At 37.9% G+C, this 133284-nt stretch overlaps 5 protein-coding genes across 13 annotated transcripts in view; 4 read left to right on the top strand and 1 right to left on the bottom strand.

The window, feature by feature from the left end:
• Positions 1-28844: 28844 nt before the first annotated feature.
• LOC306987218 (H-2 class I histocompatibility antigen, Q10 alpha chain-like) lies at positions 28845-35302 on the top strand. Of its 2 annotated transcripts, XM_079591305.1 has the most exons (12): positions 28851-29005; positions 30390-30662; positions 30790-31077; positions 31156-31440; positions 32080-32208; positions 32634-32682; positions 32773-32825; positions 33025-33054; positions 33166-33228; positions 33416-33466; positions 33717-33784; positions 34453-35302. In XM_079591305.1, the coding sequence occupies exons 1-12, from the start codon at positions 28942-28944 to the stop codon at positions 34510-34512; spliced, it is 1413 nt and encodes a 470-aa protein (XP_079447431.1). In that variant the 5' UTR covers positions 28851-28941; the 3' UTR covers positions 34513-35302. The 2 variants fall into 2 exon arrangements, with proteins under 2 accessions (XP_079447432.1, XP_079447431.1); XM_079591306.1 differs by lacking the exon at positions 32773-32825 and having other exon boundaries at positions 28845-29005; positions 32634-32681.
• An 11488-nt stretch (positions 35303-46790) lies between these two features.
• LOC306987217 (H-2 class I histocompatibility antigen, Q10 alpha chain-like) lies at positions 46791-59521 on the top strand. Of its 5 annotated transcripts, none has more exons than XM_079591300.1 (9): positions 46791-47049; positions 49585-49857; positions 49952-50239; positions 50324-50608; positions 51265-51393; positions 53230-53313; positions 55814-55858; positions 57726-57779; positions 57859-59521. In XM_079591300.1, the coding sequence occupies exons 1-8, from the start codon at positions 46968-46970 to the stop codon at positions 57743-57745; spliced, it is 1206 nt and encodes a 401-aa protein (XP_079447426.1). In that variant the 5' UTR covers positions 46791-46967; the 3' UTR covers positions 57746-57779; positions 57859-59521. The 5 variants fall into 5 exon arrangements, with proteins under 5 accessions (XP_079447426.1, XP_079447427.1, XP_079447428.1 ...); XM_079591301.1 differs by having other exon boundaries at positions 46832-47049; positions 57726-57783; positions 57859-57992; XM_079591302.1 differs by lacking the exon at positions 55814-55858 and having other exon boundaries at positions 46832-47049.
• Positions 59479-65357, bottom strand: LOC306987216 (zona pellucida sperm-binding protein 4). Its single transcript, XM_079591299.1, has 11 exons — positions 64959-65357; positions 64752-64870; positions 63910-64129; positions 63661-63783; positions 62616-62788; positions 62186-62283; positions 61783-61937; positions 61510-61687; positions 60955-61093; positions 60792-60866; positions 59479-59938 (listed from the first exon to the last, which is right to left on the bottom strand). The coding sequence occupies exons 1-11, from the start codon at positions 65218-65220 to the stop codon at positions 59930-59932; spliced, it is 1551 nt and encodes a 516-aa protein (XP_079447425.1). The 5' UTR covers positions 65221-65357; the 3' UTR covers positions 59479-59929.
• Positions 65358-66794: 1437 nt separating this feature from the next.
• On the top strand, positions 66795-127055 carry ints8 (integrator complex subunit 8). 3 transcript variants are annotated; one of them, XM_079590624.1, is made up of 28 exons: positions 66795-66900; positions 67779-67914; positions 71921-72095; positions 74168-74308; positions 87738-87809; positions 87891-87942; positions 90377-90559; positions 90646-90753; positions 90930-91085; positions 104637-104737; positions 112631-112772; positions 112902-112972; positions 113288-113463; positions 113578-113708; positions 113893-114003; positions 117991-118195; positions 119309-119430; positions 119877-120061; positions 120250-120283; positions 120385-120444; positions 121568-121629; positions 121776-121894; positions 125732-125835; positions 125979-126029; positions 126108-126181; positions 126269-126333; positions 126508-126551; positions 126646-127052. In XM_079590624.1, the coding sequence occupies exons 2-28, from the start codon at positions 67785-67787 to the stop codon at positions 126760-126762; spliced, it is 2991 nt and encodes a 996-aa protein (XP_079446750.1). In that variant the 5' UTR covers positions 66795-66900; positions 67779-67784; the 3' UTR covers positions 126763-127052. The 3 variants fall into 3 exon arrangements, with proteins under 3 accessions (XP_079446750.1, XP_079446748.1, XP_079446749.1); XM_079590622.1 differs by lacking the exon at positions 66795-66900 and adding an exon at positions 67052-67238 and having other exon boundaries at positions 126646-127055; XM_079590623.1 differs by lacking the exon at positions 66795-66900 and adding an exon at positions 67232-67282.
• A 2532-nt stretch (positions 127056-129587) lies between these two features.
• LOC306987426 (T-cell differentiation antigen CD6-like) overlaps positions 129588-133284 on the top strand; it is a 23102-nt gene continuing 19405 nt past the window's right edge. The window contains exons 1-3 of one of the 2 annotated variants that reach the window (XM_079591655.1): positions 129588-129690; positions 131334-131387; positions 132481-132753. In XM_079591655.1, the coding sequence (XP_079447781.1) occupies positions 129639-129690; positions 131334-131387; positions 132481-132753 (379 nt within the window). In that variant the 5' untranslated portion in view covers positions 129588-129638. The remainder of the gene's footprint in view (positions 129691-131333; positions 131388-132480; positions 132754-133284) is intronic. The other variant, XM_079591654.1, reaches the window with a different exon arrangement.

Genomic DNA, 133284 nt, shown 5'->3' with positions numbered 1-133284 from the left:
CCGTTGATGGCCCACACATGAAGGGACCATAGCTCCGGGTGAGGATGCCAAATCGAGCCATTTGCTTGAGAGAGGAGATCCCTCCTCAGAGGCACTGGCCACGGGGCGGTGCTGGCTAACTGCATCACAGCTGGGAACCAGGGTTGATTCAACCAGAGCGGCGCTACTAGCAGCACTGAGCATCCTTCTTCCCTGATCCTCTCCACCACCTGAGTCAGGAGGGAGACAGGGGGAAAAGCATACAGGGGACGGCGTGGCCACTGATGAGCCAGCGCGTCCTTGCTTTTTGAGAAAAATTCTAGACAGTGAGCGTTCTCTGGGGACGCAAAGAGGTCCACTTCCGCTCTGCCGAATTTCCTCCACAACAGTTGTACTGTGTGTGGGTGTAACGACCATTCTCCTGCCGGAACGCGGTTCCTGGACAGTACATCTGGTCCAACATTCAGGTGCCCTGGCACGTGCGCAGCCCTTAGTGAAAGGAGGTTGCAGCGCGCCCATATCAGAAGGCGTCTGGTCAGCCTGTATAACAACAGGGACCTGAGGCCGCCCTGGCGATTTATGTATGACACCACAGACATGCTGTCTGAACGTATCAGTACATGGCAGCCCATAATCAGGGGACGAAAGCGAGTGAGCGCTTTGCACACTGCTAACATCTCGAGGCAGTTTATATGGAAGAGCTTCTCCCGCTCTGACCAAAGGCCAAACAGCGGTCTGCCCTCGAGCAGCTCTCCCCATCCTGCGTTGGATGCGTCCGTAGACACCACCCTCAGACTCGAGGAAGTCCCTAGGCTTACACCTGACAGGTACCAGTCTTTTGACTTCCATGGTTTCAAAGCTGCAACGCAAGCTTGATTGACCTTGAGGCGAAGCCGTCCGGTGGCCCATGCTTTGCATGGCACCCTCCCTTTGAGCCATATCTGCAGCGGGCGCATGCGTAGCAGGCCCAGCTGCAGTACTGCAGATGCTGAGGCCATCAGACCTAGCATTATCTGAAAGCCCTTTAGAGGGAGAACAGCGCCGCAGCGAAATGAGCTGACTGTGCGCTGAATGCGCAGCGCGCGCTGTTGTGACAGCCGCGCTGTCATCGACAGCGAGTTCAGTTCTAGTCCCAGGAAAGAAATATTCTGACTGGGAGATAGCGAACTCTTTTCCCAGTTTACTGTGAGACCAAGATTCTCGAGGTGACTCAGCAGCAGTGCTCTGTGCGCCACTATCTCTGAATGAGATTGGGCTAGAATGAGCCAATCGTCCAAATAGTTCAGCACTCGAACGCCCTGCAGTTTGAGGGGAACGAGTGCTGCGTCCATGCACTTCGTAAATGTACGGGGTGCTAGAGACAAGCTGAACGGCAGGACTTTGTACTGGTATGCCTGGCCCTCGAAGGCGAATCTCAAAAACCGCCTGTGACGTGACGCAATTTGTATTTGAAAATACGCGTCTTTTAGATCTACTGACACGAACCAGTCTCCTTGGCGAACATGCGCGAGGATTTTTCTGGTCGTTAGCATTCTGAACTGGCGTTTCACAAGCGCTTTGTTCAGCTGCCTCAGATCTAGTATGGGTCTGAGACCCCCGTCTTTCTTGGGTACCAGGAAGTATCTGCTGTAAAGCCCCCCTTCGCTCTGAGCCTGAGATAAAGGTTCGATAGCCCTTTTTCTCAGAAGTTTCTGAATTTCGGCTCGAAGTAGATGTGCTACGTTCGAATCTACCGAAGTCTCGACGCGCGCCGCGTGGCGGCGAGGGCGTCTGCGAAACTGTAGCGAATAGCCTTCTTTTATGATGTTTATCACCCATTTTGAAACCCCGGGAAGCTTTTCCCATGCATCTGCACGTGTAGCTAGGGGTTGAGTGAAAAGCGCGCTCTGATCGACTCGCGATACAGCGGCTTTCGCGAGCTGCGACATAAGTGTCTTGCTCGTAACATCTGAGGCCGGGGCCACGCTTATGAGAGCGGGCAGAATGTCCGCGCTCGTACCTTCGACAGCCTTTAGGCGGGAGAGGGAGGGCTGGACGGGTTCCATGGGAACCGTAGTGCTTGTGTGGGAACGCGGGCACTGGGGACCGGGCACGTTTACCACATTTATAGCATCGCTCGCCGGAGCGGAGCGCCTGCACGCAGGTTTCGTTTTTTACAGAAACCGTGCGATGAGCAGGAGGTAGCATTAGTGGGCACTGGGTAGTGGGCACGTGTGCTACTTTTAACGCGCAATCGAACTGTGTCGATTTTATGTGCGCGGGCCCTGCGTGTGGGGCCGTGTTTGTGTGTAGGGATGTGCACATTACAGCGGGCAGATTTACTACACAAGAAACACCATCGGCCGTGGCCGGGACACCAGAAAATGCACTCTTTAATGGATTTATCTGGGTAGCCGTGAAAACGGCTGTTGTGTGCAGGCAAGCGGTCGTTGAGACGCGCCTGTTGACTGCAATGATCGCAGGTACAATCACTTCTCTTGGGACTGCACGAGCGGTGAGCTTCGGTGAGGGTCCGGCCGCAGCGGGACTTGAACACCGGCGCTTCCCTAGCAATGCTAGGATGTCTTCGGGGGCTCTGGCTTCAAAGCTACCTTCTGTTGCGAGCCACGCGGCGCGGGGCGGCGACCGGAAGAGCGAGAGTGCGGTCTCAAGCTCTGGGTCTGGCGGCGCTGAGATGAGGAGCTGGGCGGCGGTCTCGGCTGTGAGCTCTGAGCGGGCGGTTTCGCACGGCCTGCTGCAGAGCTGGAGCGCTTCGGCAGGAAGTGCTTCATAGCCTGGGTCGCCTTCTGCACCTCCGCATACCTGTCGGTGAAGTCCTTCACCGAAGTCCCGAAGAGGCCAGCAGGGGAGAGCGGGGCGTCGAGGAACGCGGTCCGTTCTGCTTCTGGCATGTCTGAGAGCGTTAACCAGAGGTGCCTCTCAGACACGGTGATCGCCGCCATGCTGCGTCCGATGGCTTGGGCCGCAGACTTCGAAGCGCGAAGAGCCAGGTCTGTAGCGCTTCTCAGATCCGCCACGCAGATCGCATCGGGTCCGTTCTCGTCCAGCTTGCGGAGGAGATCGGCCTGGAATATCTGCAGCGTCGCCATGGAGTGCAGCGCTGACGCGGCCTGTCCGTTGGCGGCATAAGCGCGACGGAGCAGGGATGACGTCGTGCGGCAAGCCTTTGAAGGCAGCGCCATCTTAGCCCGCCGTCCAGCGGAGGGTGGGCATAAGTGGGCCGCGATAGGCTCTTCGACCGGCGGGAGGGAAAGGTAGCCTCTGTTTTTAGCGTCGTCGACCTCGGAGAACGCTAGGGAAACAGATGACCTCGCCCTCGTAGAAAACGGGGAAGTCCAAGCTCTCGCGACCTCCTCGTGAAGCTCAGGAAGGAAGGGGGCGGGCTTTGAGACAGGTGTCGACTTCTCCCCGGGCAGAAAATAGCCATCCTGTCGGTTTTTAGCGGGCTGCTCGGGCGAAACCCACTCAAGGCCAAGGCTCGCCGTGGCTTGAGTGAGAACGCGCATGAGTTCCGCCTCGATGCTCGCTCTTTTTCCTTTCGGCGTGGGGGCAGGGGGCGCGAGGTCCGCAGAGCTCGCCCAATCCTCGCTGCCGGAAGCCAAAACCGAGCACAAGTCCTCGTCCCTCAGCAGGTCGTCGATAGCGATGTCGTCGACGGAAGCGGCGGCAATCTGCGGTCGCTGTCCGTCGGGTATCGACGCTGAGGAAGCCGGAGACACAGTTCGCGGGCGCGCCGGCGAACTTTGACGGCTTGACGGAGGTTGCCAGGCGAGTCCGCAGAGTCGCCAGAGGCAGTAGTTCGCAGTGATGGCAGCCGCCATCCGCGAGGGCGATAGCCGCGTGTTCCTCGCTCAGGCAGGAAGCGCAAATCACGTGGCGGTCCCCGTCGCTGAGCGTGGTTCGTTTGCACGAACCGCAGAGAGGCATCTCGAAGAAGACGCCGCTCTAGATACAAAAGAGAAAAAGTGTGAGTCGCGCCGGCGACCTCACACACACTCAACACAGTGAAAGGATATTAGCGCCGGAACGCGCAGCTGGAAGGCGACGAAGGCGGCGGTGCCAGCAGCTTGTCGTGACTTCTCCCGCTGATGTGCTCTCTCGACGGCGCCGCTTCTCTGCTCGGATCAGCGATGAGGTGCTCTTCGCTGAAGGATTAAAAATCAGAGTTCATAAGCCTGTGAGCGAAATATATAGCCCTGAGCCACGCCCGTTTCGGCGGGACGTGACGCAGGAGGGCGCGAAGCGCCCTCATTGGGTGTGACGTCACTCATGGGCTCGCTCCATTGGCTTAAGCATTTGCCGCACAGCAGCCAATAGGCGCGCGAGCCGTCTCGCCTAGGTCTGTATGCTGTGGCAATGCGTTTTACATTGATACAAAATTAAGGATAATTTTTTGCTTCAGTATTCTCGTGGAAAAGGATTTTCCCCAATGCGTTGCTCGTAAGAGAACACGTTTGTTGTCGTATAATATGCATTTATTTTTACCTGATTTGCTCACCGACTCCCAAATGATTCGTTCAACGACTCATTTTTCCAAACCCCTCCTTTGCGCGACGCTAATCTGCGTTGATTGGTCAGATGACCCAGCAGTGTTTACATAGATAATACTTATTGTTTAACACGGAGTTCAATGATGCTTTTATCAATTAAATTGTGTTATAATAATGATTATAGTCCACTGCTTTGTAGTTTGTAGTAAAAAACTAAAAATAAGATAAAGAATTTAATGTTATGTTAGCGAGCATAGCCCAGAGTTCATATTGTAAAAGCACAATCAGTCTTTGTTTGCATTAGCCCGATGCATTAACATGCAGTAACTGCAAAAAAAAATGCAGTTACGTTACTACGAGGTATTATTCTATTCTTTAAGACAACTCCGAAAACAACGACAAACACTTCACATATGTCAATTCAATTGTCATTGAATACCTAAAAACTAAACGGTGCTTACACAACAAACAAAATAATTAAGCATGCTACATAAAACATAAAAGCAACAATTATTAATAACACTTACAGGTTGTGATACAGAGGAGGAAGCTGATGCAAATACACTTGGAACTGAACCTTCCTTCAATGTCACTCGGCTCGCGAATCCAAGTTTGATTGCATTTAAGTTGGTAAAGCAATCGTCTTCAAAATGGCGCGAACAAAGCACAAGGCTCGGACTATACTTCTGTGGTATAGTTGTATATATGAATTGTAGCCACTTAGTCTTCAAATGCTCCTCCTTGGGCAGATGAAAAAAGTTGGCTTTTGAGTCGCACTTCAGAACACAGCGTCTCGTCGCCATGACGTTTTCAAGTTTTCCCTGGCCTTGGAGCGCAATAAGTGGGCGTATCGTATTCAAATAACTTGACAAGTTGACGTCATCTAGTCAGAGAAAAAGCTTCGGTCTTCTAACGATTCATAAAAATGACTCTGAGTCGACTCTTACTTTTGAAAGACAATAACTTTATATACGGTGCACTTTCATATTTCAAACTTTGCAGGATGTTTTTGTTCACTTAGATCTATGTTACACAGTACATGAAAGGTAAATTTCAAAATTCCATAATAGGTGCCCTTTAATGACTAGCTGAAACAATCCAAGACTGAATTGAACACACTTACAGACTGTTTCCAATGACTGGAGCAGATTTTAAACACAGACTGAATGCAACTGTCTCTGACTCGGTGTGTTTGGATATGATCGGTCATAAGTATCAAATTACATTCATAATCTGATTTGGCATCCAAATAGGAATTACCACACTCTCCTTCCAAAAAAAAAAAAAAAAAATTACTTGAAGTTGATTGTTCGCAAGTAGTAAATAGCAATATTTTCTACTTGTCTTTACTCATTGGAAGATGATGTCAAATTGTTTAGCGACAGATTTATTAGCTATGTTTCAGCATCTTAAAAAATATTCTGACGCAATCTTGCCTGGAAGAACTGCAGAAGAAGACAAGTCCAGACAGAATAATCTAAGGCCGGTGCGTTTAGGGGAAGGAGCTAAATGCGCACCAAAATTCCAGCAAGTCCAGCAAGGGAAGACGATTGAAATTGAAGGGCAAGAGATCCTGAGTGGAGCTAGAAGGTGGTCATCCCTGAGCTACGAAAGGGGCAATCTGCAGTTCTTTCTTAATTTCAGCAAGGACACGTCCCTAAAAAGGAAAGCTATACAAAAAAATTGTTAGTCAGTATATCGCTGCTCACATATTTTGTACTTCATTTTACCTCTAAAGCCGGGGACACACTTAACGTCTGTAAGGCCAATTATAAATGTAATTTGATACTTACAACTGATCATGCCCAAACGCGCTGAGTCAGTGACAGTTGCGTTCAGTCTGTGTTTAGAAACTGCTCCAGTCGCTGGAAACAGTCAGTAAGTGTGTTCATTTCAGTCTTAGAATGTTTTAGCTAGTTAAAGGAGAACTCCGGGCAATTTTTAACTTAATCTTTCCCGGCTACAACGGGAGCTCCCATGGGACTTCAGCGCGAGACTACAGATAGCCGTCTAAAACACTATTTAGGTGAATTTAAACAATGGCTAAGTTGCTAAACGCATCTTGTTGTCATGTAAGGACCCTGTTCATGTCGGACAGACATTTTAATTGCATTTTGTGTCTGTTAAGAGGCACAAAAACACTCTTTATGAATATGCCCCCATAACTGACGATTTAGCTGAGTGGGAGCTCTGGGCATTAGCGGTAGCAGCTCCGTGTTGCAAGCACCAATCTGGTTTGGGTTTTTTTCTATAGACAGTACTCACAAAGGTATAACGATCAAGATTAACTTAAAAATTGCCCGGAGTTCTCCTTTAAGTGTTTCTTTACAAAGTGACATCGCAAACTACTGTCCTGGCATGCGTAATTCAGCATTTTTTAGTTGTTTTCCCAGATCTGTGTGAATGAGGATTGTTTTGACAACATTGGTGTCTGTATGTGAAAAACGCAAAGGAAACACTTTTCTGTTTTTAGTACATCGTTGACTTGTAAATGTACCTTAAGTGTGTCAGATAAGAGAGACATTCAAAATGTGCAGAATGGTGTGTCCCCAGGACCAGGATTGAAAACCACTTTTATATATGAATACGAGTCCAACATTGCACATGCGTGAATGGGTTAATGTCTTGTGAAAGAATTTAATGAGGGATGATGCACGCGATAACCAATATAATGCATAATACCACCTTGATTCCTTTTCCAAGACATTCTAAATTACTTGTGCTTGTAACACACAAATAAAGCCAAATTGGCTCGTTTCAATTGATATCTTGGTATAAATTAGGCAAAGTGGTGCTCACTGCAGAGCCAAATGATGTCCACCTCTAATGAGTGGAGCTTGACCTAATTAGGTTTGGGTGGGGATAAAGTGAGGTTTTTTTTTGTGAAAATGTTTTAAATTGGCAAGATTTGGTTCATACAGGTGTGTTGTCAATGGTATCACTGGAACTTCATGAGCATGCAGGCCATATTTGGAAGCAAGTTTAATTTGTCCAGGATTCAGACTGTGGGTGCTTCTCAAACGGCTACACATCTTGGCTGCCACATCATCACGCGTCGCATGTGAAGGATCCTGGGAAAGCAGCCTTCATGTTGCATCCTTGATTCAGCTTGTTTTGAAGGTCAGGATGCATAAGGTGTATCCTTTGCATCCTTTAATCACCCCCAATCCTTTGAACACATTCCAATTCCCAAAAAGAACTGATGGAAACGAGTGCACCGAGCTTGTTCATTATGAAATGTAAGACAAAATGAACGGGTAACACTTTACAATAAGGTTCGTTAGTTTACATGAACTAATAATGAACTGAACGTATGGTATACAGCATTTATTCATCTTTGTTAATGTTAATTTCAACATTTAGTAATACTTAATTAAAATCTTGTTAACATTAGTTAATCCACTGTGAACTAACACTGAACAGCTGTACATTAGCAAATGCTCATGGTTAGTTAATACATTAACTAATACATTAAAATAAGGTTAATTAGTTAACATTAGTTAAAATGTTACCAATTCATCTTTTCAGAGATAAAATCATACGTTATCTTTTGTTTTGGTGTAAATTAATCAGCATTAAACTGCCAATAATGTAGACCTACTGTAAGTGTCTCCCAGTGTCCACAGAAGTTTGTCATTAACTGTATTACATTAATAAAAAACATGTTACTATAAAGATTTCTAATACAAAGTATTTTTCCAAAATTAAGTTTGATTTGTATTAGCCATTAGCCACGCGGACTTACTAGACTCATTCTAGTGTTTAATGCTGAGGACGACTCCAGCCAACAAGCCTCTGAACGAAGGACGCAGGCTCATTAGGATGTAGCCTTCCATTTGAAAAGCACCCATTTGTTTTTGTCAGTATGCGTATAAATTCCCAATTAGTTTAGATAATTATGCATGTCATGTCTTCTCCACATTTGTGAATAAATCTTTAATTTGGATATGGAGTCGTGTTGAGATCCTCATATCTATTAGATTGAACAGTGTGGTCTTAAAAATTAACATACCAAAAGAAAAGTTTGCTAAGAACCAGAATGTAAAATCATATTAATAAATCGTTTTCGGAGACCTCAAAGCGCTTTACATAGAAGGGGGAATCTCCTCAACCACCACCAATGTGCAGCATCCACTTGGATGATGCGACGGCAGCCATATTGCGCCAGAACGCCCACCACACACCAGCTTACTGGTGGAGAGGAGACCGTGATGAAGCCAATCAGTATATGGGGATGATTAGGAGGCCATGATGGACAGAGGCCAAGGGGCAAATTTGGCCAGGATGCCGGGGTTACACCCCTACTCTTTTTCGAAGGACATCCTGGGATTTTTTTAATGACCACAGAGAGTCAGGACCTCGGTTTAACATCTCATCCGAAGGACGGCGCTCTTTTGGCAGTATAGTGTCCCCATCACTATACTGGGGCATTAGGACCCACACAGACAACAGGGTGAGTGCCCCCTGCTGGCCTCACTAACACCTCTTCTAGCAGCAACCTGGTTTTCCCAGGAGGTCTCCCATCCAGGCACTAACCAGGCTCAGCCCTGCTTAGCTTCAGTGGGCAACTAGTCTTGGGCTACAGGGTGATATGGCTGCTGGCAAGTTGTCAGAGTAACTGAACCCAATTATTATTAATTTAGGGGCTGCTTACAAGACACCGTTTGAACTGAAAACAGAAAACTTTTAATGCGTTCTGGCTGTTCATTTGCACGACAACGGTGTTGGTGGCTCGAGAATGCAAACTTTGAAATAGGTTCTAAGGTGCAAGTTTTGAAAACATTTGAAAAACGTTATCATCTCTGTGTAAACTTCAAAAACGTGTAAACTTCAAAAACGTGAATCTGTGAAACCGGTAATGGCGTACACATACATGTTTAGTCTATAGATATGCGTGTTTGAATATCGTAGTCTTTCTTTAAAAATTTCTTTACTAATATTAGTATTAGACATCCTGTAATACTTATTTCATATGCAAAGATGTTAGCCAAGTTGAAGTCTCACAGCAGACACCCCTTCCAACACATCGTTCAAATCAGAGGGCAAAAGTCAGGGTCGAAAATGGCCGTATACTTCTAAACCATACTAACATTATAAGTGCACCTCATGAAACTTAAGATAATTATAATTTTAAAAATGCAGTTCATGACCCCTTTAAAAGAATACAAGTATCAGCTGTATGCAAAGTGAGCTAAGTTGCCAACCATCCCATTCAAGAATAAATGGTTAAACTGTAAACATTTTATGGTCAAAAATCCAATTGAAAATGTTTACAGTTTAACAATTTATTCTTGGAGCCATATTGAGAATGATCCCAGTATCTCTAATTAAACCATATAGGGTCTTCAAAATGAAGATACCAAAATAAAAGTTTGTTAAGAAACTAAATCTAAAAGGAAAAAAGGGCATTTAAAACTGTTTCCATTGGTATATAATGCAACAAAGATTGCTATAGCCAACAGATTTAACTAATAGACATACCAGTTTCTGCATAAAAATTAAATAATGATGCTGCCATCTTTATAAAGTCATTTTTACCCTGCTATAATTTGATTCCAAAATTGTAATTTTGACACCCTTCTACAAAATAGATTACTCAATAAATATGCACTCATGACATTTAATATTTTGGCTTTAATTACTAATTTTAAAAAATGAGCCAGAGAAGTTTCTGAAATGTAGCTGATTTGACACAGAATTACCCTTTTTTCATTGATATGTATGTTCAATAAAGATAACTGAAATTGGGCAAGATTCACTGTATTGAGCAAATACAAAGGAAAGTTGTCCTCTAGATGGCAGCAAAGCTTTATAATGTGAAACAGTGGTTAACTGTCTTAATTGTCACTCCAGGTTAAAGTCTACATTAAATAATTCTAGATTTCCTTGTAAAAAAATTAGTAAATTATATATTAAATTTGGTCATGAACATACAGCCACTGGTAGAGAAGCGTACTTTAAAATGCATTGAGTTGCATTACAATTTTTAATTATTCCCTAAAAAGTAACAAACTGCATTGGTTACTTTTTATGGAAAGTAATGCGTTACATTTCTTTTGTGTTACTTTTTCTCATCTGGGCTCGCTTGTTTGTTTTTAATGAAAAATAAAATAAACAAAAGTTCTATTTTTGGAAAATGTGAAGGCCCTTTCACACCAAAAGTGAAATGAATAAGCCTCTGGCCTGTACAGTATGACCGTAGCTCAAACAAACCTTTTAGCTCTGCTGCCATTTTGGATGGCATGAAGAATAGGACCTTACTCCCGATTTCTCTCAATGGGACAGGAGAGGTGTCAGTGAGTCAATAAATGTGAAAACAAAGTAACTTGCGATATTTATTTGAAAAAGTAATATAATTACGTTATTTGCAATACTTGTAATGTGTTACCCCTACACTGCATATAGGAACACAGTACATTGTTGAATTGCAGTGTATGGGATTAGACTTGATCTTGACTTGATGTGTGATCAGAATTCATATTCATTGAATAATAAAACTATTTAACTACTCAAGCAGTATACAGTAGAATATGTATTAACAAAAGATGTGTTATATAAAATAAACATATGCAAACAAAAGGCAAATATTTTAAAAAACTTAATCGTATGCAAGTATGTAAGTAGGCCTATAGAAAGCATTTAAATGTTGCCGAATGGTGCCAGAAGCCCTTTGGTGTCCAAAGTACATTAGTGACACACCCCTACTGCAAAATCAACACTTGACATCCAGAATGTAAGACTCTTCTTATCTTTACTGCCCTTGTTAATCAAAGTCCTTGAGTTAGCTGTATTCAGCCACATATCAGACTCAGACAACATCTACAAAAACAACCTCATAAATGAAAATCTGTCTGCCGTCATAATGGCACACTCCACAGAAACTGCCGTAACTGCAGTAACAGGCTCAGAGAGTATAGGCTATGGGTGATCTGGGTCTCATTTATAATGTTGTGATTCGTAACGCTTTACAAAAAGACGGTGATAACATAGCCTATTACCTTCTATATTAGGTATATTTTTTAAATATAATAATATATTTATTATTAATAATATTTATTAATAAATATATTTTTTCACACATTTGTTCATCTTGGTTAATTTTAATCTATGAAAATACACTTGTCCACTGTTAGATCATGTTAGTTCATAATGATTGTGTTACCAATACAATGAAATAAACTGCAATCACCAGTGTATCCAACAGCAATTCTTCAATTGATAGATTGTTCTTGAATATCATAAACTACAGGTTTTACTTGTATTTTTTTTTTTTTTTAATTTATCTTTATGATGTTTCTGAAGAAAACTCGCAAGTGAGCCTTAAATTCTGTTATGCTCATCTTCACATGTATAAATGTAGTACAACATGTTTTTTAGGGCTTTAGGACTAAAGAAACCCTGTATATCTATATTATTATTATTATGGTTGTTATTACAGTTTTTCTCAGTCGCTTTGGTGCATTTCTCACATCACTATTTACATTTGCACAACAGTTAGTTCAACCTCCACAACATTTAGTCATTTGTGCACATCATAGTAGCAGTTTCTCATTCCTTCGAACAAATTGCAAATGCTTTTGGACATGCATCAATTGCTTTCATACAACTCTCTGCTGTTTTCAAACATTATCATTTGCTTATGTCATGTCAGTCAAAATTAACTATACTTGTGAATGCTGAATAGTCATTCCATATAAAACTAATAGTCCTCCTTTCATTGCTTGAGTCATTACATACAAAAATGTTGAACTAGTTGTTAAAATCTGTCAAGCAAATTTTTACAAAAAACATTTAATCTTTTTTTTTCCTGAAAATGTCTCCTAAATTGAACAATTTATTTTAGGTGAATCTCAACTTTCACTGATGCGAAGGGGTGTGTGAAGCATTAGTTGCAACCAATGATAAGCCACTTCTCTACAATCACTGTCAGAGCTGAATCCCATAAACCCCCACTTTACAAGCATATATGAACCAAGCACATAGTGTGTACCATTTCTACAATACTGTGACACAGAAATGGAAGGCCAGCCTCGTGGAAGAGGGGTGCGGGTGCGGGTGCGGGTGCGGGTGAAGGTGCAGGACGGGGCAGGGGAAGGGGAAGAAGAGGCCAAGTACATAGGCGGATCCCTGATGAAATCAGGGCTACAATTGTGGATCATGTTGTCAATCACGGCCTCACAACGGCTGAGGCTGGTCGAAGGGTGCAGCCAAATGTTGGGAGAACCACTGTAAATTCAATTATTCAAACATTTCGTCGGGAGAATAGGTGTGTATAAATGGCATATCCCCAGTCTTGCTCCATACAACACACAACATCTGCTGACTTTGTTAGACACTCTTTACAGGGACATAATCCCTGAGAATGAGAAGGGTCTAACTGGAGACCATCTGAGCAAGCATGTTGTTGTTTTGGATTGCATTGATATTTGCTGTGATGTAGATGAAATTATGTGGCCAGACAGAGAGGAACGTCTGGATGTGCATGAATGATTACAGTACTATGTATGTTGTATGTTCAGTTCCAATATACTGCAATATTGTTTACAGTTGTGCACAGCTCTACCCAAAGGGAGTTTATGTTTGTTGTAAATAAGGGTGTATTTTTTCTTTTGCACAATGCTGTGAACAAATTAGAATTGCAAACAGCATATGCAGTAAAAATGTGAAACATTCAGTGTCTTGTAGTTACCTCACTAAATACAGTAATGTGTAACTTTACTGTATTTTTCAAATGGCTGTGCAAATAGTATATAATGCCGTCTTGAGCATTTTCAGGTAGTGTCACCAATATCTGACTTTTTTGCATTGGAAAACATTTACAGAGTAAACTGTCATAATGAAAACATGACAAAGCCATTTGACTATCTTGTTCATAAGCAATGGTGTCAAGACTTTTCATCTTGATGACACTGACACTTTCATTGACATGAATACTTGCTTTTGAGGAATGAGCTATCCATTTTGAGCAAGTGACACGCTTTTGCAGGTTATCAACTAGGTTTTGCAGTTTGTACTAATTGTTTTGAGAACTGCATTAACTGTTGTGCAAATGTAAATAGTGATGTGAGAAATGCACCAAAGCGACTGAGAAAAACTGTAATAGTGAATGAATCTAAAGCTTTTGAGACTATTATTTTGTTATTGAATTTGTCATAAAGATGTGACCATTTCTTGCTTTTATGTAGGCTTACTAAGTAATCTTAATATATATATATATAAAAAATAAAATAAAAAGGGAGGGGGTGTCCTTTTTCAGTTTCAACACATGCCCCTCAAAAGGTCTGTGCACGGCCCTGGATAGATAGATAGATAGATAGATAGATAGATAGATAGATAGATAGATAGATAGATAGATAGATAGATAGATAGATAGATAGATAGATAGATAGATAGTAATAGAAACTATTATAATAAAATAAACATTACCTTGTTTTAATAGTGCTTTAATTTATTTATATATATATATTATTGCGCACAATCTGTCACGCCTGTAAATGTATTTCTAATATTTTTATATATATCTTATCTTTTCAAGCAATGTGGAAGAAAAATGACTAAACATAAAAAGATAAAATTATACAACCATGTTATCTTTGCAAGCACAGACTATCTAGTTAAATCACTCTTTCTTTTTATTATATAGCATTTAATTAGCATCAAACAAACAATATAGTTCTTCTTCTTATTTTTTATTAAAGTCCCTCTTTGGTGAAAATCAAATTTTTAATGTTGTTTATATGTCTATGTGGTGTTTTTAATACGATTTAAGACAAACCATGTGTAAATTCATGTCAACACCATGGCTGAGTATTTTCTCCTTAAAACTGCAGTGAACCAAAGACTGTCTCAAAAACGCGGTTTGAAATCGCTGGTGTTTCTGACGTCACAAACTACCTTGTAACCAATCAAGTCAATGTGTGATCGTCAACGAGTGGATCTCTGAGCTGGTGTGAGTGAGTAGAGGCGGGGCTAATTTGCATATTCATAGAACCGCATTTACTAAATGAGGCAAGGGAGTAGAGTTACATTCAAGCTATTTTAAAGGTACAATATGTAAGAATTTTGTAATAAAATATCCAAAAATCACTTACAATATCCCAAAAGTTCCCTAAAGATTTTTAATTTCAGAGAAATTCCAATTTTAAAATATAGCTGCAAGCAGCAATCACCAGGGCCAAGTGCAAAGAAGACGACAAGACATGCCAACATGGCTGGGAGTGTCAGACCAACTGCAGCAAGGAGCAATTAAAGACACTTAAAGATGAATTTCGGCAAAATGGCTGAAAAATCATATACATTAACTAAAAATATGATTTAATGGATTATCACTTTCGACCAATACGTGGCTTAGTTACAAAATTGATGTGATGTGGTCAGAGTGAAGTGACAATGACACATACAAAGTTTGGTGTCAATATGTCAAGGCATTGCAAAAGCCTGAATAGTCATTTGGCATCATGCCTCAACTTTGCTGCAGTATACGAAAATGATTTCGTCTATCGACTAGAAATCCATAACGTTTACTCAGCACGGTCTGGAGATGACACGATCCAATTTTGGTGAAATTCGGACGTTTGGTCTAGGAGAAGTTCGAAAAAGGTTTTAAAAGAAAATAAAGATGGCGGACAGGAAGTTTGGCTGACTATGGCAAAATTGTTATCTATATTTTCAGCATAACCCAAGGAATCTATTAAGATCAGTGTCATGTCATTACAATTGGCAAATTTATTCAAAAGTTACTAGCAATTTTGGAAATTTAATTATAACTTTTGACCAAAAGGTGGCGCTGTCTCGTAATCTTTTGAGTACCTTTAGGGCCTAGTACTGATGACCCATACTGAGTTTTGTAACGATATGTTCATGCGTTCATAAAATACAGCATTTTAGCATATAATTCAAAATGGCCGACAGCCAAAATGGATGATCTGGGAAAATTTTATATCAGTCGACTCAGCATGACGTCTTGAATCTAACGAGACATGATTTTTGGACAAATGGTTCAGAAGTTATAACCAAAAACAGTCATTTTCATATCTCCGGACCAGTAGGTGACGCTGTATGAAGGTAAATGAGTAGCAAAACTCGAGAGCACGTAGATGTGAATTTGAGAACTTGTACAATAAATATTTGTACTTGTATGCTCAAATTTAAACACACAGCTCTGATGTGAAAACCTGTAAAATAAAAATCTGAAGTTGAATGTTGAAATTTGTACTCGCACAGAATCGTCTCAAACCTGTATTCTGAATTTGAAGCTGCAGACAAGTAGTCACAAATGTGTAAAATGCCATTCACAAAAATACAATGACTGACACAAACGTGTAATATATATTTGCACTTCTTCTTACATTCATATTCCCAGTACAACCTCAAATAGGCACTTGCAACTCCTCAAATCTGTCACTACAAGTTCAAATTTCGCGCCTTGACTTTTGCTACTCTTTTCGCGATATATGAGGTGCAAAACTGACTTGTGCACTTGCAACTCAGAGGCGCGAGAGAAGGGGCGCGGGCGGGTGCGGGGGTGTTTAAAGGAGCCGCTCTATTGGCTGGCGCCTAGCCAATGAAATGAGTCTTCTATAAGCCTTTTTCACACTTCCGGGTTTTGTGTTTCCGCTGCTCACCAACGCCGGGTAAACTTACTTCCGGTGACAACAACAATGACCGAGACCAAGAATAAGTGTTGCTGTAGCGTCAAGGAAAACCACATTTGGGATTCTGTTGTGCCACTCATCTTGTCAGGAAGCATCAAATCTGGCATAATTGCTGTTTTATGATTAATTACCAGGGACCAATGTTTCTTGAGGAGTAAATGTATACAATATATGTATAAATATAATAAAGGATAATATAATAAATATGAGATATTTACACTTAGATTAATTTTTACAATATTTAATGGTAACATAATTAAATAAATTGTTTTAATTTTTTTTACTTTGTACTGTAACATTTGATCAAATGTATATTGTCATTGTTTATACTAAGTTTCCTGAAAATAATTTGACAGACACAATGAAATAGTTGACAACAAAATGCTTGTTTTAATAATAATTCATTAAAAACAAATGTCAACTCAGTTCTGTTGTTCATTTTTATTCACACAATATAAATACATATAGAATTAGTAAATGTGTATGCATATAATCACATATATTAGACAAGATCAAATTAAAAAGATAAGCATGTATTCACCATTATGTACATAAATGTGGGTATATATACAATTATAAGAATAAATCCAAAGGTCAGAAAATGAACAGAAACTGTCCTGTTCATAACACTGAAAGATACACATTCATATAAACATTCAGCTCTGGCGGAAAATCCGTTTACCCGGCGTGACGTAGTTTCCGGTTGCGTGTAAAAAAGGCGAATTGTACGTGATGATGTCACGAAACCCGCCTCCTCGTGGAATATCCATAGACAGTATGGCACGCAAGCTGATTTTCACAAGCAATTTTGACTTGGTGTTTGGCTTTTAAACATAACTTCTCTCCTCACTCGTTTTTTATTTGGAATAATAAATATATTACACACCAAAGAAAAGCTTTATTTTTTAAAACATTAGTTTGAGTCTGATATAGCCTATACTATTAGTTGGTCAGTTGTTGAATTCTGATGGCGAGTTTTGGGGTATTACTGTCATATTTCTGTTAAAGAATATTTTATTGTAATCAATTCTATTTCTGCCAAAATTTGATCTCTATTCAGAAAGCAGGGCTCTTGGTGTAACGCAGTAGGAAGTAAATTCTCCAAACATTTGTTTTTAGATAAACTTGATTTAATTCATGATTAATGCAGTAACCAATCGATTAGATCTCTTTTTGTTAATATTTCTTCTCCTCCATCTAAATTTGTTTGGGTTATGTTTCCCTCATTTGAGTGGGAACAATATTGATTTGTTTTTGTTATTATGAAAATTGTATATTCATCAAAATAAATGGAGTAACTCAAAACACAATTTTGCTAATTTTAAAGCAGCCTTTAAAATGTAGTTTGAGTCTGTAAAGTTTTTAAAAAATCAAAAAGCCCAGAGATCTGTATCTCTGCTAAATTAATTTAACATAGCCTATGTTTGTGATGCCCTTTATTATTATTTTTTTTAAATGTTTGTTTCTTTCTTTTTGTTTCAAGTTATACAAAATGTGAAAATGTGTATAAAAAATGAAAAGAAATAACAAGAACTTGATATTGATTTCTGTAATTTTGAAAATTCAATAAAATATATAAATAAATAAAAAATAAGGTGGATAGATATCCCCCATTTCGCAAAAAAATAAATACAAATAAATAATGCCTTTAGACTGATATTAGGCTAAAAGAAATACATTATCAAACTCAGTAAAAACCATAGCCTATTGTACATTGTACATAGTACGTTTAATTGTACAATACGCATTTTCCTCCCAGAGAAAACCAAGAAAACGCTTAATGAGGCTTAATGGCTGTATAAAAATGCTTTGTAAAAATAAAAAACACACAATTCGTTATTATTAATAAAACAGGTAGCAGGTTTATTTGCACTGAACTCAAATTTGCTTTCTTATGTCATATCCTGGGCTCGTCTGCTTTATAATAGGCTATGCTTAATTACTTTGGTGTTTACTGAGTTTGATAATATCATTTATTTATTTAAAATCAGTCTAATGCATTAAAGCCATGTTAGCGTTTCAGATATTCCACGAGGAGGCGGGTTTCGTGACATCATCACGTACAATAGAAGACCCATTTCATTGGCTAGGCGCCAGCCAATAGAACGGCTCCTTTAAACACCCCCGCTCCCGCCCGCGCCCCTTCTCTCGCGCCTCTGAGTTGCAAGTGCACAAGTCAGTTTTGCACCTCATATATCGCGAAAAGAGTAGCAAAAGTCAAGGCGCGAAATTTGAACTTGTAGTGACAGATTTGAAGAGTTGCAAGTGCCTATTTGAGGTTGTACTGGGAATATGAATGTAAGAAGAAGTGCAAATATATATTACACGTTTGTGTCAGTCATTGTATTTTTGTGAATGGCATTTTACACATTTGTGACTACTTGTCTGCAGCTTCAAATTCAGAATACAGGTTTGAGACGATTCTGTGCGAGTACAAATTTTTAACATTCAACTTCAGATTTTTATTTTACAGGTTTTCACATCAGAGCTGTGAGTTTAAATTTGAGCATACAAGTACAAATATTTATTGTACAAGTTCTCAAATTCACATCTACGTGCTCTCGAGTTTTGCTACTCATTTACCTTCATAACGCTGTGCCAAGTTTGGTCTGAATGCGATAAAGCTTTGCGGAGATACAACCTTATGTCTGTTTTTGCAAGTGCTACGTAAAATTAATTTGCGTTGTATTCGAGAACGATTTAAAGCATTTTTATGAATTCCATACATTTTTGTCGGCACGGTCTGAAGATGATCTGGTTAAATTTTCGTGAAAATCGGAGCAATGGCCTAGGAGGAGTTTGAAAAAATAGTTTTTTCGAATCATTCAAAATGGCGGACATTTTTTCATGACGGAAAATGACGTCATAGGGTGCAATCGAATCGGCTTGAGCTAGGCAATCAATGTAAAATGTTTAGTTTTTAGCCCTTTTGATTCAAAAGTTATTAGCATAAACATGAGTGAAATTTTAGACAGTCGGTGGCGCTAGAGGGATTGAGTGGGAGACCCCAAATTGACTAATAATTATAATTATTGCCTAATAATGGGCCGTCCCAGAATCCCTGTTCACTTGTCGCTTGTCAATGACGTAATATCCGCGTTATCCCTGGTTTCCGCCATAGTAGTGCCATAGTAACCATGGCGACAGACATGGACAACAGCGTACGCTGTTGTTGTTTCGTTCAAACATTATGGACCATGGCAAGCAGACTTTATGACATAAGGAGAACTAAAAAAAGGATCAATATCAGCGTTGTGTTTTCAAGATGCAGAGAGCTCCACGTCCGTGACAAACTTCGACTTGACATAGCTCTTGTGCTTTATTAGACAGGTGAGAAAATGTACATAAAATTTATGTTGATTTTGAGATGTTTAACGTATGTTGTAAATAGTTGGGAGGAAAAAAGGTATAGAAGAATTTGTTTCATGTAGAAATTATGACTGTCATTACAAAAATAAACAATGTCCAGAGCAATGAATTCTCTTTTATTTACACATTTTATTTTAATTTTTATTATGCAATCAAATACTTACAGGACAGATACAAAAAAAAAACGTACATAACAACAACCATCATGGTGTGTGTGTGTGTGTGTGTGTGTGTGTGTGTGTGTGTGTGACGTGTGTGTGTGTGACGTGTGTGTGTGTGTGTGTGTGTGTGTGTGTGTGTGTGTAACCATAGACAGTGGCTTTTTCTCAATTTCAAGGATACTTCCTTGGCAGGACTGGTCCTTCCCATATACAGTATAGATGGACACAGCAACCCCATAGATTTCAACGGAGAAAAGTGAAGCCCATTAGAAGCACTCACTTCCTGATCGCCAGGCTCAAACTGAGCTTGACGACGTATATGTGACGTGAGTCTTCTAGTAGCTGTGCCGAGAGAAATATGAATCATTCCCGTCCGAATCTCGCAGACGGAGAGCGTGAGTATTAGCTGTCCATGAGCTAGCAGCAGGATCAACTTTATGACTCTCTATGGGCTTCTCCCTTGACTTTATGCCTCCACGTCCTCCCGATTGCTTTGCGAGCTTCTCCGCCGGTCTATACGGTAACTTCTCTACAGTGCGACAGAGAGTCGCGTGGTTATGACGCAATCGTTAGCCTATTTTTTACAAAAACGGCTTCTACAAGGTCATAACGTAAGATACAAAGTAATGGAGCCTTTTATACATTGTCGTGTTTCTTTAGAAATAAATAATGGACAAATGGAGTCTTTGAACGCCTCAGATGTAAAGTTATTCGCTGTCAAAGTGACGCCAAAATGAATGGGAGTCAGTGGAATGCTAACAGCAGGTGATGTTCTGCTACAATGGCGGCCCCCGGGGAGGCTTCAGTTTCCGGCGGATGGATTACCCCCTTTGTCCTTCTAAGTCATTTCCTTCAGAGGCTAGGCGAGGCTCCTCTTTAGCATTCGGAGAACACGTAAATGGAACAGGCTAGCAAGTGAACGTCATTGCGTCATTACGTCAGTGAAAAGGTCCGCTTTTGGCCAGAGACAGTTTCGGCGCAGAAATGGAAGTGCTACTGATTTGGTTGCTGTATAGCAATTGACCCTTCGCTAAGCCACGCCAGAAAACCGCCACAGGTCAATCGTGGCTTAGCAACTGTAACTAGGCGCGGGAGGTCTGGCAAGCTTTCGAGCGAGGGAAACATCCCGAAGCGCTGTGCGTATGGATTGCGCAGCAAATCTGATACCCGGTATCCTAAAAGTTTGGACGGTGGGGTTGAATTTTTTTCCTTCCCAAAACCTAAAAGCCAAGGGGAGAAATGCCGGGCGTGGATCAAGTGTGGGAGACCCCATTCGCAACTAAATGTCGACAGGATGAAATAATGACGGTTCTTTGTTCATAATGCATATATTTGAACGTAAAATACGACTATTAAAGGCAAGACGGAGGCTCACTGACATACTTTAAAATATATTTCAGCATTTTGTTAATCGACGGCCTACTACCCCGGAGTAACTTTAAGGTTACGTTACCCCAATCCGATCGCTGTTAGTGTTATTCCACAAGATTTATGGATAAGTTGTTTGATTTATTATTAGTAGATTATAATTTATTTTCACATTTCACTTACCCTGCTGTGCATTAACACAGCTGTTCCTCAATTTATGTTTCCCATTTGAATGGTCGGCGAATGAGGCGGCGGCTGCTTGCGCTGGGACTAACGTTATGCCTAGTTATAGGCTTTAGCTTCAATTTTTATTAAATTATTCTCTAATCGGTTGCATATTATGTCGTGGATATATCCCTCGAATGCATACTGCAGTCCCCTCTGTCTCGCACTCTCAGATATTTCACCTGTTCGCCAAAAATGACTAATTATCTCCTTGGGAATGTCTGACACTGGTGCATACACACTATAATAGACGTGCCAGGCGCGAAAGCTTGCCAGACGTAGCAACAGTAACTAAGGAGGGTGGGGCTTAGCGAAGGGTCAATTGAACTCAAGTGGACATCTGAAAATATCTGTGAAAAATGAGTAAAAAAAAATGAAAAAATCGAATCAAATCTTGTTTTTCAAGCAATAAAAACACATCAAAATCCTGACTGAAGTTATCAGCTAATGTAAGTCGAATGTAAGTTAAATGAGTCATATTTATTTAACCGCCCAGGGAGCGCATATTTTAAGTAGGCTATCATTTAAAACACCATAGAGTATTTATATCATATTCCGGTCACGGTTTAAAATGGTTTCAAGTCAAAAAAAGATTTTGAAATATGTTATATTTAGCATTTTATATGAAGCTATGGGCTTAACTGTGTTACCTAGCTGCATACTGTAAACATTCTTTATTCATATCAAAATACACCCAACTCACACGAAAATAACACACAAACACAGATACTTGAAATTGTCCATGGATTAGCCAGCCTCTTGCTTCAGATGTGTTTATTATGTTTATCTGTTTTGTTGATCTCATAGCTCAGAATGAGGAAGTGTAGGCCTACACATGACGCGTCATGCAGCAGGACAGGCTTATGGTCACGTTGGACCATGTTATATGATTGACAGCTATACAAGCGAATTACAGAGCTCTGAATTTGAACAATAATAATCTGGGGCCGTCAGCGATCCTGTGACGAGTATTAAAAGCTATGAGCGACAGATGCGACACCTGATTCTATCCGTAACTTGACAACCCTGCAGTACAGGTTTCCTTAGCATTTGGAATGTCTGCACAAAGGAGACGCCGGGCAGCTACTCGAAGATCTTGCCTTTGGAGAAGACTTGATTTATACTCGGCTACGTCACTAGAATACTTAAAAATTAAAAGATTACTCCAGAATGAATTGCATTCCTATCCCAAAACTTACGCACATGATAAATGCGGATCAATACTTTATATTATTTATATTTTATATTATAATTATATTACATTTTCTTACTTAAACTTATATTTTAAAGTTCTCAGGCACAAATGCTCAATAAAGCTGATTATTTCTTCAAGCTACTACTAAATGCATACATACAGTACATTTTCATACAATTTATTTTTGAGGGGCTTAAATAGTTAGTAAGGGCAGATGGGGTGATGGAGGGTCTCATCCACCATGGCACTACACCATCTCCAGGATGCTGCTGTGGCTCTTCATTTCTACAACACAATGCCATTTGACTTTTGTATTAGAAGTAACAAAATGATCTTACTTTATATTTTTGTTTCAGGTTTTCATTTATATATATATATATATATATATATATATATATATATATATATATATATATATATATATAATACAAATGCCGTCTTCACCTTGCCTTGCAGGCCCTGCTCCACCACAAAAGCTCTGTAGCAAATGCACAGAAATCAAGAATCAGAAATCAACTAATAAAATCAAATAATAAAAATAAACTATAACTTAAGATTTAAATATACATTTTTTATTAATTTCTGTAATATACTTACTCAAAGTCTTTGATGGCAGCATTCAGCTTCATGAGACACTCTCCACTGGTGCATCTGTCCCTGTAACATCCAGACAAAATTCACATTACCTCTGTAATTTATGTGCTCGATACTACCTATAAATGTAACTGCTGATGTGTTAACTCGTTTTTTATCCAACACAAATGTTCCTCAATTTATCAACCGTACTAATGGACACATAAAACATAACTAGTAACTTTATGTACATTTGTTTACTTACATCAGGCTACTTACATTCATCTAATGTAAGCAGTGTTGACAACAGTGAAATCTACATAATAGCACATACATCACTCAGAAGTCTATTTCATGTTGTGATGTGCTCATCTGCAATACTTATCAAAGATTTTCCTGTCAAATGTTAAATAGGCATTTAGTAAGCATCTTTAAGATGTATATGGATTTGAATGTATGTAAATCCACTTTGGAGACGTTTGTTTGCTCACTGAAGATCCCTGGACACATTTTAGGAAGGAGCATGCCTTGAGCAAGGTTTAGGTTAATCAACCCAGAGTTCAGGGTTTGACGGTAAGAAAACCTGGCTTTCTGGAATACCACCCGATTGGCGAATAAATAGTGCGTTGAATTTTAGTGTTGCTGTTGGAAAACTCTGAATTCTAGATGATACACTTAGCCTACGGTCAAACCTTTGCTGATGATTTTTTATTTATTTAATGTTATCCGTGTTATTCCATCTGCAACATGTGAACTTTTATAAAGATCCCTTTGGCCATTATTAACCTTTAAATGCATCGTTATGAAATATGCATTAATATCTCTGCATGAAAGACCCATGGAAGACTGGGAGATCAACGTGCTACTGCATTTCTCTCCGATACAGTAGGAAATTAAATTAAATTTAAGGTAATGTGTAGGATTTTAACTGTGACAAGATGATGCCAGTTTGGTGCCATGAAAAATAAGCTATTTTATAACATGACAGTATGTCCCAAAGCTTGTCTACTCTTCTGCTACACAGTCAAAAGTATGTACTTTTTACTTCACAAAAAGTGTACATTTTAGGGCATAGAATAATTAGGCGAATTGGGACACAGCATTAGTCTAGTCCAGAGTTTAATAAGATGAATTCCTTGAGGAAGACTAGCTACTCCAGCAGGACTAAATGGAGGCTTAAATTAAACCTACCAGGAAGCAGGTTAAACTTCAGATTAATGCTGGGTTTCAAAGAAGACACATGGATTACTTGGACTGTCAGAGAAGATCAATACACACACACACACACACACACACACACACACACACACACACACACACACACACACACACACACGTATGTATTGATCTTCTCTGACATAGGTTGTGTGTGTTTTCGGATCATCCGCGCTTCTTCCGCAGTGTAGAGAGAGCGCGTGCGCATGGTTGTCAGATTGCAAAGATTAATAGCCATGTTACACTGTAAAATCTCAGTTGTCATTCAGCAACTACGTTCACGGTGCACATTTGCATAAAGTAGCTTTGTTGACAACAAGTTTAGAAAGATGGCAATATCACCTCTTTTGTAGCTGAAATAAACTGCTGCAGATGCCATGTAAAATGTAACTATTAATTGCATTACTCATCACATATGTTTTGGAGTAAAAAGTACATAGGCTATGCTTATTCAACAATGTAGTCAAGAGAGTAAAAGTTGCTAATACCTTTGATACTCAGTAAAACTAGAGTAGCCCAAAAGATAAGCCAAAAAAATAAATAAATAACTATGCTAATTACATTTACTCAAATACTTTACACCACTACATACAACATAAACAGTTGTTCAAACATCCTTCAAGTTAGCCTAACCTTGTTGATTAAATGCACAATAAAATGTAACTAACTGTAATAAAAGTGTTTAAAACACAAAATAAATAATTATTTAGAACATTTCTTATATCATTCTGAGAGCTCTAAGAGCTCACAACACCGCTGATACCCCAGACATTCCAATATACACAAATTTAAATTTTAGACTAAAGTCTTTGATATACTGTATTATTATAAACTATATATAACATTTTTATACTTCATAATCACAGCTTGTAATGTTTAGCTGCATTGCTAAATTCCATTTAGAGAGCATGTCCTGACAGGAATGCTGTTGGATCAGTCAGTGAGCTCAGCAAATCTATCAAAATGTGAATGTTGGCTTGAAAAACCTTTGCCTGAAAGTTAACAAATAATTAAAGTCTGAAGGTTATAAATAGATAGACAGATAGATAGGTTTCTAAGGAGAATGTTCTGAAAAGGTTACTAAGGTCTTCTGACTGAATACTTGGTGGTTGCTATGGCATTTCCAAATTATTCTTTTTTTTTTTCATTTCAAATCTGTTTTCTGTGATAATAAGTACTGCCTTTGATAAAGAACTTAACTTCTCGACCATAAACAATGTGTGTAAATACAATCCAGACATGTGTCCATCGAATGCGCAAGGGAGGAAGCAGTAAGTATTTGTTTACTTGAATGTAAAGATACAGGGATAACACACTTCAAACCATAGTCTCAGAGTGAAAACATAACACGTTTTTAAGAAAAAGGAAATAAGAGAATGTTTATTTTCCATATAGCAAAAAGTTTAACAAAAGTAAGGGAATACATTTTCAGGAGAGAGTGGGAACTCAAGTAATAAACTAAACATAACGTTTAGAAGAGCTACCTACCCTGCACGAAAACAAAGATGAAAATCAACAACATAAAATTTCCTGAGCATTTTTCTCTCTAGCCAAAAACAGGAGAAACAAAGTCAAACACAATAAAAAGGCACTATCTCCCTGCAGCTAACACCATAAGCAATAGAGACAATAAAAGTGAGCAGTACCTTTTAATTACCCACAAGTAAAGCTCTAATTCTAGGAGGATACAATATCCTTTAGTTAAAAGGATAAACTAAGCAACTCTTATGAACAGTTGTTAGCACATTAACTAACAATAGGACCCACTCCTAACTCAACGTTATCAGCAAGGGTTCTCATTTTATCTACATTGTTAAAAGCGCTATATAAATGAAGATGACTTGACTAGATGACTTTAGCAAGCACACAGACAGACAGTTTTCAGTCTAAAGCTGCGGAGAAGTGTTCAGCATTTTCTGAGTGCTACTTTTATCCTCTGCTCTGCTCACGACGAGTTGCAGCAGGTGGCAGTTAACCTGAGTGAGAGAGTGATGGAGAGAAATGGAGGAGAGCACAACACAGGGCACAAGTATTTCCTCACAACAAATATTAACACCCTGGGACATAACAACACTAACCATAAGGAGACAATGGCGAAATTCTTCCTGGTATTTCTCAGGCCTCTTGGTGAGGTACAAAACTTGAGGCTTTGTGTGTTAGATTGCATATGCCCATTTTCAGTAATTGTCCACTTCAGCTCTCCCAGTTAAGCTGACTGTGTATCCTAGTTAAAGGAATTTTGATGACATTGTGGAGATGGTCTTGTGCGTCACATGGATGTTTTAACCAATTAACGAACAGCTGTCTAGTCATTGACAATGAACAAATCTAGCATAGGTAGGGTATTTAAAGAAGCTACAAGCAGATGGCTTGATGGATAGAGATTCAGAACACTCTGCAAGGTAAGTCTTAAAATTGGTTTGATGTTAAAAATTAAGTCAGTTAACAAAGATTTGTGTCTCTTTTTGGAAGGAATTCTCTTAACTCTCCTTTATTTCCTAAATTTCAGATGAAATTCCAGGTTTTCCATCTCTCATCTACTCTTCAAACCACAGTTTTCTTTATGCTGGTGCTCCTGGTTCAGCCTCCCAGAGGTCTAATGCTGCCACACCATCCCATTGTTTATCTGCCTACACTGGACAACCCTGAGTGGGAAGCAGCAATGCTCCAGCTGCAGGCTTCGCTGGGAGGTCCAGATGGCAGGCCAGTGGCGGCGCTCCAGCCCTGGGCTCTGATTCAGGAGCCGGAACCCAAGGAGCTTCTGGAGAGGGTGAAGGCAGAACTGGGATGGGGACAGAGGGACATGGTGAAGGACCAGAAGAGAGAGGAGCTGGGACGGCGACCCATGGGGACATTCCCAGACAATCATATAGTGTCTGTGCCATATCCACAGGGGGGAGATGTGGAAGAAGAGGGTGGAGAGAAGCGGAATGAGGCGCTCACTTCCATTGCAGGAGGTTTGCAAGCCTTCAACAGACAGAAAGGAGGATTTGGCTTTCGATTTGGCAGAAAGTGAAGGGGAAGGAGTGTGTGTGTGTGTGTGTGTGTGTGTGTGTGTGTGTGTGTGTGTGTGTGTGTGTGTGTGTGTGTGTGTGTGTGTGTGTGTGTGTGTGTGTGTGTGTGTGTGTGTGTGTGTGTGTGTGTGTGTGTGTGTGTGTGTGTGTGTGTGTGTGTGTGTGGATTTACTTAACTATACTTTGGAGACAAATGTGTCCCTAAAAGTGTGGTAAATCTGACAAAACCTCCCTTCAGGAGTGTCCTTGGTAAATTGGGGGGTGGGGGTCAGGGGTTGTCTGCTAATGAAAAAGTGTATCAGAGAAACACTGAAATTATGTTTATTTCATGGGAAATTTATGACATTTATTAAAAATTGTTAACAAATATTCTGCAGTCCTGCACTTATTTTTCCACAAAACATCTTTCTCACTTAAGGTTATATGCTAGGTGTGTATGTAACCGGTTCTACTGACCCGCTCCGAGTGGGAATCTCACCGCGGTCTCCGGTGTGGGAGTCGGGTGATCTACCAAGGGGGCTAAAGACCACAGCGTCAGTCGCTAGAGCGCCTCTTGAGATCAGGGGAGTGAGGTTTACACGCACAGCTCTTACTAGCCTACGACATTTACATGTATACTGTCTTTGACTCAAATTGGCAACTATCATTAAACATCTTCGACTTCCGGTTGCTCTGCAGTGAGAAAATCTCTGTCAGTTTAAATTAAAAGTTACATTAAAAATAGACATGTCTACTGAGATTGTCTGTAATAATTATAATAATAGTAATTACACACCTACATTCCTGATGACTTAAAATAAGTTTCCTGGTTTGAAAAACATCAATATACAGTAGGCTATGAATCTTTCTGACAGTAGAAAATGCCAAATATTTTTTTTTTGTGGCAATGAAATGTGAAAGAGAATGTCTTAGAGATAACTTGGTCGGGCAAAACATATCGAGAGCAATAACTAAGATCTCCTTTATAGTTTGAAAATTATTGTGTGTGGTATTAGGCTTATTACCCAGAATGCATGGCCACTGGAATTACAATACAAAGATGGGCTTGATGATAAAACATTTGATGAAGCAATCAGTCAAGGGGAATTAGCTATTGGTCTAATTTTTTTCTCTCTCTCCTGTTTTCGCACTTTTTTTAAAGGTAGCCTACATATAAATTCTTCAATACAGAATGACTGCATGAAACATAGCTATTGCTGTTTTATTACTTTTAATTTAGCCTACTGTTAGCTTTGCGCATAAATCTAACAACATGGAAAAAGGTCAATGCCAAATCAAAAAGCTGTCCAGATTAGTCCACTGACTGTTAGAGATATTTATAGGCCTAATGGTTTACATATAGCCTAAGCTATAGATATTGTTGTAGGAAATCCAATAAATAGCCTAAAGCTTATTTCGTTTAATCCTATTTAATTTATTTAGTTTTGATTATGTTATATGAAATGATATTCACAGAACAGGAACAAGAAACGTCTTGACTCTTAACACCACAAGACGAGCAGAAACTCGTGACTACCTCCGCTCCAAGTTTTAAGTGACACTGATCTCTCTGGTTTAGTATTGGTTAAAGGTATCTAAGGGTGTGGCTGGGGATCTGGATTTACATAGGCAATTAACCTGTCCGACTGGTATCAGTTAAACTGGAGCCGTCAGCTGAGGAAGACACAGAAAGGCAGTGAAGCTTTAACAGGCTTGAAAATGACACTTTTCACCGTTTTGTGTTCGGCAGTTCTCCTCTGTGCTGTTGTACCTGCCTGGAGCGGTGAGTCTGCTGTGATTTCGATTAAGATAATATTATTTATAATATATAAGTAAAACAAGCGTTGTCATTTATTGCAGTTTCTCAACATATTCATTACTATATATTATCAGAATATAGGCTACTAAAATGCCCGAAACTTTAATATGCCCATATGTCCAAGTCTGTTTAGGTGTATAGGTGTGTCGGTAAAATGGCGCAGGTAAACACGTCTATTGAAATACTTTCGGTTCAGAACCTGTTGAGCTTCCTTGACAGTTTGTACAGTTCGTAAAAAAAGTTTACGAGTTAAATCATCTCGACTGATCTTTTAACTAGCCCCATATTAAGGGTGAAATGTTTCTTTTTACCTGCGACTTTCATATTTTAAAAATTAAAAATACATTTCGTAATTTATTTTATAGGCTAGTAGAATGACGTGTTTCACTAATTAAAACAACCCGTCTTTGATTCAGCATCTGAAAGGGAAGAAAAATAGGAAACATAAATAAACTATTTTCTAGTTCATTATGAGATTTACTTTTAAAAGAGAGGAATTCTTCACCAGTCACACTAAAAATCTTTATGAAAAATTTGGAGAGATTTTTAATAGGCTAACAAAATGAATTTAGGTTAGTTCTTGAAATACAATATCACAGAGGAAGACTAGGTTGCACTTTCCTTTAAGGTGTCCTTGTTCATGCAAAAGTACTGTAGCTACTATTCAACATGTACTTGGGGTTATAGGGTTAGGATTAGGATTTGTTTAGTGTTAGTTGCATGTAATTATGTTATTACTGCAGTAAGTTCCTGTATGTAACATTAGCACTGTAAAATAAAGTGTTACCGAATTGTTCCCCATTAAGTTATGAAAATATTATTTCTGAATGTTCACTGAATACTTAAAGCATCCAGTTTTTTAAAAATGTTTTACCATCATTTTTAAAATGAACATTCCATTTTATCATTTTTCAAACATTATGGGAACGTTACTTTTGAATTTTCTATGAACATTTTGAAACTATAGGCTAACATTTAAAAACAGTAGATGAACATGGAACTAAAAATTTTCAGATAAAACTTCCATGAATGATGAATAAATTATATTTTTATGTTAATGTTTTGAGAACATCATTATTAAAGAAAAAATCACTTTGAATAAGTTACTTGACAGCCTCCAATAAAGCCACAGGCAAATTATCCATTGTGTAACAACAGAATGGTGTTTGTACATCAATGAAGTTTGTCAGTTGTCGCCTCCTGCTGGGATAACGATTTCATGATATATTTATAAAAATAATAGACTTTATGATCACAAACGTTCATGGCTGATTTTATTTATATAACCATATTCTGAGTGAATGTCTATTGTTTAAATAGATTTTTTTTTAATTCCTTTGCATTGCAGACACACACTCCCTGTACTACATTTACACAGCCTTGTCCAAATCTGTCGAACTGCCTGGCATTTATGAATTCACAGCTATGGGTCTTCTAGATGACAGACAGATTGACTATTACAATAGCAAGGAAAAGAGAAAGATTCCCACACAGCACTGGATGAAAGAGAAAATGCAGGAGGATTACTGGGAAAAAGGTACCCAGTCAAGAAAGAGCAAAGAACAGTGGTTTAATGTCAATGTCAAAATTCTGATGGAACGTATGAGACACAATGATTCAGGTGAGGAACATTGATACATATTAACCTGCATACATGTATAATATAATATAAGTACAATATAATATGATAATATTATATTATATTGTTATTATCATCTGAAAAATATTTTGTTTTCTGTCCTTTTCAGATGTTCATGTTCTTCAGTGGAGACATGGGTGTGAAATTTATCAAGAGGGAATTGAAACTAAGTTTTCCAAAGGCATTGATGAGTACAGTTATGATGGCGATAACTTCCTGTCTTTTGATGATAAGGAGTCTCAGTGGGTTGCCCCAGTTGATGCAGCTGTTCAAACCAAGAGGAAATGGGATAATGTGCCCATCCTGAACCAGTACACCAAGGGCTACCTGGAGAAAGAGTGTGTGGACTGGCTCAACAAATTCAGAGAATATGGAGATGAGGAGCTCAGAAAGGGCTGTGAGTAAATGTATTTGTATTTGTTGATTATCTGCAGCTGTCATAGAGATATAACTGATTGATAAACTGTGTCCGCAGCTCCTCCAGATGTTCATGTGTTTGCGAAAAAGTGTACCAGTGACAAAACTAAGGTGAAACTCACCTGTATGGCCAGTGGTTTCTACCCCAAAGATGTGACGTTGACCATAAGGAAATATCGCTCATCCCTGCCTATTAATGAGATCGAATCCTCAGGAACCAGACCAAACCATGATGGAACCTTTCAGTTGAAGAAGAGTGTGTACATCAAGGAGGATGAAAAAGCAGAGTATGACTGTTTTGTGTCCCACAAAACTCTCACAGAACCAATTATTGTCACATGGGGTAGGTCAAGTGAAAGTATTTAATCATTCAATACTTGGTCTTTCCTCTGAGGAAACAATGGTGGAAGTGCCTATACTTGAAACAACTTGAAAGCATGATCTGTAAGTTTTTAGTAACCGATTAGCTTAGTGAAAATAGAGTTACATCTCTGTGTTTGTGACCATCATGACACCTGCAGTGTTTACTGAGGGTTACACTCACGGAAAGGATGGATCACGTTTGTGTCGGAGACTCAGGGTCTATAAAAGAGAAATTATGCCACGTAGAAACTCTTACAGAGTGAAAACAAACACTTGCGATCCATAAACGTGTCTATAAGTACACACAGTCTCATGAATAATTATATTGAGAGATAATGAGAGAAAATATCACAAACTATGACATTGACACTAAGAAGATCTTAAACCCGAAAGTCAAAAATAGTGCCAAGATAAGTTTTCTATTACAATTAAAATTATCTTCTGTAATGTGCAACACAAACACCTGTTAAAATCTCAAAAAAATTAGTTGAGTGTTATATGACCCCTTAGAATTACTCTTTATTAAAGGCTTAAAAATGGAATTGAATTTTCTAAATGTAGTAGACATTTAGACTTTAGACAGTATATTATTATTATTATGTTTTTTTTTTTTTTTCAGATGGAAAATGCAAAGACTGTAATGAAGGCCCTGCCATGGCTATTGGAATTGGAATTGGAGCTGCACTTGTTGCAGTTGTAGCTTGTGTTGCAGGGCTCGGCTTTTACCTTTATAAGTCTAAAAGACTTGGTGAGTATTACAACTTAAATACAGATTCTGGGCACAATCTTTTTAATACTTTTCTCTGATAAAGGCTCTTTAAATGTCAGAACTGACAGTACTTCAGAGAGAATTTTTTTTTTTGGCAGTTTGTCCAAAATCTTGAAATAGTCTATTGAAATCTATATTAATGTGGTTAAGTTGCAAACAACTAACCTCCCCTTAAAAACTATACTTCTTAAGTTTTTTTTGTGCTGACTAGATTTCACTTGTAGATTGTAGAACACACACATGTAGATTGTAACTGTATTTATCATATTTATTTGCAATCCTCTCTAGTTTTCCCACAACAGAGTGCTACAAATGGATTAGTGCTTTTGTACTATTGTTCTTTTTTGTGCATTTTGTGCAAACCAAGTGCTTTAAGAAATGATTTTATCTTTCATGCCCTTTAGTTTCAAAAGAGAAACCCAGGAAGGATGAAGAGAATAGTTTTCTGCCAGGTACCAGTTATCCCATTCTTAATATGTAATCAGTCTTCTGTATCAGGAGATGTTGAAATACACTTTGACATTTCATTGTTTCTTCAACTGGACAAGAGAGTGCTAGTAATGTCACTAAATCTCAGGAGGAATGTATTAATTTCGGTAATTATTATGTTTTAGATATTCCATTTATCGGGGTGATGTTAACTGTATGCACTTACAACTTGTTCATTAAATATCTGCTGTAAACATTACAAAAAAAAGTGGAATCAGAGTGTAAGTTTTATGATGCAGTTCAACTTCTCTGATGTGACTTGATTGCCAGCTGCTTAACTTGAATATCTGTGTTACATGTCTCAAGATAAAGCTGGAAGTGTTTCAACTGACTCTGGTGAATATGCGCCTTATTCAAATATATGATCCCTATTTAGCATCCCTATTTAATGTCATCTCATGCATAGCAATGCAGAAACACATTGACATTTCACTGTTTCTTCAACAGGAAAAGAGAGTGCTAGTAATATTTCAGGCAGTGACAGATCTCTGGAGCAAGGTCATAATTCCGGTAATTATTATGTTTTAGATATTCCATATACCAGGGTGATGTTAATTGAATGTACTTGCAACTTGTTCATTATTAAATGTCTGCTGTAAACATGGCTAAACAATGTTTGGAATCAATATGTGCATTTTACGATGCAGTTCAAAATCTCTGATGTGACTTGTATTGCTGCTTAACTTGTTTGTTACAGGTGAGGAACACAGTCAAACTGGAAGTAAGATAAGCAGTTCAACTGACTCTGGTGAATATGCCCCTTATTCAAATATATATATCCAAATATCTCATCACATACACACTTCCTGAATCTCATCATCTATGGGTCTGCATAGCCTCATGAGCTCTATATGCACACTTTTTACTGTTTCCCATACATGCTGCTTTTGATCCTTTTTCTGCTTTTCTATTAATTTTTGGTGCCCAAAAATTTGGTGCCATCTCATGCATATAGCAGCACTGCAGAAACATGTTGACATGTCACTGTTCTTCAACAGGAGAAGCGAGTGCTGGTGCAAGTAAAGAGAGCAGTGTTACTAACTCTCAGGAGGAGGTGAACAACGGGGTAACTATATTTTAATTGTAATATATGTGCTGCCAGAGGGAACATTTTGACAGTTTTGTGTTTTTCCATAGGCTAGGGTAGCACAGGACATTTATTTACATTTACTGACAAGAGAGGCTTTACTCATGTGTTAGACAGACTGTTGTGCTCAGCAGAATAGAAGATTGGGACATATTCTGCTGTTGCTGTCTGCGTAGGGGAAGCTGATTCCACCATTTGGGATTGAGGATAGCAATAGCCTTGTTATGGGGCCTGGGCTTTGAACTAGCAGAGATAGGGAACCAGTGGGAGGTGCAGATAAGATGAGTTACATGTGAATATTAGGGAAGGCTGAACATCAGCCGAAGTCCAGACAGCAGAATATTCACACCTAGATGGACATGACCACAAGCGAGTAAGACAAAAGCAGACTACAGGGCCAGTACCAGGATGTGAGTAGCTAATTTGCTAAGGGTGCCTATATGCTGAAGTGCACTCTAAATTGGGGAACACTGGGAATGCCTTGATTTAAAATGTGATGGTGTAAAGTTGTGTAGCTAGCTCTGAGTAAAGTGTACCAAATCTGGTATTTCATTTTTAGATGTACTACTCACCTAATATTAAATATTAATATTTAGTAACTAATAATAATAAATTAGATAACACGTGTCTGTCTGTATGTCTGGTAGGACTCCAGTGGCAAGAGCAAGGCAGAAACACAATCACTTCTACCACAGAACAACCCTTGATACGAAGGCAGAGCATCATGGAAAATTTGTAATGGCAGATTTGTGGTATTTGTCATAGACAGTCCTGACAAGCATTATATTTTTTGGGGGTTGCTGGTGAATAACTGAATTATATATTCTATTTCATATAATTTGGATTTAAAAAAAAAAAACTTTGCTCAAGAGATTGATATTTTTTAGACCAAGTACTCAAGTACGTAAAGAAAAATACATTTATATGAAAAGAGCTTTCCAGACGTATTATTATTGCTACTTCCAAAGGGCCAGGGTAGACATTTTTTTTTTATTTTTTTTAATACCAATGAAAATAATCCTAAGCATACCTGAGAAATAAATCCCAATAACTATCCTGAATACTAATAGAAATTAGATATATTATTTTAAATTCTTGAATGTCTTGTGAAATATTGATAATGTAGTGGTGTATTGTTAATTTTTTACATTAATTGATTAATTTTGTTTTAATACACTGACTTTTAGATAATTATACAATGTTGATAACAATAATTTTTAACTTAATCAGTGGTACAGTATATGTCTGTCTGTTATTTATGTGGGATCAATTTATTCTTAAATTAGACTAATTAGACTAGACTTTTTTTCTTTCTTTTTTTACATGTTTGTACATTCTGTCTATAAATCTGGAGCCTCATATATAAAATGTTGTGTATAAACTGTCCTACATTTTAACTAAGACAATTTCTCAAATGTGCGTACGTGTAATTTCGAACAAATTAACGTACACACAAAAAAAACTTGTACGGCTCTCTTCCAGATGTGAAATCGCAAATGATCTTGAAATTGTGTGCAGCTGAAATGTTTCAGATAATTTTAATATAATGAATATTATATTAATTATATTAATTACCCCCTAATTAATATCATTAGCATATAAAATAGCACCAGTCTTAAAGTAGCTTAAAGTCCAACTTTAATGCCGGGTAAGCTAACAGGGTTTTGGAAAACCATGTTTAGGGCTATATGTTTTATTTTAAGTAAGTAGCCTTTCATTTGATTAGCCTATTATTAAGCCTACTACTTCTGATAATACTAATTATAATAATGTGGGATTAGCATAATTGGGGAAAAAGTAATTTTGTATTTATGTATTTCAAGCTTTGAAAAGGTTGCTGCATGGTTAAAGTATGCTATCATATCAGTCAAAATTGCATTGAGAATAATTTTTTTTTAAACTGTAAAGGGTTTATCCTACTTTTATTTGTGTATCGCCTACTCACAATAAAAAACAAAATATTGTGCTTTAAAGGTTTTTACAACTACTAGGACACATTTCTCAATAGATAACTTTTTCAAATCTCTTCACAGTTCTCCTAACCAACTTTCAGCTTCACAGCAGTTCATTTCACATTCAAAATGCACTAAAACTACCAAAACACTTCATAGGCCTACATGTCTCAAATCAACTATTTTTTCCATAACACTAGCAAAGGTTTCACCCAACAAACACACTTTGTCGATCATAAAACACAGACCTAAAAACACTAACATCAGGTAGCATTATACAATGTTTTCTTTTTCTTTACAAAACAAGAATGACACTCTCTATTGCATGCTTATAATAATATGTTGCATTGCATAAACATGTGCAGCATGGTCCATGTTTACATTATACAAAATTATTCCTAAGTTTTCCACTTTTGAATGGATGATAATAAAATTTAAAGAACCCCTTGTGTAGGGGTTCAGCATCTAATTGTTTTGATAGTATTTGATTTTTTAGATTCAGAATATATTTCAATATGGTATTACTGTATAAATGTAGCATACTGCTGTCTTTTTCAGCTTTGTATTTTGTTAGGTTTTGAACTTAATCTTTTAAAAACTGTAAAACTTATGTAAACATGCAAATTGGCCTGTAAAGTACACAAAGTTGTGGTGGTGTTTGTGTCTGTTACAAAACAATTAATGTAAATTGAAAGATGTCATCATTGAATACATTTAGTAGCAAAGCAATGATAAATGATCCACAGTTTAGCTCACATAGACTACTGTTGTGATCACTGTGTGAAGAGTTTGGAAAAAGTGACCTAAGTATTGAGAAATGTATCCTAGCGATAGTAAAAATACAAACAACAACTAACAATCAGGATGCGCTTTCGGCCGTCTCGGGTTCCTTTAACTTGAGTGCATCACAAAAACAAACCTATCTCAGCGTAACCTACACTTGTCGTACAGTTTTTTTTTTCATGTTCTGATATTTGCACATATAAAACATCTAATAATAATAAGCTAATAATAATTTGTCACAAACATGTAGATACTCTAATTAGAATAGATTTTTCTGTCAGGAAAATCAACTGAAATGCACATCCCTGATAATAATAATAATAATAACTATTATCATTATTATTATTATTACTATTACTGCTGCTTAGATTTCTAAATACCTGCAGTACTCTTGACTCTGCCACAAGGAAAAGTGCGTACAACCCTGACGTGGCGGAAAGCACTTTTCCACGTCAAATACCGTTTTTATAAATATGAATTTTGGCGTGTATTTTAGCGTACACACACTCTAAGATCAAATCTGTGCGTACTCATGTTTTATAAATGAGGGCCCCTGCTGTCTACTGTTTCATTTAGGGTTTCATGGAAACAATGGTACAGCCACTCGTGAACAATGTTTGTTTCTGTTGTTTCTGCTAACCTATAAACTTGTCCTAAAGGGATTTTGGTCTCATTTACTTTAAAAAACTGAGGAATCTGATAGGCATACACATTGACTTTTTGTAAACATTTTCACAAAAGCAAATAAAACCAATAGGTACTACTATATCAAATACCTGTGAGGATTTCTTGAACTTTGTTATAAGAAAGATTGAACTGATTAGAGAAGATATTGTGCCTTCTACTAATATTGTTCAAGCAGCTCTCACTCCAAGTTCTTGTGTATTTGATGGGTTTGATCTTGTTTTTAAAAGATCTGGGCCCGTATGTATAAAACTTCTAAGAAATGCTCTTAAGAATAGTCTCAAGCTTTGACTTAAGTATAAAAAAATACTTAGTAAAGAGTAGGACTTTTCTAAGAGTAGGAGACTTTTATAAAGCAGCTAAAAGCAACTTTCAGTAAAGTATAAGACTGATTATTAAAGTGGGACTTAAGTGCTGTGAACTAAGGACTACAATGATGTGAACCCAAAATGGCCGCCCTCAACCTCTGAATCAGCCAATAGTGACACAACAGCATGACACCAATTATGTAATGTAATTATAATAAAATAATTTAATTAAGACACTGAAACTTTAATTTTAAAAAAAAAAATTTTGCTTTGCATTGTGCAAAATTATCACAAATTAGTACTGAAGGAAAATTGTCAGATTCACCTTTTATTCAAATAGTATTAAAAATGTGTTAAATATTTTTGTAAGCGTATTGTGTAGTTGTGCCTGGAGTCAATTGTTTATTTGTGATAACACAATGAAACATTCCAAATTGTACAGACATAATTGTTAGCCAGGCTGTCAAACAAAGAAATTATGAACACGTGAATAAACGAGAGGACAATGAAATATTAATAAATGATTATATTGCAGACAATGTATGATTTTTTTTCTCCTGTGAGCTTTTTAGTTTTTCTAAAACCTGTAGCTGTAGTTTGCCCTTTTTTGTCACTTAATATTCAACAATAATATTGATATGCCTGCATTGACACCATTATATGAGAATTGAACTGAACTGGACCAGAGTGGCTGTATAGGTAAATTAAATAGATAGATAGTTCATACCTCCGGGGGGTCGGCTGCGCGCCTGCCTTCGTCTTCAGGCAGGAAATGCAGATTCCGTTACCCTCGGATTGCGAGCTACAGACGGGGCCTACGCCAAAGAACCTTATAACACAATACTTGCTTGATGGGCTGTTAATAAATGTATACTTTGTCACGTCATCCGAGTCTTTCTGGTAGAAATGAATCAACACTGAACTTAAGCAGGACAATGACACTAGTTGCTGTACAGCCAAGACTAACTTTGTTGCATTATTTTCCTGTAATCTATGTAAAGCTTTGAAACAATCTGTATTGTAAAAAGCACTGTAGAAATAAAGGTAACTTGAAATCATTTTGTAAGATAAATACCTTCACTAAGTTTAGTGTTTTGTTCTTCTTAACAAAATATAAATATAAAAATATTTTCCTCATAATTTGATGGTTTAAGCAAACTTGTAGGGTCATTTAAAAAAAACCTTCGCACATCACTTTTGGCCACTTTTGTATATTTGGTGTGGTCAGTGTCACAATAGTGCTATTCAAGAGCCTGCTAACTGTGGACTGAAGGACTCAAGTCATTACAGGTTCACTGCTGCATTTTTCCAGTTGCCAAAAATTATTACTTTCATTTCATTGCTATTTCATTTCTTAAAGGTAAGTTACAAAAAGAATATCTTGATGATTAAACTTTGTTATCGTTTGATCAACTCATTTAACTACAATACATCATATTTTCATTGAAAAGTGCATGGCCGCGTCCTCTCTGCTGCCATCTTGTTACTCCTAACTAGTTTAGGAGACCTCTCCAGCTCTCTTAAATAATTTAGGAGCTGAGACCAAGTCTTAACACTTAGGAACCTTTATGAATCACACTTATTCTTAAGTTTAGGAATAAGAGTAAAATTATGTAATTCTTAGAATTTTGTCAAACTTGAGACTAAAATTTTACTCTGAGTGGCTTTATACATACGGGCCCTGTTTGAAATCATGGGCCAATCTATTATGCTATCTATTGTGAATAGTTATTTAATGAATGGTGTCTTTCCACCCTCTCTTAAACAAGCAGTGGTCTATCCCTCAATTAAAAACAAGGGGCTGTATGTATAAAGCCACTCAGAATAAAGTTTTAGTCTTAAAGTCAGTCAAAATTCTAAGAATGACATTTTTTTTTTACTCTTATTCCTAGACTTAAGAATAAGTGTGATTCATAAAGGCTCCTAAGTGTTAAGAATAGGTCTCGACACTTGCCAGGCGTAGAGAAAAACCCTCTAGTCTGACAGATCCAGCCTTGACAACACTCTTTAAACCTGGCTCTTTCTCGTTCTGAACCACTTCCTCCTCATCCACGACCTCTTATAAATAATCTTACTCTTCTCCCTCTCAGACTGATTCCATCTACAGTTGGTATCAACATTCAGTGCACCTGTGCACTGTAAGAAAAAATTATGGATACGTCGAAGATCTCAAAAATGAAGTTTATTACAGCATAGCATTGGCAAGGTATAAAAAGCACCTTGGGTTCACCGGCTTCAGAATGAACCCAGAAAATCTAAATCTTAAGCCTTTTATCCTGTTACAGTTTACCACTCGTAATGTAAATTAAGTTCTGTCTTAAATGTAAATTGAGGATAACAATGAAAGTGATAGCCTTCTGTTCCCACATCTTCGATATCTCTTTCAAATAAGAACAGCCAAATGTTAAGGTGATAAGATTGTTTGAAATCCAGGATGGTTCTTGATTGCCCTCTGACGCTCCCACGCTATAAGTGATATATCACTGCGGTGATACTATTTACATATTACTGAGATTGGAAGGAATTGTCTCTATGATAAATAATCTATTTTTAGGGAAGGAGCATATTTAAATGAACATATTGGAGTGGAAGTTGGATCAGAGCAGACTATAATTCCTTACAGCATTCTGGACAGACTTATATTTTGTACAGTTGGTTTGATCACATAGAAACAAGTGTGAACAATTTTGAATCGTGTGTAAACGATGACAACTGTGTTTAAGTTGTGTTGAACTTTTGCCACTGTGTTGTGTTTTGCGACACAAAACACTAAACACAGGTGTGAAAAAAACAGTGCGAAATGTGTTTTAGTGAGTGTTTATTTATGTGTTTAGAGTTTTGCAAAAAGTGCATAAGATTGCAAATATTGTCTAACTGCCTAAACTTGTTTAAGGTTTTGCAGAAAGAGTGATTTATTTGAAAAATTTGGTTTAGGCTGGTGAGAACTTAGTTCAGAGAATAGTATTTAGTGTCTTAATAAAAAGAAAGAAAGAGTCTCCCAAAAGAAAGAGTCGACTCTGAACCGCCTTAATGAGTCTTTTGTATTCGAATCCCACTGAGTTACTGTTCTACATCACAAGAATAATACACTAGATAAGCATAATGCCCATGTTGTACGTTGACCGCCCGCAAACAGCTTGACCCGCCCTTCAACGTGGGATTTGACTGATGACTGCTTATATCTCAAAGTTCAATGCGGGATTTGCAAAACGCTTGCTCCGACAGTACCCAGTTCATTTGGACCAACTTGCCCCTCAGAATCACAACGTGTTATTGATGTACAGTATATATTTTCTACCGGGTGTTCAAAATACGTAATTTTGTGTCTTATATTGTGTAAGTTTCCGGCTAACTCATGTTATTACTGTCTTACTGAAATAGTTCTGCTAAGCAGCTGTGGGCCACTATTACCTAAAACTGTGTCAATTAATGCAGATTGTTTGTCGCTCTTACTACTTTGAGTAATGATAAAGGGTGGAGCAAGGTTTATTTATTTATTTATGATGCAGTTCCCACATGTGCACTAGCCTGGTAATACCAGAGCGAAATACCGGAGTGAACATGGCTGTAAACGACTTTTGCAGATTATGCGTCGTTAATCTACGCATCCACGGTACAATCACAGCCTCTAAACTTATTTTTGACAGAGTGAAACAAGAAAATATTTGTAGCCAACTCTCAAATTTAGGATTAGATCTTTTAAACACAGCCAGTGCCGCTGCTAGCCATTTCGGTGCCCTAAGCATAATTCCTTTATGATGCCCTCTACCCCGAGAAGCTTCATGAGGCACACACACCTCTCTTGCTCTCTCTCCCTCTCTGCCGTGCACGCGCTACGCGGTTTGGAGCACAGTCTCTGTCTCGCGGGCGCGCTCGCTCTAGATTCCGGAGATTTTAACTAATTCGCGGGCATCAGTGAGCCGCTATCAATATGCGGGAGATTCCCGGAACGCTATTTTTTTGGTGCCTCCTCAGCTCTTGGTTACCTACCCACAGCGCGTGGTGGGAGCGGCGGCACTGGTTCTCCATAACAGAGCGAATTGCATCCCGTGTCTCGTTTTGGATTTCTCTAACCTACAATGTAAAACTCGGCGCTTAGCGTCTACGTCACGGCTCTCAGCCCGCCCTCTGTTCGTTGATTGGCCCGGCCGTCCGAAGGCCGTTGGAAAACTGAAAGATAGGCTGCTATCTCAGACTGACTACAGGAGCGAAATGAAATTAGCGGAAGTAGGAAGTCTGACGTAGTCAGGCTACATGTGCACCGCAATAATTTGTAAATATACACAACGGTTTGTTGATGGACATAGTCTTGTTAATGCTGACGGTGAGGAATTACAGTTGCAACATCTCATAATGTCCCTCAAAATGAGTATGATTGAGAAACGTCCTGCTCAAGTCGTCCTTGCGATGGAGGTTCGGGTTGAATAACTAGTTCTTCCAATGTTTCATCATCGGACTCGCGTTCATATTGATATGGTAAAATCGACGCCATCGTTACTGTCTTTACAGTGTGTACAATCGCTTAGGACTGAGGAAGCCTCCGGAGCTGCTGAAGTTCAGTTATCGCAATGGCCGTTTAGCTTCCGACAAGCGCTGTAAGCGGTTAGACCAATCACAACAGACTGGCCAATCTGGCCAATCAGAGCAGAGCAGGCTCACGGAAAGGAGGGATTTAGAAAGAGTCATTTGAGAATCATTGAAAAATGTGGTGATGTGCAATGTATATTATGAGAAAATTAAAGTGTTTTTGGAACTTTGATGCATGTAAACCTGTTGTAGGAGACTTTATAGGAACCTTTCAAATAGCATAATAGGGGCACTTTAAACTCTGGACAAGACTAAGAGTAGGACTATTTAAAACCATGACAAAGAAAGCAGATTTCTTTTAATCTGTTTTAAAAGGCCATTTTAGTCCAGGACTATAGGATTAATCTCTGACGGGGTATTCACCCCTAAAACACTCAGAATATTATAATTAATATTATTCATTATATAATTATAATATATTACAATTATTCAATAATCCTTATAAATCTATTAAACTCAATGATCGTTTGGCTTAGAAGGAGGCCTCAAACCACCAGTAAAACTGTTTTTTGTAATTCTTTATACAGCACAAGTGTCACAGTTCCCCTGTCTGCTGTCTCTCATACACTCCATTCACACACTACAATTTCCAGCATTCCTCCAGCTCATCATCTGCACCTGATCAGCACGCTCCTCACCACAGTATTTAAGCACACACCTCAGCCTCAGTCATTTGTCTGGTCAATGACTTGGACTATGGATTACTTACCGTACCTGTCTTATGACCGGAGTTATTTACCCTCTAAGATTTCTCCAAGATCCTGTCACCCAGTTCCCTCGTCGGTTTTCTACCTACAGAGTTCCCACAATCACTGTAAGGCAAATTCATTCACTCTAACAGCAACCAAAGGGTGTGTGTGAGGATATACTATTTGAAGTCATCACCTCTATCTTTACCTGCAATCCTAACAACGTCTGAGTTGTGTACGTCTACTTGTGTAACCCTCGTTCTGTTACGAACTGCTCCGAGACGAGGTTTTAGATCCAAACGCAGCTTTATTGTACGGGGCAATCCAGAGGCGTAATCCAATGTACAGGCAAGGATCATACACAGACAGGCAGTCAAACAAAGAAACAAACAAACAAACAAAACAGGCAGGGACCAGAGGCAAGAGAGTAATCCAGGGACCAGAGGCAAGAGAGTAATCCAGGGACCAGAGAATGATATCCAAAAACCAAATGACAAGAAACCAGGGAAAACGCTCGGAATTGCAGTGAAACACTAGACAAGACTTCGCGGTGAGTGAATGAAAGAACAAGGTATAAATAGACAGACTAACAGGATGAGACACAGGTGAAATGCAATCAGTGAATGAGGTACAGGTGAATGTGATCAGTGACAAGTGATGATGAGTCCGGGCAGAGAATGATGGGAGATGTAGTCTGTGAGTGAATGATAATAGTCTTGATGTGGAGTGCCCTCAGGTGGCTCTCAAGGGCACTCCAGCTGGTGACCGTTACACGTTCCCTGAAGGAGGGAACGGAGAAGTCCCAACCAGTCGACACGATCGACTACGTCGAACGTGACCGACTGAAAGGGAACTGAAGCATTATACTTGCACTGCCCATTGTTGTTTACTCGCCTGCTTTGGACAATGATCAATAAAGCATTGTGTTGTTGTTCATCCATCTCTCTCTTGAGTCTGATATCTCCTGACAACAAGGCTTGAGTACACTTTTATACAGACTCAATACTCCTTATAAATCTATTAAACTCAATGATCGTTTTGACCTAGAGACATGAAACCAATTGTAAAACACTTAGAATATTATTCTTTTTTTATACTGATATTTGTATCTTAATTAATTGGTTAATAATAAATACATTTTTAATTGCATTTTTAAAATACATTTACACTTTTGAAAAGTACTGATAAACTGACCTCAGCTGAACAATGACACCTTTACAGCAGAAGTGAACTTTGTTTGCAACATTGAATCATTACTTCCTGTTTTTCCCTGTAAAGGTATAGGTGGAAATAAGGTGTAAAATGTTTGTTTAATTACATTTTAAAGGGACAATGTTAATATTGCTATCTTAAATATTATTTATCAATAATATTATTATACAAATATTTTAATGTAGTTTTTTTTTTTACATTAGTTTATTCCTTTCTACTCAATATTTTATATTGTTTTTCACATAATACAATGTGAAGACTATTACAATCGTTCTTCATGGTATCAAATGGATCAGATGTAAGAATAAATGGATGATCCATTTATTCTAGCTTATTAAACAGTTTCAGTTGTTGTTCAGTTGTTTTATTACAGTAACTGTTTCTGAATTGTTAGCCATGTATTAAAAAAACTTAAACCCATAAACAAACCACAAACAAATTTAATATGTCAAACTTTTCTGCAATAGAATGTTCTAAATATATTTTTGCCCATGCTGCGAGTTGCTAAATGTAACAGACAAGCAGTGAACTTGTCAGTTTATTTGCCTAAAAAGGCTGGAATGCTGCTTATTGTAAAAATCATTAATAAATGTAATTAGGCTACTTATTGAACATTTATTTGTCTGTCACATTGTTGTATTTTTAAAGGTAATAAACCAATCTATGCGGATCACCTGTAAGGATTGTGTTGTTGATTTAGTAACGTTGCTTCTCTACATCTGCCCAGATACGGGTGAAATTATCGTTCTAGATTTTCTTATTGGTTAAAAATCATCCGCCATTTAGTGATGGGAGAAACGTAAAGCTTCGAATCAATTGAACCAACTGCTTCGCAAAATGATTCACTGTTTCGAATCGTTCGAAACGCCACACGCTGGGGACCCCTGCTGGTCAGAACTATAGACTGAAAAAAAAAAGAACAGTGGAACTGCAACAGAAAAGTAAAATCTCTAAAATGCAATTTTAATCAATCAATCAATCAATTAATCTGATAAGATTACAGATCAAATGTGTAATATGTGTTCTTTAATAAATTTTAAGGGCTTGTTTAAAATTGTTTTCATGGATTGCTTAGCTAACAAGCCATTAAGAGACTATAACCACTATTGTTCATTTAAATTACACTAATGTCTAAATAGAACATGAACAAATGTATAAAACTGATCAGAAATTAGGTAAAACCTATAGACACTTGTTTAATGGATCGCCGCTGGGGTGCGATCGCAGTGAATCTGCATGATTCATGCGTTTATAGAGATCATTCTAGAATTTTCTCCTACTTTGTAACTACAATGTTACAAAGATCCCTGTCAAACTTTCTAATTTTCAAAAGCAAATGCTATTGGCATGGTCCCTAATATGCAAACACAACTTTTCACACTGGAATAATAGATCATTTACTCTAAAAAGTAGGCTATGTCTTTGTATTTAAGTAGGCAATCTGCATGCTAATAAAGTAAAATAAATAACATTTAAATGAATTCACAAATGTTATCCGACCAAACCATTTCTTATAAATATAAGCCGGTGTCAGACATTGAAGTAAATTGCTGTTTTTGTCACTCTTCTGAGGAAGAGTCATTCACTTGTTTTTGCAATACTACCCACACAGAAATTTTAATCATTCATCACAATCTTATTTTGTAAGTGACTTTTCTTTCTGTTTTAAATATGTTTTCTTTGGATTGGCAATATTACATATTTAATTTGTGTTTCCAAATAGCTAAATTTACATAAACAAAAATTGACTGACTCTAAACCTCTCTTTTCATTCAAAGATGATCAAGACAAGTATATGGAAACTATCCAAAACAATAAAACTGTCATCATTTCAACCTTGTTGCTTCAAACCTGTATGAATGTATATCTTCTGCTGAACACAAAAGAAGATATTTTGAAGAATTTCAGTAACCAAACAGTTGATGGACCCCGGTATTTCCCCCCCCATCAACTGTCTGGTTACCGACATTCTTCAAAATTTCTTCTGTGTTCAGTAGAAGACAGGAATTCATATTGGTTTGTAACAACTTGAGGGTGAGCAAATAATGACAGAATTTACATTTTTAAGTGAACTATTCCTTTAAGGTATACATGTATTGCCTTGTTCTTTTCCTTTTTGTTACCCTGGCAACTTATGTGTCTATATCTTTCTGTCTTCTTTGTTTTTTTTTTGTTTTCATGTTTATATGTATTTCTTTAATTTGTAATGTTTAAATAAAAAAGATAATCACATGAACCATTGGCGGTGGTGAACCATTGAAATTTCGAAACTTTTCGAAACAGTTGTGACGTAATGAAGCCTCGTTTACTCAAAATAGGTGACTTTAGCAGTGAATGCAAAATTATCCAAAATTTCTGGAAGGAATTGGCAAAATGTATCTTTAATTTAGTAAAAATTAAATACTATTTTACTTTAAAGGATATTATTGTGTATTATGAAAACAAAGTTAACAAAGGTCTTGAATACATTGTTAATTTATTTATACTGTTGGCAAAAATGTTATATCCATAAGCAAAAATATTTAAATTCATCCCCAATATTTAAGATGTTTAAATTAGAATTTGATTGCTTCATATCGTCTCTGAAATTGTTAAAAAACAAAAAGTCATTAACATGTATCAAATATTTTGATATTATTTTTGGATCCCCTGCTACCAATTAATGTTTCTCCTTGTCTTGTAATATTGTATGCTATGTTGGTTGCTTGTTCCTTATGCAATAAAAAAAGAAAAGAAAAGTGACTTTAGCAGTTGATACACGCTCCGAACCACTGAATCGAAATAAAAGATTCGTAAAGGTTTCAAAGCTTCATGACGCAGTGTTTATAAATCTCCCATCACTTCCGCCATTTTCTGCAACCAGTTTACAGTCGTTGAAAATTTTGAGTTCAGACAGACCGACATAAACATCAGTGGAATTAGATAGCCTTTCAAAACCTTATTAATCATGGACACGGGTGTCGCGACAAAGAGTTTTGCTCTGCTTTGCCTTTTCTTTCTTTGTGGGTCTTCACCTTCACTTCAAACGGGTAAGTTAACGTTAAATGATTACATTTCGCTGTGTTTGTTAAAGAAATAAAGTGAAAGTAACATTTTACGCTTCCTGGTCTAAACGGCTCTGCAGCGACATAATTGAAATTTGATTACGAATCATATAGTACATGACATTTAAAAGTGTATCTTATATACTTATATAACGAAATATATAGGTTACGAGTTTTGTCAAATAAAAAAGCTTACTACCTTCAAGTTTGATGTCGATCAACATGACAGCGGCCTAACGTTACTGATCATAAAATCGAAATTAACGTTGATTAGCCGCCTCAAATATTTTTTTTTCCACAGAATACAATCTGGATATACGGAAATTCTCACAGATCAACCTGACAATAGTGAAACTATTACAGATCTATCTATTTAGGATTGTTTTTACTCATGACTTGAGCTGTTTGATACACGCTCCGATCCACTGAATCGAAACAAAAGATTCGTAAGCTTTATGACGCAGTGTATTTGGATCAAATTGCCCATCACTACAGCCATTTTCTGCAACCGGATTAGTGTCGTTGAAAGTTTTGAGTTCAGACCAACACCAGTAAACATCGGTGGAATTAGATAGCCTAATCAAAAGCGTATTAATCATGGACACGCGTGTCACGACAAAGAGTTTTGCTCTGCTTTGTTTTTTTCCCTTTGTGGTACTTCGCCTTCAATTCAAGCGGGTAACGTTAAATTATTACAGTTTGCTGCGTTTGTAAGAGAAAGAAATTGAAAGTAACATTTTTACGCATCCTAGTCTAAAACTGCTTTGCCGTTTGTAATTTTATGCTATAGTACATGACATTTAAAAGTGTATCTTTAGTTATATATAACCAGAGGCGGACAGAGTACACAGCTTCATTACTTGAGTAAAAGTACGGATACCTCTTGCTAAATTTTACTCAAGTACAAGTAAAAGTACTACAGTCAGATGTCTACTTAAGTAAAAGTACTGAAATACTTGTTTTTAAAAGTACTTGAGTATCAAGAGTACAAGAGTACATTTTCTAAATATTGCATTACTACTGCCACAGTGCTTACATATGTACAGAAACCCCTACATGGAGTTATGAAAAATGTTAATACCTTGGAGAATGTAAAAGGAATTGAAAGTAAAATCAAGTCATTTTCATCTTTTTACCATTTTGCTTTATTTAATGGGATAGTTCACCCAAAAATGAAAATTCTGTCATCATTTACTCACCCTCAAGATGTTTCAAACCTGTCTGAGTTTCTTTCTTCTGTTGAACACAAAAGAAGATATTTTGAAGAATGTTTGTGACCAGACAGTTGATGGACCCCATTGACTTCCATAGTATATTTTTTTCCTATGGAAGTCAATAGGGTCCATCAACTGTCTGGTCACAAACATTCTTCAAAATATCTTATTTTATGTTCAACAGAAGAAAGAAACTCATACAGGTTTGATACAAATTGAGGGTGAGTAAATGATGACAGAATTTTCATTTTTGGGTGAACTATCCCTTTAACATTAAATAAAGGCAATACAAGGCAATAGCACAATGGCAACACTCTGACAAACCTCTGCTAGAGTTTTAATGGATTTTTTTTGCACCCACATTTGAACCTGACTGTGTTAAATGCTCAGCTTACATTAATGCGTAATATCAGAAAAGAAAATTCAGCTAACAATTGTGTGTGAGTTTCTCTGTTTTTTCATCAATCAAATCAATAAACCTAAACCAGCAAAGAAGGCAATATAGCAATGTTCTGACACACCTCTGAACCACACCTCTGAAAGGTGATTGCTGATAGGCTGTCACAATCAGTGACCCCTGCACAATCCAGTCACGTTTGAGAGGGAAACAACAAATTGAGGGTTTCCAAGATTTTTCTTTTTTCCTTTTTAGAAGATGTAACGGGTACTCAGTACTCACGGTTATGGATAGAAATGTAGTGGAGTAAAGAGTACAATATTTGCCTCTCAAATGTACTTGAGTAAAGTCATGAGTACTCCCCAAAAATGATACTCGAGTAAAGTACAGATCCCTCAAAATTGTACTTAAGTACTGTACTCAAGTAAATGTACTCCGTTACTGTCCGGCTCTGTATATAACTAAGCTATTTTATGACAAAACTCGTATCCTATACATTTACTTTCCTCAAATTTGATATCGATCAACATGCTAGCAGCCTAGTTATTACGGATCATAAGATCGATATACCAGGATTAGCCGCCTCAAATTATTTTTTAAACAGAATACAATCTAGATATACGGAAATTCTCAAAGAGTAACCTGAAAATATTGAAACTATTTCAGATCCAGGTAGTATTGTTTTTTGGGTGCACAAATTTTGATAAATGTTAAAGGGCCTCAGCTAATAATAGTTTTTATTTATTTATTATAATCGATTGAGTCCGTTTATTTATTTCTGTAGCCTAACTGAAATGTTTTGAGACTGTAGGCTATGCCTAACCCACCGCTTATTTGATCCACAATTTGATTCACAAACCAATTTTTTCACATTTTATGCACAGCCTATTTTATTCCTTTGTATTGCAGACAAACACTCCCTGTACTACATTTACACAGCCTTGTCCAAACCTGTCGAACTGCCTGGCATCTATGAATTCACAGCTATGGGTCTTCTAGATGACAGACAGATTGACTATTACAATAGCAAGGAAAAGAGAAAGATTCCCACACAGCACTGGATGAAAGAGAAAATGCAGGAGGATTACTGGGAAAAGGGCACCCAGTCAAGAAAGAGCAAAGAACAGTGGTTTAATGTCAATGTCAAAATTCTGATGGAACGTATGAGACAGAATGATTCAGGTGAGGAACATTGATATACATGCATATCATTATCATATTAGGCTACATTGTTATCGTCATCTAAAAAAACATTTTGTTTTTGGTCCTTTTTCAGATGTTCATGTTCTTCAGTGGAGACATGGGTGTGAAATTGATCAAGAAGGAACTGAAATGAAGTTTTCCAAAGGCATTGATCAGTACAGTTATGATGGCGATGACTTCCTGTCTTTTAATGATAAGGATTCTCAGTGGGTTGCCCCAGTTTTTGCAGCTGTTCAAACCAAGACGAAATGGGATAATGTGCCCATCCTGAACCAGTACACCAAGGGCTACCTGGAGAAAGAGTGTGTGGACTGGCTCAACAAATTCAGAGAATATGGAGATGAGGAGCTCAGAAAGGGCTGTGAGTAAATGTAGAGTATTTTGTATCTGTTGATTATCTGCAGCTGTCCTAGAGATATAACTGATTGATAAACTGTGTCCGCAGCTCCTCCAGATGTTCATGTGTTCGTGAAAAAGTCTACCAGTGACAAAACTAAGCTGAAACTCACCTGTATGGCCAGTGGTTTCTACCCCAAAGATGTGACGTTGACCATAAGGAAATATCGCTCATCCCTGCCTAATAATGAGATCGAATCCTCAGGAACCAGACCAAACCATGATGGAACCTTTCAGTTGAAGAAGAGTGTGTACATCAAGGAGGATGAAAAAGCAGAGTATGACTGTTTTGTGTCCCACAAAACTCTCAAAGAACCAATTATTGTCACATGGGGTAGGTCAAGTGAAAGTATTTATTCAATCATTAAAGAAGGGGTCTTTCCTCTGAGGAAACAATGGTGGAAGTGCCTATACTTGAAACAACTAGAAAGCATGATCTGTAAGTTTTTAGTGACTAATTAGCTTAGTGAAATTAGAGTTACATCTCTGTGTTTGTGACCATCATGTCACCTGCAGTGTTTACTGAGGGTTACACTCACGGAAAGGATGCAGCATGTTTATGTCGGAGACTCAGGGCCTCTATAAAGAGAAATTATGCCACGTAGAAACTCTTACAAAGTGAAAACACTCTGATCCATTAACACTGTCTCTCAGGAAAAGTGCACACAGTCTTATTAATAATTATCACTACACCATAATGAGAGAAAATATCACAACTTATGACATGGACACTATGAATTTTTAAAAACCAAAAGTCAAAAATAGTGCCAAGATAAGTTTTCTATTACAATTAAAATTACAGACGAAAATGTTAACATCCATTAGTGTGCAACACAAAAACCTGTTAAAATCTCAGAAAATATAGTTAAGCGTTTTATGACCCCTTAAAATGACTCTTTATCAACAATTGAATTTAATTTTCTAAATGTAGTAGACATTTAGACTTTACATTCAGTAACTTTGTCCATTTATTTTGCTTTTTTTTTCCAGATGGAAAATGCAAAGACTGTAATGAAGGCCCTGCCATGGCTATTGGAATTGTGATTGGAGTTGCACTTGTTGCACTTGTAGCTTGTGTTGCAGGGCTCGGCTTTTACCTTTATAAGTCTAAAAGACTTGGTGAGTATTACAACATAAATACAGATTCTGGGCACAGTCTTTTTAATACTTTTCTCTGATAAAGTTTCTTCAACTGTCAGAATTGGTACAAAATCTTGAAAAAGTCCATTAAAATCTATATTAATGTGGTTAAATTGCAAACAACTAACCTCCCATTAAAAACTATACTTCAGGTTTTTTTGTGCTGACCTGATTCGGGGTTCGTGTGAGTGCTTGAAATCCTTGAAAATGCTTGAATTTTGATGTTGTGTTTTCAAGGTTTGAAAAGTGCTAAATTTTTTGATAAAATGCTTGAAAATGCTTGAACAATTTCTTTCACAACAAATACCTATCTGACAGAATAGTTTTTTTTATTAAATGGAGAAATAAATCGTTTGCTGCGGCCTGAGCGCGATTGTTCCCGGCGCCCCCCGTAGCGTTGGTCTGGTTTCACACTCAACTTGATTCTATCGAACCCTGGTGCGTTTGCGTGCATCTTACGTCATCGCAAACGTGCACAGTGCATGTTAGAAAACAGAATGCGGGTCAATATATCGTGTTTTTTATTAATTTGGTGCTATTATGCGCAGCTGAGTGAACAACGGGGGTCCGGGGGCATGCACCTCCGGAAGTTTTTTTTTTAAATAACCCCTTAAACCATGACTTCTGGCAAGTTTTGTGGAGAGAAATGGACATTTTGAGACCTACAAATATGACATACCATCAACAGATTCAAGGCACGATTATTGCCTTGTTAATTATGTTTATTATGTGCCTTGTTGATTATATTACCTTGAACTAGTCACAAACAGAAACCTTCATTTTATAATTTTAGACAGGATCATTCATGTTTTGATAAATTTGATAAATTGATAGGGGAAAAATGAAACGGCACAGCCCAGTAAAAGATTATTTACAATTTATTGAAAATGTTATCCTAATGGCAAAAGCAATCTGTGAGCACTTAATTTGTAATATTAGGCTCAAATGAAAGCTCTGCTCATACTGAGTTCAGTTATGGACAGTAAAATTTCAACATACACATAGGTCATCAGATTTCTGGGGTAGAACCGATGAAAGCAGGGATACAGAGGAGATTCTTTAGCTTGGAGTAGTCTTTTTGTTAATAAAAACAACTCAGATTTTGTTCAAACCTTGTCTATTTCAAGAATGTGTCCCAAAACCAAGGCCTGTAAAATATTTCTGTTCAAATATGTCTATGTCTTCATATTTTTAGCCCTTGAAATTACTTCAGTTTTACAGCCTGAAAATCACATTATCTGGGAAGTGGGAAGCAATATTTGGACATTAATATATTGAAAAGTATTATTCATAGGCAGCCCAAACTTGTAGGGTGGAAGACAAACATATCAATATGATTGAACCATTACAAGTTTGTACGGCATGCCCTAGATTTGGAAAAAAGTGCGAAAAGACTGACAAAGGGTAGCAACTGTTTTCCTGGATTTTGTCTGATTTTACACAGAATGGCCCAGCTGCATGTTATTTGGCTCCAATCCTCCCAATCAGTGCTACTAGACAGTGATACAGTTTGAAAAATAAAACCTGTGTTTTGCTTAAATATCTGATTTACTATTTGCTATTACAAAACACAATTTTGGCTGTTTATAGCATTATCTCTTTTAATGTGACAAAAACACTAAATAATAATTTTGACTATGTATTGGTATGTAAGGCGATGGAAAAAGCTTTAAAATTTAAAATGGAAGCTTGAATTTGACCTTGGAAAAGGTGTACGAACCCTGCAGATTTCACTTGTTTATCCCTGCCTCTGACAGCAATGCATGTAGATTGACAAATACTGTATTTATCATCTTTATTTGTAATCCTCTCTAGGTTTCTCTTCCCCAAATCAGAGGACTATAAATGTAGTACCAGCAGAGACTTGTGCTTATGAAACAGAGAAAAGTCTTCTCCCAGGTAAGCTGCTTCAGAGAGGACTGAAGTAGAGTGAATCAGTATTTCCCTTTAGATAAGTATTATGGGGTGTTCACACATACAACAATTTTATCACTAGAGGTCCTGTAGTGGATGCTTCTCCTGCTGGATTCCCCAATGTTTTTGATGGGCTGCGCATTGGCCAAAATATCTGACACAAATTGAACGGATTGCTGTTTAAAATGCATAGTGACTATATTTTGACAGGTAATGTTTCCTGCTACTAATGATGAACATTCTGGGGTGCGGTTCCCAAAAGCATTGTTCAGTCAACTATGGTTGCAAAAGATAGCAATATAATTCAACGATTTGGTGTTTCCCAAAACCATAGTTCCAATGAATATTCGCAAAAAGCATCACATAGTGTTATGGTTGAAACTAAAGCTCTTGACCTATGGTTAGAAGCATATGTTCTTTTTAGTATGACATGTGGACTTATATACATTATTTTCTTAAGTAAACTAAGGCTGCATTTACTCTGCAAGTCTATAATGCACAGATCCGATCTTTTCACCATATCCGATTTTTTGGCCCGCCTGTTTACATTTACTTTAGAAGGACTGGTATCCGATATCTGTTTACATTAATTCCCACCCAAAATTATTTTCGGTGATCGTTTTACTGCACATGGTAGACCCTGGTTTTCAATCGCCGTGCTATTAAAATTATTTATATAATTCATGTCGGGTGGTCATGATTATTTGCCAGCATGGACAAGATAACAGCTGCATGACTCATGAATGTTTTGAAGCGCAAAATCTGACGGAACAGATATATAGTCTGGAAATAATTTTCGTTTTTCTACAGCTCAGATTTAGAATTCTGAAGTAAAATAAAGTAGCCCTGTAATATTTTTTGTTTTTAAATGAATTTGAATGAATTAACCAGAGAGAGAGAGTGAGTAACCAACCTAATAGTGACGCTTGTTGGTTTAATTACAGCGAAGTCATTCACAACATTTATTAAAGTCACAGGCAGAGGTTGAAAACCAGCTCCTAAAATGTTTCTGTGTTCGTGCAATTTCTTTTCTTTACAAAGATCTCAATAAAAAGCTGTGAGCGAGCGCATACAGACACGTCTGCCTCATAATACAACATTAAAAAGCTATATTTGTGAATAAACGTGTCGTCCTCGCCTTGTGGTGGCTTGGAATTCAAAGGGGAATCGGATATGCGTGTTTAGACGTAGGTTGGATGTCCAGATATCGGATATGTATCTTTAAAACCACATTTGGAAGTGGCTCAGATCAGATGCGAAAAAATCAGATCTCGTGCGGATTTTTGTGTTTACACGTGTGCAACAAATTCCGATCTGTGTCATCGTGAGTAAAAGATCGGATTTTTTTTGTGCCAGTGTAAACGCAGCTGTACAATCAATCTTTCATTTCATATACGAATTTCATTCTGTCTTTTAGTTGGTCAAGAGAATAAAAGTGTCGCTTTTGAACAGTTTTTATATTCAAATGTGCTCTAGTACCTTGGGGAACCCTGGAGTATGACATAAGAGGGAACCTGCGATTGAATCAAGCATCTGTAAATAAAGCAAAACAACAGAGAACAATAATAACAAAGTGGACCTCAGGTGCCATGTGCATTATTTACAGCAATAATCTGACACTATTTTGATCTCAGACTGATTATTTAGCAAAGTTATTACAACACCATCTGTGTGACGTCATTGACTACTGTCATATTGTTCAACCAATGTGGTTTGAACGACGTGCTGTGTATGAATGCCTCTTTAGTTGTTGAAAGGATAGATCATCACTCTTATGTTGTTCCAAACCCATATTGGTACGAAAGCTTTATATGACAAAGAGATATAATTTAGGCTTTTATTAACATCAAAACAATGATCAACACACACATAGAGCACTTCACATCTAGTAAACACGGAAGCTTGTGAGTGTCGATCATTGTTTTATTTTTTTGGTGAAATAACCTTTTAAATTTGATGGTGTGGCAGCAGTAATTTCTGGTAAGTGTAGCCATCTCCCAAACCATGGATGTACTATATTAATGTGAATCAAATACATTGTGTAACGTTCTGGTGGGGTAGAAGGAGAGATGAAACGGTAATCTTTAGAATCAGTTTAAATAAATCAAGACCAGACAATCCAGACACAAGACACAAAACACAACTTTGCTTACACAAAGACAATAACTGACAACTAAAGATAGAAACAGAGATAATATACCAGATAATATATTATATATTATAATAATAAGCAATATATACCAAGCAAGCAAACAGTAACCAGGGGTGGATCTACCGGGGTGGCACAGAGTGACAACTGACACCCTAAGAAAAAGCATTGCCATCCCAGATTTATCCCCATATAAAATATAAATAGAAGCAGTGTTTTCTGTAACTAATTTCAGTAGCTAAAATATCTGTTGTCTACACTGTAGGAATATACATAGCTTATTAATAAGCTTTCTGTGTTTATAACTTCTTTTGTATTCCTCTTTGGATTTCCCAGGCGGAAACGACATCAATGGACATGCACAAAAAGCACACAATGGAGGTAAGCTGTTAACAGTGCAGGAACAGCAGAAATGTGCTAAAGTAATGTGCTTAAGTGTTGTGTTGCAACTCATAATAACATTTTTTATTACAACTTTGTAATAACAAAGCAACAATGATAATGGCACATAATGGAATAAGAGGTTTGTAATGTAATCATTTTTAGTTATTGGAGCTCAAATTAATAATGATTTTTAAATTGTGGGAACTATTACATTATGAACTCACCAAAAACTTTTGTCATAATGTAATAGTTTCTATAACAAAACAATTATATTCTTTTTAAGGCACAACAAACATTGATGCATTTTTATTTTAGTTTTTGACTATTAAATGCACTAGATTTAAATATATATCCTGTATTTATTATTATTATTTAAGGGGTTTAACAAAAAAAATATTCACGAACCATTTAAGATGGGGTAGCCAACCCAGCTCCTAGAGAGCTATCAGGCAGAGTTTAGCTCCAACCCCAGTCAATAATGCCCATGCCATAACATGTTTCACGGATGATAGGATATTCTACAGATCATGATTCCTCTTCATACACATCTTTTCCTATCATTCCTATCATAAATCCTCTGTATTTACTGGGGATGTGTATTTTTCAAAAATATTGTATTCGAACATTTGGGCTTATAATTTTTTTTATATTTGTTTATTTAAAGGGTTAATTCACCCAAAAATTTTAATTCTTTCATTTACTCACGCTAATTTGGTTCCAAACCTATACGAGTTTCTTTTTTCTGCAGAACTAATAAGATATAAGACGGTAGCCATTAACTTCCATAGTATTTTTTAATTTTCCTACTATTGAACTCTCTGGTGTCGTAGATCTTTCTTATTTCGCACCTGACCCTAATCTACCTGGGTCTCGTCTACAATCAACGTCCCTGAACGCCTACAGTCGACATTAGTTTATCTGGGCCTCGTGTACGTCCCCGAACGCCTACAGTCAACGTTAGTTTCTCTGGGCCTCGTCTACATCCCGTAACTACGTAAAAAGTTAATAAAGTAATCTACGCCAATTATCGTACAGAACGTACTGTATATACAGCCTACACTTGAGTTGGCATATGGTTATAGTGTTTATATTGTTTCACATGTTCATGTTGAGAAAAACAATATCCACAAGCTCAGGTGAAATTTGGCTCCTCAGTCTGATAACAATAAGGTGTGCAGAGAAAGGGACACAAAGATAACGGTCTGCGAAGCAAAGTTTCTTACAGCTTTGCGTATAATTTTTTTGGGGGTTGTTACTCTCTAATTAGATTAAGAAATTAATAAGAATTTCATGTTAATTATAAAAAAAAATTGTGATTGACCTTATTTTTTTGACAGAAAAACATTAATTTACTTACCCATTATTACTAGTTGCTAGTGTAATACATTTCACTAGCTGTAATACATTTCTTAATAACGTATTTACCGGTATGTGGATGAAATAAAATAAGATTTTGTTTTGAGAACTTATAACAATTAATATATTTATATACCACCGCAGTGGTCCATTTGTGGCAACACTGCACAAAAGTGAACGTTTTCTTGCTGTAGTTTGTTCATCACGTTTCAACAGAGATTCTCAAAAAAGATGCTTGGTACAATGACTATACAGTCATTGTACCAAGCATCTTTTTGAAGTTGAAGTTTTCAGTCATAAAGTACAATGTAAATGTAATTGATTGTACAGTATATTTATATTTAAGGTTAATTGTAAAATATCCATAAAATATATAGCACACAAACCTGTAAGTAGTTTGAAACTACACTCTTATCTTTAATATTTTGGCCTACTTCAAGATTTTCTTAAAATGTCACGAACTGCAAGCAAATTGTTCTCATAGGTAACAACTTCCCTCTTATTACAGTAAGCAATGGAACCGTCTAAAGGAAGGCATCGTCCAAAGCAGAAATAACCTGACGTATGTATGCAAGAATTATGCTCAAGGATTTAATTTAACATTTTTCTGATATTGATTATGGTTTCTTTTTGTGCCACAGGAAACAGGAAAAGTAACAACTGAGGATAGTGATCTCAATCTATGCTCGCTCCCTTTTTTTACTCACTTTGGTAATCAAATCAACTGTATGCATTGTTTTCCTGAATTCTAAGTATGCGAGATAATTTCAGCTGATATTGAAGGCGTTTTATTAAATTTTTTGCATTTGGAATGCTTATATCCAATGCTAATTTCATTGCATTTAAGTATACATTTCATCAGTCCATGCATTCTCTGCTTGAACTGAACTTTTCGCTAGCACTTGCTCTAAGGTTTGAGCTACAGGAATTCTGTTTTAGGTCAAAGTATGAACTTATCAAAATAAGTGTGTTGTGCTTACTCTTTGAAAAGTAATGTTACAGGATTTTTCTGATATACCTCTGCTGTTTCAAAACAATTGTTTATTAGAAGATTTGACTTTGTTGACTGCAGAAAAGCTTTATTTTTAGGGGTTCAAGCTCGATATGCTGAAACCCTGTTGTAATTGTTAAGATTTGTATTATTATTCTTCCACCGCAAAACTGATTGTGCAGACTAAACCGTAAGGCCTCTAGAGACTTGAAACCTGGTCAGATGGTAGGTCTCAATTTAGGGAAATCATTGGCTCAATGAAAAAAACACATCTCCACCATTTAAATTTTCCCGCATTTTTAATTTTCAGAAAAATTTACTTTTTCGAACTCCTCAAGAGGATCTAGATGATGCATGTCAAGTTTCGAGTGAATCAGACAAACAGCATGTTCAATGACAAAAAGTTATCAAAATAATTTGGATCAAATTAACGGTTTAGCAGATAAACCATTTTATATTTATCTGGCATGGCCCATGTCTATATTTTGTGCGCACAAAGTAGAAACTTCACAAACCTGTACATGGAGAACAGGTCATTTTGAAAAACATGCCAGGTTTTGTGGATTTCAGATGTTCAGAAAGCCTCACAGTAAATTCTAAACTATCAATCATTTCAACTGAAAGATTAAGACTAAGGCTACTGTTGTCCACTTGAGACGTCTGCAGAATAAAAAAAATCAGTTTCCAGCATTGTTGTATACATTTTTTTTTTATTATTATTTTTATTATGGTGCACTGGTAATAGTTTTATATAATTATTTTGCAAATAAATGTGTAATGCATAGACTATTAAAAGTTATTTTTCCAATACATATTCCAAAAACATTGAAATTTGTTAATGAAGTTGTAATGGAAAAATTGCTTTGCTTTAGTGTAGATTACTTGTGTAAACACTTAAAAAAAATGGCAATGCTTATAATTGTAATTCTACTTACTAATAAGTCTTTTTCTCAAGTTTTGCTTTTGCATTCATATTTAGACCTAAAGTCACTGTCTCAAAATTAATCACTTCATTTGTACTGAGCTCTCAGTTTTGACAATTGTGCCACAATTCTTGTGAACCCTGAAAATGTTATACAGAGGAAATGGAGTTTTTCAAATATCTATATATATATACAACAATGTGTGCGAGTATGCTTAGGGTGTATTTAGTAATATTGTTTAAGCCTTTGTAAGTTTTAGCATATTCTTGTTCATTGATATTTTATGGTCTTAAAATGCTTGAACCTCATTAATTGTTGCTTGCAGCCATATTTCCTCCAGTATATGTAGCTTTGCATTCACTATGCAATAAAGCAAGGTACAAAAATGTATCATGCATTGAGTTACCATAACTGACTATATGACAGTTGGATTCATTGTTACCTACAAATCTTAAAACTGAACAAATTTGCAGGTAACAATTTATAAAACAAGGCCATGTTAAAAAAGGCAATATGGTAAGATGTTTCAAGCTTGTTCAATGTGGTTTCAATATAATATTAACATTTTTATAAAACTGATAAACATTTTTCTTCCCCGGGGAGCATGTGCCCAGAACACCCAAGTTCACATCTGTGTCACCCGTTTTACTGCTGATGTTTACATCCCTGGACAGTTAGATGCTTTAGTCTTAGGTACTTGCTAGAAATGTACATCTTGCACAGATAGAGATAAAACATTTATTCCAAGTTAGACAGCATAGACACACTCCAACTGCCAGTGGCTCACCTGGGCCTTATTCATTGAGACTACAACAAAATCAGATTGCAGACAAAAGAAATTAGTCATTGTAATCCATCATGAACATTTGAGGAGCTCTTAAGGCAAGCTTACAATACATGACTTTTGGCTGGATTTAGTTCAGACATATTTCCAAGGTCTTTGACAAAACCCCCAGATCCTGGCCAAATCAGCACTTGTCAATTATGATCAGTGACATGATCTGAGCCAGTCTCGAGCAGTCACAGACGCTATGATAATATCCAACAGGCCACATGATCTTTTAGTTTGTGTGATGCAACAAGGTAGAACTAATCCAGCCAATCACACTGCAGATGGTATAAACCATCTCATTCTCAAATTTCGTGCATTCATTTGTGCGAGAACTTTTTTGGAAACGCTTTACAATAAGGTTCATTAGTTAACTACCTTCGTTTACATGAACTAAGAATCAACAATACTTCTGCAGCATCTTAGTTAATATTAATTTCAACATTTACTAATACATTATTAAAATCAAAGGTTTATTTGTTAACAATAAGTTAATGCACTGTGAACGAACATGTACAGCTGGATTTTTATTAACTAACATTATCAAAGATTCATAAATACTGTAACAAATGTATTTCTCATTGTTAGTTCAAGTTAATTAATACATTAATTACCTTATTGTAAAGTGTTACCCATTTTTTCAATATTGGTCGAGACTGCCTCTTGACCAAAGCTCTTTCAGTTTGTGCTCCTCAACAGAGTTACGCTCTGCTACGACAAGACGATAGATGACAAGGAACCCTTTTGTTTTCTGTGAACAGCAATTCAGGTAGGTTTGCAGTCCTGTAGTGTGAGCTTGCCTTTAATGTATACAAATTTTGCACAACACACCTTTCCATCAAAACAGGTCTCTGCACAGGGCGACCCAGAGGGCATGCACACTTCGGTAGAACACATGAAGTAAATCTGTTTGCAGGGAGGAAACACAGTCAGGAACCATCAGGTTGCCTTACCAAATCATGATTCTAATCATGTGTTTTTGTCTAGTAGTTACCTCCTCATTGAGATATTTATTGGTGGACAAATCCATGAACTGAAAGGCTTTAATCTCAAAGCGACGCTGGTACGGATTCTGAGGCAGATGTTTCACATAAAGAATGGAGGTATTGCCCGAGTCAAGAGGATTGGGGCATCTGCAGAAAAATAAAATAAATATATTATCCAAGGATCAATCATGAAAAAAAAAATCCCGAGATAAGCAAAACTTCTAAGTATGCATATCTAAGATCTTAGCAGCCTTTATCATTTCAAAATAACTGATATTCAAGGAATTATGGAAATTAACAGAAGTTATTGAAGTTAACTAAATATAAAAATCAAATAGAAATTTCTATAGGTGGCATTTCAAACAATTATGCATTACTGACTTCATTTTTAGCTTTCAAACTGGGCTCTCACAACCAATACATTCAGTGTTTATCGGTTGAAAAATTCCACTCATTGCATAAGCGAAATGATCCTTTTCAAATTCAAATCTGCATCCTCAACTCAATGCAATGCTGCTTCAATGTAAGCATCTTTGCTTTGAATTTAAAATGTAGGTTCTTACCCCTCAAAAAGCAGAACCAGGGCACTCTTAGCAGAGCGTGGATAGGCCACACAGTAGTGAACTAGAAGAGTAGCTGTAGGTTTCGGAGATCTCAGACGCAATTCCAGATATACAGGCTTCCCCAAAAGAACATGTAGGGGCTGGTGACACTGTGGATAAAACTTGGTGAAAGTCTCATCTGCAAAGAAAAAGGAGAAAATTAAAATATAAAAATTCTAAAAATCACTATTCTGATTAACTAGAACAACCAGCTTGACCGCTATAGAGCTTCACCCTCAGAAATCAAAAGCTGAACTCCAAACAGTCCTTCAGAGAGCAGGTATGGAGGAAGACTGGGACTCCTAACCATGTACCCTGCACTGGCAAGCACAGGCCTGGAACGCAAAGGATCAGCTGAATCCTTCTGGTAGCGGCATTCAACCATCAGTCTAAGGAGCACAAAAAAATGAGACAAACAATCTTTACAGCCATTTAATTAAAGCTAGCCACACACACACACACAATTAAATAGTTAAACTAAAATTGCTCGTGTGTAATGGATTAGGGGTATAATTATATAAATCAAAATAATTAAATCGCTAAAAGAGAATTTTAAAATGTAAAAAATCTTTTACTACCGGTATGTAGTGACCTTTCATGTGGGTAACAAATTTTCAAATTTTTTTTTTTCAAAAACCTGATAGGATTATCCCTGGAGATCACGCCATACTTCAGGTTGCGAACTCTGATGAGGGTCTGTACCTCAGCCAGGTAAATTGACGTCTCGCCTATGACCTGATGTAAAACGACAGCAGTTGTTCTCATTTATTTCAATCAACCAGTTGAGTCAATGTACAAGGCAGAGCCAGCACAAGGGGGTCTGAAGTAACAAAGGGGGCATAACGTGACGTAATGCAACGCATCCCCAGATAGAACAAAAATATTACTATAAACAAAAGAAAAATGCCTAAACCAATATATTTGAAAATGCAACTCATGTCCATGAAATAATCATTTTAAATAATCCATGTCATTAATATATTTAAAAAATTAATTTTGACTGAGGGGGCAGGACAGTCTGAGTGAGTCACGCCCCAAAGATGATGCTTCTAAAGCAAAATACTCACATAAGAACGTGTTCCACACTCAGTGACAGAAAATTTGAAGATGGCCAAGTCTTTGTTGGAGATAACAGGTTTGCAACCAGTCTTCCCAGCAACAATCAAGCTCATGGGGTTCACAGGGAAGTTTGTGAAATCATTGTGAACAGCAAACACAAAATTCTTATCAGCAGTGCATTCTGGGAAAACAAGAAAGTCGAGACAAATGTCCAAATTTGTCAAATGTCAAAACTATTTTTTTAATTCACAACAAGTGCGTACGCACATGGACTAACCTTAGCCTCGTTCCAACGCGAATATATTTGGAGTATTCTAAATAAACGACCGCATGCACAAGGTTAGATATTTACATAAAACATACTCAAACCACAGAGCATTCCGTACACTCTTTCCTTGGAAAAAATAATCCCACCAGTAAAAAGAACAACAGTTTTAGAATAGGATCATGGCAAAGGTGACATGATTCATTACATCATTTTTCTACAATACGATTGGTTCTTCATCTGTATAATCCAGCAAATCCTTCTCAAAGTCATGAGTTTAAGAGATGTTTCTAGAGAATTATATGCTTTAGTAAATGGCGGTATATAGCAGTAATTTAATGCAATTACTGAACTACAAATCCTGTTAATCAGAACATAAATGTGTTAAATTCAGGTGTTTAAAGTACAACCAACCATTTTTTTAAAGAGGAAAATAGACTAAATTTGAAAGCAAAGCAGAAAATCCTGACCCCTTGGAACATGTCAATTGTATGGGTTTGTAATGCCAAACACCACCTGTAGGGAAACGACAATTTAACAATCAATATGGCAGCTGTAGAATGGAAGTCTCTCCTTTCAACTGTAAGAGGCAATTGCTTTTTGATAAGGAAATTCTTTTCTTCACTCAAGAACGCATGTGCATTAAGTGAAGCTGAAAAATTGCGTTAATCGAGTTAAAGATGTGCAATTCATGGTACCATTGTTGTTACTTGTAAAACTGACTCGCCTTAATATACATTAGTTTCTCGCATTACAGTTTTAGCTGTGAAGTATAAGAAATAACATACCATCCATGGGATAGTAGCAGACTGAGGTCATTGCATCAAAACAGCATCCTATGGTCAGGCACTCCTCTTGCGTTATACCTGAAGTGCTACACGACACTCTCTGATCGGCAGAGATGCTGCAGCCTTAAATGAAAACAAGAAAAGCGGAGTTAATTTGAGGAAAGAAGCAGGACTTCAAATTCAAAGTAGTTAAAGCTGGAATGTAGCAATGCAAAGTTATAAATGTTCAAGAGCGAGTTTCACGTTCACCTCCTGGTTTGCTGTTCAGCGGCAGCAGGTTTGTTGGGGATTGTGGAGGAGACGATTGAGAAGGTTGTGCAGGCGGTGGTTTCGCACACGTCTGATCTGACTGGACATTGAGCCGTTTTAGGGAAGCAGTGAGACTTTGGTTTGCATCACAAGACAATGTAGCAACATCCAACTTTCCAGCTTCATTTGGATAGAGGACCCTCAGGGTATAATGGCCGTCCTAAAAACAGAACAATCATGAGAGAAAGCTGGGTGCAACATAAAACTGCATTTGCAACTAATAATTTAGGTAAGAAAGTATAGGGCAGAATTTAAGATTAGTTGAGAGGTGCTTGGATTAAGGGGAGGTGAAAAATAAGAGTCCTTGGACATCAAAAGAAAAAGACCAATTGTTTCACAGGTGCATCAACACATTCCGTTTTGCTATTACTTTTTTCTATAGAATAACATGCACTGACAGTGAACTATTTACAACAGGACCATGAATGTGTAAAAAGTTAAATAGATTATTCACCCGTCATGTTGTGCCATACCTCTATGCATATCTTTTGTAAGCTTTTAACCAAACATTTGTAACTCACTTTAGATAAAAAGCATCTGCCAATAATGTAAAGCTTTCTTCTGTTGGAATACAATTTTGGCAGCCAATAGGGTTCAAACTACATTGACATTCACTATGTAAAATAAACACCAACAATAAAATATTTTTCAAAATATCTTTTGTGTTTCACAGAAGAGAGAAAAGCATGCAGGTTTGGAATGACAGGAGTGAATAACTGACTACTCGAATAGCTGACTTTATGTGAACTCCAAGAGCAGAAATGTTTCCTTAACTTTAATACCTCGAAGGTGACATGACAGCCAGTGTAGTCAACAACCAAAATATTACGTCCATGGCCTTGTGTCAGAGAGTATCCACAGGCCACTGGGGCCTCAAGCACAGATTCAATTACTGCAAAACCTGAAAATATTTATGCAAAAAATTAAATGTCAATTAAAATGACAAAAAAAACACAACAACAATTGGCTATAGGCTACTAAATACTTACCCAAGATTTTGACCTGACTGAGAGAACCAGAGGGCAAAATCACTTTCATAGTATAATTATTACAGTAAACGGCCAACTCAGATTTTATTTTATGTTTACTGTTTTTAGCCAGCACTTCTGATTTATCAGCTTCACCATCATAATAATCATAATCTAAACCTGGAAAATGATCTAAAGTAGAGATTGGCTTTGAATTCTGTGATAGAAACAAATCAATGTAGCACAAAAACAAAATTAATGTTTTCACTCCCTGCCAAGCCATGTGTGCCTAAAACGCAGCTAAAGATGGGGATGGAGAATAAAGAGCGATGCTGCCAAATTCAAATAATTAAAGTGTTACTTCATTCATAACACCTGTCTCCAGTTCCTTTAATTAGCTGAATATGAATTAGGTCACGTGACCCTTTTCTCAACAAAACAAAAGGCCTTTGTAGGAAAAATACGACCTGACCTAATTAGAATTCATTATGAAACATACTTAAAAAGATGAGAATAGATGAATTAAAGATTAAAAATATAATTACTTATGGACTAGACTACTAGAGAGTTTATTTATTTATCTCGAGAATTTAGAGATGTTTTTTTTATTCCCTTTTTTTCCCCTCTAAAATTCTGGTCCACACTCCAATACAGTAGGTGGCGATAATGCACCTTAATGTTGGTGCTACCCGCCATAAAATCGAATAATAATAATAATAATAATTCATTTTATTTTAATGTAGGCCTATCTGAAAACTCGGAACGCAGTGCTATCGCGCAGCTTTCCCACACGGACATTTGGATAGGGGTGGGCAGATCGAGGCTTCGTGAAACACTGAAACAGTTGAAGCAAATGTGCCGTATTGTGTCGAGGCTTCGAAACAATCCGACACCCGTCTCCACGGTGAACCCTAGTGGTCAGAACAGTGTAAATGCAACAAAAACCCGGGCCAAACATGCACAAAAACACATTTTTACAAATCTATTGCAAAACATTTTTATTGATAGTAAAATCTTTCAATTGGAATTATCTAATAATCTTATAAGATTATCAAGTGTAGGCTGTTATATTATCAATTGTCAGGGTTTGTTTTGTTTGTTCTATGAATGGCTCAGCTAAACAGGCCAATAAGACTCTAACTACCATTATTCATTTTATTTAAACTATGTCTAATTAAAACATCTACAAATATATAAAACTGATCAGAGTTCAGGTAAAACCATAGACAGTATATAAAGGGTAAAACCCACAGACACTTGTTCAGTTCTCAGTGACGCCTCATGATTCATGGGTCGACACATGGGTCGACAGAGTTCATCGCCCCCAGTGGTGAACCATTGAAATTTCGAAGTGTTTCGAAACAGTTATGACGTAATGAAGCCTCGTTTACTGAAATCACGTGACTCTGGCTGTTTGATACACATGTCCATGGTTTGATTTACGCTCCGAACCATTGATTCGGAACAAACGATTCGTGAAGGCTTCGAAGCTTCATGGAGCAGTGTTTTGAAATTGCCATCACTACATTTTGATAGTTGGTCAGCAAAATAAAACAGACGTTTGCCAAATATGTAGGCTGGGTAGTTGTGGGTGAAGATGCAAAGTAAAATAATACGAGACTATATATTTCACAGAAGAAGTTCTCTGCTGTGCCAAACTGACGAAACGGCACGGTCTGATGTTTGGTTGACCAATCAGTGGGAACGGTGCTTTCACACAATACACAACACACAATACCAAAACAAGCGTTTTGTTGTTTGAAAACAACCATGGATTAACGTGACGTCCATGTTGTTTCCTAAAGATTTTGCTTTGTTCAAAAGTATTCCTATGTTACATGTTTTCATCTTTAAAATCTCGTTCTGCAAATTCCGCGGAAGTTTCTTTGCAATTCCTTGAACGGTCTTGATCTGAATTATTAATAAAAAAGATAGCATGTCTTTGAATCTAAAAGCCTGAACAGTAAGTGTTTATGTACGTTGAACTTTACCTAACCAATTGTGAAAATACAATTTACATTTTACATTTTCCTTTTTATTTATTTATTTAGTCTTTATTTTTTAAAATATTATTATTTATTTATTAATTTATTGGTGCTAAACTCCATCTCTGAAGGTGGCAGAAATGCACAATGCATTTGCTTGCCAACCGCCAATAAATCAGAAGAAGAAGAAGAAGAAGACAACCGCCATAACGTTACTGTCAATGCCGCCTGCACAGTTAGCGGCGCTGTTTCGTTTAGTCTCTCACAGACTTTACAATGAAGAAAAACTCATTGGCGTCTTGAATTAATATAAAAGGTTTGTGAGATCTATAATATTATTTATTCAGACGTCCTAAACAGGTGAGCGATAATGCAGGAAAGGGTAAACACTTTCCAGAGTGTTTCTTTCAGTGGGACTGATCAAAGACAAAAGCATCGTGAGCTAAGTTGATCGTAGAGACCTTTGATGACAATAGTTGTATGGTCTACTTAGGCTGATGGCTATGTTTTAAGGAAACGTAGCCCTGAACAGTTAACACGAGCCTCATACTAGTAAATCTAAACCTTACTGTCACCAATATCTCTATCGTTAATGATTTTCAGTTACTAAAACGTAATGAAATAATAAAATGATTGCAATTAAAAGCTCAAAGATGTAATCCAGTACATCACAGACACAGACTGTGAGTGTGTGCCAAAACCTAGTGAGCTGCCTACCTATACTATACATCATTTGTGGGCATATGCATTCTAATCTTAAACCCCAAAATACTGTTTAGTTCATCAGCTCACTATATTTTGAGGCAGAGTTAATATGGTTTATGTGCTGACTGTATACACTGATGTTTTTCTGCAGGTTAGTATGAGTGCTGAAGCTGCAGACCGGGAGGCAGTGACTGGCAGTCGGCCGTGCACCCCACCACAGACCTCCTGGTTTGAGTTTCTGCTTGATCCATCATTATTGGAGCAGCACTTACAGGGCCCTCATCCAGGTATCTTATGCACTAAAAACGGATCATGGAGCTGCTTGCTTGTAAATGAATTAGCACAGTGCCGCTCTTCAGACTATATATACATATTTAAAGGGTTAGTTCACCCAAAAATTAAAATTCTGTCATTGATTACTCCCCCTCATCATCATGTTGTTCCAAACCCGTAAGACTTTCGTTCATATTCGGAAAAAAATATGATTTTTTTGTGAAATCTGAGAGCTTTCTGTCCCTCATAACCATCTATGCAACTGAAACTTTGACGCTTCAAAAAGTTTAGAAAGAGATTGTAAAATTTAATTCATATGAATTGAACAATTTTGTCCAAATTTTCTGACGTGACTCAATCGCTTTTTATGATGAACAGATTGAATTTAGGCTTTTATTCACATATAAACATAATTTATATTAGCAATTATTGTTAATATCAGCAAATATTAACAGAAGCTCAACCAAACCTGCTTGATGCGCGAGAACAAACCTCATTTGTTCTTGCTGAAGCTCAAAAGTGCTGCGTAACATGAGAATGAACCTCATTGGTTCTTGCTGAAGCTCAAAAGTGCTGCGTAACATGAGAATGAACTGTGGTGGAAGTTTTATGATATTCACTGATCTTTAGTAAAATATAGATGATTCAAAGAATGTCACATGTGTGACTCTCACTTGTTAGTGTGAGAAGATTATGTTTATGTACCTGGGAAGGCAGAAGGGAGAGGCACTCCAGAGAACAGACGAACAAGGACCTCTGACCTAGATGTCAGAAGGCCATTTGATGCAGGGGGGGCTTAGTGACGAATCTAAACTAGTGTTATGGCTTCCTTGTCTATGGAAAACTACTGAATGGAAGACTACTGGGGGGATGGCTCTGGGGAAGAAGACCTTGGAAGAGCTAAGGAGATAAAAGCTGGTTCAGTCTGTCTGGGGGTGTGTCACTCTTCTGCACAGGGTAACAACTGTGTATTAGACTGCTCCTATTCTTGCAAGAATAAATATACTTCTATTTTATAATTTGACTCTGAGTCTTCCTTACGCAGTGATGTTTGTTTGATGAATTTTTGCCACAACAGAACCTCATTGGTTCTTGCTGAAGCTCAAAAGGGCTGCGTAATACGAGGATGAACCTCATTGGTTCTTGCTGAAGCTCAAAAGTGCTGCGTAACACGAGAATGAACCTCATTGGTTCTTGCTGAAGCTCAAAAGTTCTGCGTAACACGAGAATGAACCTCATTGGTTCTTGCTGAAGCTCAAAAGTGCTGCATAACACGAGAATGAACCTCATTGGTTCTTGCTGAAGCTCAAAAGTGCTGCGTAACATGAGAATGAACCTCATTGGTTCTTGCTGAAGCTCAAAAGTGCTGCGTAACATGAGAATGAACCTCATTGGTTCTTGCTGAAGCTCAAAAGTGCTGCGTAACATGAGAATGAACCTCATTGGTTCTTGCTGAAGCTCAAAAGTGCTGCGTAACACGAGAATGAACCTCATTGGTTCTTGCTGAAGCTCAAAAGTGCTGCGTAACACGAGAATGAACCTCATTGGTTCTTGCTGAAGCTCAAAAGTGCTGCGTAACATGAGAATGATCCTCAATGGTTCTTGCATGCCAAGCGAACATGCTTGAGCTTCCGTTGGTTTACTTCAACTGATGTGTGAGTTTATGAATATTCATGTGTATAAAAGCCTAAATTCAATGTTCATCATATAAAGCGATTGAGTCTCTTCCGGAAATTTTGGACTAAACTGAGAAAACTCAATTAATATGGTTTTACGATCTCTTTCTGAACTTTTTTAAGCGCAAAGTTTCAGTTGCATAGCTGTCAATCGAGGGACAGAAAGCTCTCAGATTTAATCATAAAGATCTTCAGCTGTGTTTTGAAGATGAACGAAAGTCTTACGGGTTTGGAACGACTTGAGGGTGAGTAATTAACGACATCAGTTTTGGGTGAACTGTCCCTTTAATTAAATGGCAGCCTTTTGGGAATTGATAAGCGCCCAATGCTATATTCCTATTTTGATTATAGTTCGATTGAAAGATACTTTGCCAATGCACTGTCATAAAACACTATGTTAGAGATCTTATATTTTACCATGAGAAGTGTAAAATCGGTTCGGTTCATTTTATGAAACCGTGGCAGGACAATGTAAAGCTCAATGTCGGGAAGACAAAGAAATTCTCTGTTGTTCGAAGGAGATTGCATATTATGTCACTGTATGTCACACTGTTTGGTCAGCTTGTTAACTTGTCTTCATGTCTGCTAATGCTTAAAGGGATACTTCACCGCTGGAAAGATTAATGTGTATTTAAATTGGGTCATGGATGTAGTAGAAAAGTTGGTGCCTTCTAGACTGAGAAAAGCCAGAAAATTTATTTTTGGCTCATGTGGATGAAAGACAACAACTCCCAGAATGCACTTGCTTCATTGCCCTACGAGGCCGCGCCTACCGGTTATCCGGCCAGTATCGAAAGAATTGACACTTGATACAAATAGGTTACTAGTTGACTCGAAACTGAAAAGAGACCATTTTATCGTACATTTCTGTGCCGAGTCTCTTCCTCCTCACCGCCGAGCGGGCCTCGCTCCTCTGCTGCAGCGGCTGCTCCGGCCACCTCTTGTTTCTCCATCGTCCACGGCTGTTCCTCGCTGTGTCGCGGCTCGTGCGAGCGTCGGATTTGCCTGGATGTTCGGCTTTTGGTTTCTGCGGTCACCATTATGTTTACATGCACACCTTTTGTTTCAATCGGACTGAATTTATTCCGATTGGTGAATCTGAATGTAGTGTTTACATGAACACTACACAAGTGATCGGATGATGTGCGTCTTTAGCATTGCTAAGAAAATTTCCTGCGTATTTGTCTCTGTGTGAAGCAGAATGCATAACCTGCAAAGCTGGCACGTATGTGTCCGTGTCAAATATTGTAATAATATAGGCGTAGTGAATGGCGACTGTGGAAAGCAGGAGCCGAGTCCCGGACATTTTGGGCGATCTCGAGGTCTAGTGCGCGGGTCCGATGCTTGTGGCTGCCTGTGCGGGCCGCAGTGCAGCGGGAGCAGTTGCGGATGGTGGGGGAGCGGGAGGCGGCCGGTGTTGTGCCGAATTTCGACCCCCTGCCAAATTATTACCCCCCTCGTTGAAGTCAGTACCTGATTGCCTAATCCTAACCCCACCCTTAATCCTAACCCCTCTCCCACAACTAATCCTAAACCTACCAATGCTAGGGGTGTAATCATTTGGCGGGGGTTGAAATTCGGCACAACACCTGAGCAGCTGCTGCAGCAGAGGAGCAAGACCTGCTTGGTGGTCGGGAGGAAGAGCCCGGACAATCCTGGCCTCTGGACATGTCCAGGAAAAAGAGGACGTATGGTCACCCTACTACTCAGCTTTCTCCACAGAGCAAGAGCCTGTTGAAAAAAGAAAAAAAAGATGGCTGACACTGTTTGTACATTCTGTGAGTGAGATCCCAGCCACTATGGGCGGGTTGAAAACATGAGAAACTAGCTCCTACTACTGGCTGTAATTTTTAGCCTCTGGCCAGAAAATACTCCGATGACGCAAAATGACGATTTTTGCATCATAGGAAGATTTTTTTTCTAAACAAAAATACATAAATCTCTCGTCTGAGGCAGGGAAGCATGGCAATTCGAAAATACTACAGGTTTTCTACTGATACAAAGCTTAATGCTAATCGGTGAAGTATCCCTTTAATGTTTCAGCTGATGCCAAATTAGTTTTAAGCCCCTTCCCTGCAACTATATGTCATAAACAGTCCACTTTTTCACCATCCAAATCTATTCTGCATTGAAAAAAAAATCAAGTCCTGCCTTTAAGTTATTGAATGTGCTGTTTTACCGGTACTTGGATACATCGTGTCAAAATACAAGAAAAGTAAAATTAGCTGCAAATGCTCTTTTATGTTGACAGTTTCCACAGGTCCTCATGTCAACAAAGAATAACGTTCAGATAACCTTAGTTTCCTAACATAAGATTCAGAATTGAATTGTATGTTTTCCACAGATCCATCTCCTGTTCAGCTCATCATTCAGTTTCTTGAGCAAGCCTCCAAGCCATCTGTGAATGAGCAGAACCAGGTCCAGCCACCAGTGGACAACCGGAGGAACCGCACACTGAAGCTAATGGCACTTAAGGTTGCCGCCCACCTGAGATGGGACCTGAACATACTGGAGAAAGGGTGAGTGAAGTTTATAGCAAGTTTACACATTTAGAACAGCCATCCACATAGCAGTCCTTTAGCCATTGAGACCGTGATTTCCACTTACATTTTCTTAAAGGGTCATATGATGCTTTTGTGTGTAATGTATCTGTTTGTGTGTGTATAAGATCTGCAAAGTTACTTCTCCAGACCTGCCAATAAGCCTTGATCGAAGTCCAAATATTACTTCCTCAAATGTCTTCCACAATGCAAAATATTAGTATAATGCCCACCCAAAGCTATACATACAGAAAGACGGCTTCAGTGAATTGTAGTGTTGTCACCATGTTGAGGAGGCACTGTGTGTTTCAATGCATAAGCAAAACCCCTTTGTTTGGCTTTGCGAAAATGGATGAATTTAGGAACCAGTGGTTAAGATTTATTTATATTTCTGTTCCTGAGCAGTGCAACCCAAAAGTTAGCTTGTGTTCAGTGCATTTTACGCAGCTGCTGCACATTTTCTCTTAATTAGAAATACCGGTATATACACTTTAGTATGTTTTTTAAACTGAATTTTATGTTGTCAGTTAAGGACATAAAGTTGTTACAGTGAAGAAGACAAACTAAACTGTTATAACATTGTATCTGAAAGGTAAGAGAGTTACAAAATAAAAACTTAGCAACTTTCTGCTGAAGTCGTGCTTGCAAAATGTTTTCCGAGCGATCTGCTTGATCAACCGCATTTTCAGAATCTTATTCTGGTTCGAACTGATACTGGCGGGAACAACACAGACAACATCATTACTTTGTGTTTACAGTTGCTTTTGAAGCCTTGGAAGCTGAAGATTGCGTTTGTTAAGTGGTGTTACGTTTCTTACACACGCTTGAGGTTTTTGACCAATCACGACCCACTGGGCCAGCTGGCCAATCAGAGCACTCTGGACTTTCCGAAGGAGAGACTTTGGGTGCTTCTCAATTCTTATTTGTGTATCCCCCTTTCCTTTCTCGCTTCCTTTCCCCATAGGAATTGAATCAAGTGAAATTATAAATCCTCACTCCTTTTAGCATCACTTCAAAGCATTGTCACGTAATTATGACTCTACACCACTGTATTTAGCTTGCACGTCGGGATTCTTCAACATTAGAGATAATTATTTATATTGTAACAAAATAACACAATTGTCTATTTTTTTATATGAACAGTTATCATCAATGAATTATTCCCAGTTATTAACGGTTTTTTATTTGTAGTATAGTATTAGTTTAATTTTCTTTAATTTTCTTGTGTTTTGATATAATTCTGCAACTGTCCCATTATAGTAGTTGTAGTTTGACATACACCACAGGGAAGCAGTTTGAAATGTTAATGTGTTGCAAAATAAACCCTGCAGGCATTAACTACAAATATACTGTGTAATCAACACATCAAAACAAATTAACTACAGGCCTACATTAAAGTTATTATCTATTAACCAATATAAGAGGCATTCATTTAAAATGTAAAAGCAATAAGCCATTAAAATAAAGAGACGTAAATAAACATAATTAACTTTGCTGAAAAGTACGTTATACATTGAAATTAAAGGCACTGTCAGACTTATAACCCACATTTACAATAATTTCATGCGTAATACTCACATTTAAGTGCTTGTAATTTCTGCCATGGTTAGCACTTGGTGCAGATGTGAAGGGGGAGGAGAATTTACACGTACGGCAAGTTTAGTTGATAAAACACTTCTGCAAAGGATACATCTGTGTATCCTCGCTCATGACTCAGGAAGCCTCCTCACTCCTCACGGTGCAATTAGAGAGTTGAGATGTCCTACAAGATGGCTGAGCTCGATCGGTTTCCGGGTCATAGGATGGTGACGGAGGAGCGAGGAAACGAGGAGGGATATTGAGAAGCACCCTTTGTAGAAGTGTTTCAGACAGACAGTATGTGAAAAATATGTTTTTTGAACATTAAAGCATGTTCACATATTCTATTACACCCAATAAATAATAATAGCATCATATGACCCCTTTAACATTTTTTAAAGATTGTGTTGGACATTGATATCAAATGGTAAAATAATAATGTGTCTTGTTTTGTCTTTCTGTTTGAATCACAGTTTGACCATTCCTGTACTCAATATGTTATTGAATGAGCTTCTGTGTGTCAGTCGTGTTCCTCCTGGAGTTAAACATGTGGATCTGGACTTGTCCACCCTGCCGCCCACCACAGCTATGGCCGTGCTCATCTACAACAGATGGTCAGTATGGCGTTTATTTGTATGTCACAGCTTAGGCAGGGTTAGGTAACTATTTATAATGTATGGCTGCGTTTCACTTCGAAGGCTTCCTTGGAGGTCGCATTTATCGGCCATGAACATCATTGAGGCTGTTTATTTTCAGAAAAGTTACCATTACATTCCAAAGTAAAGGAGAAGATGACCGTAATTTACGTTTTAAGAGCATGCGTCACAATAGTCAAGTTTGTTTTTCCTGACATTCTCCATGATGAATACGCAGCCTTCGAAATGAAACGGCTTATATTTATAGTTCCATGTTGCTCTTAGCAATAAGTCAGTAATAAATGAACATAATATTAATTATTAACAGGTCAGTAATGTATAGTCAGAAATCAATATTAATTTATAAAATATATGATTGAAACTAGGGGTGTGATCACGATTTTTGATCGTGGAAGATTCAAATGTCTCCATGATCTGCTTTTGAAGAAATATCATAGTATTGTGCTATAGATTTTATCAGCTGCAGTTCTGGCGCCTCCACCTCAACATATTGTACAAAGCGACTTACATTCACATCACATGTTAATGCAAAAGTAGAGTTACACTCACAAAACACTGCAATTCACAAAATCATTTGCATGTGCTTTAAAGCCTTGCTGGTTAAACATTTAATTCATGTGCTGATGCGCTGTTTTAACGTGTGCTTTTCTGAGCGCATACACTGGCAAACAGCGCCTGATTACTGGACTTAGTTATCTTTCGAGTCTTATTGCTCTTACTACACTTTTGCTTACCGGTATGTCTAAAGTGTAAGCAAAGTAAACATTTGAGAGAAAATTGGATGCATGTCTGTATATTAGTTACATGCAGGACTTAAAGTGACAGCAGCCTAATAGTAAACTTACTGCAGCTTGTTCCTAGTTCTTAATAAATTGTCTTTATTTACTCACTCTGTTGTTCCAAACCTGTATTCATTTATTTGTTGTGCTGAACACAAAAGAAGATATTTAGAAGAATGTGGGTAACCAAACAGTTACTGGTCCCCAGTGACTTCCATAGTGTATTGTTTTCCTACTATGGCAGTCAATGGGGACCAGCACCTGTTTGGTTACCCACATTGTTCAAAATAACTTTTATTTTCAACAGAAGAATGAAACTCATTCAGGTTTAAAACAGCTTGAGAGAGTAAATGATGAGAGAATTTTTGTTTTTGGGGGAACTATCCCTTTGATTTTCTCTGTCTTTTGTTGTTTCATTAACATTAGTCACTGCTCTTGAATTAAGAACTTTAATACAGTAGATTTAATAAGAATCAATGTATAATTTATACAGTGAAGTCTGTAGTGTTTTATTTGTTCATTCAATTTCTTACTTTTTATTTTTATTAAACCTTTATTTAACCAGGGAAATAATCACATTGAGATAAATATCTCATTTACAAGTGAGCCCTGGCCAAGGTAGCAGCACACAATATACATAACTACATAAAACAAATTACACAACACACACACATATACAACAATAAAACAAGATTAAACGTTAAGAGCAAGTGCAGACAGATTTGAATAATTTGTTTAGATGTAACTTGAACTCATTAATTGAAATAAGTACATCAAGTTTCAATTAACTTTGGATCTCATTCCAGGCAGCTGATGCGCTATAAATAAAAGCAGTTTTTCCAAACTCTGTCTTCATTAAAGGAACATTTAAAAGAATATATCTACTTGAACGTAGATTATACCCTTGACTATTAAAAGTTATTAAGCCATTCATATATTGAGGAAGCTGGCCGACTAATGCCTTGTATACAAGTATGAGCCAGTGCTTGTACCTTCTTATGTGAAGTGAAGGCCAACCTACCATTTCATACAGTGCACAGTGATGAGTGTGATATTTTGTGCAAGTTATAAATCTTAGAGCAGAGTGATAAACAGAATCTACTGATTGTAAGAGAGCTTTAGTGGTATTTCTGTAAAAAAACATCTCCATAATCTAAGATAGGTAAGAAGGTAGATTCCACCAACTTTCTCTTGGCTGACTGTGAAAAACATGCACTATTCCGAAAATAAAACCCCAGCTGTAACCTTAACTTAGACAGCAGTTGTTTAACATGTAACTTGAATGATAAGTCCTCTTCCAACACAAACCCTAGAGATTTGTAAGAGGAGACCAGTTCTATAGAGTTACCCTGCAGAGTGTAAAGAGGTGGTGGAGAAGAATCAGTCTTGTGTTTCCTAGAAAAGACCATGTATTTTGTTTTCTTATCATTCAGGACTAATTATCAATAGAAGGTGCAAAACAATAGATAATGGTATCGTCGGCATATAAATGAATACTTGCGTCTGATAGATTATCACCAAGATTGTTAATATATAATGTGAACAACAGGGGACCCAAAATGGACCCCTGTGGCACACCAGATTCAATGGTGAGCTTATCAGAAAGAGACCCCTTAATTTGCACTCTTTGACACCTATTCTTTAAATAGTTCCTGATCCACCCTAATGCGGTTTCAGAAAGACCAATACAATGTAAACGCGACAAAAGAATACCATGATTGACCGTATTGAAAGCTTTAGTCAAATCAATAAACATTGCAGCACATGATCTTCCAGTATCTAGGGCGCAGGTAATGTCATTTAAAACTTTCATAGTAGCAGTTACTGTACTATGATATTTTTTCTGAAACCGGACTGAAACCTAGATAAAATACTATTGTTAATTAAAAATTCCTTTAGCTAATTTTAGCCACAGCTGATAGCTTCGAAATCGGTCTATAATTATTTAAAATGGTTGGATCACCGCCTTTTAGCAGGGGTACAACCAGAGCAGATTTCAAAACATCAGGAACAATATTCTGTTCCAATGATAAATTAAAAATATAAGCTAATGGGCCAGCAATGATCTCGGCAGCTAATTAAAAAAAATATGGCTCAATTTCATCAGGCCCTGCAGACTTCTTGACGTCTACATTTTTTAAACCTTTTAAGACCTCACTTCTTGAGATTGGAGAAAAATTAAAAGTCGGACTATCTTCTCTCAGAAGAGATGGATTTGGTATAACACTCACAGGAATTTCTTTAAAAATAGAACTTGAAGAAATAAAGTGCTTATTAAAAATATTTACCATATCCGTCTTATTATTAATGAGAATATCTTTTATTAAAAAAAAGGAGAATCATTAGATAATGTGGAGGGAGAAAGTGATTTGATGGTTTTCCAAAATTTTATAGGATTATTCAGATTTTGTGAGGTTTATTTTAAATAGTATTCAGATTTAGATCTGCGTACAAGAGCTGTGCATTTGTTTCTCAATACTCTAAATGCTACCCAGTCTCTTTCTGTATCTGAATTCCTCGCAATGGCCCAAGCCAAATTTCTTTCATGAAGGAGTTCAGATAATTCATTTGAAAACCATGGATTATCGCGGCCTTTTACTCTGAAAATCCTAACAGGTGCATGTCTATTCACAATCTTCAAGAATAAAGTGTGAAAATACTGCCATGCAATGGACACATCAGGTAATAAAAACAGTCTGTCCCAGTCAGATGTAAACAACTCGTGTAGAAACCCCTGAATATCAAACAATTTAAAGTTCCTTTTTGTAATAATTCTAGGTTTTACTTTGGGAATTTTACAATTTCTTATAACAGCTATAGTGCAATGATCACTGACATCATCAGGAAAACCCCCTGTATAGGTGTATTTATGGGGTTTATTATTTGTTAATATAAGATCTATTAAAGTGGACTTGCTTGGGTTCTTATGATTTGGCCGTGTTGGTGATTCAATGAGTTGAGTGAAATTCACAGAATCACAATATGCTTTGAACTGATCTGAATTTGAGGTCAGCCAATTCCAATTCAAATCACCCAATAATACAAGATATTTAGAAAGTAGGTCAGTTAGGACAGCTGACAGTGAGGTGAGAGCATCACTGATAGCTGCTGTTGGTCTATAACAACCTACTATACATAGATGACAATCCTTTCCATATTCCAGGTCGATGGCCAATAAGTCAAACTGTTTAGGGAGAGAGACTGATTTAAGAACAGTTGCATCATGATAGTTTGATTTAACCTGTTAGCCTTCAGCGCCACTTTTGAAAAATCCCCAGAAATAGCATACCCAACCTAAAAAAGATTCAATTAATTGACCCTTTGTCCTAAAAGCTCAAGTACGGTCTCATTTGAAAGCTGACACCTGGCACTTTATTGGAAATGTAGAATGAATTATTGTCATAATGAAAAAAAAATTATGAATAGCTTCAAAGTTGTGTAAGTTATTAGACATTTATTTTTATGAAACATCTTCATGAAAATTAAATTGAAGTTGGCCCGTCAGCACTCTAGAAATGCACTCCAGCTAAAGACACATGTCTGACCATGTTATATTTAAAATTTGAAGGTGATAAGTCTAAAACTCTGTATTTTGTTAAATGTTTTTCAAGATCATCTCAAATGACTTTATTTTGAATTGACTCTAAAATGCAAACTTGTGTTTATTGTCATCTATTAGCATCTATTCAGTCTATTGTCTCTATTGTTTTGTGGTGCAAACGAGCCCCATTCAGTGTCACTCTCTCCTGCACACATTTACACCTTTCCAGCCTGCTTATGGCCATAAATATTCTTTTCCTTTGTCTCCATTATAATCGCTAACGACTGGCTAATCACGGTGTTTCACCCCCTAATTTCTTTCATAATCTTCACTTCACATTTGAAACTGTATCAAATGCCTTTCTTAAATAAAGAAATATTTCAGTAAGCATTCCGATTTAGAAAAAAAATCATAAAAAATAACAGCTAGATGGCAGGTGCAACTAGAGAGCTAGCTAAGCATGTTAGCTTAGCACACCATCAATACACGACAATTTATGAGATTAAAACCCTTTTTGTGCTCCAAACTTACTTTATAGTGCAAGTCGAGTGTTTTAAATAATCTTATATGAGCTTATTTGGCTTCAGAAAAGAAAATCAGACAGAAAATATATGATTTGATATTATTCTGCACTATTGTAAAGTCTATACCGATTAGCATTACATTATACATATAATCTATTATTATAAAAATACCTGACATGGCTCGAAGAACACAGGTAAATCAAATATCATTGCAATCATGTTTATTGTCTTCAAAACATCTTTATCTGCATGTTATAGCGATCTCTGAAGCTATAGCTATGTTTATGTCAGTGACGTCCTGGAAGGTCACAGGTTATTTCTTCTTCGTGAGCTTCCATATTTGAAAAAAACTGTGCAAATGGCGCCCTCAGTCTGCTGTATGGATTGAAAACACAGTACATCAGAGTATCCAGCGCTCTTTATGTATACATCGACGCATTTGGATATAAATTCAATAAATATTATTCCTGTCTATAGAAATATGATGTAAACCTATGATAATATATCAATATTTCTCCAAATCTGCACATTTTTGAGCCAAAAGCCCTGAGGAACGTTGTTTTGTCACGCGTTCTCAAGACAACAGCACCGGAGTTTTTTTCTGAATGGAGCAGCTGACGCTCATAATTCATATTAAAGGTATCGACTCATTTTTTCATTACATAAATCCTGACACAAATTAAGACATAACTGTCACTATAAGTTTCTCAGAATACAATAGTGGTCAAATACTGAAACGTGAGACTTATATATTTTTAATGATGTATAGTTTGTCAAGGTAATAACATTAAATCTGATAGTAACTTTGAACTATTTAAAAAAAAAAACGCTTCAGAGCGTCCTCGCTCTGGTGAAGGTTAACAGGTTTTAATGTACATTGCAACTCCACCCCCTTTACTTTTACCAATTTTTACTTGAAAAGCTACTGTTAAATACACCTAGCTGAAAAAATAAAGCACTGTTTATTTCATTTGTATATTATGCTGTGTATTTTTGTTCTTATTTTTCAATAACAAAGATAAAAATATAGCTGCAAGCAGCGATTACGGGCCCAAGCCGGTGGCACCGCCACCCCTGTGCCTTTAGTTGCACTAAAGGCACAGAGGTGGCGGTGCCACCGGCTTGGGCCCTCCATCGCTGCTTGCAGCTATATTTATTTATTTATATATATATATATATATATATAAACCGCCACCCCGGTGCCTTTAGGGTTCCTGTGCACGACGGGCAATAACGTAACTCCGCTTTGACTGTCGAGAAGAAGTCTGCTTTAGAGCTTGTATCAGTGTGGGTTCTGCAAAAGTGCGCATCGAGGGCACATATCAACCACAAAGTATGCGTGAACACCCTTCTGAAACCTAAAATGAAAAATTAGACACCCTACAGTCTCATGGACTTAACGGACACATGAAATCAGCAGCCATTGTAAGTACACAACACCGAAAATTCCTATGAAGTGTGGTATATATATATTCATTGAAATTACTGTACTTTAAAACACTTGTTTAAAAGAAAAAAAACACATGTATACATAGTATAAAACACTAGATGGCACAATATACCTATTTTTAATAGAGTCTTTCTGCCCCCCTCCCCACACACACAGACAGGGGGAGCTGTCTGTGTGTGTGCCCTGCCTCCCCTCCCCACACAGAGAGACACACACACACACACACACACACACACACACACACACACACACACACACACACACACACACACACACACACACACACACACACACACACAGAATGGCAGGAGGAACTCTGGCAGAGAGAGACAAAACCACATTCAAACCAAAATATCTGACTTCCTGTTGGTCGGAGCTAATGACTGTAAATTAGAAAGTTGTCCGACTCGATGTGCACAATATACATACCAAGTTTTGTGACTGTAGGTAAAACTAACCCCCCCACTTTTGTCAAAAGTAACACACTTCCTGCTGCCAGTTGGTGGCGCTATAACTTTGACTCACATTAGTTATATCCATGTGATCGGCCTCTTACAGCGAACACACTGCTGAAGTTTCATCCAGATCAATTAATGTATGAGGATGTTATAACACACTTCCTGTTTCCAATATTCGCCATAAATTCGTTTCCTCGCCACGGCCAAACCGTTCGAGATATCAAAAATCCCCTCGCAAGTTTTCATCCTCAATGTCTTGACTTCATGCACACCGAGTTTCGTGGCGATTGGTTGAATCGTCTAGGAGGAGTATTTTAAATTCCATTGAATGCGTTTTTCTAACTACCCCAAATAGCCGACTTCCTGTTGGGCTGGGGTAAAAAGTCAGAGCACGAAGGATATATGAACCGATGAGATCTATAAGTGTACCGAGTTTCATATTATTTCATGCAAGCGTGTTTGATTTATGGACCAAGTTTTCGGACCCCGTTCCAGGGGGCGCTGTCGAGCCCACCTGCCACGCCCGGGTACCAGCTTCAGTCCGGCTCTAATGGCCGCAGGTTCTGACCCGTGTGCAAAGTTTCAAGAGTTTTTGAGTATGTTAAGGGCCCCAAAAGCCCCCAAACCCTTGAAGAACAATAATAATAAATATAGCTGCAAGCAGCGATTACGGGCCCAAGCCGGTGGCACCGCCACCCCGGTGCCTTTAGTTGCACTAAAGGCACCGAGGTGGCGGTGCCACCGGCTTGGGCCCTCCATCGCTGCTTGCAGCTATATTTATTTATATATATATATATATATATATATATATATATATATATATATATATATATATATATTTATTTTTATATATATATATATATTTATTTATATATATATATATATATATATATATATATATATATATATATATATATATATAAAAACCGCCACCCCGGTGGCTTTAGGGTTCCTGTGCACGACGGGCAATATCGTAACTCCGCTTTGTTTGTCGAGAAGAATCTGCTTTAGAGCTTGCATCAGTGTGGGTTCTGCAAAAGTGCACATCGAGGGCACATATCAACCACAAAGTATGCTTGAGCACCCTTCTGAAACGTAAAATGACAAATTAGACACCCTACAGTCTCATGGACTTAACGGACACATGAAATCAGCAGCCATTGTAAGTACACAACACTGAAAATTCCTATGAAGTGTGGTATATATATTCATTGAAATTACTGTACTTTAAAACACTTGTTTAAAAGAAAAAACACATGTATACATAGTATAAAACACTAGATGGCACAATATACCTATTTTTAATAGTCTTTCTGCCCCCCTCCGCACATACACAGAGACAGGGGGGGCTGTCTGTGTGTGTGCCCTCCCTCCCCTCCCCACACAGACACACACGGGGGGGGGTGTCAGACAGACAGACGGACACACACACACACACACACACACACACACACACACACACACACACACACACACACACACACACACACACACACACACACACAGAGAGAATGGCAGGGGGAACTCTGTCAGAGAGAGACAAAACCACATTCAAACCAAAATATCTGACTTCCTGTTGGTCGGAGCTAATGACTGTAAATGAGAAAGTTGTCCGGCTCGATGTGCACAAAATACATACCGAGTTTTGTGACTGTAGGTAAAAATAACCCCCCCACTTTAGTCAAAAGCATCTTGAAAGTAACACCCTTCCTGCTGCCAGTTGGTGGCGCTATAACTTTGACTCACATTAGTTACATCCATGTGATCGGCCTCTTACAAAAAACACGCTACTGAAGTTTCATCAAGATCAGTTAATGTATGAAGACGTTATAACACATCGTGTTTCTCTTTTCTCGCCATAAATTCGTTTCCTCGCCACGGCCAAACTGTTCGAGATATCAAAAATCCGTCCGCAATTTAGCATCCTCAATGTCTTGACTTCATGCTGACCGAGATTGGTGGCGATCGAAATAATTTTCTAGGAGGAGTATATAAAATTCCAGGGGGATTCGTTTTTAAACAACCCATAATAGCCTACTACCTGTTGGACTGGCGTAAAACTTAGAGCACGAAAGTTGTTCGGCCCGATTAAATCTATATGTGTACCGAGTTTCATATTATTACATGCAAACGTGTTTGATATATGGACCAAGTTTTCGGACCACGTTCAAGGGGGCGCTGTTGAGCTCCCCTGCCACGCCCGGGTACCAGCTTCAGGCCGGCCCTGATGGCCGCAGGTTCTGACCTGTGTGCAAAGTTTCAAGAGTTTTCGAGCACGTTAAGGGCCCCAAAAGTGCCCGAGAAGTCCCACACAGCAGAGAAAGGGTTAAACTAAACTAGCCCCCCTCCTCACACACACACACACACAGAGACGCAGAGGGGCAGAGGGAAAATGCTCCTAAAAGTACACATTCAAACCAAAATATCTGACTTCCTGTTGGTCGGGGCTAATGAGTGTAAATTAGAAAGTTGTCCGGCTCGGGGAGATAAATATAGATTTCGATTTTGGTTACTGTAGGTAAAACTAATACCCCATTTTTGACTAAAGGTGGCGCTACTGAGCCCCTTACCACGCCCGTTTCTGAAACTTCGCACATGTCTATTAGACAATAAATGTGATATGCATGTTGAGTTTCATGCAATTTGAAGTATGTTAAGAGCCTCAAATGCATCCAAAAAGAATATAAAAGTTTAAAGCGTTGCCATGGCGACAGTATTAAAGATATCAATAATCCTTTCACAGGTCTACATCTGCCGTGTGTTTACATTATACAGATGAAGTTTGAAGCAAATCGGGTAAAAATAAGAGGGTGAATTCAAAGCATTTTGAAAGTGACACGCTTCCTGCTGCCAGTTGGTGGCGCTATAACTTTGACTCACAATAGTCACATCCATGTGATCGGCCTCTTACAGCGAACACACTGCTGACGTTTCATCAAGATCAGTTAATGTATGCAGAAGTTATAACACACTTCCTGTTTCCAATATTCGCCATAAATTCGTTTCCTCGCCACGGCCAAACCGTTCGAGATATCAAAAATCCCCTCGCAATTTTTCATCCTCAATGTCTTGACTTCATGCACACCGAGTTTCGTGGCGATAGGTTGAATCGTCTAGGAGGAGTATTTTAAATTCCATTGAATGCGTTTTTCTAACTACCCCAAATAGCCGACTTCCTGTTGGGCTGGGGTAAAAAGTCAGAGCATGAAGGATATATGAACCGATGAGATCTATAAGTGTACCGAGTTTCATATTATTTCATGCAAGCGTGTTTGATTTATGGACCAAGTTTTCGGACCCCGTTCCAGGGGGCGCTGTCGAGCCCCCCTGCCACGCCCGGGTACCAGCTTCAGTCCGGCTCTAATGGCCGCGGGTTCTGACATTTGTGCAAAGTTTCAAGAGTTTTTGAGCACGTTAAGGGCCCCAAAAGTGCCCAAAAGGTAGTAATATAATAATAAATATAGCTGCAAGCAGCGATTACGGGCCCAAGCCGGTGGCACCGCCACCCTGGTGCCTTTAGTTACACTAAAGGCACCGGGCTGGCGCTGCCACCGGCTTGGGCCCTCCATCGCTGCTTGCAGCTATATTTATTTATTTATATATATATATATATATATATATATATATATATATATATATATATATATAAAAAGCCGCCACCCCTTTGCCTTTCGGGTTCCTGTGCACGACGGGCAATAACGTAACCCCGCTTTGACTGTCGAGAAGAAGTCTGCTTTAGAGCTTGCATCAGTGTGAGTCTTTCTGCTCCCCTCCAAACACACACAGAAAAGGGGGGGGTTGTCTGTGTGTGTGCCCTCCCTCCGTCCCTCCCCACACACACACACACACACACACACACACAGAGAATGGCAGGGGGAACTCTGTCAGAGAGAGACAAAACCACATTCAAACCAAAATATCTGACTTCCTGTTGGTCGGAGCTAATGACTGTAAATGAGAAAGTTGTCCGGATCGATAAGCACAATATACAGACCGAGTTTTGTGACTGTAGGTAAAAATAACCCACCCACTTTAGTCAAAAGTATCTTGAAAGTAACACACTTCCTGCTGCCAGTTGGTGGCGCTATAACTTTGACTCACAATAGTCACATCCATGTGATCGCCCTCTTACAACAAACACACTGCTGAAGTTTCATCAAGATCAATAAATGTATGAAGACGTTATAACACATTGTGTTTTTCTTTTCTCGCCATGACTTCGTTTCCTCGCCACGGCCAAACCGTTCGAGATATCAAAAATCCGTCCGCAATTTAGCGTCCTCAATGTCTTGACTTCATGCTGACCGAGTTTGGTGGCGATAGGATAATTTTTCTTGGACGAGTATATCAAATTCCAGGGGCATGCATTTTCATACAGCCCATAATAGCCGACTTCCTGTTGGACTGGCGTAAAACTTAGAGCACGAAAGTTGTTCGGCCCGATTAAATCTATATGTGTACCGAGTTTCATATTATTACATGCAAACGTGTTTGATATATGGACCAAGTTTTTCGGACCACGTTCAAGGGGGCGCTGTTGAGCTCCCCTGCCACGCCCGGGTACCAGCTTCAGCCCGGCCCTGATGGCCGCAGGTTCTGACCTGTGTGCAAAGTTTCAAGAGTTTTCGAGCACGTTAAGGGCCCCAAAAGTGCCCGAGAAGTCCCACACAGCAGAGAAAGGGTTAAAATAAAGCCCCCCTCCTCTCTCACACACACAGACACTGAGAGAGACTGGCAAAATTCCCATCAAATCACATTCAAACCAAAATATCTGACTTCCTGTTGGTCGGAGCTAATGACTGTAAATTAGAAAGTTGTCCGGCTCGGGGAGATAAATATAAATACCGATTTTTGTTACTGTAGGTAAAACTAATACCCCATTTTTGACTAAAGGTGGCGCTACTGAGCCCCTCCACCGTGCCCGTTTCTGAAACTTCACACATGCCTAGTACCTAATAAATGTGATATGCATGTTGAGTTTCATGCAATTTGAAGCATGTTAAGAGCCTCAAATGCACCCAAAAAGAATATAAAAGTTTAAAGCGTTGCCATGGCAACAGTATTTAAGATATCAATAATTCTTTCACAGGTCTACATCTGCCGTGTGTTTACATTATACACATAAAGTTTGAAGCAAATCGGGTAAAAATAAGAGGGTGAATTCAAAGCATTTTGAAAGTGACACACTTCCTGCTGCCAGTTGGTGGCGCTATAACTTTGACTCACAATAGTCACATCCATGTGATCGGCCTCTTACAACAAACACACTGCTGAAGTTTCATCAAGATCAGTTAATGTATGAGGATGTTATAACACACTTCCTGTTTCCAATATTCGCCATAAATTCGTTTCCTCGCCACGGCCAAACCGTTCGAGATATCAAAAATCCCCTGGCAATTTTTCATCCTCCATGTCTTGACTTCATGCACACCGAGTTTCGTGGTGATTGGTTGAATCGTCTAGGAGGAGTATTTTAAATTCCATTGCATGTGTTTTTTAAACTACGCCAAATAGCCGACTTCCTGTTGGGCTGAGGTAAAAAGTCAGAGCACGAAGGATATATGAACCGATGAGATCTATAAGTGTACCGAGTTTCATATTATTCCACGCAAGCGTGTTTGATTTATGGACCAAGTTTTCGGACCCCGTTCCAGGGGGCGCTGTCGAGCCCCCCTGCCACGCCCGGGTACCAGCTTCAGTCCGGCTCTAATGGCCGCGGGTTCTGACATTTGTGCAAAGTTTCAAGAGTTTTTGAGCACGTTAAGGCCCCCAAAAGTGCCCAAAAGGTAGTAATATAATAATAATAGTTAAGAAGAATAATCCTTTGGAAAACAATAGGGCCTTCGCCTTTTCAAGGCTTGGGCCCTAATAATAGTTAAGAAGAATAATCCTTTGGAAAACAATAGGGCCTTCGCCTTTTCAAGGCTTGGGCCCTAATAATCCGGAGGAAAACAATAGGGCCTTCGCCTTTTCAAGGCTTGGGCCCTAATAAATAATAATCCTTTGGAAAACAATAGGGCCTTCGCCTTTTCAAGGCTTGGGCCCTAATAATAGCAAAGATTTTTATCTTTGCAACTTTTACCTAAGTGTCTGCCATTGTTTTTTATTTTGTTACCTTGTAAGGCTTTGTTTTTTTTAAAATAGGGAAATTTGTTTGGCTGTAATGCTCAGTCACTTGCAAAATAGTAAAAACCAACATGTAAAGAATCGTGATAAATGCGTGAATCATGATTTTCCTGAAAAAAATTGTGATGTGAAATTTTTGCCATATCGCCCACACGTAATTGAAACTTTTGACAAGTACTTTCCATTTAGTCCTTTCTAGATTAAAAGCAGCCACCTAGATGAGAAGTTTAAATTCTAATGTACCTGCATCCTCAGCAAGCTGCATACTTTAGCCACGTCATCTTTGTTTACGGATATGATGTAACCATGCAAAGACAAATGACCTCAAATTGACATTTCTGCCGAAACATTTATATTATATAATATTATATTTAGTTTGTTATTATTGTTTAGCTTAAATAAGTGTTTTACACTAATGGATTTCCGATGAAAATAAAGTACTAGTACAGAAGAAAGTCAGCCTTAAGCTGATTGCTGTGTTGTTGATGTAATATGAACTTTCTCAATAGGGCCATTCGTACCATTGTGTTGAGCAGCTTTCCTGAGAAACAGACCAAACCTGGACCACATCAGCTGAATATGTAAGAAAGGAATGACAGGAGTGGCAGTTCTTTGTGTTGTGTTCTGTTGAATTTGTTCTAATTTTGTTGTGTGTCCTGTAGGATGAATCTGGTCCAGCAGGAAAAGGAACTCACAGAGAACATACTGAGTGTGGTATGACTTAAACTTGCTTGTAAGATACATGCTTGTAGCTGTTTGCAGTGTTTTTATACACCGATATCTCTGTGCTCTAACTCTGGGTAATAAAAGAAGACGTTCACACAGGATGCGTTACTAATACAACACCAATATAACAGCAATATTTAGTGCAACAGATTAACAGCAAAGGAAACGTGGCGACTTTATTTTTATTTATTTGGCGTGCTCTTTATATTCAATAAGTAATCTTTTACTTTTATCTGGTACACAAAATTTACCCTCTGGGTTGAATTGTTTGGGTGTGTATATATCGTATAATATGCATGCAAATTGTGCGTATTATATGTACCCTAAAAAGTGCGTATCATTTGTACGCTAAAAAAGTGCGTATTGGATGCATGTAAAAGGTCATTTATGTGTATAAAAAGCATGCAAAAGGAAAGCTAGAACTCGTGTTATAGATCGCAGTATCAGGAGATTGGGCTCGGTTGGTCACATTCTCTGCTCCCTTTCTGTATACAGTTTATTCCAGTTAATATCATTCATTCATCATGCTTATAAGATTGTGTAGTCTGCCTTTTCGAATGCGTAAAATGCATTAAATTAATTAATAAATTGTTAGATCGGTTTATGTGTAGACATAAAATCACATTTGTTTAATGTGTTCTATTAATCATTACAGGTAGGCCTATTACAATATCAAGAGCAATAAATGACAATAATTGCCCTGCCCTGTAAATAATTTCCGGTTAACTTTATAATTTGAGTAACATTAAAAAGTCTGTCTAAAAATAAACATTTATGCATCAGATGCAGCTTCTGTTACACCTTTGCAGTGTAAAGATGGCTTTTGTTAATAATAAAATCTTATTGGTAACAGTCTATATAGTATTCTGATTGATTTAAGTAATTGGTTAAATTTAAAGGTGCATTAAGCAACTTTTCATGTTAAAAATACCCGTTTTCTAACCCATACATGCTTAAACAATTGCCTGATTGCCTGAATGAGCCCTTCTCTGATCACTGAGATTGTCTCTATAATCCTGTAAAGTAAAATAAATAAGAGGGATTCGGGCCGGAATTTTAGACTGGGCGTGACGTCATGCGCGTTCACGGCACGCTCACATAGCTATGTCTGGCAGGTTTGTGTATTCGCCGACATTCTCCGTATAAAGATGGATTGTAAGAGACCTGCTTGTAGTTCATTTCAAACACCAACGCAAACTCCACGTAAGATAAAAAAAGAGAAAACTTTTGTCTAGTGCAACCAAAAGGGACAAATTGGACTCAGACGAGAGTAAACATTGGGAAGGCTTTCAACAAATGGAGAGATCTCCGGTCTGCTCTAGGGCTTAAACATGATTTATAACTTTATTACCTCTGAAGACATTATGATTGTAAACAAAAGATTTGCGGCTGATGCTCCTTTGGTTATGAACAGCTCGTGCTCATGCAAGCGTGCGTGTGCGTGTGGTCCATGAGCGTGCACTTCTCTGGCTGCAGTTTCGCTTGCCGCCAGAGGTGGCATAGTTCTGCAAAAACTCAGAATCTTGCGCTATGCACCTTTAAGTATTTAAAATAAAAGACAACACAGGTCATCATAAAAATGACACTTTGTAAAAAATTACTCTTTGTAATTTTTTTTACAATTATAAAAAACAATGCCCCTGGAAATCAATTTTAATGGAAAAATTCATTTCTGACACTGGCATGGGGTAACGTCTGGCAGTTACAGTTTGTAAGTATTGGAAATGCAGAAATGAAAAAAATAATCTTGACTTTTTTGGGGGAATTCAAATAGGGACGTTATCTTTTTGATGATTGATGGTTATCCAATGGGATCCCATTATCCAATGGGATTAATGGTAAATACGAGACAACTCTGTATTAAAATCTTCTTAGTTACCAAATTTTGTATTCCAAAAGTTTGTCTCTGGATTCTGGAACTGCCACCTTGTAAAGTTACTGTCAGTGTTACTGGACACACACTTTTATCTACTTGTTGCCTCCCATTGATGTATGTTAATCTGTTGCGACACAGTGGAGTTCTGAGGGTCAGACAGTATTTTATCTAACCGTCACACTGGTGTGTCAGTGTTATAAATGTTTAGTTTGTATTTGCCGTACCCACATAGCTTGTCATTAATTAGTTAAGGTATGCTGAAATTTGATCAAATTTGAATTTCTTATTTTACATGTATACACAGACGTTTCATGGAATATTAGGCCATGAATATTTGCCTCAAAGGTCATGGAAAAGCCATGTATTGGTATAAATGTGTACGAACCCTGCAAACAATAAAGCAATAGCAGACAGTAGCGAGAATGCATTTGTGTATGCACCCCTATTTCTAGATTTATATAGTTTTCTTATTCTTCAAAATGCCACTTTCCTTCTCAAAGAAAGCTCATCATAGCCCTGTCACTTGTTTAACACTCTGCTTTTCAGCTCAGAGAACAGGCCACAGACTCTATCATGGTGTTAGAAAGAGCCCTGAACATTAAAAAAGACTTCTACGTCCACACTCTTCGTACCCTTGACATGCTAGCTGCTGATCCCAGTACAGCCAATGGAGAGACCGAGTCCTCCACCGCAGGACTGCACATCAGCGCTGATCACCTGCACTGTCAGGTGTGTCCTACAGGTGCCCATTCATCATGTATACTGTAGATATGTTCTGTTATTAAAAGTGAACAATGTTCATATCTGTCTGACAGGTTCATTACGATTTAGGAGGCATTTACTTTCAGCAAGGCTGTTCTGAGACGTTAGTGTATGAGAAAGCCAGAGAACACTTCAGAATGGCACGAGAACTTTTCACAAAGGTGAGACATAATCAAAGTAAAGGAACACTTTACCCAAAAAGGAACATGCTGTCATTATTTACTCGGTTTCATGACATAACTGAAATGCATTCAAGGTTGTACTAATCTGTTGAGGTAATCAACACACATTTCTGAATCATGACTTTCTTTATTAATTTTGTTGTGTCTGATGGCAGATGGATTTCTCTGCAACTCTCTGTTGTTTGGATGAGCAGCGGTTGGCTGGATACTGGAGCGCCTGCAGAACTTTGACCGGAACCTCAGACCCCAACGAGAGCCAACACACCCCGTATGGCCAGATCAGCGGTTTCATGAGGAACCAAAATTATGGGGTCAGCAAGAACTCTCAATGCACTGTGCCATTAAATATGTTGAGATGAACAGAGTACCATGGTACTCTTATTGACACTTAAAACTAGGGCTGAACGACTTTGGAAAATAATCTAATTGCGATTATTTTTACCAATATTGCGATTTAATATGCGATTATTTTTTATCGCTCTTTATCTTTTATATTATTCAACAAACACAAGCAATAACTCATTGTAAAATATGGATGGGAATCTTTAGGCACCTCATGAGCCGATCAACTTTTTTAATTTATTAATTAATCTTATTAATATATTTTTTTAATATTTATTTAATTACATATGTAATTATAAGTAGGCTACTTTTAAAAATTACACATTAAAAAACGAAATTAATACAATTACATGTAGGGCTGCAACAACGAATCGATAAAATCGATAAAAATCGATTATTAAAATAGTTGGCAACGAATTTCATTATCGATTCGTTGTGTCGCGCGACACGGAGATGTTAAAAAAAATTGTGCGTATATTCTGTGCTATTGTTAAGCCCCACAAAAGGGACAAAAACATTATAAAGCATCATAAAGTTGTCGTGCACTATATTATAAGTGTTCTGAAGCCATTATATAGTATAATGTGAGATAGAAATTAATATTTAAGTCATTAAATTCAAGATCACGTACACTTTTCCCTCCGCTGCGGCTGTCAGTCATTCTCCATTCAGCATCAACAGCGCGTCGCGTTCGGTACGACCAGTAGCGGCGCCAGGATTTTGATTGTAGGTGGGCCTCCAGAAAACTGGATGGGCCAGTTAAAATAAGCCAAATAGTCCCCTTCATCTCCGTTTCAGCGCTTTTCTGAGGACAGCGACCACGTAGCCTACCTACGCAACACGTTCTAATGAAAGTGCGTATGATCGTATCTATACCACGAATTGTATTTCTCGTGTCATTTATACGCCAAAAATGTTTTTGGTTTTTTTGCCTGCGCATGACACACAGTTTTCGCGTGCATATGGTACGCACTTTATGGCGTGTAATAGGCAGGCACTCCGCACCCCTAATCCTACCCAAGGGGTTTACAGTGCGTATATGCACGCAAAAACATGATTAAATGGCATGAGAAATAAAACTCTCTTGTGTCGCTGTCCTCTTGTCTTGGCAGTAAACATAACTTCATTGATCTCTTTTGAACGTTCAATAGGCTACACAAAAAGACTGAAACGGAATTATATATTTGGAGGGTCTGTTTCTCTCTCTCCATTTATTTACCAATCATCTTTCTTATATATTCAGAATGACAGAAGAACATATCGTCGACATGAAATAACAGCAGCATTGAAACTGACACAGCTGCTAAACACAAACAGCAGGAAAAAACGATCAAAAATGATTTATCCTGTAGCTTATTTCTTCAGAATAATGAAATGAGTAACATATCAAGACGAGGTGCCGGCGCGACATTGGATTGCACATTAACTGGAGCGTGTCTCATAAAATGTTTTTTTTTTTTACTTCACAGGCATTCTATATCCTAAATAGACTAGCTATAAAGCTTGAAATTCAAATTCGATACAAATCAATGCACAACTATTCAATACGAATAGAAACAGACTCTCTTAATCCAAATGTGCATTTCTCTAGGCCTAGGCGCATTCACTGCTATATTATTCTATTTATTAAATGTGTAGAATACTTTTCCAAACCGTTACATACAATATTATAAATATTATATTATTATAAATTCAGAAATTCATGAGATAAAAAACAAACATATTTGAATAACTTTTAAAATGAGGTGAAGTTGAACATGGAGCAGTTTTTCCCGTGTACGGGGATGGAAAACCCGGAGTGGAGTCAGAGCTGAGTGATTACAGAACGCTTAGAGTGGAGAGAGGAAAGTGTTTTTGCTCCACTCCAGGCTTTGATCACATCCCCCTCAGTAATGTAAATAGGCTACACTTCATCTTTCCTTAATTTAAGACCTATTCAAACTGAAATTAAGACATTTATTACACTATTTGAGAAACGTAAGCATATTTACGGCCTTAAAATTATGAAAAGTGAATAAAAAAAATTAGGACAGGCGGGAACCCTGCAATTAACAGAAATCCGTCGTAGCGGCGGAGAACTTTAATCCCTGATACAGACAGCCTTTGCGGGCGGCCTAACCTTACTTGCCTTGCTGGTGTGAGGGGGTGGCTACTGGAGGACTTGTTGGGGAAAGGGCGGCCGAGCAGGACGGAGTTTCCTCCTCCTGGTCCAGCTCCTCTGAGCATTTTTTGCTGAATTGAAATGAAAATAAGCTGCTTTGTTTTGTTTTGCGTTTCATATTAGCTACTGTATGTGTCTGTCTCATTGAGCTTGCTTGAAAAGCTTTCGCGCTAAAGTCATTCATTTCATTGGATCGCTTGATGGTGACGATGCAGCCTGTGGGCAGGCTTAAGAGTCCACACGTGGGGTAGAAGCCGCTGATTGGCGCTTTCACTCAAAGCTTTCCTCTGGCTGCTTATTGGATGAACTGGGTCAAAATGGGTGGGCCCGGACCTAAAATGGGTGGGCCCAGGCCCACCCGGGCCCAATGGTAGCGCCGCGGCTGGGTACGACAGTCAACACGATGAACAACTCTCTCCAAGATGATTCAATGTTACTATAAATATATTTGATCTGTTGATAAAGGTCTATGGTTTTACATTAAACAACTTTATCTTGCTGGACTTTATTGCTGCATCATGTTACTTTCTACCGGGTTTCTCTCAACACTCGAGTAGAGTCAGCAATATAATTGTTCTTCACGCGCACAGTAACTGACACTTAAAACTGTTAAAAGAAAATGCTCAATAAACTATTGCATAGATAGATACTGTATAATACACTACGCTTCAATATGCCTTTCCTTTGTGATTTTAACTTTTCAATGTGGACTCGACGCGCTGCTCTGTGACTCGTGTTGCTATAATTTTGCTGTAAACGAATAGCTTCAAAACATAAAAGCTATCAATAACAAAGAGGGGAAAAACCATTACAAGCAATAAACAAAGAGTGCTTTCAGTATTTAAGAGTAGTCTGAATGTTTTCCATTCAAGAGCTGTGATTTTTTTTTTTTTTTTTTTTTTTTTTTCAGTTTAGATACTATAAGCTGCTTCACACTAATGCACAGATCTCTTTTGAAGTATAAGATGAGGTTTGTCCTGTCTGTTTAATAACTTAAGACATAACTGACTGTTTACATTAATTTCGCGTCATAAACGCATTTTGAGATGCAAGTACATTTAACCACGTAGACAGAGTCGCTCATAGCCGCATGTGAGAGCGCTCTTCACAAAGCAGGCGTGAGTATTTGAAATTGAAAGCAGCTTCTGTCGATGGTTTTCATATTTTTATTTTTAATATATAAAAGTCAACTGCATTCCAAAAGACATATGATGCCTTTATAGAGCATTTGTAAGGAAAATACCGGCGGGCGAGACCGCGCACTACTAGAGTAACATCAAGCAAAGTGCAAGTATTTCACAGCGCATATCTAGTGCCATATGATCTAGTAGTGCAATTAAGCCCGCGAATGTTCAATTCGCTTCAAATATTCGAACTGTATGAAAGACTATTTTTCGGAAGGTTCGAGTGTGTTTGTGTAACAGAGGAATTAGAAGCAAGCAGAATAAGGTTGTTTATAAAGCACACGCAGCGTCATCACGCATCTGTGTTTAAAACTGAATCCATACAGAATCGCTGAAGAGAATCTATAACACAATCACATAAATGAAACAAACGGTTCTTTCCTGTAGCCTAAGCCAGGCCTATATGCGTAGCGTGTCAAGTTGATGCTTCATCTGCAGTGCAGACTGCTTTACTATCGCGTGTCATGTGACCAGAGTGTAATCGCAGCTTTGGCGGTTACAAAATCGTGTTTCATCATATCGCGATATTATCGCAAATGCAATTAATCATTCAGCCCTACTTAAAACCCTTAATGATCACATGACAAAAGTTAAAACCAGGGTTGTGGACTCGAGTCGCATGACTTAGAGTTGCCTTGAGTCCCAAATGTGATGACTTGCGACTTGAGTCAACATAATCAAAAGAATGTTGCTAAATTGTGGGACATGTTTAATAATTAAAAGCCATATTAAAAGCACAATAATCCATGCATGAGACACTGTTTCCAACTACAAGGCAGCTTTCTGTGTGTATGCTCCGAAATGGACCGCAACTAGACAAGTAAATTCTACTTTAGGTTTTGTGCATGATCAAATACACACTAAAATATGTAAAAATGGCGGGTTTGAAGAGTATTTGTATTCACTTTAACACAGTTTGTCTTAAATGGGCGTAAATATTTGGGAGAAAATGTTTATTAATAGATATCTGCTTTCGATCTTAAAGTGGCAGTAGCAGTCAAGTGAATCAAATAACAAAAGGAAAAGAGAAAATTACTTGAATGTTTTATTAGCTCTTCAATGAATAACTTTAGATTTAATAATAGATAAATCAAAGATTTAATTTAATACATTTATTAATTTATACTGTGAAAAATAATGACATATAGACACGATTCTATTATATTGTGCGCGTATAGATAGGATACCTCATCTCTGTGACAGCATTCGAATGAAGTTTGCAGACTGCACGACTATCTGAGTTAGCATTCAAGTGCTGTTGTGTGCACAGCACAATGGATAGGGGACAGGGGGTTTCACATTGCATGACTTTACAATAAGAAGAATCGCAGACAACTCTGTCTGGTCTGCAAACTATGTTTCATAACCAAACACACAGAAGTGAATGCTTCGTCGATTCTCGGAACGATTTTCACCCGCGTGAACGAGCACCGCCAGGCACTTGTCTACGATTTCGCAAAATCGGTATGGGAGCCGGTGGAGTAAAGTAATTATTATCAGAGCTTTTCAGTGATTTTAGTCCCTTCCAAATGTGCCATTTCAGTAATCATTACGAGCAATGTCAGTAAATATTATGGCGACTTTTACCTTCTGTAAAAAGGTCTGGAAAAATTACCTTAGGTAATACTAATCCTGTGCGAATAGACCCGCTTTAAATATGTATGTAAATATTAAGTAATTTCCTTTTTAAAAGTATTTTTCCGTGTTTTTTCAAGTATGGAGGCGCTTGAAAAAGCATTCAGTAGCGCTCTAGGCGGTCGGGCTAGTCTTGTCACGATCCACACACAGGAAACGGGTAGATCCAAAATGTAATATTTAATGGGTAATCTGTAAATCATAAATCCAGTCCAGGCAAGGGTCAAAAACCATACAAGCAATCCCAAACAAGAAACAAACCAGAAACAAGACGAGAAACAGACCTCAGGAAGTGTGGTGACATTATACAAGGACTCCGTGACAAACACTGAAACAAGCAGGAATATATACACACATATACTGACAAGGTGACGGGAGACAGCTGTGTGCAATGAATCAATTAGTGACAGAACAGGATGATGGGAAATGTAGTTAAGAGTGAATGACACCGTGGGGAAAGCGGACCTCTAGTGGTTACCCAGGGTAACACAAACCAGACACTGTGACATAACCCCCCCTCTACGGAGCGGCTACCAGACGCTTCAAAACACAACTTCAAAACAAAAGTCCAGGAGGGAGGTGGAACGGTGGAGGATCAGGGGAGGGATGGGGGCCTAGGTCCATGAAGGGGAACAGGAACAGGGGGTGACGGCTCAGCCGGCAGCCAGGGTGAAACAGACAGTCCATCGGGCGGCCAGGGCAAAGCAGACGACTCATCGGGCGGCCAGGGCGAAGCAGACGACCCATCGGGCGGCCAGGGCGAAGCAGACGACCCATCGGGCGGCCAGGGCGGAGACGACAGCCGATCGGGCGGCCAGGGCGGAGACTTTCCCTCGGACGGCCAGGGCGGAGCAGGTCATGCAGGCGGCCAGGGCAGAAACGTCAGTACATCGGGCGGCCAGGGTGGAGGCTTTCCCTCAAGCGGCCACGGCGGAGATGACCCTTCGGGCAGTCACGGCGGAACCTGCCAATCAGGAGGCCAGGGCGAACAGGAAGCTTGAGCGGAGCAAGCAGGGCAGGCATCAGGAGTGGAGCCGGCAGGGCGAGCAGCTTGGGCGGGGCCGGCAGGTTGAGCTGCTTGGGGTCGGCCTCCGGGACGACAGCGGGCTGCTCTGGTACCTCCGGGATGACAGCGGACTGTTCCGGTAGGGCTGCACAATTAATCGAATTTTAATCACAATTACGATTTTGGCTTCCCACGATCAAATTCGCGTGATCGTGCGATATTTTAAATGCGTCATTCATAGAACGCTCCGTATGAAAGTTTTTTTTTTTTTTTTGCAAAGCCAATCTAGCGCTAGCTCCATGACAAGCCAATAATCGTGTTCCCTGCACCGCACAGCTTAGTTTATAGATGTAGAAACTAGAATGTTTTGCCGGACTGGACAAAAGCGAAGCGAACTGGGCGAGATTGTGTCTGCGCGCGAGCAATAGTGCGCGAGAGAGACAGTGTGTCTGGGCGCGAGCAATAGTGCACGAGAGAGACCGAGTGTGTCTGTGCGCGAGAGAGACCGTGTGCGTGTGTCTGTGCGCGAGAGACTTCAAATAACAATGACAGAATTTTATTCACTGACATCGGGATCCCGCTTACATGGCTACCTTCCAAAAAAATCAATAATTTGACACAAAATATTGATTTAAAAAGGAGTGTATTGATTTAAAAACGATTGTATTGCTTCCGTGTCCATGACAACGCTCTGTTTTTCATGGCAACGGTGTGTTATCAAGAAGTAACAGACTGCATTCTACATTAGAATTTAACCAAGCCATGTAATAATAGGTAGGCCTAATAATAATTATAACAGAAGATAATATCTCTAGTCTATCCTTATAATCATTATAAATACAATGGATATGAAATATAAATACAATTTAAAATATTAATGAATTATTTATTTTTATTTATTCTGGAGATGCACTGAATTTTGGTGAATAAGAGGACCCATTTTATTTTGATGCACATATTTGTACATTAGCAGGAAATGTAGCACAATATGGATGTAAAAAGCAGTTATAATTAGCCTATGTGACAAATCAACAAATAATCGTGATAATTAATCGTGATCTCAATATTGATCAAAATAATCGTGATTATCATTTTGGCCAAAATCGTGCAGCCCTATGTTCCGGGACGGCTTCTGGGACGACAGCGGGCTGTTTGGGAACGGTCTCCGGGATGGCCTCTGGTTCATTGGGGAGGCAGGAAGTCTTCCTCCTCCTCCGCCGTTTCTGATGGGGAGGTGCAGGCTCTGGGCTGGACGGGACCAGCAGCGAAGGGAGCTCTGGGGTGAGCGGAATCAGCGGTCTAGGGTCAATGAGAGGCCAACGCAGAGCATGGTGTCGGGATTCATCTTGACCACCTCCTCTTCTGTGGCCTCCATGGGTTCCAGAGAACATGGCCAGACGGATTCCCTCAAAAGATTGTATATTAGTGGGCCAGGTGTCTGCTGTGCTGGTGGAAGGGGGCTCAGGGGAGTTGACCGCCATGGTCTCCTCAGTGATCTGAGCCCACAGAGCAAAACGGATCGAGATTCCCCCTCTGCTGCCTTCTGTCTCTCTCGGTGGCTGGGGAAGAGCCACGGAAACTCATACCGCTGGATCTATACATTGACGGAGTCCTTCTGTCACGATCCACACACAGGAAACAGGGATAGATCCAAAATGCAGTATTTAATGGGTAATCTGTAAATCATTAATCCAATCCAGGCAAGGGTCAAAAACCATACAAGCAATCCAAACCGAGAATCAGACCTCAGAAAGTGTGGTGACATTATACAACGTAGGGCTGCACGATTTTGGCCAAAATGATAATCACGATTATTTTGATCAATATTGAGATCACGATTAATTATCACGATTATTTGTTGATTTGTCACATAGGCTAATTATAACTGCTTTTTACATCCATGTTGTGCTACATTTCCTGCTAATGTACAAATATGTGCATCAAAATAAAATGGGTCCTCTTATTCACCAAAATTCAGTGCATCTCCAGAATAAATTAAAATAAATAATTTATTAATATTTTAAATTGTATTTATATTTTATATACATTGTATTTATAATAATTATTAGGATAGACTAGAGATATTATCTTCTGTTATAATTATTATTACCTATTATTACATGGCTTGGTTAAATTCTAATGTAGAATGCAGTCTGTTATTTCTTGATAACACACCGTTGCCATGAAAAACAGAGCGTTGTCATGGACACGGAAGCAATACAATCGTTTTTAAATCAATATTTTAGTGTCAAATTATTGATTTATTTGGAAGGTAGCCATGTAAGCGGGATCCCGATGTCAGTGAATAAAATTCTGTCATTGTTATTTGAAGTCTCTCGCACACTATCGCTCGCGCGCAGACACACGGCGCGCGGTCTCTCTCGCGTGCAGACACCCTCGGTCTCTCTCGCGGACTATAGCTCGCGCCCAGACACACTCGGACCGGTCTCTCTCGCGCACTATTGCTCGCGCGCAGACCCACTCGGTCTCTCTCGCGCACTATTGCTCGCGTGCAGACCCACTCGGTCTCTCTCGCCCAGTTCGCTTCGCTTTTGTCCAGTCCGGCAAAACATTCTAGTTTCTACATCTAGAACCTAAGCTGTGCGGTGCAGGGAACACGATTATTGGCTTGTCATGGAGCCAGCGCTAGATTGGCTTTGCAAAAAAAAAAAAACTTTCATATGGAGCGTTCTATGAACAGAATGACGCATTTAAAATATCACACGTTCACGCGAATTTGATCGTGGGAAGCCAAAATCGTAATCGTGATTAAAATTCAATTAATTGTGCAGCCCTACAAGGACTCTGTGACAAACACTGAAACAAGCAGGAATATATACACACATATACTGACAAGGTGACGGGAGACAGCTGTGTGCAATGAATCAATTAGTGACAGAACAGGATGATGGGGAATGTAGTTAAGAGTGAATGACACCGTGGGGAAAGAGGACCTCTAGTGGTTACCCAGGGAAACACAAACCAGACTGTGACAAAACTCAAGTATTTTCCACACAGCATCAGTTAAAAAAGGTCGAACCACCTTTTTAGAGGCACAAAACTTCTTTTAACGCTAGGTAAGTGCCTATTACCAACACTATTACCAATTTATTATGAATATTATTATTTATTATTTAATTCATCATTTGACCGGACTTTACTGTTTTTATTTATTTATATATATAAAAATATAGGTTATGTGTTTGCACACATGATATCAGGAAGCAATGTAATACGCACATGATGACAGGAGGGTGACAGTGGTGCGTAGAAAAAAAAGTTACCCCTCCCACTTCTGCTAGTTTTACAGAGATATCTTATCCAGTGCGAATTGGCCATTATTATTACAGATGTCCTGTGGTAAAATTACATTACTCCCATCTACATTATTATTAATTCTGTGCTATTATGTGCAGTTGAGTGAACAACACAGGTTTACTGTGCGTGTGTCACATAAGGTGGACTTCTGCTGCTTGCAAACGGACTCTTTTAAGGAGACAGTGGATTTCCAAATTTGTTGCCCTGATTCCACGCGCAATGCGCAAATACACTGCAGGCTTACTTTTGCTCGTATCCAAGGTAATTCATCATCCCTTACATGTGTTTTATTTAACTAAATACATCATAATCAGCTAAAACGCATGCGCAAGTCACTTTACTTGCTTAATGAGTGCGCACCTGAGTCCGTGTTGCTGTCACATTCACGCGAACCGCGGCACGGTTCGGGAGCAACCGAACTCAGACCACCTCCTCCAGGTAGTCTCGGGTTCGGCACCCCCAGTGCGCTCCCGGGTCCGCATGACCGCGTTCACATTAACGATTTTTCATGCAAACCATGTCCCGTTCCAAACTAAACTGCCAGTGTGAAAGCCCCCTAACACTCGGAATTCTCACAGATGAGATTGTGTGACTTCATAATGTTATATACTGTTTTAAAGGGGTCATGAAGTGAGAAATATAAATGTCCTTGATCTTTTGACATAGAGGTCATTTGTACAATAAAAACCTTGGGAGACATCAGGCTACACCTGGGGGCCAATTCTCCCTTTTTTATACAGTGAAAATATAATGAAGTATATATGTTACTACATTGATTGAACTTTAAGTTTACAGTAAGTCATTGAGGCCCATCCAGGAATGAATAGTAAAACGCAGGTAGAAGTAGTCCAATTCATCTGGAAGCAGCAGCAGTGGTTCTCAATCCTGGTCCTGGGGACCCACAGTTCTGCACAGTTAACAATCCTGATTCAGATCATCAGCTCGTTAGGGAAGAGCTCTATGAACTAAACTGGGTGTGTCAGATAAAGGAGACATAGGCCGTTTCTCAATATGCGTTCTTGTCTGTACTTGTGTTCTTGTGGACTTTTGAAACGTCATCAGTCGCTGCCCAAGTACTGTTCCAATTCAAAGTTCACATCTAGCCAAGTCCAGTTCAAATCCTCGGATGTGTTCTTGATCCGCCCCTTTTACCGAGGATGCATCGAGAGATGACTTGAGCGGACTTGAGACAGACAGGTATCCCAGAATGCATCTCGCACCATCCAGCAAGCGTCAATAGGAGAGGAGAAAACCCCCGTATTATCAAAATACTGCTGTTATTGTGACACGAAATGTAATTTTAAGAGTGTTTCATTCGAGAATGTAGTTGTTTAAAGCTCAAATCTGTGGTTTATTTATATAGATAGCGCCTATTTGAAAAATGTATCTGACGGTTTCGGAATTGTGAGATCCAGGCACCGGGTGTTCAACGCTCATTAACCCCGACTGGAACAGCTTTTCCTCGGCTAGTCCTTCTGTTTGCCACTGGCTCTGATGTCTCTAGTCTAGTGGTTAAACATGAGATATAATTTGTCTTGTGTAACTAACGGTGTATCTAACGGTCAATCTTTTGTCTCATTAATCTATAGTTTGTTCCATGGCAAATCGTTTTGGCTGAGGGCAAAGTGAAGTTTCATAACTTTATATATTTAGGCCATTTAACTTTAACTTTGTAGCCTATTAGAGAGCTGACTTATGTTTGACTGAATTGTTTGCTTGATTTCTCATTGTATAGCTTACCTTTTAGGCTACTTATACTTTTATACTGGATATTATTGATCATTAAAACTGACATTTAACAAAAAGAGACAGGGTTGTGTAATTTTATTTTAAAACGTATAGAATATATTTTATATATTCTCTTCACTGTATGTACATGTATAATAAAATAAAAGGACACAACCCTGTCTCTGTTTGTTAAATGTCAGTTTTAATGATCAATTGTTCCATATTTTTTTTAAATGAACTGGACAAAAAGCAGGAAGAAGGCCTACACATAAAGTATAATACCGTAAAACTAATAATACCCCAGGCTTCTATTTTCCCAAATCGCCGATCTGCACCAACTTGTATTTGAGACAGGCGTCTATATGAGACAGGCCTTTCATTTAGTGTTAAGATGTTGTTCATTGAGTGTAGGCCTAGAGGCCTTTTATATTTTGTGTTAAATATATGCAGTGAAGATAATCAATGTATACGCATTGCCTGAACCCCATTTGTTAAATGAAAAGAGGCAGAGTGGTATTTTATACCATATTTCGTTTTATTTTTGCCTAAAATATACATAATAAAGAGATAACCGGAGAAGCCAGAGTGTGCTGATGACGCGATCAAGAACGCCACGGTTTCATTTGCAGAATAACCGGACTTGCATCCTCTCGTCCTCTCGTTTTGGGAGTTCGTTCTCCTGAGTCAAACTTGGCAAGTCCGAAGTTTGCATACTTGGTATTGAGAAACGGCCATATAAAATGTGCAGAGCTGTGGGTCTCCTGGACCAGGATTGAGAACCACTGGACTAAGGGACATGCAGATGTTGATAGTTTACAGCAGAATTACAATAGTGTTGAGGAGGTTATGGATACTATATATATATATATATATATATATATATATATATATATATATATATATATATATATATTATATATATATTATATATATATTTTTTTTTTTCAGCATCAAAGACAGCATATGTCTTATTTTGGCAGCATAATTCTTATTTTGGCAACATTTATAAGGTGGAACAAGGCGTATCTACAAACATTGAAAATATGATTGTCAAAGCACACATTTCTATTCTAAGGTTCGTAACTGTAGATGTCAGCATAAATCCAGTAAATCCATCAAAAGACATTATATTCTATTGTCTTACATTTCAGAGGTTTTTGATAACTCCATGCATTTTCCAGAAAATTACCGGTAGTTACACCTGAGTATGTTGCAGTTTATTATTACATTCAAAAACTAGAAAGTGAAGTTCGTCGGGACAAACTGTTGGGTTGACAAAGCCTTGTCTGAAAGTTTTTGAAAGCTTTACAAGCTTCTTAGCATGTTTTATGTTGTTAGCAATCTTTTAAATGTTGTTAGCACGTCTTAGCATGTGTCTAGTATTATTTTGCTAGCATGTTTCAGTACTTTGCTAGCATGAATTAGATTAGCATGTTTTGTTAGAATTGTTAGCATGTTGCTAACATGACTTGGCATGTTACTAGCATGTCTTATCAAATTGCTCGCATTTTTCAGGACATTGCTAGTATGTTTTAGCATGTTTTACATACTAATAAAATGTTTGATCAGAGGAACTGGGAAAACCTCTCAATTTACTGCCAAAGATTATAAGAAAAACACTATGCATGGCCTTTGTGTTGAGACATATTACTGAATGCCACTCTTGACCAAGAAGAACATAAAAGGCTGATTTGAGTATGCTTAAATTCATTTGGATTCTGGAATTTGTTTTAATGGAGTGATGTGACCAAACTGGAACTTTTTGGACCCATGTATCAGCGATATGTCTGGTGCAAAAAAGGCAAAGCTTATGAGCAGAAGAACACCATCTCCATGGTCAACCTTTGCTGTCGCAGGAAGTGGAAATCTTGACTGTATGAATGACTTTATAAATTCTTTGAAATATCAAGCCATTTTGGCAAAATGGTGATGCCTTGGGTGCAGAGACTGAAGCTCGATGTTCAATGGACTTTCTCGATGTTGAATGGAAGTGTACATGCAAATCTACTTAAGCTTGGTCCAGAAATCAGTTGTAGAATGTTCTTGATTGGCCTGTACAGTATTCAGATTTAAATCACATTGAAAATATTTGGTGGAATTTGATTATCAGTGATATTTCAAGCGAGGAATGGCCTAGATTGCAGTAGAGAGGTGACAGAATCTTCTAAGCACTTACAGGCAGTGTTTATTGAAGGTTCTAAAGAATAAAATATTCTGCAAAAGCTTTACATTCTCAGTCAGAATCACTCAAATGTGTCTTAATAAACTTTCTATAATATTTTACTGTTTTCGTATAATTTTGTTCTCGGCAGCAAAATGTCTTGCAGGTCAAAGGGGTTTAATAATTGTGATTGCAACTGTATACCAGGAGAAAATGGATTATTTGTTTTTCACTGGAGCTTGCCACGAATGTGCAGTTGGTAAAATGTGAATTTGTTGATTTTTATATCAGTAACTTATATCTCTGTTTTGTGTCTCTTTTCTGTAGGCGCTGATCGAGGCCTTTATCAGGGACAATGTTGCGCTCAGTCTACCCAACAGCTTCAGACATTCAATTCAGCTAGAGCTTTTGCACAAGCTTCAACAAGGGTGAGACATGGCTTGATGCTTTTTAAATGCTTAATGGGTATTATGTGTGTATTTAGGGTTCAAAATTACTTTTTGGACCGCACCTGAGACTGTAATAACTACTGAAATGTTCAGAGCCTAATTTTTCAGATTGCATAAAAAAACATAGAATGCGTTTAGTACTTACAATAAAAGCCCATCAAGCAAGAAGGCAACCCTGCGAATAACACTGTTTTGAGAAAATGGCAGTACATAAAGTATAATACCGTAAAACTAATAATACCCCAGGCTTTTATTTTCCCAAATCGCCGATCTGCACCGACTTGTATTTGAGACAGGCGTCTATATGAGACAGGCCTTTCATTTAGTGAGATGTTGTTCATTGAGTGTAGGCCTAGAGATAACGATCCAAATAGCATAGGTTTATAGATGGAAAGCATGACAGTAGGAGGCTACCACATTATATTACGTTTTATTTATAATTCGAATGCATTTAACAAATCAGTTAATGTAAGAATTAGCCTACTATATTACCGATTGTCTAAAGGGGGTCGCACACCGGACAAGAAGCGCAGCGCCGCGTCACGTCTATGACAACTCGAGGTATCACACACCGGACGCGCACGTCAGTTTATGGCCAGCAATATTGTTATGTTTAAGGATATTATGGAATCAAGATTATGTCTGTACTATGTTATGATTGTACCGTACAATTAAATACAATCATTACTTAGTCTGTAGTCTGAATTCATTTAATCTCAGAGCGTCCGTCAACTGAATGAATTGAGAATATCACCTGAAAATCCGATAACATCAGCAATTTTCATTCAACCAGCTGATTTCTGTAAATGAATGTAAAACTAAATGTATATTGCAGCACAAGGTGAAGTCAGTATAAACATAACAACGATTTGAGACAAATAAATGTAAATTTAATATAAAACTTTAACCCTTTAGATTATTGGCAGCATAAAAAATCAAAACGATGTGACAGCCATGGGCTGAACAATACAAGTTACCGGTAATATCCATCGAGCCTATGAACTTGTTGCCCAGTAAAACAACTGCAATCTTGTGATACAAAATGATCCTATTCATCACTATCATCATCATCATCATCGCAATCCTCAACTACATGTTCATTGGTGAATTCCTCCTCCTCTTCACTCTCCTCCACTTCTCCCTCTCCGGCCTCCGCTAACTCTGCCTGCCTTGCTTGCGCTAACAGCTCCCGCCCAGATGCGCAGGGCTCTCTTGCGTGCGCAATCTGCACCATGAACTGGCTTAAACAGACGATCTGACGGGTTTTAGAAGATTAAATACAACCCAAAACAAAACAGACCAGGCCTCTATTTGAGACCGGCCTTTATTTATCCAAACCTGTAGCCACACCAGGCATGTAAAAGAGACAGGCGTCTATTTGGGACTCGGCTATTATTTGAAGTTTTACGGTAGATCTGTGTACTTTAGTCTCCTTTATTTTTTCCTTTATTAAATCAGAAATTAAATTTATACAAAGTTTTTACAAAATTATTATTTTATTAAAAAACAGAAATTATATTCAACTTGTTATATATATATATATATATATATATGTATATACAGGGCTTGACATTGACCCTTGTCAACCCACCAAATCTGGGTGCATTTCAGCAGTGGCGTGTAACACAGCCACTCCCACTTGACAATTTGGTGGGTTTCAGAGTGAAGTGCAACGCTTACATGTTTTACATGTGCAAGTTACACGTTTCAGAGTGGCTTTGTTTACACTAAACGCTGCTCCACATGAACTCAGTTGTGCTGTTTGTTTGGGCATCCAATAACATGCATTTCTATCGTAAAAAGAAGTGGCCAAATAATAAAGATAAAGTGCCAAAGTGGACATATGAATTAAATGTTGTTTGATAAAAAAATATCCAATTGTCATCAAAATAATCAACTGATTATTCGAATAATCATTAGTGACAGCCCAAGATTAGTTAAAACATTTCAAAATGCACCTGCATTGTTTTGCGTTTAGTGATTTTCAGTCATATATTTTGTCATTGAAGATTTCCTACAAATAGTGTTAAAATATTGTCTCGTTCTCGTGAACCCAATATGTGTATTATCTCGTCTCGTGAGCTAAGTGTATCGTCACAGCCGAACTAAAACGTAATTTCCCAACAACAAAATTGTGGCCAGTGAACTTTGGAAAACCACTAGCCACAGTGGCTGGTGAGCAAAAAAGTTAATGTCAAGCCCTATATACAGTACCAGTCAAAAGTTTGGAAACATTACAATTTTAATGTTTTTGAAAGATCCTCTTATGTTCATCAAGCCTGCATTTATTTGACCAAAAATACAGTAAAAAAAAAACAGTAATATTTTGAAATATATTAAAATTATTGTTTTGTTTTAATATACTTTCAAATTTAAAGTGATGCAAAGCTGAATTTTCAGCATCCTTACTCCATCTTAATCATTCTAATATGCTGATTTAATACTCAGTTATTATCAATGTTGGAAACAGTGGTGCTGCTTAATATTTTTTTGCTTATTCATCAAAGAATCCTAAAAAACAGTATCACAGGTTCTAAAAAATATTAACCAGCACAACTGTTTCCAACATTGATAGTAAACCAGCATATTAGAACGATTTCTAAAAGATCATGTGACTGGAGTAAGGATGCTGAAAATTCAGCTTTGCTTCACAAAAAGGAATTCTATTTTAAAGTATATTAAAATAGAAAGCCATTATTTTAAATTGTAATATTTCACAATATTTTCCGTATTTTTGATCAAATAAATGCAGGCTTGATGAGCATAGGAGACTTCTTTCAAAAACATAAAAAATAGTAATGTTTCCAAACTTTTGACGGGTACTGCGTGATATATCTGCACAATCACACAAAATTGTAATGAGGGTAAGAGGAGGAATGTATCACAACTGCTGCATATGGGGCTATGTAGCCGCAGTCCAATCAGAGTGCCTATGATGATGACCCCTGTCAAAGTAAATGTTTTCCAAACAGAAAAACTTTTTTCTGATATTTAAATATGCTGATATTAAATATTTATTGAAATATTGGCTGATATATCAGCCTTGGAAATAGGTCGGTCGGCCACTATTAAAAAATAACGTTTAAACACTGTGCCCTTTCGGATGAGAAGCGTTTTAACTTAATTCTCTGTCCAATCGACTACTTGCACTGAGCTTTGTGATGCACTTTAGTTTTGAAATAGTACAACTAGTTTATTTCCGGTTATGTATTTTTTTTTAATATCCTGTAGTGACTTAGTTCAAGGGTTTCCAAACTTTTCCATTCCAGGATCCACCTAGACAAGTATAATCTATCTCAAGACCCACCAAAATAATTTAAACGCATGAATATGGGGTGGGAGTAAATGACGAATGAATGAATGAGGCATTTATATAGCGGTTTCATATAAACTACTGTACACCCAAAGCGCTTTACAATCATGTCTCTCCTCAACCACCACCAGTGTGCAGCGTCCAATTGGATGATGCGACGGTAGCCACAGTACAACGGCGCCAGTGCGCTCACCACACACCAGATACAGGTGGAGAGGAGAGAGAGTGATAGAGCCAATTCACTGTGGATGGGGATTATTAGGAGGCCATGATTGGCAAGGGCCAATGGGTGGAATGTGGCCAGGACACCGGGGTTACACCCCTACTCTTTACGAGAAGTGCCATGCGATTTTTAATGACCACAGAGAGTCAGGACCTCGGTTTTACGTCTCATCCAAAGGACAGTGCTCTTTGACAGTATAGTGTCCCCGTCAGACGCTATACTGGGGCGTTAGGACCCGCACAGACCACAGGGTGAGCGCCCCCTGCTGGCCTTACTAACACCTCTTCCAGCAGCAACCTGGTTTTCTCAGGAGGTCTCCCATCCAGGTACTAACCAGGCTCAACCCTGCTTAGCTTCAGTGGGCAACCAGTCTTTGGCAAGGGGGTAATCCATCCGCCGGAAAATGAAGCCTCCGCGGGCGCCGCCATTGTAGCAGAACTTCACCTGCTGTTAGCATTCCATTGACTCCCATTCATTTTTGCGTCACTTTTGACAGCGAATAACTTTACATCTGAAGCGTCCAAAGACTCCATTTGTCCATTATTTATTTCTAAAGAAACACGACAATGTATAAAAGGCTCCATTACTTTGTATCTTAAGTTATGACCCCGTAGAAGCAGTTTTTATAAAAAATAGGCTAACGATTGCGTCATAACCACTCGACTCTCTGTCGCACTGTAGAGAAATTACCGTATAGACAGGCGGAGAAGCTCGCAAGCAATCGGGGGGACGCGGAGGCATAAAGTCAAGGGAGAAGTGCATAGAGAGTGATAAAGTTGATCCTGCTGCTAGCTCATGGACAGCTAATAATCACGCTCTCCGTCTCTGCGAGATTCGGAAGGGAATGATTCAGATTTTTCTCGGCACAGCTACCAGAAGACCCACGTCACATCTACGTCGTCAAGCTCAGTTTGAGCCTGCGCAGTTCGCCTGGCGATCAGGAAGTGAGTGCTTCAAATGGGCTTCACTTTTCTCCGTTGAAATCTATGGGGTCGCTGTGTCCATCTTATACTGTCTATGGTCTTTGGCTACAGGGTGATATGGCTGCTAACATGTTTAATTGCAATACAAACTTATGGCACATTATAATTTTTTTTGATAACAATTAAAATAGCATCGTGTTGTTCAGCACAGAAAACTCTTTTGTGCTCGTGTGTGTATATATGTGAAATACCTTTTTCATAAATATTTTCCCTATGTGTTGGTAGGTAGCCAAAAGCACACGAGGGAACGCAAACTACGCACTCTTACAACGACCGTATCACTGAAAGACAGCAGCGCTGAGTTGAACCGACGACAGAGATGAATGCGTTTCCCAAAAGCATCGTATGTAGATCGTAGAACCATTGCCACCAATGGTCTCTACGATGAACTCAGATCACAATGCTTTTGGGAAACACAGCCCTAAATATTTTAATCACTATTCTGTGTCAGTTTTCACTGTCAATCATTTGCCCAAAATTCTTATTTAATATTCAAAGTAGTTGTCTCTACGCTGTGTGCATTACGGTTTAATTAATTAATTAAATTCAAATTCCGTTAAGGCGCATCTATTTATTTAAATATTTAATTGGAATAAGAGCACTAGCGCACAAGCAATACCTTTTATCAGTCGAATTCATTTAAAAATATAAACTGAACAGGTATAAAATATGATCAGTATTCAGTAAGATAAAAACACCGTTAATGAGGAGACGAGCACTGGACGCTGCAGGTTAGTGGGGAAATGTGCAGTAGCCCTCTCTTCCAGTTTTTCCATTCTTACAGCTCCCCTCTTGACCCCGTGGGTCAAATTCAGATGAACCGTTACGGGGTCACAGTAAGACGTCTGTTGTAGTCTTAGAGATGCAGCCAAAAAAATAGTCTTTCGGATGTTGGCAGCTGTAGAAACCTTCAAAGGGCTGTGTTCACTTGCAGAACACTCAGTCTCATCAGGTGTATGTACAGTAGCTTGAGTCCAGCAGGTGGAAGAATGCGTTCAGGTTTTCTTCCTGTGGTCCAGCGTAGAATGTGAGAAAAGTTCATAGATCAATCTGGACCTTTATGACTTGTTCAGTTGACTTGTCATCCCTTCATGGAGAAACTTCTGCTTCTGTGGCACCTTCCCCGTGACGATAATCTGTCCCTCATTGACCAATCCTGTCACCTCCAGCGGTGCGGTTGACTTGGAACATGCTTAGTCATACAGGAATGGAGATTGTTCATTCCTTGCTACAGTTCAGTGACAACAATCAGTAAGTTTACACATTTAGAAATTTAATAGCAGGTCTGTCTCTGCTTTATAATTAATTTTGCATCATCGATTTGTGACTGTAGCCATTCGTATGTATATTACAGTGTTTTCCCATGAGTTGGCAGTGTGTTGTGAATAGCGTGTGCTATGTTAGACTGTCATCATGGGATCAGCTCTACCATCCTATGTGTGTTAAGCTATCTGGATCTGTTCGTGTGAAGATGGACAATAGATCTTTAGTGAAGTGACACTTTTGGACTCTGTCATCTTTGTCTTCTTATGATGTGTAGTGTTCAATGGATAGAATTTTTCTATTCCAGGTGATGATGTTGTGAGTGTAGTAATGAAGGGGTGTGTTCAGTGTTCATGTCTAGGAGATGGGTGTAATCTAATCTATATAAATTGTGTTGTAAATTTAGTTCCAGTTCTATACTGGGAGGCCATACGTATGCAGTGGTGTGCTACTGTGAGATGTAAATGGCCTCTTGAAGTGTCTTTTCACCTATCTCCCGAGTCTCAGGTTATAATCTAACAATCCCGCTGTCCTGGCTCTGATGCCGGTGGGGTCAGCAATTTTAATTCCAGTTGTCACATGAAACAGAGTTTAATTGGCCAGGTCTGAATTATTGCTGTTGTTTCAGTGCAGTGTGTGACACCTAAAGCTGCTCTTGCAGTTTAGCCTTCACAGTCTGCTGTGTCATGAGCTTTAAAGACCCCAGTTCTGCTGCTCTGTTCTGATTAATCAGAGGTTTTATTAATCATAGTTCCAATGGCCCATGGGTTGAGGCCCATGGCTTTACTTCAAGTTGCTCTCATTACAGCCAGATCTGTGGGCAGAAATTAGTTCACCTGTTTCGGTTTTGCCTGCTTTAGCATTTGCTGTTTTATGGTGTCGTTCACACATTTAGTTAGTTTCACACCCTCCTTGTAAATGAACTGATCAGATTCAATTTTAGTTGGTGCTCCCCCGTCAAGTCACCTTCATATAGTGCTTTGTTTTAACTGTATGGATTGTTTCAAAGCAGCTTTACAGTGATAATAGAAATTAGCGTAACAGAAGTTGCGAAGATCATTAGTCATTAACTTAGCTAACACGTCACCGTTCTAACAGAAAACCCTTAGCGCGTGCTCCGGCCGCCCATCCGCACAAAAAGTGCCTGGTATCTCGAGAACGCACTCCCTGAAATAGGTTCGAAGGTGCAAATGTGTATCCGTTTTCTCTGCGCAAACCTCAAAAACGCAAACCCGCAAAAACGCAGACGGCGCGTCGATAGGTATGCGCGTTTGAATATATATGTGCGCAGGCGTGTAGTGCTTCACAAATCAACCCTCAACAAACTACTTGTTAGGCCTTAAAAATTTACTAGTTTACACTTCAGGACTGGGTTGTCATTGAGTCCTGGCGCTGGTCCTTCATCAGATCTGGATCCGGCGGACTGCGGTAAACCTCGGAATAAACAGAGACTAATATTAGCATAGAAGCCATCCTTCTTATGATGTACCAAGTACATCAGGATTTATGGGAAGTGTTCCCGGCCCCGACTGTGCCTGGTTTTGGAGTTTTGGTTCCTTGCCATTTGGCTTGCTTAGTTGGGGACACTGAATAGTCAACAATATTATTGATCTGCCTGCATTGACACCATTATATGAAAACTGAACTGAGCTGGACGATGACATCACTGTTTTCTCCTGAGCAGCTATATATATAAATGAACTAAATTAAAAACTTTTACAACAAAAATGAACCATTACTGAACTTACTTAAGCTGGACTATGACTCTATTTTCTTCTAGATCTGCTGAACAGCAGAAACAAAATTTGTTGCATTATTTTACTGTTATCACTGTAAAGCTGCTTTGAAACAATTTGTATTGTAAAAAGAACTATATAAATAAAGATAAGGTAATTTCACTTTTGACCATTTGACATTTCCCCCCTCAAATGCCAGGGTTAAGCGCAGTGTGAAAAGCCCTTTAGATAAGTAGTCCCACCTAAAAGATCAAATACCATTTGTTTTTTACTAAATAATTTGTGTAAAGGCTTCATATTTTTGTATTTAAGCTTAGAATATTCCTTTAATGTGTGTTTGTGTTTATGTGACAGGGACAGGGCTCTGGAGGAAGTATGTCATAAACTGTGTGTGTGTAATGCAGTAAGAGATGCATTGGAGGGTGGTGTCCCTTGTGTGTCCTTCCATCAGCTGCTTCTCAAACCCAGCAAAAACACCATCAGCTTTCTGCTGGAGGTATAAACCCTGCTGCATCACTGAATCATACACATCGCACACTCCGTTCTCACTCTAAACTGATCTAGCTCACATGGTCTTTTCTTGAAATGAAATGCTCTTTTACGCTCAGTGATCTCATGTCTCCAGGTGTGTACAAGGTCATTGGATAAGGAGCACCTGTCAGAAACGAGCAAGAGAAAAATGGCCCTTTTCATCAAGTGAGCACCTTTACATAGTTTTAAATAACTATTTTCATCTAGCCAGACTTTTGAAAATGCATTTTCAAATGTTTTTTTCTTTCTGCATTTTGTTTGCTTTCACGTGATTTTAAGGGTGAATTTGTTTAAAGTGGGTTTTACTACAATAATATACCTTTTCACTTCGTCACTACTATATTTCATTTCAAATGTTCCTATTGTGTAACAATTGTGTAACAATTACACAAATATTCCATGACCTCTCTCTGTTAATTTGAGTTTTGAGCTTGCCTGTTTTTCTGAGATTTTAGATTTTCTTTCTTGTTTTCATTGTAGGACTGTTTGTGACCGGTTGGAGGATGTTTCTCTGGCCTTCATGGTGTCATCTCATAAACTCTTCAATGAACTTCTTCAAGATGAGGAGAAGAAGATCCTGATAGAGCAGATGAGGAAGAGCTCAGCCACAGTCAACCTCAGTGCCAAACCACTGCCCTCATTCTACGATATACCTGGTACATCCTGACGGGCAGATATTGAATCGTGACTATTCATTTTTTTATATTATGATATGAGGAGCTTTGCTTGCTTCTGGTTGTGGTGTGCTATTTATGTCTTGTTCTCAACAGTGTCTGCCAGTGTGAATATCAGCCAGCTTGAACAGCAGCTCATTCTGTCATTGGATGCTCGACATATCCGACAAATCCTCATTGAGCTGCATGGGATGGCCGAACGACCCTTCTGGAGGGTTAACAGTAAGGTCGGGAAAGACTTTTGTTTTGCAGCAAATAAACTTGTGAACTGATTCGCAAACCAAAAATGCTTGTCATAAATTTACATCTTTAAAAATTATAAATTGTGATTATTGTGATTTTTTTTCTTTTTCTTTTTTTTTTTCTTTTTTTTTCTCAATTTAGTTTACAGTTATGCTTTTTTTTCTTTAGTGGGAGGTTCCTGTTGACTATGTAAACGTCATACTAGCAATAAAAGACAACCTGACACGAGACCTGGTGTACATCCTCATGGCCAAAGGTCTTCACTGCATCAGTATAAAGGTGTGTATCTGTACAAGAATAACTTTAACCCTCTGGGGTCTGAGGGGTTTTCTGGGTCCTGGAGGTGTTCTGACATGCTCTGACATTTGCGCTTATTTCTGTTACTTGTGACATTTTCATGGCATTACACTGTATTCAGAACAAACTCTGCTACAATAGTATATCAGCAGCATGTATGTAAAAGTTTGTAGTTTTGAGACTGTAGTTTTGGTTTGTGGAAAAAAAAAAAAAGTCACTGAAATAAGGTCATGAAACCCATACTGATTATTTCTTCACAAGACTTTTGAAAATTGTATCACGTAGCCTAGAATATTTGCTTCAAAACTATGTGAAAATCATGTAAGACATGTTTTGTGTAAGAAAGCTGTATGCGAGGAAGCGTGAACAACCCATGCATATTAAGTGTTTCACATCTGAGAAAGACAAAGACCCTCCCATAATGGCCCTATTAGGAGCTCTCAGGCCATATCATTATGAGGAACCTTGCACAAAGAATGACTGCATTTAAAAAAGAATGGCTTTTTGATTTTTGGGATTTATTTACAACAAAACATAATCCAAAGATACACAACAAAGGACAAAAAAGCACATTATTGAGCACACTGATCACACCTTTGTGCCATTCCTGAAACATACTACATACCTGTCATTTCCATGTTAGATTTTTCATTTTACCATGTGAATGTTTAAGTCAGCAGGACTCCATCAGTGGTCTCTCATCTGGCCCCTGTAAAAAACAACAACAAAAAAAAAAAACAACAACTGTGAACATGGTGATATCAAGATGTACTATAGGGCTGCACAAATCTGGGAATACATTTTTAGATTTTTAAAATTGCAATAAAAAAATAATAATAATAAACACCTTGTTGTGCCTTGTAGGCATGTACGTGCAGTGCTGCATACAATAATAATAAGCCTATAGCAGCTAGGCAGCCTATAAATCGTTCACTTCAGTAACACTACACTAGAGTAAAAATATAATTGATTATCATATGTTACTTCAAATATTTACAATCGTTATGACGTTATGAAATGTGATTGGAGTAAAAACATGCGTTTTGCTTTTCAAACAGACAGCGTGACTGACTCAAACTCACAGCGCGTGCAGAGAACATTAACTGAAGCGATGGAGTCGCTGAATGTGAATTTTATGCAAAAATAACACTAACTAAATAAATAACTAAATAACTAATTCTAATTCAGAATTATTTCTTCCCTTAAAATCTTTGTCTTCAAATCGCGTTCTTCTTCTTCGGATGTAAATCCAATAAGCTCACAGCTAGCACGTCTTCCAAACTCGACGAACAGCAGAGGATTGAAGTTAGGTGCATTGTTTTTGAGGTAATGAGCGCGTTCGCGTGACTCATGGATAATTTGCATGTCAATATATTTTGCGCGTGTGGGTGTGGTCACATTAAAACTTAATGAGCAAGGGTTTGAGAAACTAGATATCTTGTTGGTTTTATACAAATTACTTAAACAGAGAATATTTGTTTTCTTTTTGAATCAGGTCATTTAAAACTACACACTTAAATGTTTATAAAGATATAGAGCTCATAAATGTGTGAAGTATTCGCTGAGTTTTGTATGTTTAGAGACGTGCTCAAGAAAAAAAGTTCATGAGATGGAGAGGCAGAAAGCACACCCTGTTTAATTTCTTTATTTTACAAAAGCACAACATTTTGTTTTGATTGTAAAGAGGGTTAACACCATTCAGCATATTTACATGCACACCAGAAAACCAGCTTCTTAACCTTTGTGCATCAATTTAAAAAAGTTACTCAGAGGTCCTCAGAGGACCAAATGTCCATGTCAGAACACTGTCATAAAAATGTGAAGCTTGGGAGCACAAGCTTTTCTACAGTGGCCCAGTAGTGCACAACACAACAAAAATTAAAAAGCAAACATAAGTTCACAACTAAACAAAAACAAGCCACAACACAACGGAAATGCTCCCAACCACTATAGGGCTCTCGAAATACGGTAAAATTTGTTTTCCTTGCCACTGTTCTATAGAGTTGGCAGTTTTACAAAGACATCAACACAACGATTAGTTTTAACAGTATGTAACTATTGTATATCGACATGAAATATGAATTAAAATTCACCTACGTGTATTGCTCCGTATTTAGAGACTGCCGACTCTGTAGAACAGCGGCAAGGAAAACTAACTTTACCTAGAGCCCCCTAGCGATCGGGAGCATTTCCGTTGTATTGTGGCTCGCTTGTTTCCGTTGTGTTGTGGCTTGGTTTCATTGTGTTGTGATTTGTTTCCATTGTGTTGTGGCTCGATGTCATTGTGTTGAGAACTTATGTTTGCTTTTTAAATTGTTGTGCATTACTGGGCCACCGTAATTTTCTTACGCATTGAAAAATTGTGTTGCATAAAGGACACTGACACCAACAGACAAGACAGAACAGGTTACTTTTAACATGAAACGAAGTCTCAGCTTTTAATTTCTGTCAATTTTATTACTAAATTCAAACAATAAATACAGTTTTTACTACAAGTTAACAGTAAATAAATATGAATGAACATTAGAAGGTGTGTTGAAAGATTTTTTTACAAGAACAATTTTTTCTTGTAATTGTTTAATCAGTGTTTCAAACGCAGAAAAAAACAAGGTAACAAAAAAAAAACAGCTTGTAAACAATGTCACATAACGTTACATTTACCTCAGAAAAGCCATTTAATGACCATAACATGTTAGTTAGCTAGAAAATTTGCTAAATATGTATTGAGTATTTGGGTAAATATGCACTATATTACATATTTATTATATTTTAAACCATATCATTCAAAATTAATGTAAACATTATTATTATTAAAAACGTATTATTAATTTGAGTTCATCTTTAATAATAATACCAGCTGACAGGGCTCCTTGTATGTTTATAGCATTAGTTGAGAGATTTTTTTTGTTTTTTTTTGTGACAAGCACTAATATAAACAGCAGCCCATATAAACATTGTAACATGTTGTCTCTAAACAATTCTGAGAAGGAAGGAATGCCATTATAGAGGTGAGTACATTTTCAGATTTTGATAAAATTAATTACAAAGACAAAAATTTAATTTTTTTTAATCAACTTCCGTGGATGAATTTTTCACAAAAAAAGTATGTGCACTAACAAAATAAATAGGTTTCAATTTTAGTTTCATGCCGACTATATTGGCTTTCCAAAGAACGCGTACAAACAGAAGTCCATGCAGACGGATGTAAATGCAAACAAATATCTTTCTTTATTACTTGTGCTCCATTAAACATGATCTCAAAACTTGTCTTAAAACTTAACTTAAAACTTCTTGTGGCATTTCCTTGTTCACACGTACACACAAAGCCATACCTTGTGGACAGCATAAGAATAAAATCCACCTTCCAAGCTACTCTGTCAAAAAACGGTGTGGTTCCCAATTACCAACGCACACACTTGTTGCTCAGGTGGTCTAATTATACACAGCCACAGCACCACCCAGTGGACAAACTTTGCCTTACAACAAATGGCTCCTACACTGACATTAACACAAGCAAATTGATTTTTAAAAAATACGGGGGGAAAAATCCTTAGGGCTCAGACACAAAAATGTGTTATTGTGCACTCATAGTTATTGTTATAACAAATACAATTAATATTGTGTTATAGTTGTATTGCTATACTCAACCCTTGAACATAGGCATATAGATCATAGACTTTCTCTACAACTTTGCGTTACTTCAGTTATCCAGTCATGTGATTCCAAGTGCCAAGTTTTTGTTACCCATTTTTAAAACTGAGGCAGTTTAATTAAGATGAATTTATCTGGGATTTAACCCCAACAGGAAATATTTCTTAGTGACTTTAACTTCACATAAAGAGACAGTATGGAAATTAAATAAATTTGAATGAAAGATTAGATCAAGTCTTATATTTTGGGGGTTCAAATGTCAGGTTACTTTTAGTTTGTGGTTTGAAGCAGCCTTTTTTGTCTGTTTGTCTGTTGCAGGATTTTCTGCATGCTCGTCAGCTGTTCACAGCGTGCCTGGAGCTGGTGACAGAGTTTTCTCCTAAGCTGCGTCAGGTCATGCTCAATGAGCTTCTGCTGATGGAGGTTAGAGCACACGAGGCGAGTGCTGTCGAAGGCAACATGGAGAGGCCTCCATCCGACCTGGTCAGCAGGGTCCGCGGATATCTGGAGATGAGGATACATGGTATTACGTCTACTGTTACAAGGTCTCTTAACAGGAGGTCTTTTACAATCACTTCTGGCAATGTAAAGAAACTATTAAAGGCAATACATTAATCTGACTTTATACTTAAGATATACTGCAACTGTTGCTCACTCAGCCTGGCATTGATGTAAATCTTTATGTACATTTCTTTAGCTTCAGCTTTTTTATTTTTATTATATGCTGACAAAAGTGTTCCATCATTCATTCATTCATTCATTCATTCATTCATTCATTCATTCATTCATTCATTCATTCATTCATTCATTCATTCATTCATTCATTCATTCATTCATTCATTCATTCATTCGTTCATTCATTCATTCACTTTCAGTTTGCATGCCAGTTATTAGTAGGTCTGTACAGAATTGATCTAAACATGCAGTGCTTACATAAAAAAAGAGAAAATTATTATAGTCGGACAAATATGATAGAAGGCAAAAGCTGTTAAAGTCCCCATGTGGTAAAAATCAAGTTTTTAATGTTGTTTTGTCTGTGGTGTTTTTAATATGCTTTAAGACAAACCATGTGCAAACTCATAAGTCAACACCATTGCTGAGTATTTTCTCCTTAGAACTCCAGTGAAAAAAAGAATGCCAATGTGTGATTGTCAACGAGTGGATCTATGAGCTGGTGTGAGTGGGTGGAGGTGGGGCTAAATAGCATGGTTTCGCCATCTACATGGTGTAGAGCTACATTCAAGCTATTTTAAGGCATGACGCTTTTTCTCAGGAAAAAACTATTAATGTGTATTTTGGGGAGCAAAGATGAGTTTTAAGGTATAAAATCATTGACTACATGGGGACTTTAAGGTAGCGTTGGATAGTTTGGATTGCACATTTTAAGGCAGGTGAGTGTCAGTTCCGCTCTGCATATTTTGGCCTGAATGTCCTCTTGCTCCCATTAGTTAATGACCATTTACTCAGGATGTGATCAACCCAAATTGTGCCAAAACAGTGTTGAATTTATTCTTCAGACAAAACAAGCTATTTGGGTTTCTGTGGTTATTCTAATGAAATCAGATGAAGCGGAATTCATATTTTAGGAGAGGATGCATAAGGATATAGTTTGTTACAGTGTTCTTCACGTCCACAGATCTCCCGCTGCGTCAGATTGTTGGTGAGGAATGTGTTGTGTTCATGCTTAACTGGAGGGAGAATGAATATCTGACACTGCAAGTGCCCCAGTCTCTGGTCAACAACAACCCATATATAAAGGTTTCTGCACTCTCGTCTCCACACACCCTGCTGCTCATACTTGAAATTTGATTAGACAATTTTAATTAGATTCAAATGTCCAACACAAAAATATCCAAAAAAGAAAAGTAATTGCAAACTGCATAAAGAAAATGAAGCCTGTTTTAGGACCATTGAGAGTTTTTAATAATCTAATAATCTGTTTCTGTAATGTCTTTAAAAAATATATATTTTCAGGTTTGATTCTTGTTACTATAATATATATATATATATAAAACAAAATGCTACCATACTGTATAAATGCTCACAATTTAATGAATATAGTTATATTTTTTCATTACAGTAATGAGAATTGTGGGAAAATGTGCTTAATTGCTCATTTTTGTTATTTAAATCTATGCATGTCTAGATTTCAATTTCGGGTTGTTTTTTTAATTTCTATTTTGTTCTCCTTGTAACTCGTGCAGCTGGGGCAGCTGATAGCTTCCACCTGTAAGGAGCTGCCAGGTCCTAAAGAGAGCAGACGCACAGCTAAGGAGCTCTGGGAAGCGGTGGTGCAAATCTGCAGTGTTTCCAGCCAGCACAAACGCACCAGTGAGGGTAGAGTGAGCCTTCTCAAACAGAGAGAGTCCTCACTCGGCATCCTGCCCCGGTGAGATGGAGGGCGGTTACTGCAAGGCCACTATATCATACATGGGGAATTATTCTAAATCCTGCCCTAGATGACTTCCTGAGAAAAAAAATCAGTTTCATTGCAATAAGCTGTAATTATATACTATGTTAAAAATTCTCCATGTCATGTTAATGAATTTTGTTACATTTTTTCGTTTGTGTTATTAGGAGCAAATTCATGACTTTTATGAAGAAACTACGGGTAAGTGTAACATTTCGCAGTACATAGCATTAAATAAGTCTATCGTAAAATATAGAGGACTTCCAGAATTAATCTACAAATATAATTTTGTTTTGTTTTAGGAGCCACTGGTTTTGACAACACTCATCTCTTTGTTTGTGCGGCTGCACAGTATTGTACGGGTATGTGCTAACCGGTGTAGAGGAAATTACTCCATAAAAGTACTAATTACTTTTTCTAGATTGTAATTAGGATTTTCTAATGTACCGTTTCTACCGGACCAGTTTGTACAAAAAAAAGTTGATTCTAACCATGCTGGTAGAATATGTGGAGTGACGTTTTCTGTTGCCTGGATACCCGTTTTTCTGTTGCTGGCTATTTGAGCCCCATAGTGGAAAATTAAACTGGATCGGTACAGAAAAGAACGGTTAAGCAAAGAGAACGGTTTGGCCAGACGGTGGAAAAAGTGTAAACACAATGTAAAAAGAAATTCCTTGTAGCCTACAATTAAGACATCGGTTTTGTATTTATTATAGCAAAAGTTTTTGCGAGAGTGCAGAATTCAGTGAGCTTGCGGTTTAAAGATTGACAGCCTTAGTGATTACAAAGATAGGCTCTTCTCTTGCTTTCTGTTTATTACCCATCACATTTTGAATACTAGTTTAGTTTTTCATGCTGGTTAGTACTCAGCAAAGTTTCTGGATTGACAACTATATTTAAATGCTCGATTTAGTCGGAAACTGCGATGATTGACAGCTGATTGAAAACCAACGGACGAGACAAAACAGGACAACATTTTTAAAAGTACTTAATCCAATAGTTTTTGCTCTGGTACCGAAATTGGTACAGAGAACCTCGATAGTTATGTAGTATTGGTAGAGACTTCTGAAATTTAAAACTACTACTACGACTACTTTACAACCATAATTGTAATTGTTTTACAATGGCATTTTGTGTTGTAAAATTGGCATTTCTCTTTTTTTTATAATGACTGTTTTACATTCTCTAATCAATATCAACTATTAGCTCTATTATCGTGATAATCTTATAATAAAATGACAGAATATCGTTAATATGGAATATTGCCAAAGATGGCACCAATACGCAATTTCACTCCTCCTGCAAAACTAGCACACTAGCCCTTCATCTACAACATTATTGCTTTACTTTCTGAAATGTACTGGTCACGTTGATCTACATTTCTAAATGTTGGTTCCATGTGCTAGATATTCTTCATGAAAGGCTCATTCCTGTGTACTGGATTGATTCCAGGTCATTATGCTTATGATGTTTTGTATTTCCCAGGATGATATAGTGAATGAAGTGACAGCTGAGCATATCTCCATATGGCCTTCATCTCTCGCCAAGTACGTCACAACAAATGAAATGCCATTAGATGAAGAAATGCCCCTTTGTTTATATATGTATATGTAATAATAATTGATAAATGTATAAGGTTTGTTTTGATGGTGTAATCTTGGTGTCAAATGTTCTTATGATTGTGTCGATGCAGTTTACAGTCTGTGGATGTTGAAGCCGTGGTTGTCACATTAAAGGAGTTGGTTAACTATGCTCTCAGCCTCAACCCCAATAACCAGTCGTGGCTCTGCACACAGGCCGACATTTACTTTGGTAAGTAGAAACAATAAATACAATTAAACTTTGCACTCTAAAGACCCAACATGGAGGGGTTATTTCAACTCAAATTGTATTCTTTCTATAGCACTTTAAACCATATACAAAATGACAGTTCTAATAAAATCAGCAAATAAATTATTTCTTTTTTCATCCACCCGCGACCCCCCTGCAATTTATGTAATATTATTTAGTTATTTTTTATTACTTGGCCCGCCCGAGATGCGTATTATCCGCGTATATTACCTCTTCTCTAATAAAGTAGTGCTGCTTTGTGCTTCCCAAAGAGTGTCTTTGTTTGGAGAACAAGTATTTGATACACTGCCCATTTTGCAGGTTTTCCTACTTACAAAGCATGTAGAGGTCTGTAATCCAGAAAATCACATTGTATGATTTTTAAATAATTAATTTGCATTTTATTGCATGACATAAGTATTTGATAACCTACCAACCAGTAAGAATTCCGGCTCTCACAGACCTGTTAGTTTTTCTTTAAGAAGCCCTCCTGTTCTCCACTCATTACCTGTATTTACTGCACCTGTTTGAACTCGTTACCTGTATAAAAGACACCTGTCCACACACTCAATCAAACAGACTCCAACCTCTCCACAATGGCCAAGACCAGAGAGCTGTGCAAGGACATCAAGGATAAAATTGTAGACCTGCGCAAGGCTGGGATGGGCTACAGGACAACAGGAAAGCAGCTTGGTGAGAAGGCAACAACTGTTGGCGCAATTATTAGAAAATGGAAGAAGTTCAAGATGACGGTCAATGTCCCTCGGTCTGGGGCACCATGCAAGATCTCACCTCGTGGGGCATCAATGATCATGAGGAAGGTGAGGGATCAGCCCAGAACTACACGGCAGGACCTGGTCAATGACCTGAAAGAGCTGGGACCACAGTCTCAAAGAAAACCATTTGTAACACACTACGCCATCATGGATTAAAATCCTGCAGTACACGCAAGGTCCCCCTGCTCATGCCAGCGCATGTCCTGGCCCATCTGAAGTTTGCCAATAAACATCTGGATGATGCAGAGGAGGAATGGGAGAAGGTCATGTGGTCTGGTGAGACAAAAATAGAGCTTTTTGGTCTAAACTCCACTCGTCGTGTTTTGAGGAAGAAGGATGAGTACAATCCCAAGAACACCATCCCAACCGTAAAGCATGGAGGTGGAAACATCATTCTTTGGGAATGCTTTTCTGCAAAGGGGACAGGATGACTGCACCGTATTGAGGGGAGGATGGATGTGGCCATGAATCGTGAGATCTTGGCCAAAAACCTCCTTCCCTCAGTAAGAGCATTGAAGATGGGTCGTGGCTAGCAGTGATGCGCGGGTCAATGTATAAACAACCCGCACCCGGCCGACGTTTTCAACTAACCCGCCCGCAATTCGGACCACAAAAAACAAGAAAGAAAATACTGTGCCCGACCCGCTTCCTGACCTGCATTTTTTAAAAGTAGCTAGTAAATGCTCATAGTAGCGTCATTGGACCATAGACATCGGAACTAGGGGTGCGGGTGCAGCATTTTTCTGAATTCTGTATGATATAGCCTAGTGTAAAGGGGTGTAAAAATGTATTAATTTATTTCATTTCTATTTCTTAACAATTATGCTGCATGTGTTTATCCAGTCTAATCGAAGTGTGTGAGTCTCTTCCCCGACTTTCCCAACAAAAATCCCGCCCCCTCTCAGCAAATACATAAAACTGACATTACTGAGCTATATGCGTTTAAAAGTAGCCTATTAAAATGGCACAATGGCATTGCTCAGTTCAACGTGTTGGGAAATCGGGCATTTTGTCCCGCGTCAGCTTTTATACAAAAGTTAATAACGCGCTCAACATTCAAAAGGTCAATAAGGATTTCCCACTTTCATCTCTGCCTGCAGACTGAGCTCGTGCGTCATCTTCGCGCCAGTTATTTAGACAATAAAGCGTAGGCCATCGTAGGCCATGTATTTCATCGAAAATTGTGTCTAGTACTATATAAATTACAAAGGTTTAATTGGCATCTTTATTGACCGACCGCGACCCGAATATCATTCAGAAATATTTTTGGATGACTCGTAACCGCGGGTAACCGCAGGCAACCGCTCATTTTGGATCAACCTGCGCATCACTGGTGGCTAGGTCTTCCAGCATGACAACGACCCGAAACACACAGCCAGTAAGAAGCATCTCAAGGTCCTGGAGTGGCCTAGTCTCCAGATCTGAACCCAAAAGAAAATCTTTGGAGGGAGCTGAAAGTCATAATTGCCCAGCGACAGCCCCGAAACCTGAAGGATCTGGAGAAGGTCTGTATGGAGGAGTGGGCCAAAATCCCTGCTGCAGTGTGTGCAAACCTGGTCAAGAACTACAGGAAACGCATGATCTCTGTAATTGCAAACAAAGGTGTTTCTGTACCAAATATTAAGTTCTGCTTTTCTGATGTATCAAATACTTAAAGCTGCAGTCCGGCACTTTTTTGGGTTTAAAAATATCAAAAAAGACGTTTTTGAAAAAAAAACGTAACCAGCCAGTGTTCAAAACGATCTGCTTGCCTTACCTCGATTCAAAACGGTAAGCTTGTAATAATGATTTTAATTCCAGTGGTACTGGTGGATTTCCGCGGGAATTTCGAGCATGTCTTTGCGTCATTACGTCACTTCTGTACACATAGAGAAGGAGTCCCCGGCTAGCGTGTGTGGATGATGGAGGAGATTTAGCTTAGCACTTGGTATGGCGGATCCCGAAAGTTTAAAGCGACATCAGTGACAACTGGAGATTCACCAGTTGTAAAACACAAAGACTTCGGACTTCAGAGTGGCTACAGAAAAAATATATTTTTCACGTTTTGACGTGATATAAGCAATCGTTAGATTTAATCAGCATGATATAGCCTACTGCAATGCTTCCCCCCACCCCCCGAATTTGGTCAGAACAAACGTGAATGTTACTTACTTGTTCAGATGACATTTACCGATGAAAATTCTAATGTTGACACTTTCAAAAAGTATACTCTGAGATTGCTGATGATGACAGTACAGTATCCACAGCGACGCAGCAGCCTCAATACATTGTGTTCATCCGCGCTGTTTCATGCCGATTTACTACCCACGCACAGTTAATAATTCCGCGAATAACTGCAATTGCAGATTTCTAACAGAGATGGCGACAAAGAGGAAAAACGACGGACTGCAGCTTTAAGTCATGCAATAAAATGCAAATTAATTACTTAAAAATCATACAATGTGATTTTCTGGATTTTTGTTTTAGATTCCGTCACTCAAAGTTGAAGAACCTATGATTAAAATGACAGACTTCTACATGCTTTTAAGTGGGAAAATCTGCAGTGTATCAAATACTTGTTCTCCACACTGTAGGTGAGGGAGGCTGAAAGTCAGCTGAGCAGACAATGTTTAATCTGTGTGTGTGGAGGTCTCCTGTTAATCACTCTGGTAAAGAAACAAAAGCACAAGCATTATTATTTTCAGATGAGAGAAGAATCTTTTAGTGTTTATATCCTAATTCGAGCTGTGAAACGATTAATCCCATCCAAAATAAAGTTTGTGTTAACATAATATATGTGTGTGTACTGTGTATATATATTTTTTGTGTATATATAAATACACACATGCATGTATATATTTAAGGAAAATTAGTTATTTATATATAATATAAATTATATATTATATATATGCAGTATATTAATGCAAATATTTCTCAAATATATACATGCATGTGTGTGTATTTATATATACAAAATAATTCAATGCATACCCTCTATAATTTATGCAAAGTTTTTATATTTTCATTTTTTATTTAATTTAATATTCTTCCATTGTTTTTTCAGTGACCAACCAGTATTCCGCAGCAATGCATTATTACCTGCAGGCAGGGACTGTGTGCTCAGATTACTTCACTAAACCAGTCCCTCCAGATGTCTACACTGACCAGGTGCTGCAAATTTGTTGAACGCTGTTATGAACCAATAATAATAATAATAAAAAAAAAATCTACTTTTGTCTTGGTAATAAAATACCGTCTAAAGATGTGACTGAAATATTGTCAGGACTGACACATGTTGAATGTCTTTGCAGGTTCTGAAGAGAATGATCAAGTGTTGTTCGTTGTTGAACTGTCACACTCAGGTAACAAGCCGCCATGAACCGTCTCGTTTCAGATGATAGTACTAGCTAATTCCTGATGTGATTGTGTACACACTGCAGGTAGCTGTTCTCTGCCAGTTTCTGAGGGACGTGGACTACATGACTGCATTCAAAGCTCTACAAGAGCAAAACAGGTAAACTTACAATGCATACTGTATCAGTACCCTACAAAATAATTCCGAAGTTTAATTCTCTCTCCACCCCTCCCCCCATTCCATCAGTCATGACTCTATGGATTCGTTCTATGACTACATTTGGGATGTGACGATTCTGGAATATCTGACATGTATCCTTTTTTAAAGAACACTCCCTTTCAGACCAACAACAATCTGTAGTCAGGTTATCAGTTATCAGTCTTGAGCTCTACATCAGCAAATTTATTAATACATTTTTTTAATAACCTTTTTTTCTAGCATGTCTGATATTCTAGCCGTTGTTAAACCGTAACATTTGCCTTCAGACATTCACCAAAAACGTGGAGAGGGTGACAAAAGACAAGTTGCAGTAAGCCGATTTGTTTTCTCTATTGATTCAAGAATTACATTTATTGTAGATGGTGTAGAAATGTTAATATCATGGTAAATGTATGTGAACACAGATCAAGGCCATCGGACAGACGGAGTTAAACTCTAGTAATCCAGAGGAAGTCCTGCAGCTCGCAGCACAAAAAAGGAAGAAGAAATTCCTACAGACCATGGCTAAACTCTACTTTTAAATTCAATCTAAAAGAATGTTTTTGTTTTTTTTAATAATGAAAAATCAAAATCAATTTCAAATAAATATGGCCAATTTTTTTACTAAATAAGTTGTCTCCTATGTTTATATGCAAATACATAGAGGTGTTTTTTTTTTGGTCAAATACAATAGATTCCATTTTGTGTTTATAACAATCCAATGCACAATGTAATGTCTTTTGTAAAGGAGACGTTGTTATATGTAAACTGATTACATTGTATATGCAAATGAACAGTATACTGTATAAGTAACAATACTAGACTCACCAGCATGCAGAGGTAGTCCACGTGTCTGATTGTTGTCTGTCCGTAGACAGCACTTGCCAATTTCTTTTAACTCTGCTCTCATAACGCAGTCTGGTCTGCACAAAAAGAGACATCCAGTTCACACACATCTTAATGGCCTCCTGTTTCAATCCTGTGTGAAGGTCAAACACTTTATTATACACCGATTTAGACAGATTTGTGATAGGGCTGTCAAAAGATTAATCGCATCCAAAATAAAAGTTTGTGTTTACATAATATATGTGTGTGTGTACTGTGTATAATTATTTATATATATAAAAACACACACAATCAGTATATATTTAAGAAAAATTGGTTATATTTATATATAAAATATTTATATATAATATAAATTATATAAATGTATATACAGTAAATAAATGCAAATATTTCTTAAATATATACATGAATGTGTGTGTATTTATACATAATAATTATACACAGTACACACATATATATTATGCATACACAAACTTTTATTTTGGATGCGATTAATCGCGATTAATCTTTTGACAGCCCTAATTTGTGAACAATATTTGAGAGAAATAGGCCTTTTGTGTACATAGAAAAAGTGTTAGATCTTCAAGTTCATTTTCGGTTTAAAATCTGTTTAGAGAAAAACGGTCTCGTCTTAGCGGCCCCTAATTTAATAACAAATTATCACTTCGACCGAGGTGAGTCGGTCGGGGCTGGCTTTGGCTGGAAATATCTTTATTCAGGAACCGCTATAAAGCCAAAACAATCGGTTACCTTAAAGTATACGTTTATCTCTGTGAAGCTGCTTTGAAACAATCTACATTGTTAAAAGCGCTATATAAATGAAGATGACTTGACTTAGAGTGGCCTTTTATTGTGGCCAGCCTAAGGCACACCTGTGCAATAATCATGCTATCTAATCAGCATCTTGATATGCCACACCTGTGAGGTGGATGGATTATCTCGGTAAAGGAGAAGTGCTCACTAACACAGATTTAGACAGATTTGTGAATAATATTTGAGAGAAATAGGCCTTTTGTGTACATAGAAAAAGTCTTAGATCTTTGAGTTCAGCTCATGAAAAATGGGGGCAAAAACAAAAGTGTTGCGTTTATAATTTTGTTCAGTGTAAATTATCCGCTTATTACACGGCTACTTGACACATAAGTAAATAATTAGACACAAAATATTGATCTGAGTTGAAATATTATATCAGCTTTTTAAACGCAAAGCTTCCGCAGAGAGAGCAGTTGCTAGCGTGGCAAGTTCAAACTAGATAACGGATATTTAAGTTCAAAACGGATATTTAAGAGATACGGTATACAGTCATACCACTTATTACGCAGCATTTTGCCACATAAATAATTATGGAGATAAGAGATTTATCGTACTCGTTTGAATCTTATAATCCTACAGTGTACAAAACAATAGTCAAAATGGCAGCAGCTGCGTTTGTATGAAACAAGAGTGAGCAAGTCCATGATACTGGATGGCATAATTAAATAACTATACAAAATAATGATTTGACTGAGTTTTAATATTTTATTAGCTCACCAAAAGCAAAACTTCCATGAAGGAAAAAAAAAATTCCTACATACCCGGATGAGCCTGTGTTATCTCTTTTTAGAGGTAGTTATCTGGCAATAACATACCACTGGATGGCGCTATTGACCAATCAGAATCAAGTATTCCACAGAGCCCTGTAATAAAATGGTTTAAGTGATTGGGTGACATGTTTAGGTTTTGATTGCACCTATATTTAGCGTTGACTGCAAATTAATACTACCCATTAATACTAGGTGTAAAAAAAGTCTGAATCAGGCTCTGGCCTACTGTTACAGATGTAGGCTATTTTACATCACTAGCTAACAGTTTTAGAAATATCAAGAGCTAAAATAACAGTAGACCTTGGTAATGAAAACCAGATGACATAAAGTGGCAAAAAGCAGCTGTTGCTAACATTCAATATTTAAAGTCCAAAGAGTTGATGCCAATGAACACATCCAAGAGCTGAGACAAAAAGAAAAGAAAACATAATATTTGTTTTAAATCAATCCTTAATTTTAGATGCATAGTAGTTGTCAAGAATTTTTTTTTTAATTCGATTTAATATTTTATAGGGTGTGAGAAACTGTCTACGTGTGATCTGAATGTAGGTTTCCTGAGAAAACTGAGATACTAATAGATTGCAATCATGCGATCTGAATGTAGAGCTTCATCAACGAGACTAAATCACTCTGGTCACCAGTTTAATGCCTGTTGAGTACAAACTCACTATCCACACTAAAAGATGATAAACTTTCTCATTTATTTATTTAAAAAAAAAATGTTTTGGTCCCATCTTTACTTGAGACATCAAGACCTTATAATGCAAACTTTAACAGTAGGGGTCAATTCGTACAAAATGAGTCATCAAAAATAGATGCATAAATCTTTTGTATATATTTTGTATATATATAGTTTAGTTATTATACAAAACATCTGTGCATCTATTTACACACACACACACACAAAAAAAAAACCGAGGCAGTCTCACTTCCTCCCAGTGTTTGAGAAAGTGTGGTACTAAAAACAGCCCTCATTCAGCTCATGAAGAATGGAGGCTTTCAGGATCATGACAATCGTCCAAACTGTTGCTTTTATACAAGGTATCTATCTATCTATCTATCTATCTATCTATCTATCTATCTATCTATCTATCTATCTATCTATCTATATATATATCTGGGGTCAGTAAGATTTTGTTTTATCAGAAGATTATTCTGTATACAACGGCCTCATGAAATGTAAACTGATATTTCCCTACACTACAGCAAAAGATATAAAAAAACTGTCTTAACCATTTTTTGGTGTGAAAATGCTAACGTGCCTAAGACTTTTGCACAGTACTTAATTTTTAAACCATATAAAGCATTAATATAATAATAATAATATCATTTTTTTTCTATACAGAGAAAGGTAGGTAATCTGAATCATAAGCTATTGTAAACAATTCAGTAATGCTTTCTATTATATTGAAGTCAAGACTAAAAGATTATTGCATTAATAAAGCATATAAGGATGGTTGAATATCATTAAATGTTGTTTGTATGATACATTTGCATCTAACTGTGCTATTATACAAATTCTCAATATAGCATATTTGAGGTCATACATTTAGAAACACTGAGCAGAATCTACATTTTTTTAATAATTATAACAAAACGAGGGATAAAACGTACCTATTGTTTTTAGTATACATGCCCTAAATAAGCTGTTTCACATAAAGTGTTTACACAGTGTAGACCACAAGACAAAATAAAAGATGAATAAAAAAAAAAAAGACTGTTTATTAATTGTGATAGCTTTTCATGAGCTCCTTGTTTGTCCTGAGCAGATAAAATGCGCACTGTTATTCAGAAAAATCATCTAGTTCCTGAACATTATTTGCCTTTCAGCATCTTCTGAATAGGATTTTGGGATCCGTCTTTTCACAATTGAGGGACTCATACACAACTATTACAAAAGGTCCAAACATTCATTGATGCTCAAGAACTCAACATGATGCTTTAAGAGCTGGGGGTGAAAACTTTTTAAATAGAGGAACGGGTAAATTGTAGCTTTTTCTTAAACATATAAGCATCTTCTGTAGCGTCTAAAGCTTGGGGTACTAAATGAAAAACGAAATAAGAAACAGTTATACATCTTCATCCTGTTCTAAAGTTCGTAACCCCCCGTCTCCTAATGCATCGTGCTGTTTTCTTGAGCATCAATAATGTTTGCAACTTTTGTAATACTTGTATTTGAGTCCCTCAGTTGTCCTCAGTATGAACTGGATCTCAGAAGAAAGATTGCTCAAAAGATCTGCATTTAATCAAGCATTTGTGAACTTTTGAACTGGCCCATTTTTATAAATTCAGCTATTTTGTCTTTTAAGCTAAACATCTGTTATGTAAAATAGCTTATTCAGGGCAGTACAAAACAATAAGCAATTTTTATAATCCCTCTTATTTTGTTTAAAGTATGATCATTTCGCAGATTCTGAACGTACTACTGCATCTAGCTTATGTAATGAATCATTGTTGCTCTAAATCTTTCAGTGGACCCACAGCATAAACCGTGAGCAGAATCATTGTGTTGTGCAATGGTCTGAGAGTTGGAATAAAAACACAAGGTGTAACAAAAAACATGTAATTTTTTTCTAGTGACCATTACTTCATTAATTTGGTCAAAATAATATCACATATGATTACCTATGTAATATAGAGACAACAGTTTATCAAGACTGTAAAATTCCTTGCCCTTTTTTCAGGGTATGACAATATCATCTCTATTGAGCATCCAAAGGTCAAGGTCAATATGAAAGGTGAGTTATTTGCTTCCCTACAATTGTATGCCATTTTGATAATAATGGGTTATTCTTCCTTTAGTAGTTTACATTTAAATCACTCATTTTGTGTGCCTCAATGTGGACTGCTGAATGTTTTGACATTAATCCTTTCACATAGTTCACATAATTCTTAACCCCTTTGAAGAGTGTGACAGGATGTTGCGGTGATGCTCTTGTTCTCCAACCACTGCAAATTTGCTCACTTCCACTGTATATCACTTTGTTGCACTAAAACAGGTGTCACATCAAACAGGCAGCCTGTGAGATGTCAGATCATGTTGTGCATGCTATTGTTATTTGAACGGGATTTTTTATAGTTTATTATACACGTATGTTGTGTGTTCAGTTGTATTACCCAAGTTCAAAAGGCAGAATTGTGCTGTGTTGTTTTATTTGGGTTTGTGCCCTTATGTAACGACATCAGTATTTCAGAAACAGGTTATTCACAACATGATTTATTTTTATTTTATCTCGCATTCTATTGAATTCATTACCTTAAATGTCATTTATTTAAATAGCATTAAAAAAATCATTATCATTATTATTTCCAGTGCATTGCGATTTGATTGGATAACAATAAATTGCAAGAACAAATACAAGCTTGCTAAAATTATTTGGCTTTAACATTATCTACTTAGCCTTTGCGGTTTTGACGTCAATAGAAAAGGAGCAGAGACTGATAAAGTTATTACATTTTAATTAAAGATTACAAAGAAACTTTTTGAATTATAATTTATGTAATTTATATATGTCGTAATCCTTATGTTCACAACTTAATGACTTCAATGAGCTCATTGTTTCTGCCTTACATTCATACATTGTTAACTAACTGCGTGGTTTGTATCTGTACATTGCTGAAATACTTGGACACAGTCACCTCTGATAGCAAATCACTCTAAATTGTAATGTAGTGCATGCATTTCCTGTAAAACCGCTTTGTATAGGGCTTTTCACAACACATTATTTCAAATTAATGTAAATTGAATTGAAATTAATAATTTCAATTCACAGACCAGGAATATGCATTGAGAAAGTAAATTGTAAAAAGTACATTTTCTTGTATTCTCAGTTGTGTCACAAGCAGATCAGCGTTCTGGGTCGTGCTCCTGGACCCTCAGCACCTCTAGAAACAACACGTCAGTTATAGCCGTGGAGGATATTCACAGTCTCTCTTCTCAGATCTGTCTGTCCCTGGGATGTGGTGATGTGTATAAATTAAAGGCATTTGATGCAGAATTCAACAGTACCTGTCTCACAGGCTGCCTTTACCACAACTCTGAGCTAAACAACTGCACTCAGACTGTGAGAAGCCACTGCAAAATCCTCTCGGAGGTTATTTGTGGTAAGAAACCATGCAGTAGGACGTGAAATTATTATAATAATTATTATTATTATCCTTTATTTATCCAGGTAAACTGTTTGAGAACAACTCCTCATTTACAAACATGACTTGGCCAAGAGGCTACAGGAATAAATAGAAACATACTGTACATAGTCATACGCATAACACATATACTGTAACAAGCAATTAAATAAAAAAAGTAGACAGCAAAGAGAGAGAGAGAGAGAAAAGAATAAAGTGCTTAAGTATGTGTGTATAAATATGGTTCAGGATTATCAGCAGGAACAAGAGTCAATGTTGTTTTGGAGGTTCTGCTTAATGGAGATCGGGATCAGAGACGTAAGTTTCAGAGTATTTTGTAGTATGTTCCAGTCATATACTGCTGCAAAGCGGAAGGCATTACGTCCAAAGGTAATAGAAGTAGGGGGGGTACTAAACTTAATAAAATTACTTGATCTTGTGTGATAGGTGTTAAGCATGAAAAAGAGATGACGGATAGAGTCTTGCCCTGGATTGTCTTGTATATGAAGA

Source organism: Phoxinus phoxinus (genome assembly GCF_949152265.1).
Source record: "Phoxinus phoxinus genome assembly, chromosome: 19".
Taxonomy (NCBI): Eukaryota; Metazoa; Chordata; class Actinopteri; order Cypriniformes; family Leuciscidae; genus Phoxinus; species Phoxinus phoxinus.
This window is presented reverse-complemented; position numbering and strand designations above follow the sequence as displayed.

Coding starts and splice junctions, on each gene's coding strand:
- ints8 (XM_079590622.1), top strand. CDS start 67,785: ATGAGTGCTGAAGCTGCAGACCGGGAGGCAGTGACTGGCAGTCGGCCG. Junction 90,754..90,929: donor CACGAGAACTTTTCACAAAG/GTGAGACATAAT, acceptor GTCTGATGGCAG/ATGGATTTCTCTGCAACTCT. Junction 120,284..120,384: donor CTTTTATGAAGAAACTACGG/GTAAGTGTAACA, acceptor GTTTTGTTTTAG/GAGCCACTGGTTTTGACAAC.
- LOC306987217 (XM_079591300.1), top strand. CDS start 46,968: ATGGACACGGGTGTCGCGACAAAGAGTTTTGCTCTGCTTTGCCTTTTC. Junction 50,609..51,264: donor ACCAATTATTGTCACATGGG/GTAGGTCAAGTG, acceptor TTTTTTTTCCAG/ATGGAAAATGCAAAGACTGT. Junction 51,394..53,229: donor TTATAAGTCTAAAAGACTTG/GTGAGTATTACA, acceptor AATCCTCTCTAG/GTTTCTCTTCCCCAAATCAG.
- LOC306987218 (XM_079591305.1), top strand. CDS start 28,942: ATGACACTTTTCACCGTTTTGTGTTCGGCAGTTCTCCTCTGTGCTGTT. Junction 32,683..32,772: donor GAGAATAGTTTTCTGCCAGG/TACCAGTTATCC, acceptor TTCTTCAACTGG/ACAAGAGAGTGCTAGTAATG. Junction 33,229..33,415: donor GGAGCAAGGTCATAATTCCG/GTAATTATTATG, acceptor TGTTTGTTACAG/GTGAGGAACACAGTCAAACT.
- LOC306987216 (XM_079591299.1), bottom strand. CDS start 65,220: ATGGCTTGGCAGGGAGTGAAAACATTAATTTTGTTTTTGTGCTACATT. Junction 61,688..61,782: donor TCAGCTTTTGATTTCTGAGG/GTGAAGCTCTAT, acceptor TTTTCTTTGCAG/ATGAGACTTTCACCAAGTTT. Junction 60,867..60,954: donor ATAAATATCTCAATGAGGAG/GTAACTACTAGA, acceptor CCCTGCAAACAG/ATTTACTTCATGTGTTCTAC.